The sequence below is a fragment of the Ambystoma mexicanum genome, chromosome 3p (genome assembly GCF_040938575.1).
Source record: "Ambystoma mexicanum isolate Mex_15411 chromosome 3p, UKY_AmexF1_1, whole genome shotgun sequence".
In the NCBI taxonomy this organism is placed as follows: domain Eukaryota; kingdom Metazoa; phylum Chordata; class Amphibia; order Caudata; family Ambystomatidae; genus Ambystoma; species Ambystoma mexicanum.
In genome coordinates, this window is record NC_090925.1 from 918,002,877 (window position 1) to 918,147,055 (window position 144,179).

Genomic DNA, 144,179 nt, shown 5'->3' on the forward strand with positions numbered 1-144,179 from the left:
TGGGGCCCGATTCTCAGGTGCGTGCAAAAACACGGAAGTGTTCATCCACCAAGGATGAACACTTTCTTCAAAAGCACCCTATTCTAATGAAGTGCTAATGTGGCCACCTGGCATCAAAGCCACGACCTCAGCATGAGCCTGATTTGCTGCTTGACAACAGCCTTAGCCATCATGAGAAATGCAGGGCTGGCACTGGGAGGGGACTCTGGTCCCCAGAGCAGAGCTTCAGCGCGTCAATAAGAGGAGTTCAAATACGACAATAGTGAGGTGCAGTTAAACGCTGCTTCACATTTTCCTTTATAAAAATGGCATTTTCGGAGACTGCAGCACCACTCTTCTAGTTTAATGAAATCTTAAGAAAACTTTCTGAAACTAGAACAGTAGCAGTTTTTAGAAAATGCTTGCAGTGCCCCTGGAGCACATGTTTCTATGTAGACAGTAGAGTTATGCAGCTTTTTCTGCTGGGAGGCACAACATTTCCCCTCCCGTATTTCCACCACGCCCAGAGTGGTGGTGCTGGAAACTGGAGGGGAGAATGTCGGCTTTCAACACTATAATTAGCACTAGCTGAGAATCGGCCCATGGTTGAAAGCAAATGTTCCATTTGCGTTATGGGTGACTATGGGGATAGGGTTGGGTAGGAGGAGGTTTAACCCAGAGAATGCATTCTCCTCCACCTAAAAAAGTCCCCCCCACTCTAACCTACTTCTGCCGGAGTCTGTCCTGATACATTCTGGTTTCACCATCACCAATGGCTTGTGGCCAATGCTGGATTTGACTTTTATGGACTTCATTGATTCACGGTGCATCACCCTTTCTCATGGTGGCCCTGAATCATGCTGTTCCCATCTTCATCTTGTATCCTGGCTTGCAACATTATGTGTTACTACTGACTTCTGCAATTGTATTCGCTCTCCCCTCCTACTTCTCCACTCTTTGTGACTGCTTACTCTCTGTTCTCTCCTCCTCTCCCTTTCTCCCTTTTCCTATCTCCTCGCCTCCTCGCCTTACTCTCTTCTATGCACTTACTCTTTCAGAATTGCCCCTGGACCTAGTATGATCGCAACCTCATCTGTCTCCTTACACCTCCCCTTACTTGTTCCCCCCCCCACACCTTTCTCCAGCACTATCTGAAATGTTGTCAGGCCTAGTACGATAGTCGCTTGTTTTGTTTGTACCCTCACTTTCTGCACCCCTCTCCCTCATCTTTTGTTTTCTCCGGCTCTACCAGAAATGTCGCCAGGCCTAGCATGGAAGTCGCCTGTCTGTTTCCATTTCCTTCCGACTCTCCCCCTCCCTTCCTTATCTATGTCTTAGCTATTGCACTGAAATATCGTCAGGCTGATTACGATAGTCAATTTCACATCCTTACTGTTCATGGGCTGTAAGAATGTCATTGTATTTTCCCTTGTTCCCTCCCTTGCCTTGAAGCGTTTTGAAACACATTGTGTATAGGAGCTATATAAATAAACTATCATATCATATCATACTCCGCTAGCTCTCATTGAAAACCACTTGAATGCAAAAAGTACTCAGAAATCTTTTTTAATTGGGGGCCCTGTTGCGCTGCAACAAAGATGGTGGCTGTTAACTAGAGCTCACTGCTTTATTCTTGTCGGAAAGAGTGACTTCTGAGTGTGTGGGCTGAGTACTGATCATACTATTATGCTGACGGTTGGCCCGGAAGATGCGGCGCAAAAGAATGGGGCTGCAGCTACGTGAGGAGCGGAAGAGCAAGGGCGGCCATGTGCGAGCGGCTGGCACTGCCTGTGCTACCTACTGGACCAAGACACCATGAAACTGCATTCACTGCGGGGAGCGCAGGAGTCCTGAGACCAGCACAGTGGAGGCCCGACTGTGCCCCGAGAGCCCCCAACTTTGCTGGTGATGTGTTCGCTGCTGCACTCATGCCTAGTACGGAGAAGTGACCTACGAGCCGCATAACGGCTGCAATATAGGCCCACTGAGGTCACCCAGATCCTGATAAGCCTTGTGTTCTTGCATAGGGGAGCGGATTGCTGCGGAGGCGAAGCTTTAGACTGTGAATTATAAACCTTCATACTTACAGACCACTATTACAGGCATCAGCCTCACCAATGCAAACCTTGTGGCCTGCGGAACCCTAGACACCTGTCCTGAGGACAACCCGGAGTCAAGCTGCTACAATTTACGAGTGACCCCTCAAAGCAATACTTACGACATTGATGCCCCTTAGGCCACGCGGATGCAGACCTCTGCTCCTCCCTTGAAACATGCAATGCCCACTGGACTGCGCATTAGGGACGTTCTATCTTTTCCCCCTTTTGGAGGCCTCATAGCGCAGCGCATCCTGCGGCCACAGCCCGATGACAGAGTAGCACAGAGGGGATCAGGGACTGTATCCTAGCTGCGGTTTGTCTAATCCCCCGCTGACACTCACAACTATATGTGACCACGTAGTCTTGAGGGTGCCTGCCCTGACTGCTCTCCCGAAGCGTGGCATGGCCACTGTGTCACTGGTGGATTGTGCGCTGTGGGCCATTCTGTGTGTGCACATAACTGTCCAGTGACTACTCAAGTGGTACAAGGGATGTTCACATATTGCGGAAGATGACAAAAGGGGGTGCCAAAAAGCAATGGTCTATGAACCTTTATGCCAACACAACCGCAAAAACTCCTGAGATTGCTGAGGCAACCGGGGTCATGGACCCTGCGGCTGCACCCGCAGAGCTCACCAAAGCCCGGCGCATGATGGCGTGCATGCAGGAAGGGATTTTAGCGGTACATAGCTAGCTTGATGATATCACCAGCACCATCAGCTCCATTAAAACGTGCCTGGAAAAAGCAGATACGCGGTTGACGGAAGCAGAGACACAAGTTGGCACAGTGGAGGACGATGTATCAGCACTGAAGGCGGAGGTGGCAACACTCTCCAAGCAGGTACACACCTGTGGTGAAGAAGATCAATGAGCTGGAATCGTGTTGCAATATCATCCGCATCATAGGTGTGCCTGGGAGCAACACAGAAACTTTGCTGGAATCTTTTATAGAAAGCGTCCTTCTTCCACTCCTGGGTAAGCCCGCACGCTCACAGCAATTTGCAATTGAGCGTGCCCACGGATCCTTGGCGACTAAGCCTGGAGCACCCCTGTAGCTGATCATCGCCTGCATCCTCAACTACAGAGACCGCAATGCTATTCTTCGAGTGGTCAAGGAGCAAGTGAACCTCATGCTGGGATCCAGCAGCGTTGCCTATCTACCCTCATTTCTCAGTGGCTGTGCAACAGGAGAGAAAGACATTCCTGGTAATAAAGTAACGCCTACGTGACAGAGGCCTGAAGCATTCAATGCTATGTCCCGGCAAGATACGCATAGAGTGGAACAGCAACACTTATTTGTTTACACTACCCGGTAAAGTTATGACATTTTTGGATGCGAACTTGCCGACGTCAGGAATCCTTGAATCAATGGTTGCTGAGAATTTATGTCTTGCCCGCCCACTCTCTTCATCTCCCCCATCCCGTCAGTTGTTGCCCCTCGGCACTCCCTGTACATTCTTTTGCAACGTGAAGAGAGGACACCTAAGTGCAGCGGTACACGCCGCGGTGGGCATACTGCCATTCCGGATTTATGAAGAGTTAAGAAGTATGTGAATACTTGTGCTTTCATGTGCTTAAGTGTGTTAACTGTTAGAACCTGAGCACTGGCATCCCCATGCAATGTTGTGTTGATAGTTGGGTATGTTTAGGGTGGAATATCATCACCCCAGTTTTAAAGGGGATGCGGGCGGGTGGGAGGGGGAAGTTGAGTTTCTAAAACAACACTTGGCAAGCACTTTGACAACTAACGGGTGGACGATGGGCAGTGACAGAGGGCTGGGGGCAGATAAGAGGCTGGGGTCAGCTGTAAGGGGAGCAAAATTACACTAGTATTGCCAAGATGGGAGAGGTAATATGCCTTAGCTGGAATGTACATGGTCTGGCGAACCAGATCAAGTGCTGAAAACCACTCCTTCACATAGAGAGACACAAAGCCACAATCTTGTATCTGCAAGAGACTCCTGAACTAATAGCAGGCTGTGAGGGATTTGCCAGAAATCGGGGCAGAAACCGATTACACACTACATACTCCCCACAATCCGGGACATGATGATCCTAACAAAAGTCACTCTGATTTCAACATACGAAAGCAGCTATTGATTCTCTGGGAAGGTACATTTTGGTTTAAGGATCCCTGACAGGAAGAGAATCATTTTTCCTGAATATCTATGGTCCCAACATTGATGATTCGCAATTTTATGCTGACCTCATAGACAAGCTAGCCCTGCACCCATTGATCCCTGTTCTATGGGGCTGGGGGGGCTTCAATAGTATTCACAACTTACTACTAGATCAATCCCACACGCAAAGGCCCCTATCGAAAGCAGCTCACACTATTAGAGAGGGAATGACTACCCTAGGACTGGTGGATGCCTGGAGGGCAATTCATGCTCGAGAACACTCACACTTCTTCTTCTCGTCAGTCCATGACTCCTTCTCCCGCATCGACATGTGGCTAATTCCTCACACTTCTTCTTCTCGTCAGTCCATGACTCCTTCTCCCGCATCGACATGTGGCTAATTCCCAACATACTACTTGGGGGCGGGGGAGTTAAGGAGATCTTCATGCTCCCCAAAACGTACTCTGATCATTCCCCTATTTGCATCTCTTTGGTGCTGAATTCCCTTCCCATAACCCGCTGTAACGCGATTGAAATCACAAACGTTAGAGGACATAGCATTTGCTACTACTATGGACGACCACGTGACACTATACTTTGAAACTAGTGTGGGCTATATGCCCTTGACCAGCACACTTTGGGAAGCCTTCATGGTTTATATACGTGGGATCACCATGGCTGCCGAGTTCAGCATACTCAAAACAATTTGGCGAGACATAGGGAAATGCAAGAATCCTTTAGGTGAACTAGAATGGGGACATGTGGGGGTTTCTCCCATGGCCACACTCGCACAGATGAAAGAGGCAATAGATAACTTTAGGACACACTCTGAGCGAGAGCTCAGGTCCGACGCCCTTGTTGGCTGCTAGGCAGCATGGGAAGTGCGAAAGACCGGTTGGCGTATCAAGAAGTGGGTAGCAGATGCATTCCACTTATTGGAGATGAAGCAGGCAACTTGGTATACACACAAGCGGCTATAAACGGGCGTTCACTAGATTTTACAAAGACCTCTACTCTGTCAAAGAAACTCGCACCTTAGAGGACATAGACACATTTCTCGAAAACCTGCCGATCAGTCAACTGTCTCAGGAAGCCAGGACACTCCTTGAGCTCCCAATCTCCCTTGCTGACATCACCCAGCGATTGATAACCTTCCGTCATCGAAGGCACCAGGCACTGAAGGCCATATGACCGAATTTTATAAACACTACACACAGGAGTGTTGCTAGATCTGGAAAAGATCCGGGGCTACACTAATGTCGGGACTGTCAGGACTCTGGGCTAGCTAGTCTTTTAGTTGTAGCCCCTGAGATTCTATGCGGGGCTTCAACCAAAAGACCTGGCGCTATAGCCTCCTCGACCCCACCTAGCAACACCTCTGACTGCAAGACACTACTGGCCTCTTACCTGTTTCAGCTATGGCAGAAGGCTCTTAAGGCGCAAGCGTTCCCTGACACCATGTGGGAGGCTGTTAATACAGTCCTGAAGCCGAATAAACCTGCAGAGCCCTTTCCTTGATCAATACAGATATCAAAATATTTGCAAAGATACTGCCCACCTGAGTGATGCCAATTATGCCACACATCATTCACCCAGACCAATCAGGGTTCATCCCTGGGAGGTCCAGTGCACTAAACCTACGGCGCCTCTACAACCTATTGGCACAAATAGACCCTGGAGCTCAGGCAGTGGTGGCTGCACTCGACTTTCAAAAAGAATTTCGACCCATTAGCAGACCTCGTACGACATAAGCAAAGCCACCAGGGAATCCGAATGACCAGGGTGCCTGAAATGATCACCCTTTACGCTCATGATACACTACTGTATATCAGGGGCACCCACACCCACCTGGTGCTATTGTGAAGGATAACCTTGAGTTGGGGGAGGTATGAGGTCTCAAAGTTAATTGAAGCAAGTCTGAACTCTTCCACCTAACAGATGCCACAACTGAGCCTCGTAACCAGCAGGGGCTCACGTGGGACCCGTCCGCCATCCACTACTCAGGGGTTGTAGCTGCCCAACATGGCGCCACACTATATCCCCGCAATTATGCTGAATATTTGGCGCAGATGGTGACCAAACTTAAGAGTTTGACCCGATTAACCATTACCATTGCTTGGAAGATAGCGCTCCTTGATATGACAGTACTCTCTAAACTCCTCTATCTTTTCCTTAATATCACACTGTGGCTGGGACAGTCATTCTTCCAGGACCTGGAGACAGAAATGTGCAGGTTGGTGTGGCAATCAGGTGGGGTGTGGCTTAAGTGTATTGGGTAGCGATGGGGGCACAATTCGCAACTTTCTGGTGCTTGGAGGCTCCACCTCTCCCACACACTCGACTAGAACGACACTCTGCTGGTGACAGGGACCTGAGGGTTCTCCCACTTTGGTACTGTGTACCCTCCTTGACTCAAGCAGACATCAGCTCACAAAGGGTCTGAGCACAACACAAGCTCCAGACATTGGGGGCCAGGTACGCGGAGGGAAACTTTATCCCTGCCAGTGACATACCTATGCTCGCACAATGCAAATCCTTGCTGTGGTTGCAATATGAGGGCCTGCGCAGGGCACGCAATGAGCAGTAGGACGGTTTGCCTGTGAAACCCGAGGGTGATACGATATAGGGGTACATCTTAACAGCATGTGAGAGCCGCGGCCTGGTGTCCCCTTTATACCATCTGATGCAGAACCACTCGATAGTGCCACAGCTCAATGCTCACTCTAAATGGGCAAGGGACCTGGAGATGGACATCACCGACGACCTTTTGGCAGACATATGCGTGCCGACACGTAAAGTGCCGTATCATTCGAGATTCCAACTAATGCAATTGAAAGTGCTGCACCGATACCATTACACACCAGACAGGCTACGGTTGTTCTCCAGGGAGGGAATGGGCGCATGTCCCAGGTGTAACATGGACATCACCGATGACCTTTGGGCAGACATATGCGTGCCGACACGTAAAGTGCCGTATCATTCGAAATTCCAACTAATGCAATTGAAAGTGCTGCACCGATACCATTACACACCAGACAGGCTACGGTTGTTCTCCAGGGAGGGAATGGGCGCATGTCCCAGGTGTAACATGGACATCACCGATGACCTTTGGGCAGACATATGCGTGCCGACACGTAAAGTGCCGTATCATTCGAGATTCCAACTAAAGCAATTGAAAGTGCTGCACCGATACCATTACACACCAGACAGGCTACGGTTCTTCTCCAGGGAGGGAATGGGCGCATGTCCCAGGTGTAACATGGACATCACCGATGACCTTTGGGCAGACATATGCGTGCCGACACGTAAAGGTCCGCATCATTCGAGATTCCAACTAATGCAATTGAAAGTGCTGCACCGATACCATTACACACCAGACAGGCTACGGTTCTTCTCCAGGGAGGGAATGGGCGCATGTCCCAGGTGTAACATGGACATCACCGATGACCTTTGGGCAGACATATGCGTGCCGACACGTAAAGTGCCGCATCATTCGAGATTCCAACTAATGCAATTGAAAGTGCTGCACCGATACCATTACACACCAGACAGGCTACGGTTCTTCTCCAGGGAGGGAATGGGCGCATGTCCCAGGTGTAACATGGACATCACCGATGACCTTTGGGCAGACATATGCGTGCCGACACGTAAAGTGCCGCATCATTCGAGATTCCAACTAATGCAATTGAAAGTGTTGCACCGATACCATTACACACCAGACAGGCTACGGCTGTTCTCCAGGGAGGGAATGGGCGCATGTCCCAGGTGTAACATGGACATCACCGATCACCTTTGGGCAGACATATGCGTGCCGACACGTAAAGTGCCGTATCATTCGAGATTGCAACTAATGCAATTGAAAGTGCTGCACCGATACCATTACACACCAGACAGGCTACGGTTGTTCTCCAGGGAGGGAATGGGCGCATGTCCCAGGTGTAACATGGACATCACCGATGACCTTTGGGCAGACATATGCGTGCCGACACGTAAAGTGCCGTATCATTCGAGATTCCAACTAATGCAATTGAAAGTGCTGCACCGATACCATTACACACCAGACAGGCTACGGTTGTTCTCCAGGGAGGGAATGGGCGCATGTCCCAGGTGTAACATGGACATCACAGATGACCTTTGGGCAGACATATGCGTGCTGACACGTAAAGTGCCGTATCATTCGAGATTCCAACTAATGCAATTGAAAGTGCTGCACCGATACCATTACACACCAGACAGGCTACGGTTGTTCTCCAGGGAGGGAATGGGCGCATGTCCTAGGTGTAACATGGACATCACCGATGACCTTTGGGCAGACATATGCGTGCCGACACGTAAAGTGCCGTATCATTCGAGATTCCAACTAATGCAATTGAAAGTGCTGCACTGATACCATTACACACCAGACAGGCTACGGTTGTTCTCCAGGGAGGGAATGGGCGCATGTCCCAGGTGTAACATGGACATCACAGATGACCTTTGGGCAGACATATGCGTGCCGACACGTAAAGTGCCGTATCATTCGAGATTCCAACTAATGCAATTGAAAGTGCTGCACCGATACCATTACACACCAGACAGGCTACGGTTGTTCTCCAGGGAGGGAATGGGCGCATGTCCCAGGTGTAACATGGACATCACCGATGACCTTTGGGCAGACATATGCGTGCCGACACGTAAAGTGCCGTATCATTCGAGATTCCAACTAATGCAATTGAAAGTGCTGCACCGATACCATTACACACCAGACAGGCTACGGTTGTTCTCCAGGGAGGGAATGGGCGCATGTCCCAGGTGTAACATGGACATCACCGATGACCTTTGGGCAGACATATGCGTGCCGACACGTAAAGTGCCGTATCATTCGAGATTCCAACTAATGCAATTGAAAGTGCTGCACCGATACCATTACACACCAGACAGGCTACGGTTGTTCTCCAGGGAGGGAATGGGCGCATGTCCCAGGTGTAACATGGACATCACCGATGACCTTTGGGCAGACATATGCGTGCCGACACGTAAAGTGCCGCATCATTCGAGATTCCAACTAATGCAATTGAAAGTGCTGCACCGATACCATTACACACCAGACAGGCTACGGTTGTTCTCCAGGGAGGGAATGGGCGCATGTCCCAGGTGTAACATGGACATCACCGATGACCTTTGGGCAGACATATGCGTGCCGACACGTAAAGTGCCGTATCATTCGAGATTCCAACTAATGCAATTGAAAGTGCTGCACCGATACCATTACACACCAGACAGGCTACGGTTGTTCTCCAGGGAGGGAATGGGCGCATGTCCCAGGTGTAACATGGACATCACCGATCACCTTTGGGCAGACATATGCGTGCCGACACGTAAAGTGCCGTATCATTCGAGATTCCAACTAATGCAATTGAAAGTGCTGCACCGATACCATTACACACCAGACAGGCTACGGTTCTTCTCCAGGGAGGGAATGGGCGCATGTCCCAGGTGTAACATGGACATCACCGATGACCTTTGGGCAGACATATGCGTGCCGACACGTAAAGTGCCGCATCATTCGAGATTCCAACTAATGCAATTGAAAGTGCTGCACCGATACCATTACACACCAGACAGGCTACGGTTCTTCTCCAGGGAGGGAATGGGCGCATGTCCCAGGTGTAACATGGACATCACCGATGACCTTTGGGCAGACATATGCGTGCCGACACGTAAAGTGCCGCATCATTCGAGATTCCAACTAATGCAATTGAAAGTGCTGCACCGATACCATTACACACCAGACAGGCTACGGCTGTTCTCCAGGGAGGGAATGGGCGCATGTCCCAGGTGTAACATGGACATCACCGATGACCTTTGGGCAGACATATGCGTGCCGACACGTAAAGTGCCGTATCATTCGAGATTCCAACTAATGCAATTGAAAGTGCTGCACCGATACCATTACACACCAGACAGGCTACGGTTGTTCTCCAGGGAGGGAATGGGCGCATGTCCCAGGTGTAACATGGACATCACCGATGACCTTTGGGCAGACATATGCGTGCCGACACGTAAAGTGCCGTATCATTCGAGATTCCAACTAATGCAATTGAAAGTGCTGCACCGATACCATTACACACCAGACAGGCTACGGTTGTTCTCCAGGGAGGGAATGGGTGCATGTCCCAGGTGTAACATGGACATCACCGATGACCTTTGGGCAGACATATGCGTGCCGACACGTAAAGTGCCGTATCATTCGAGATTCCAACTAATGCAATTGAAAGTGCTGCACCGATACCATTACACACCAGACAGGCTACGGTTGTTCTCCAGAGAGGGAATGGGCGCATGTCCCAGGTGTAACATGGGCATCACCGATGACCTTTGGGCAGACATATGCGTGCCGACACGTAAAGTGCTGTATTATTCGAGATTCCAACTAATGCAATTGAAAGTGCTGCACCGATACCATTACACACCAGACAGGCTACGGTTCTTCTCCAGGGAGGGAATGGGCGCATGTCCCAGGTGTAACATTAAACTACAAATATTTCCACGTGATATTCCACATGATATGGGACTGTCCATTGCTTACTCCTTTTTGGAGTGATGTGTGTATGATAATGTCGGAGGGGACGGGCAAGAACGTAGACCCCCCTCACCAATGCACCATATTTTTGAGCCCACTCTCGGCTGCAGGAGCACATTTGTAAATTTGTGCTTCCTCCTCGCTTTACGGTGTGTTTTACTGCGATGTGTATTACTGCGATGGACGAGCGCAAGAATTCCCACTAAAGATTATTGGCTAAGCTACGTCGTGTGGGCTAATGGCCATGTGCGCAACCCGCCAAATCCCGCCCAAGAGACATATGGGGCCCACTCACACTATATTTCCTACGCGCATTGCCTCCACAAGGTACCCCTGCCGACTTGCAGCCGGTTTAACTCCGAGCCTCTGCTGGAATTGAACCCGAGCTTCGGATAGCCACGACCCTGATCTTGCTTGTCTTGTCTCACCCCTTGTAAGTCATGTCATAATGTGTAATGCAAAGTGTGCCAATAAAGAAAGTTTAAAAAAAAATCTTTAGAATTAACGAAAAGTCATTTGCATGGTAGAGCATACAGCTACACGGGACTAACTAGACTCAATGGCAAATAAGCACACAAGACTATTCTTGCTCTCACTGTCAAACGATGTGTGAGCCCTGCTCATTTGCAACTCCATGCTCAGATTATGCAATGCGCTGCTTGGTGGCGTAATTCGGTGTTAATCCTGACTGCATTAGTGCTATGAGCCCATAGCAAGGACAATTAAGCGCTTTACAAAAATGACAAATGGTAAAAAAACAGGCCTGATTTACAATGTTTTTGTAAATGAGCCCCAAAACATCTCCTCCTGCTGTGGAAGGCGCCTCATTAGGAAGTCAGTAGATAGCTGCAAAACAGGTGTGATGCGCGGCAGCATTGAACAGTCAGGCACTCAGAAAGCGCATTAAACCAAGCATTGTGGCTTCTGGCCACTACTGTAGAAAGTCTCAGCAGTTGATTCCTGTTTGTCTTTCTTCCGGGACCTGCACATTCCACAGTGTGTATAGTTATTTTGGCAGACACCCATCTTGATTGGCATGCATACAAGTTCCAGACAAATTCATGAATCCAAATTCATCAAAGTGGGCTTCGAACAATATAAATAATTAGATAAGAAAACTAGATGTAAGGGATAAGGCACTGGTAAGGGGTGGCAGGTGCAAACTGTAGTTCCTCTTGAAGCATGTGAAACGCTAACAAAGGCAGTAAGACAAGTGTCCCCATTGTGCTCACCTGATCTGCAGGGTGTTGCAATTAGTGATCCCGCCAGCATCCCACCCAAGGGAGTCTAATGCTCTAGGGCAGCCAGACTAAAACTGCTAGGCTCTAATTATATATTATCATAAATGCCCTTCTTGTATTATTTTCACTGCACACTTTGAGGCTGGCTAATGATGGGGCGGGAGGAGGGCGGGGTTGCATGGCAGGGACCTGTGGGGCTCCTTGTGTATTGCCTAACAGTCATCTGTAAAACATCAAATGTAGATGGTTGCTGGTGATGAGCTGAGTGCAACACTGGCATCTCTACAAGGGGCACGGCTGAGAAGATTAGAAGATAATTGGCTTAAATAGCAACACTTGTGTACATGTGCGTTATAAATGACTTATTGCATCATATCAATAAGTCAATATTTGGTGTGTGTAGGTGTAGTTGTAGTTTTGTTGGTTTTTTTTCAAAATAAAAAAGAATGTATTTTCTATATTAAAGCTACGAATAGGGGAGCAAAGCTAGCAGAAGGGGGCACCAGGATCAGATGAATAATGCGTGGACCAATTGTGATGTCCCACTATCTGACCTTCATCCAAACACGCATATGAGTGGCCTTTCGAGAGGACTTATAGCCGCTTGGCTCGTAGCCCACATTTTTAAAAATAAACATATTGAAAGATTAAAGAAATATCGAGGCTTAATACCACTTAATAGAAATACGCCAGGAGAGAGTGCTGGACATTACAAAGCATGCATATTTATACATTTCTCTCACAATCCCGGACACATCATCCAGCCCATCTTTGTGTTATCCATTCACTAGGGTTCGTAGCCAGTTCACATAACTAATACAGGTTTAAACAACTATACATTGTTCAATGTTTTCCTCAAACACTAGACATGTTTTTCTGCACATAAAACACAATGGTAACAGTTCTTGTTTCATTTATTCATATTTGTCTACCATTTGTTCTTGAGTTTGAAGTCAGCTTAGTTTCAAGGAGCGAAAACACAGATTTCTGCAAAAGCACGTATTTAGCTATTCAACATTCTGTTTTTCTGTTTGAACGGAGAAGACACTATTGATACAGATGGTCTCTAGATTACTGTTTAAATACGGCTCTTGTTTAGCTCCAAGGTTTCTTAGTGCAGGACAAACAATTCCACCTTAGCAGCTTCAGCATGTTTATCTACGTTGATACAGTACAAAGTTCATTTTACTCTGCTGGAGCCAAACACACAATTTCTAGCATGGGGCACAAAGCAGGAGTTAATCAAAATGGCGGATAACTTTAAAATGGTGGCATAGACAGCTTCATTTAAATGCGATTTACAGTACGATGCGAATGCGCTTAGGCCAATGTACATTATCAGGCGGTATTATGCAAAGTATGCTTTTACAATATGGTTGATCACCTTTGATAATTCGGCGCTTGAGTACTGATTATTAAGAATTGTCTGTCTGACCCCATTCTGACTTATGCAGTTAGTTTTCCAATCTGTTTTAATAATTTTTTATGTGCCACTATCAAAGAGTGTTGAATGGTATCAAGTTGATTTGGGTAACCAAAATCCATGTTTGTTGTATCTGCATAAACGGTCCGCCATTCATTCTAAAGCTTCCCAAATGACATTATGGGAGCATAACTCACAGAGGATGTGATTCTGTGATATTAGTGGCCCTGGTGCCTACAGGTGCCTGCGGAAGTTCTCTGGATGCCATGCCCCCACCATCCCCCTGGAATATGACACAGCCATACAACAGCTGCAGGTCAACAGCTAGGAAATGTGCTCCTACATTATATCATTCTGTTAGTGTATCTCAGTGGCAACATTAAACGAAAAAAACATTGATTGCCAAGCCAAGTAAAAAAATAAATAGGTTATTTTTTTGATTATAGCAATCCATAAAAGCAAAAGTAATATTTAAATACAACAAAAAAACGAAAAAAGAAATATTGTTTTTTTTACACACAAGCATGCCTCTAAGATGAACCTAATTACATTCAAAGATTCCCTCTTCTCATTAAAGCCAAGATTTAAAATCCTACTGCTGCAAAACAAGTACATTTATCAGGCAGCGTTAAAAGGTGCATTGAAGCCGATCTACAATCCTTTATTTCATGTTACTTCCACACTTGCACAGATGTTTTACTCCTAACATCTGTGTACAATGTGCAAACAATCACAAAGCACACGAGAGATTCGCAATCCCTGATTGTATTACATACCGGACAGAAAAACGGCCCAAGAAAGATGATGACCTTAGAGTGACACCGGGCAACCATCTTTGGACGTCACATAGTTAATGGCATAAGGTTCCTTGAGTGCGTTCTAGAGACCCACATAACCAAACAAGCATATCCTGGACTGGGGTGGGTGGGCAGTTTTGGTGTTCTTATATTGAGGACATTCCAAAAAACAACAAGGTCATAGGTCATTGTAGTTTTGATTATATTTGTAAGACCAGCAATAAAGTGAATTTATGATACTGTATCCGTGTCTTTCAACTAAGCAAGCATCAATCGAAAGCACATCATCCTGCAATGGCAGGCCTTCCCATGAACTAGAACTACTGTTTATGTTTTTAAGACAATGGTTGGTGGTGTGAATTAAGGGTATTTCAAGTGTTGTAGCTGGCTGTGTTGTGCACTGGATGTTTGTGTGTTCCTTTGTCACCTCTGCAGATTGTAATCTTTGCAGACCCGTCCCAACCGCTTCCGCCAAGAGTCTGCTACGGGAAGCCCAGTGTAACACTCCTGGGTCCAGTGCCAGAGTCTAAGTGGGGTTTGGGTATCTATGGTGGTAAGTCCGGCTCAGACAAATAATGAAACTGAAGTGTGCCATCACCATTAAAGTAAAATCAAGTACGTATTCCAAGCCCTTCAGCACAGTTTTGAGTCAGGCCAATTCAATCTGTACAATGGTACAATGCTTTTTAAGGATCCAGCAAAGAAACAGCGGAAGTCTCTAGAACATCATACTTGCCAACCCTACCGATTTAGGTGGTAGGATACCACTTTTTCAGCAGTCCTACTGCCTACCGATTTAGAGGCAACAAATACTGATTTAAAAAAAAAGATTTTATTATTTAATTTTTTTTTTTTTTGTTGGCCTGGCTGCCTGAGACCCGGCACAGCATGATCAGCATCCTCTAGTACAGAGCCAGCCTTAGGGGGGGACAAGCCGGGCGACCGCCCAGGGTTCCATGCCCCCGAGGGTGCCATTAGCCCCCTCCACGCCAGCTCGGGGGAGTCTTTCAAGGGCTCCATCGAGCTGGTGTAGCAGGAGAAGGCGCAGCATGCAGGCTTTTGATGTAAAAGGCGCCCACAGCGGCGGGCTAAATGTGCCCCTCTGCCACGGGTGCCTTTGACAAAAGGCACCATTAGCCCCCCACCATGCTCGGGGGAGTCTTTCAAGGGCTCCCCAGAGCTGGCGTGGTGGCAGAAGGCGTGGCAGGCGCCTCATTGTCATTGAATGCACCCGCAGCGGTGGGCTCATTCAATGACAATGGGCTGCTGACGCGCCCTATTCCTATCATTACCTCCTTGCCTGACTATTTTTGAAACTTTAAGATTCCTACAGATTTTTGGTCACAGAATGTTGGCATGTATGGAACATCATCACCTTCCAGAAGAAGCATGTCCTGTTACTCCCAGTCGCTAGCTGTATGTTAACGAAGGGAGCATCATCTAGATGGAACGCTGTATTGATTAAGCAGATTTGGGTCCATTCCATGTCCAAATGCCTAATAATTGGCTATGGTAAACCTGTGGTAAGCCAGAATCTCCCGCTTTAAAATATGTGTCATTGTAATTGGTTATTTATAATGTACTGAATACCCAGAGGTTCCCGGGAATCGGACCTGTGTTGCACCGCAAGCACGTTGCCCCTGAGCTATCCTCCCGCGACTATGTGCATGCCTCTCAAATTTCCTGGAGTGCTGTTGGTTCCCCCAGTTTCCCCTGTGGCCCTTAGGACATTCAATATTTCTTATAATTCCTTGCAGAAATGCTAACATTGACAGGGCAGGGAGCTCCCTCTCTCTGATGGTCATTATATTATCGACTTTCATTTTGGTATTGGGGTAATTTGCCATTAGTCTGCCATCTTTGTTTGTCTAATGGAATAACCTTGCCACTTGCTATGCCCCGTAAATGCACATCTTCTATGTCAATGACCCATTTTGGCGTTTGGGAAAATGTATGGACAGCTGTTCACAGATGCAGCCTCTCCATCTTGCATATCGCTGCCTCCAGAACTGGCAACGACAACTTGACTGCTTAAAAAGAAATGTTTTAGAGTAACACATATAAGCATTTGGGCTTTTATGCTTTGCCCCATCTCTGCGTCCTGCAGGTTGGTACATTTGCAGAAACATCTGCTATTAGGAGGGGATCTATACGGGCATTTCAAACCTTAACAATACTGCTTCAAGAACAGTAGACACGGCACTTAATGGCGTCCTTAAGAAACTGCAGTTCATAACTAAGAGCCCCTTACGCCCAACCTGCTCCCGGTGATAGAATCAGCAATGAGGAAACATTGGTATAAATGAGGAAAACTAGTTAGAGATTCATTAAAAAAGGAAGCTGTAGGTGTTTCCCTTTTGGTGAAATTGAAATGGTTCGGCTTGAAGATCTGTTAGATGAGGGATTTGGCGGTCAGGGAAGCCCGGTGATCAGTGATCCATGTGTTTTTACCACCTAATGTGGCGTGACACCTGCACAGCAACACGTGAACCATCGACCTCACACAACCTCTGTCAAGTTAATATTCCTCTTCTCCAAACCAATCTTCTGGGCATGTTTTTTTTGCAGAATTTTCTGCACTGTAAAACATGCACAGGAAATATTCAGCGATAAAGTCACAGAACACACATATCTGCAGGCTCAAGAAAGCCACATGTGCACCTTGATGTGTGATTCTCGGTTGTATACGAATTGTTCGCATGTCAATTGTTCGAATAACAATTGACCTTCTGCACAATTGACCGAATTTAAACGGTCAATTAGGATATATATCCGGGGGGAAACCCCCCACAGCCCTCCACCCAATCCAACCCCCACCCCAATCCCCCTCCCAATCCCCTTATATTATTATTACACCAACCCAACCCATAATATATATTAAAATGACCATACGGTCAATTGTGCAGAAGGCCAATTAGGACCCCTATTATTCGAACAATTGTGTCATTCGAACAATTGTAAATGAACAATTTGGGTAAAACCGTGATTCTCATCTGGCCAGGATCTAGCCAAGCAAATTGAATATTGAATTTCAGGAGCTTGGACCAGAGACCCAGGAAATATGTCGTCTTAGACCTGTGCAGAGGTGGAAGTCCACACCCGACACCACCCCAGCCACGACCACACCAGCCCCACCAACGCAACCTGTAGTCCCTGTGATCAGGCCAGCTGACCCTGCAGCCTTGCCAGCACCCACAAAGCCACAGCCACTTGGCCGAGCAGCACTGCCAGCACCGACAGAGGCACAGTCAGCTGCCCCTGCAGCCCTGCCAGCACCCACAGAGGCACAGCCAGCCACCCCTGCAGCCCTGCCAGCACCCACAGAGGCACAGTCACCTGCCCCTGTCACACATCTGTCTGGGCCGCCAAGACGGCCACTGGCCACCCCACACCAGCCTTCTAGATATGTCACCCCATCAACGGATGGCAATGCCATTCAGGAAAGCAGTGAGAACACGAAGGGGTCAGTAGACCACACGCCCTACCATCATCCTGCCTTAAGCCCATCAGACCTGCACAGCCCACCTCTACCACCGATCCCCAGCATACAGGACATGGATGCACGCATCCGTAGGATTGAACAACGGCACAAGGAGATGGCTGGTCTTGTGAGGCAGCAGCTGGTACGAGACACGCATTATGCATGAAAGTCTACAGGCCATCGGCCGGCACTGTTCCCATGCCCAGGACTGCTCTACCTGCGCACCGGTCCTGCTTGCACAGAGGGTCCAGGAGGAGAACAAGGCCATCTCTGCACTTGCAGACTCCCTCACCGTTTGCAGGCTGGCCTAGAGTGAAGAGATTTGCCTGGATCTGCCCCCTCCCCCTCCACCTTCTTGTTGCCTGCCAGCTCCCAACTAAGCAGCCAAAGGCACCATTCCCTGCAGCTGTCAGGTTCCCCATGACAGGGCAAGTCTGGTGACAAGGGGTCACAGAAGTGACTCTGAACAATTGTTTCAATGACACAGCTGTATCATAGGGGGTGTGTTGGGGAGGTTGTGTTGGGACGGTTGTGTTGATGAGGGGGTCGTAGGAAGGGTGTTTTTGAGAGGGTGTCTTGTGGAGGGTGTATTGGGGAGGTGGTGGTCGGGAGGGGGTGTTGGGGAGGATGTGTTGGGGAGGGGGTGGTGGGTCACACGTTGTGTCATGGTAATTTTGTTTCTAATACATATAGTTAAGCAAATGAATATATGTCTGGACATTTTATTTTTAAGTGGTCTGCTTTCTTGTTGCGCTGCTTGACATGCAGTGAGTCCCATGGGTTGTGTGCAGTGGATGGGTGATCAGAAGAATTTCTCAATGAGATCCTGGCGGGCTGAATGCCCATCCCTGACAGCCCTGTGTTGGTGTTGTTGCATGTCTACAGCTGGGTTACCAGACATTTGGTTGAAAAAAATTGGTCGACCAGACAAATGGTCGAACCAATTTGATCGAAAACCAAATGGTCGAATTTTTTTATTTTTTTATTTTCACCTTTTTTTTGGGGGGGGGGGTTCCCCCCAACCCCCTTTTTTTCTAAAAACCCTTTTTTGTAAAAAACGAAAACCCGAAAAATAAATATATAATTTAAAAAAAAAATTCGACCATTTGGTTTTGGACCAAATTGCGTCGACCAAATGTCATTCGACCAGTTTTAGGTCGACCAAATGTCTGGACACCCTACAGCTGCATGCCCATCTCCATCGTCAACAGTGTCCTCTGGAGGCATGTCCATATCCGGGGCCAGGGATATGTTGCACCTGATGCACATATTGTGCCACATTTCACAGGCTAGAACTATCTTCTCCACCTTCACTGGCCTGTACATGAGTGCCGCCGCTGAACGGTGAAGGCACCGAAAACGTGCCTTTAACACCCCAAAAGTCTGATCGATGGTCATCTGGGTTCGGATGTGTGTGCAAATGTAGGCAATTTCCTGCTGAGTCTGGGGATCTCTCACAGGGGTCATCAGCCATGGCACCAATGGATAATCAGAATCACCTGCAAGGGATGAGAAACAAGGAGGGCCATTACATGAAAGTGACTGGACAGTGCATACATCTAGCGATATGTGTGTGTGTGTGTGTGTGTGTGTGTGTGTGTGTGTGTGTGTGTGTGTGTGTGTGACACATGCATCTGGGTCTGTGAACTTGATGGCCCTCATTCGCCCTACTGCACCCTGTGACAGGCAATGCTGGTCAGACCATGGGTAGGGCCTGTCTCCCAGGGATGGTTTTATGGGGGTGGATGGGGCTGAGTCGAGATATGCTGGGTATTGTGACATGGCAGTGATGCATTCTGGTGCCCGTAGTGCATTGCATGTGACTGTCCATCGGTGCTCAGATTGTGATGGTGTGTTCATCCATTGACACATGTGGTAGATGCCAGTTCTGGTGCACACAGTCTAGGATGTGAGGGAGCGCATGCAGCCTAAGATGCAAGGGAGCACATGCAGCCTAGGATGGGAGGGAGCACACGCAGCCTACAGTTGCGAGGGAGCGCACACACCTAAGATGCAAGGTAGCACATGTGGCCTAAGATACAATGTAGCACACGCAGCCTAAGATGCGAGGGAGCTCACATGGTCTAGGATGTGAAGGAGCACAAGCGGCCTAAATTGCACAAGCATGGGGGCAGAGGGGGGGTGGGAGGACGGATCGTGGGGGAAAAACAATGCATGTTCAAGAGTGTGAAGGGGCACAAGATCAGGGGGTTGCGTGGAGTATAGCAAGTTAACTCTCCCAAAACCTTCTTACTTGGCGGCTGCAGATAGGAGGGTGAGGTCATCTGCTCTCACTGGGCCACATTACAACATTGGCGGTAGCCATGCCGCTATTTGCAGCATGGCTACCCCCATTCCGGATACCGGGTCCGGGTTCCCTGAATGGGGAAATACCGGTCCATTCCGACCTTTGAGGGCCTGGTATTTCCCCATTCAGGGAACCCGGACCCGGTCCATCCCCATTCCCATTCGAGCCCCCATAGGGCTCAATGGGAATGGGGAGGATGCAAACAACAGGCCCGTTGTTTGCATCCTGGTCTGCTCGCGGAACCCGCTATGGACGCCTGGTTTTACCAGGCGTCCTTACCGGGTCCCGCGAGCAAACCTTGTAATGAGGCGGTGTGGGTTAACGGGGCCGGCAGCTCCATCGGCCCCGTTAACTCCCTGCCGCCAGGGTCGTAATGAGGCCCACTGTCTACGCCACTAGCCCATCACCAACAAACAACTACGTCACTCAACACTGCAGCCTTGTCCTGCGAGGGCTTTGCCGCAGAGGGTCCGTACTTCAGTTCTTATAGGCACGGAAGGATGGACGTAGCAAAGCATGCTAAGTATGCTCTGCCAGCGTCTCCTGCGTACCTGCATCACTCAACACTGCGGCCTTGTCCTGCGACGACTTTTCATGGCATTGTTCCTCATCATTCTCCTCCTCCACTGGCTGTCATCCGGTTGCCACTGATGCAGCATCTGCTCATACAGCAGCACCTCCCGGGTCATTGCTACTGCTACGAATGGCAGCATGGTTGTGTTGGCCAGTGTGTGTGGTGTGGGTGTGGCCCCTTTCAGAAGTCCTAGTGCTCACTGTGTGCAGCTGGGTGCATTTGGTGCACCATGGCCTGTTCCTCCACACCTGGGCCTATTTAGTGCCTGCTCCCTGGTGCCAGTGTTTCTGGCACAGTTTTCCTCGTGGCACCAGCATTTTTCTGCCAGTGTTTCCAGGGAAACCGCTGTCGTGATGCCACCTTGTTACCGTGGTGCCAGTGTTTCAGGCACAGCTTGCGGAGGGTCGCGTATTTTCCTTTCAGTGTGCTATCAGCAACAGTAGCACAGTGAACAATGTTACCACTGGCATTTCCTCTCATAGTAGTGCGGTCCAGAAAAAGGTCTGGTAAATGGAATTACCTGCACTTTATTTCTGGACTGCCACACTTGTAATAACCCCAACTGTTTCTATATTTTTCACCCACTCTAAGTCCAAACATATACTGTTTAAGTCACCAAGACAAATGATTGACGCTCCTTCGTCTGGAATAAAATGTGTTAAAATCACTGATAGGTCAAATAAAAAATTGCTCAGATTAGTTGTTCCAGGAATCAAATATACATTTAGCACCACACATACTCAATGACGAGAATTCAAATCATCCCACCATTTCAATCTAACTGCAAGTATATATGGTCTATTGGTGACAAGATAGTCCATAGCATTGCCCGTTTTTCTCCATTTTGCGGTGGCCTGTTCTGTCTTTCCTCACCTTGTTGCATCTGTTTCATGATTTCTGCACACGTTTTTTCTGCATTTTGCTATGGCCTGTTCTGCCTTTCCTCTGCATCTATTTTCTGTTCTCGTATTTGGCTCTCCATTTGATTTGGAGCTGGTGGTTTACTTTTCCCGGCCACCCTTCACCTGCACCTAGCCCTCTGAGTGCCTTCTCCCTCCCACCCTCTGGTCGCGTCCCCGCTCCCCATTGGTGCGCGATGAGGTCACAGGAAGGAACCTCTCCTTTTCACTGACCCTCCCAGGGCAGCCATACCCGGCCAGCCTGTGAAGGGCCACAGCAATTCTTCCCACTGCTACAATCCAGGTAAGATGATAAGGGTGGGAAACACTACCATAACAGTGCTCCAGTGACCCCCCCGACGTCTTTACTTTACCCTATCAGAACAAAGTCTCTGCCTCACTGTTTGCCTCACTTAAACTGCTATACCATGTGGATGCCACTAGTGACCTGTAGGCCAGCTCCACTGCAACTGCATTTACGTCACATCTTCCTTACTACATATGTCTGATTTTAGAGTGCCTTTCATCCACTACATATGCTTCGAATCTAGAGTGTTATCAAAGCTACTACACATGTATTGCTGAATTTTAGGCATATCAAATGGTTTGAATCTAGATGCATTTTTTGGATGAATTAAATGTTTTGAATCTAGGTGCATTTTGGGTGTATTAAATGTTTTGAATCTGTGCATTTTTGATGCATTACATCTTTTGAATCTAGGTGAATTTTGGGTGGATTAAATGTTTTGACTCTAGGTGTATTAAATGTTTTGAATCTGTGCATTTTGGGTGGATTCAATGTTTTGAATCTGTGCACTTTGGGTGGATTAAATCTTTTGAATCTAGGTGCATAGTAGGTACGGGATAGTCTTGAAGATAGGTGCTCTTAGACACAGCAATTGTTGCGAACCTGTGTGATTTCAGGTGTAGCAGATGTTTAAATCTAGGTGCATATTAGATACAGGATACGTTTTCGAATCTAGGTAAATTAACACATACCATTCACTGTCCAGACACCCTGCACAGCACCTCAAACATACTTGGCAAAACACCTCTGCATTAGAATGCAGCTATGCCATGATAAAATTCAGCCTAGCTGCACAGATAATGTCTCCCTCGCATACTCTCTGGGCTAACTCCCTGCACACACCCACATGCCTGCACAATATGGGTGATATGATATGGCATTTATAACGCGCCTATACACAAGTGTTCAGCAGGGACTTGGCAGGGGACTTGGCCACCCTTACAAACCATTCATACTGGCTAGCTGCACACACGCACTGTTTATCTCTCTGACACATTTCTCATAACTGGACTTCGGTCCCCCAATGGCGTTCCACCTACAGCACGTTGAGAGCATACCAGTGGTGAAAGGTGCTGTACAAATGCCAATTACATTACATTACATGTGCTCTCGCTGCTGTGTCCCAATGTGCCTCTGCCCCTTCTGCACAAGTGCCTTGTGAGTGGGTGTGGTGTACTGCTTTCTTGCCATAGCCTGCTTCCAGGCGATGGGTGGCTGGCGGATGTTTGGCCGGGGGATGGTGTTTACTCTGCTTTAGCAGAGCATGTCAAGTCTGCCAATGTCTTCTTGTTGGTCCTCCAATGTGACGTATTGGTTACGGCATTGGGGAGCGTTTCGACTCTGTACGATTGAACTGTAGTTGTGTCACAGTGTGTCATGCAAAATTGGCCATTGGTGTGGGTTTGACATGCAGACTGGTCATGTGCGACATGTCATGTTCTCAGATTCCGCAGGTTTATCACTCACACTTTCCTTACCAGTAGCCCACTCCTCACCTGATGATTCTGTGTGTGTGTCTTTACGGATTCGTTGGATGAGCTTTCCAGCTTTTCCCTCCAGGCTGTCTTTGTCTTTGTCCTGATGGCCTTGTTCTTCTGTTTGACGAGATAGGGGCGAGCTCCCCCGGAGGCCACCTTGCCTATAAAGCTATTAGCCCGGCGGCGGGGACTCCAGGGAGCCCACCCCAAACCAGGGAAAAGCCTTGCCGAAAAACCCAGGAAGATCTTGTAGCTGTAGTTGTTGGCGTGCGTTGGTATCTGGACTCCAGTACCCAGCATGCACGGGTAGGTAAAGTAGCAATGTATAGTTCCAACATACTCGGGTTCTGAGGGTAACAAACTACACTACCCAGCAGGCACTGGGAAGCAGAGCAGCAATATCCAGTTCCAGCGTAATCGGGGCCATAGATTACGGGACCACAATAACCAGCATGCACTGGTAAGTATTCGTAGCGGATCGAGGAATAAAGATCCAGTGCGGAACAGCACAAGCAGTTCAGTACTCCGGTGCACTCAAACAAAGTAGCGCTCCCAGCATAGAGCGTCTGATGGCAGGTGAGACGCTGTGGAAGGAACGCGTGCAAGAACGCAGCGCCGAGCGCGGCACAACAGCGGGCAGCTGAACACACAGGTAAGCAAATAGAACGGGAGAGGGAAACCGCGAACAGCGGTAACAGAAAGACACGGGCTGACAAACAAGGAAGGAAGGCAAGGTATCACAGAAGAACAATGGGAGGCAGAGAACGAGCGTTGTGTAACTCACGTAAGCAGTAAGAAAGTTGCAACGCACAGGTGTTCTCCATTCCCAGGTACTTGTAGGTACTACAACAGAAAGACTAGACCGCACCTTGCAGTGACTGAGTTTTAGTCATTCTTCCACATCACCCATCTGCTCCATACTTTCCCTGGGCGATATATGACACATGTAGGGCGCATGTGTGGCGGTTTGGGTGCATGTGTGGACACTGATGCTGGATCCGGTTGTTCTCAGGTGTACATGGTGATTTGAGTGCTGCGGTCTACAGTGGAGTTGCTGTTGATCCCTGCTTACTCCTGGTTCATCCCTTATGGCATTTTGGGCATGTGTAGTACTGGCGTGGCGGAATAGTTCAATGTATCTGTCCATTGCTTTGTCCTGCATGCAGGGCTGTGTGTGTGGAGGTGTGCATGTTGGCTATGTGTTGCCATGGCCAGATGTCTTTTTCCATGGGTGTCTCTGGCAGGTGAGAATGTGCAGGCTGTGCCTGGCACTTGTCATTCTTTCATCATAGTTACCGTTTTGTGTGCGGTCACTGTCCCTTTCTGCAGCATGTGTCCACATGTGAAGAAGCTATTGACTGGCCGCTCCCTCACTCGCACTGCTGTTGCAATAGGCTCCCCCCAGGTCGGTGGCCTGTTGCCCGATTCTGGCCTGAGGTCAGGTACTAGGTCTGCATTTATTCCTTTGTGCACTGCAATGTTATGCAAGATGCAACAGGCATCCATGATGTCGCACACAACAAGTGTCCTGTACAGGAGAACACCCCTCGCAAATAGTTTTACCTCCACATAAGTTGCGACTCACTTTGGGCTTAAGTTAGACTTACAACATATATCTTCCTTAGTAAATTATCCCCATAAGGCAATACATTATAATTGATGTTACAACAATGTATAAATAACCTCAATTTAATTCAACAAATATAACACATAAATTAATCACACATGGAAATTTCCCTAAAATATTACACATATCAGACAACAAAAATCAACTAGCACAGACGATAAACACATTAGTTTACGACCCGTCTTTCGAGGTAGCCCGCTAGTTACAATGCTTATGTGGTTGGTACATCACTTGTAATTTATTGTCGCATGTATTTATTCACAGTGAGTTTTGTGTTTTCATACTTTTGTATGAATTATGTGTTTTTAACCATCCATGGAGATTTGTTGTATTTGTGTTGAATGTGTAAGTGTGGCCGATATTATCATAGCACTATGTTAAAAAAGAGGAGATACATCAACAAATTAGTGATATTTTGGCACTCATGGAGGGCCATCAAAATAACATAATTACTGCGAGGGATTTTAACTCCCAATGTGCCGATAACTTGGTGGAGCATTAAATCGAATAATCGAGCCACATTCTGTTGCCACTTCATGGCTTCCCGGGGCTTAACATTACTTGTAGCATCATCGAACTCTGTATCAGTGTATCAGCTCAAGTAGTATCCTGGAAAAGAGGTACACAATCTTTGTGATTAGACCACGTGTTTGTTACAAAGAACCTCTGGATAAATACTTCTAATATACATGAAGGTCATGACAGATTGATGGAAAAATGTACGGATGCTCTTGCAAATGTATTGAGGGGAACTGACCCATTAGGTCGTTGTTGGAGTTTGATGCAAATAACTCATAGTCAGAATGGTTTCTAGAATCTTGTCTGAGCTCGCAGGAAAAGGGAAAATGCTTGTACGCAATCCCTATATTCATGTATACGATCAAAGGATCACTTGCGCAAAACAATGGAAATGTGCTATGATAACAAATATTACCAGATTGTATCTCCTGGGATCTCCCGTGTTAAGTGTGGGAAAAAAAGGTGTACCAGTCCTATAAAAACCTGATTAAGAGGCTAAAAGCTAGCCCATTTAATGCTGCAAGCCAAAATATGCTTCTGGCACTTAAAGAGAAAAACTCTTCTACATTTTGGGAATTTACCAACAAAATCTCACAAAAACAGAATGAGTCTCAAATACGATTCCAGAATCGATCTTGGTAACTTATTACCAAAAACCCTTTGCACCTGGATTCCTTACTGAAACCAACCAAATCATGGGTATTAAGTTGTGTTTTGACTGGACAATAGTGTTCTCTATCAAAAATGTCTTGGAAGTAGCCAGTACATACAAGCTTCCCTCTGCGTGGCATTCTTCTATCACCATCCCGATTTTTTAAAAGGGTAATAGAATGAACCCTTTGAATAACCGGCCTATAGCCATCTTAGTTGCCCCTAGTAAGGTGTTTGCTTCCCTTATTTTGAAGGTGTTGGACACAAAGGTATCTAAATGTAACCTCCTCTCTAAATGCCAAGTGGGGTTCCGAAAAAGGCTGGCCACTGTTCTAGACGGCACCATACTTGCACATCTAAATGCAACTAAACACTTTGGCCAATAGCCGCAGTCTATGCCAATTTAAATCAAAAGCATGGATATGTCCAGAGCTTTCGATTGCGTAGTACACAAAAGACTATGGGCCAAACTGAAAATTGGGAACTACCTGTAACTTTGGTACAGAAAGTCATGCAGACAGTAAAACTACATGCAGACACTAACACCAGGATCAGAGTGACTGAAGATGGTAGTTGATCTCGCCCTATGGAAACCTTTATAGGGCTAAGGCAAGGGGTTCATCCTTGCACTGTTATTATTGAATTTGTATTCATCTGATTTAGAGGACCTGTGGTCTTCTACTAATGCAATTCTGGCAAAATTGGGTGTTCTTCGGATTCATTGGCTTGCTTTTGCCGATGATTTACTTTTGTTCGATCATACCCCCATTGGCCTCCAAAGGAAAATATCAATTTTTTCATCATATGCAATTGATAATAACTCTTTAGTTAATGGCACCAAATCAAAGATCATAATTTTCTCTAACAAATGATGGCCTAAACGTATGACCTGGACTGCGGATGATCACAACTTGGAGCGAGTAAAATCCCTCAAATGTTTGGGATTTAATATCCCAAAAAACCTCTCAGTAAACAGCTTTCAAAAGAGCATTAGAGCAAGGATAGTTCCCCTGACTGCCCAGCTGAAGCGTATTTCCTGTACATATTATACATTTTCCATCATACCAGCTATTAAGTATTCCCGAACCAAAATTGTTCTGGCACTTATGTATGGTTTAGAGGTGGTCCTATGTGATATGGCACCCCTCTTAAACAAATTAGAGGGATTCATATTAGATTGGCAAATTCTTTCCCGAATTGTATTATATGACATGAGTTAGGATTGTTTTCTCTATTGTCCTGTGGAAAAAACGTATCATATATGCCAAAATACTTGACACTTCTTCTGCAAGTCTGTTCCAGCATCTGAATACAAATCTAAAAATAAAGAAAATTGAAGCATTACATAAGTGTGTCTATCCATTAAATAATGTCTTCGAAGAAATGGGCACTGATGCACATGCATTGACTTCAAATCCCAATAAAGTTCAAACAAAATTATACAATAGAGACTGCTGTCAAACCATTAATAACTTAAAATCATATTCCCTGTATAGGGAATATTCTTTAATTATTCGAAAGAGGGAGTGTTTATCAAAATATATTTATTTATTCCCTTACAATAACAAGAGAAACACTTTCATGCTGATTGAGGATAAAGGAAAAGGATAAAGAAACCAACAATCAACGGAGGACAAAATATATTGTCTATTTCTTGTTTTATGATAAAGAGATAGGTATCTACGTTTTGTTAAAATCAAATAGTTTTTGATAAATACAAAATAAAAAAATGAAAAAAATAACAAGAGAAATTGGTATTTGATGTTTAAATTTAACCAACTACCCACGCTAGAATTGTTGGGTCCTAGACTGGGTATTCCTAAAAACCAAAGAACCTGCCGTTGGTGCAATGATAGCCTCGAGATGGAAACACTAAAACATCTCGTTATCACCTGCAGGAAGACAAGCTCTCTGAGAATTAGACATTTTGTCTACACCCCTTTTATGGATAAAGGAGCGGTCCTGTGGGGTAGGTTGATGCTAGGTGACAACGTCTCTTTGATTTTAGCACTTTGAAGCTTCCGTCAAACCTTTTTCGCAACACTGCCTCCCAATCCTTTACTCCACCTCTAGCAGGATTAATGCCAAATTCGAAAGTAAGGAAGTAAGGCAAATATTTTTTTTTATCCAGTGAAATTAGCCACAATGCTGCAGTATCATAAATATCCTCAATCATTCAGGACAACCGGGTTAGGCGGTCTCGGTTCAGCTTAACACGGAGGGCTGGTTTGAGGTAACCCATTCCAGTCATTAACCCTTCCTGTTCTGAGCTCCTTTTTGGGTGTGAGTGCATCAGGAAGGTGCAGGTATGCCGAATGGCAGGTATGACATAGCACATGTATCAAATTCCTCCCCAATTAATGGGCAGCCATGGGTATATATAGTGTACCTGGATTGAGTGAAGGTGAAATCAGTGTCAAATGCAAACGTGACATTATTGATGACTATACTGGCATCGGTCGAAAGGTAATATCAACACTTACTGTTTCCCATGAATAGTGGGACATAGCATATAAAGCTAGTAGCCTGCGATGAAAGGTGAAGTGCTGCTGGCCTCCTTGATACCTGGACCGGGGTGGGAAATTTGGAGGACCAGTAAACCCCTTCTGGGAATGTGAATCACTAGAGGGTCTGGGACCTTGGGATCGGGTTAACAACTTCAGATCCAGGCAGACATCCCTCCAGTTGAAGGGAATGGGTGCTATAGGGAACTTGGGTGATAGATCTTGTGGAAGATGCGTGCAAACCCAATAATCTGATCCATTAACGATGCAGGAGTACTGCCAGGCAAGGTGATGGTATGTGTTCTCACTGTGAACCAAAGGGTGAGCATATGGACAATTGCATTCATGACATATGCTTTTGAAAGCAGCAATCACAGTAAGTCAGAGACAAATCAATAAACCAACAACAATTTAAACATTAGTCAGGTTAACTGATATGATGTAGGTGCCAGGGACCATCACCCGGTTGTCACATCCCAGAGTAATTTGGTTTCATGCGCGAGTAAAAAATCTCAATGAATGGGGTTCGAGTTCAGTTAGTGTGGGAAAGATATGTTTGCATGCAGAAAATTGCCAAGTCTTATCAGTTCAGGGCACGAATGCCTGTGGTTTCAAGGCTGGGGAAAATGTCAATGTTACAAGAGTCTCTGCCAGGATTGGGCATTAGGCTGCAATGGAGGAATGTTCAAGCAGTTCAAAATGTTTGTGGCTATATCAAGGCAGCATACAAATTTGGTTCAGCTAGAGATATCCATTGTACCAGAGCCATAAACCCAGAATGGTCATCAAGACAAAGAGAATGACCAAGAGAGGATAACAACAGTGTCGAAACACAGCCGGGGCTGGCTTATCAGTTCATGCAGCTTCCAATCCTTGCCAGTGCACTACCACATCTGGGAAGTGGATCGTTGTCCAGCGGACAGGTCCAGCAGTGTGTGGGTTTACCTGCAGGCACTCCTCTCCTGATCACTGGCCCCATAGCAGCCCTTTGCGGGACGATAAGGCGTACCTTCTCGGACCTTGGTGGTGAGATCTTGTGGAGTCAAGCGCTGGAGATGGTATGCTAGAAGGGGGACCTGGATCAGACTTGTTTGCTGTGCAGCTTCAGTCATCTGATGGAGGAGCCTGAACAGCAGCTCCTGCAGAGACCCCACGATGGTACACAAGCTGTGGAGTAGAAGGTCTTGGCTCAGCACCTGCACATACAAGTGTGCTGGGAGTGGTGGAGTCTGCTTGCGTCATTGCCCATGGGTGGCCTGAAGTATTGGATTGAACTGTCAATGGCAGGGTTGGGGCGGTGGTTGGAACTCTGGTGGATGTATCAGCGGATGCAGCTGGACTGACTCTCAGCAGCTTCTCTAGTTTGCCCTATCCCCAGCTACTGTCAGCAGGTACTGGGATCTTGTGGCAGTCGGTAGCATGTGTCCAGGAATCAGGACGGAGCACTTCACAGTGGTCTGTGTCACTAGTTTTTGACTAAGGCACAACAATAATTAAGAACAGGCTCATCTTCCAGGTGTAAATTCAGAAGGGGTGGGGCTACCAGGGGAGCAGTTCTGATACGCATGAGGCATCTTGTAATAATTAATGTGCCAACAGACTCTGCTTATGCTGCAGGTTGTTGCGTCTGGCAAACAGTGCTAGAGGCAGTGCCTGGGGCCACTTTAGCCCTGTTTCCTAATGCACCTTTGTTAAGGCAGGGCCAAAAGTCCCAAGTATACCAGAGGAACTGGAGTCAATCTGAACTAGACTGAATGACAAAATGGGCAACGTGCAAAGCAAAACTCAGCTTTTAAGTAGGGAGAGCATACAAGCATTAAAATCTTGTGTCTTTCAAAAAACGAAAACAAAACAATCATTTAAGTACACCAACCTCATCAGCACTGGCATCATAACATATTTACATTTACAAAAAAACAACGGGGATTGGGGCTATAGATCACATAGGGGTTGAACATTTGATTGGGTTAAACATATCTGATGGCTCCACCGAGACACCCTTATTTCTATAAAGGTAAAAACACATCATCTCTATGTTACAGGATTGGCTGGCATGTGATTTGAAGGGCTGCGTGACACAATAGGTTTTGATAGGCTGGCATCTCACTAACCAACCTTGGACACTTGACAGGTTGTCAAGATATGAGCCAGACTTGGTGTAAAGGGAGAAAGGACCATGGACAGCCTTTGTTCATTTAAAGAAGATACCACCCCTCATCCTCAGGCCATGAGAATGGGCAATCCCTTTGTACTTGACCTTGCAGGGTGCGTCATGTTTCTGCATCTCTGCCTCTGCATAGCACTGTCAACAGACCTGCAGGGTATTTTCTACTGGAATCCGTACAAATATACAAAGAAAAAAAAACAAACAAGAGAAAATGACGAATGTGGCATTGGAAAAAAAAACTAATGGAAGAAATGTCGATTAAAGGGAGAGGGGTTGCAGGGGTGTCCCCTGCTCCCCTTGATTGACATTCCGGGATTTCGCGGCTGTCCCGTGCTTCCCTAAAAAGGAAAGTGGAGGACAAGTAAAGTTGTTTTAAAAAAAAGGTCAGGGTAGGTCAGTATTTAAGCAGCTGCCTGCAGGATCACAGGGCTCTTGCATTGAGTTTGCTGCCAGCCCTTTTGCCTTGAATCTTGTAATTCTGCTGTTTCCTGGTGCTACCAGAACCTGCTCCTGCTCTTCTTCCAGTGCCCTGTGCTCCCTGCCTGGCAGCCCAGCTTCTCTGCCTACTCTCCCCTGCCTTCTGCCCCCTGCCTTTGTGCTGCCTGCACTGCAGCCCTGCTCCCCTGCTTGCAGTCTCCTGTTCCCTGTCTGCAACCCCTTGCTCCCTACAACCAATTATCTTGCGCCATGCCTGCAGTTCCTTGCTCTGTACCTGTAGTCTGTGTTTACTGGTTTTAGCTTCCGAGATTCCAGTCCTGAGTTTCCTTGTTCTCTGTCTGCAGTTCGGCCCTTGTTGTTCTAGCCCAGAGTTACAGTCCCTTGTATTTCTGTTACATGCTACAGTTCAGTTATCCTAGTCCAGAGTCTTAGTCCGGAGTTTTCTTTTTTCCTGGTCTACAGTTCATTCCGCTGTTCCTTGATTCCGGTCCATAGTTTCTAGTCTGCAGTTCCAGTCTTCTGTACCATTGCACTTAGATTTTCTACTTGCTTTTCCCCTTTTATTCCTGGTCTCAGTCCTGAACCTTGCTTGCATTTACTGCCTATTCTTCCCTAGATATTTATGTTACAGTTCTTGTCCTCACTCATGCTTCTGTTATTCCTTTGTTAAGAGTTTGGCTGTTGGGTTTCTCAGCAGGCAATCGCTGTCCCTTCCTTTGTCTCATTTTAATTGTAGTCCATTGTGAATTTAATGTAACAGTGTATTGCGTTCTGTTACCTCAGAGGGCATCCGCTGTAGGTTCTGGCTAAACCCATACCGGCTTGTCTCGTGGGCCAAGACACCCTAGGGCAGGTTTGTGCCCCAGGGCCAAGACACAGAAGTCATTCTTTCTGCCCCCTTCCATGGGCTTGCAAGGTGTGGTGCCTGTAAAAGTAACTTACACAGAGGCATTGAGCTTCCGTTATATCTGTGGGTAGTCTCTAGCCCAACCTGTGTATACACCCCTAGTGGGATTCCTCATTGTTTGTCCAGTGCATATTTCCCAACCCTTCTTGTTCACCATTGAGGTCTGCCCTTTCTTTCTGTTCCGTTGTTCAGAATGACCTTGTCTATTTGCGGCCCCTTTAAGAAGAGGACACACACACCAAGGCGGGATGAGGGCGGAAGGGGAGGGACAAGGAGGGAAAAGGCCAGTCGGAATGTAGGAATGAATAAAGAAGGTTGAGATAATCCGAGGCTGCACGTATTTCTTAAACGTGTGTGCGCGAGTGATTGGCAAATGATCTCCCCATAACAACTGGCCACAAAGCCGACATGAGCCCTCGCTCTGAGGCAGCATCAGAGGGCCCGTGAGCCCAGCAGAGGTGGGCCTGTGTGCCCGGCAGTGTACGTGGGTCCGTACGACCAGTACAATTGGTGGGCCTGTGTGCCCTGCAGAAGAAGTGGACCTGTCAGAGGGCCCGTAAAACCAGCAGAGGTGGGCCCGTGTGCCCGGCAGTGTACGTGGGTGTGCACGCCCAATACAATTGGTGGGCCCGTATGCCCGGTGTATTACGTGGGCCCGTGTGCCCAGCAGGACGCTTGGGCCTGTGTGCCCTGCAGAAGGCACGGTCCTGTGTGCCCAGCAACACACGTGTGCCCGTGCGCCCAGCAACACACGTGGGCCTGTGCGCCCGGCAAGACACGTGGGCCCATATGCCCAACGAAGAACGCAGCCCAGCGGCGCCAAAGCTGCTGCGAGCCTCCCCACAGCAAAACGGGCCAGAGGCGTTCCAAAACTCCAGACGGCTGTCACTCTCCGTCGACCCCGGCGGGAACAGGAAGAGAACGGATCATCGCGGACGCATCCGCTACCAAGTAAGGAGTCCCGGCAGGGACGGGAGGGAGAGAAAGGAAGCGGAGATCACGGACCCAAGACCCCGTGTTTCCCATTGAGTGACAGAAGACCCCGTGTCTCCCATCTTGTGACATTCCAAAAAAAAAAAACAGAAACAGTCAACACCCAGTGGCCCCAACTAAAAGCAACAGAAAGTGACTAGTCAAGGTGTGCACACGCACCTGCACACTGCGCAATCTATGCCACGGTACCTGCGCCTTCACACCAGACACCCAGTACTCTACGACTCAGAGTTAAATAAAAGGTGAGCCCCAGAGCACCACCTGAAACCTGAGTAACATTGAATCTTTACGCCCAACACCGAGCCAAAGACATTGCGTCGCAACCAGCAGCGCCACCATGTCAGCTCCAGACGCAGCCGATGCCAATGCCCAGCCACCACTACCAGGAAGCCTCTCCTCACACCTCAACCTAATGAGAAGGCCCACACCTTTCACATTGAACCCACACCATGACCAGGGCCAGCGCTGGGCAGAATGGGTCGAAGAATTTGAGGACTTTGTAGGTGACATTGGTACACAAGAACCACCCAACATAATAAGCATTTTCACTAATGTCGCAGGGAGAGAAATAAAAAACATCATACGAACAATCCCTCCACAGGACCGCAACATCTATGCGAAACTTCTAGAAGCCATCAATGAAACTCGTCATAACACCCAATCGGGACTATGAGCGGTATACTTTCAATCAATGTGCCCAACTCCCTCATGAATCGATAGGGGAATTTGTCATCCGCCTTCAAAGAAAAATCACCAAGTGTGACTTCGCCAATTTTAACGACGACGAAGCAATCAGGCTACGCATAATAGAAGGGTGCATATCTTCAATGTTAAGGAAACACCTCCTGAAATACCTCTCTCTCTCAGAGAAGTACTGGATTTGGCCAGGGTATGAGAAAGAATTGACGTCCAGGCCGCAGCCATTGAAAACCCCAAGAAGGGTGACATCATTGCAGCCATAAACCCCTACACCTGATACCCAAACCCGCAAAACAGAACATCTCCCAGATACGCACCACAACGTACACAGAGCGACCGCCAATGCTTCCGCTGTGGATTTGAGTATCCACATCAAGGACAGTGCCCTGCTATTGGCCAGCGGTGTCTACGATGTGGGCAGGAAAACCATTTCCAAGTGATGTGCATGGAACAGCTCCCTGAAGGGAACCCAACCTGCCAGCAAGCTGCCAACCATACACCAGAGATGCACAGAGAACAACATCACCAACGCTCCATCGAAAGAGGGGTAACCTACCCCATGAACAACTACCAACGCCCAAACACTGTGAGAGCACTGGAAGGGCTACAAATTGAACCTGATAGGAAAGATCATGAACTATATGACATCCGCCAGTGTGACCCAATGCAAATACCAGAGCAAGGAAAGACATACATGAGAGATCCCCTGCCGCCTCACAAGCAAGACAGCCATTTTTTATCCTTCCCGCAGGACAGATTTCAATGTGACCTGACACATCGCAACCTCACAGTAACTTCCACAATTCATAAGGAGCCCTTATGTAGGTCGCTGTCTCCTCAGCTACCGAACAGCCAGAGCCCTAGTGCTGATTGATCTACGATACAACCAGTCGGAAATAACAAAAGGACGCCCATCAACAAACTGTTCGAAGGAGTAGGCATGCTCAAGAACTCTGTTGTCAAGCTACACATTGACCCTGAGATCTCGTCAGTGCCACAACACCCCCGCAAAGTGGGCTTCCACCTCCAGGCACAAGTGTCAAGGGAGATTCAACTCCTCCTTCTCAATGACATCATAGAAAAGGCAGAAGGACCGACACCATGGGTATCCCCCATAGTAATAGTGCCCAAGGACAACGGACGTCTACGCATATGTGTCGACATGCGCATCCCGAACACCGCCATCCAAAGAGAGAGACACCCAGGCCCAAGCCTGGAAGACATGCTGATCAGGCTTAATCAAGGCACACACTTTTCAAAACTAGACCTCAATCAGGGCTATCACCAGCTCGTCCTAGACCCGTCTTCAAGAACCATCACCACCTTTGCAACACACGACGGGCTGTTTAGATACAAGCGGCTCAATTTCGGCATCGCATCTGCCACAGAAATCTTTCAAGAGACAATCAGGCGCCTAATCTCTTCTGAAACAAATGCTCTAAACTACAGCGATGATATCTTGATCTTTGGAAGAGACCAACAACAGTACGACAGAGTCCTCGTAGCCGTCTGCAAGACCCTCCAAGAAGCAGGGCTAACATTAAATGAACCCAAATGTGACATCAACAAGACCAGTCTCAAATTCTTCGGTCATATATTTTCAGACAGAGGCATAAAAGGCAACCCAGACAAGATAAAAGCCATAACCGACCTCCAGGCCCCCACGTCAACGGCAGAACTACGCTCCTTCTTAGGAATGGCGGATACTGTGCACGCTACCTCCCAAATTACGCCACGATCACCGACCCACTTCGGGCTTTCCTGAAAAAAGACCAGCCATTCATCTGGGATCTACACTGCCAGGCGGCATTCGCGACCATAAAAGAGAACCTCACCAGCCACCGCCAGTTAGCATACTTTCATCCAGAGTGGCACACCATCATTACAGTAGACGCCAGTCCAGTTGGTCTTGGAGCTATCCTAGCCCAGACTGACACCAAATACAGCACACGGCATGCGGCTGTGGCATACGCCAGCTGCGCCCTATCCCACACAGAGAGGGCTTATTCTCAAGCTGAGCGGGAAAGCCTTGCTGCAGTTTGGGACTGCGAGAAGTATCACCACTTTGTCATTGGCCGGGAATTCACTCTCGTAACAGATCATCAAGCACTCCTTTCGATATTTGGGAATCCCAAAACTAAAATGCCTCCCCGAATTGAGCGCTGGGGGATAATACTACAAGAATAAGACTACGTGATCATCCACAAACCTGGGGGAGAAGCCAACCCAGCAGACTACCTATCCAGGCACCCACTGATGGGAAATGATGATGCCCTAGCCCATGAGGCTGAAGAATACATCTCGTATCTATCCTCCAATGCCATGCCATCGACGATATCAACGACAATATTTGCGGAAAGAAGCAAGGCCGACCCGACAATCCAAGCTGCCATCCACCTCACCCGCACCAACAAGTGGAGAGAACGCCAAGAAAGAGGAAACATAGGGGAGGGGGCAGACAAGAAAGACCTCGATCGACTAGCCAAAATACACAGAGAACTGGTAAACACGGACCAAGGCATACTGCTACGTGGAAACAGACTAGTGGCTCCAAAATATCTAAGAAAGACCCTAGTAACAATAGCCCACAAAGGCCACAGGGGGAATCGACAACACGAAAAGATCCTAAGGAATAACATCTGGTTCCCCTACATGGATGCCGTAGTGGAAGACAATTTGGCACACTGCAGGCCCTGCCAACTAGCAGCAAAGGGGTCAGCCCGGAACCCCCTACAACTGACAACACTTCCAGCGAGACCCTGGAAAAAAGTTTCCATGGACTACTACGGACCCCTGGAAGAAGGAGGATACCTACTGGTAATCATCGACGAATACTCGAGATTCACGTTCATCAAACAAACACCGTCGACATCATTCGCTGAAACGGCACCCATCATAGACAAACTATTCAGTGAATGGGGCATCCCGAACATCGTCAAAACAGACAATGGATCCCTATTCCAAGGACGTGAATTTGCCAAGCTTGCAGACCACCTCGGCTTCCAACATCAAAAGGTCACACCACTCTGGCCCCAAGCCAACAGAATGGTGGAGCTGTAGCGGAGCAAGTACCCCAAGCGCAAGCCATCTGCAGTATGCTCAGAAGTTACAGGAACACTCAGCATGACACAACGGGGAAACCACCAGCCGAGCTCATGGTGAGATACCGACCTCGAACACGCATCCCTCAGTGGGAAGACTACACACCAGAAGAGGATGCAGCCATAAGGAAACGAGAAGCCGAGAAGAAGAAGAAAGCCAAAGAATGGGCTGACAAAAAGAGAAAAGCGAAAGACCCCCAGCTGGAAATAGGACAAACCGTCCTAGTCTGACAAATCCAGAGAAAGAAAACAGACACCCGCTACAACCCAGAACCTCGGATCATCACAGCCACGGCAACTGGAGAACCAGGAGACATCACCAGGAATGCCTCATTCTTTAAAAGACTGTATCTCGATGATCCAGAGATACAAGAGACAGCCGCTGAAGACCCAAGTGATGAGAACGATGTAGATCCCCCAGTTGAAGCAAATGGCGAAAGCAGAGAATCTCCAGGCAGACCCCACAGAATAGTGAGGAGACCAGTGAGACTCATCGAACAGATGTGACCCCAGCTTTCATGTTTCATGTTAAGCACGGGGGAGGTGTTGTACGTGACTAAAGGGACGCGGCCCCTTTAAGAAGAGGACACACACACCAAGGCAGGATGAGGGCGGAAGGGGAGGGACAGGGAGGGAAAAGGGCAGTCAAAATGTAGGAATGAATAAAGAAGGTTGAGATAATCTGAGGCTCCACGTTTTCCTTATACGTGTGTGCGCGAGTGATTGGCGAATGATATCCCCATAACAGTTATATTTGTGGGTAGTCTCTAGCCCAACCTGTGTATACACCCCTAGTGGGATTCCTCATTGTTTGTCCAGTGCATAGTTCCCAACCCTTCTTGTTCACCATTGAGGTCTGCCCTTTCTTTCTGTTCCGTTGTTCAGAATGACCTTGTCTATTCTTCCTTATAGTTTACCCGCCTACTGTATGCGTTTTGTCTGCCCCCTTACATCAGCACAGCCACCCCAAACTTACCTGGGTGTTCTGTGCAACTCCTGGCACAGCAGCCTATGTCAGTGTGTACATTTAGGGAGTGTTGCAGGTGTCCTCTCTCATGCTGGCTCCTAATGAAGTCAGTGTTCTCCAATGATAAGTCACATGCTACAGGAATTAGCTCCTATTTATTGGTATTGATATTGAAATGTGTGTTGTGTTTTCTGTTTCCACCGGGGACACTCTTGAGTTATTCTTCATGAAGTTTATTGCTTGCTATTTTACTGCACCTGATTAACAAAGACTGGTTGTATTCTTATAAACCTTTAATTGATCTGGGAGTATCCCATTTGCATCTTGGGAATTTCTATTGTGTGCCTTTGTTCTGCCGTTCCCATCCTCCCCATCTCATTCTAACCTTGCCTCTAATTGCCAGCTACCGTCTGAGCTCTGCACAGCTCTGCATTTCTCTCGAAGTCTTGTAGCCTTTGTCTATTTAAAAGCACGCTGCGGCTTTCATTTTTAAGAAGATGGCTGCCCAATTACACCCTAGTTTCTATGTTAGTGATCTATACTTGCATGTCATTCATGTTGCATTCAACGTATACATTGGTTCTGTTAGTGTTCTTCATGTCTTGTGGGTGCTATGTTAATATTATTAATGTATAAATGCATATTTGACCTAGTGTACGTGTTCTTCATGTGGAGTGCATGTCTACTTCATGTCCAATGCATTTGCTTGTAACTGTTGCAATGTTAGCTAGACTGCTTAGGCCATCTTCAGCTTCGATTGTCTCTATGCCCTGTCGCACCTGCCTTGGACAAGTGTGGTACGGTTGTCTTACTGAGTAGCTGTTTCTCACCTTTGCGGTATTGGATCTGGGGCAGGACAGAAGCTATCGATGAAATAGTCCTCTGCCACCCAACACCTTTTACAACCTGAACTTTAGATCACCATTTCAGTGTTCTACTGTGCCGCTCAACTGCAATGGTACGCACAGTGCAACTGCTGAGAAACACTGAATGCCTTGCACACTTCTCTAACAATCTGACCAGTGGAGTGGGAACATTGATCACTATATATGATGAGTGGGAGTTTAAACCGGGGTATGAACTCAGATAACAATTTCTTTGCAACAGTGACAGCATCTGCCTTTTCTACATGGGTGCGATTCCATCCAACCTGAGAAAACATCAATGATCAGAAGACAGTAACTAAAGGGCTGGCATGTGAGGAGCTGTATGAAATCTGCCTGCACTTTTAAGAAGGGTCTCTCATATGGACCAGAACACACACCTCGTCCACCTGCATCACCAATAGGGAATGTGCGTACAAGATCACGCTGCGGTGGTACTATCCGCCCCTCAGTCTTCACCATGTGAACCCCCAGGTGGATCCTTCTTGCTGGAGAGGATGCGGCCACCCAGGCTCCTTCTTCCACATGTGGTGGGCTTGCCCGAAGATCCAACCAATCTGGAAAGCTTGCCTAGGGTCCATCACACAAATTACCGGAACAACGATTCCCCTGGAACCAGAACCGGTTTTGCTGGGAGCGCCAATTCCCAGGACCTACCCGCGCTCCGGACCCAGAGCGAAACTACTAACCCACTGCCTACTAGCAGGGAAAACGGTGGTGGCCCGAGCTTGGAAAACCCCGGAAGGCCCTCACATAGCCCAATGGTGTATCAAACTTTGGGACATTTTGGTAGCGGAGAAAATGACAGCAGTGCAAGTGGGAACTCTTCATCGTTTCCAGAATATCTGGGCCCCAGTGCTGGAATTCGACCAGCGCTTCCCCGCCCTGACCTATAAACCTACCGGGGCCCGCTGGATCTTAAAAAATCAGGAGATCCCGGAGGAAGATACATAGACGCTGGGGCCCTATCTGAACAGCCCAGGAGGGAAGACCCCGCCTACAAGGCCTAAGGGACAGTTGGACCAAGGGGAGGGGGGGAGGAGGAAACGCAGGGGGGGATAAAAGACTGGGGAGCAACATGCCTAAATAACCACTGCTTATAATGTTTGTACTTGTCATCCTGCCTTGATTTAAAATAAACAAAGTTTTAAAAAAAGAAGGGTCTCTCAAGTACTGGACTTGAAGAAAGCTTTGTTTTCACTGCTCACCCTACATCATGGGCCATGCATACAGTACAGTTCTCACAATAAGCCTGAACAATCGTCGCAAAGCTAGGAGAAACTCAATACCTGTTTACATTGAGTATCATTGCGTATTTACCTGAATTAGCAATATTGGGAGCCCTCAACTTGCATAATTTTATGTACTTCTGGATCTTAGTCTTCTAAGATGGCCAGGCTGGAAAGGAAGGCAATTGATGGCTGTTTACTGAAATACAAACAAGAGTTTCATGAGGAGCAAGGAGCATATTTAAGGCTGCCGAATGAGCTGGTTATTAGCTAGGTTATTGGCTAGGGTGGTAAAGGACTGTAAGGGATCGTGGCCTCGGCACTTGACTATAGCCGGAGCAGCAAGGTGCAATAAGGCATTTAGAAGGGCAGACACATACTTTCCATTTGAGATTGGGGCCCCTGTGGAGGTTAGATAGACTTTTTCTCTTCAGAGTACACCGAAATCAGGCACCACTTCATATGCGTAGCTGGAGTTGGTGTAAATCGTAGCCGATTTATCTCTTGCTAAAATGCACACTTGAGTGTGTGCCAAAAGTTCAGCTACCTGGGTGGACTTGGCACTTGGCAAGCGATAGGCTTCGAGGATGGCATGGGGGGTGCATACAGAATACCTAGAAATATGATCCCGTCCCTCTGGGCTATAGAGACAGGATCCATCCACAAAGAGTGTAATTTCAGGGTTACGCAACACAATGGCCCTCATTACAACCCCAGCGTTAAGGGTTAACGACGGCGTGAACCCTTAACGCCGGATTACCACTTTAACGCCTGCTTTTGGCAGGCGTTAAAGTCCATGGCGCTAACCCGCCATGGTGCTAATTACGCCGCCGTAATTTACGGCGGCGTAATTAGCGCCTTCCCCACTCCCATTATGCCCTATGGGGCAAAAATGGGAATGGGGAAGGGAAAATGGGAAATGGGGATTTACCGCCCCACTCACCTTGGAATGGGGCGGTAAATCCGCCATCCACCATGGTGTAAACGTAGTTTACACCATGGTGGTAAAGTTGGTGCACTTAGCACCAAGGTTGTAATGACCGCCAATGTCCTGTAAGTCTGTACAGGGTGACATAAGAGTTGCAACAATCAAGAGACTATCAAGTGGTTCCCCGTCCTGCGGGTTTGGCAACAAGGAAGTCAGGCGCAGAACAGAGTAACAACATAAAGTGACGTTAGCAGCAAAATTAACAATGCTCGTGTTTGGTAAGTCTGGAGTTAGACACATGTTGAGTCGTACCCTTGAGGACTCCATGGGATTGGGAAACCTGATGCATTTATTAATTATATCAGAGGTGGAGTCTCACGAGTCAATTATTTCAAATGTTTAGTTTTTAAGGACTTTAACAGAGGTCACGGGTCAGTTTAGTCAACTTTGTGAATATAACATATTTATTAATTCATAATCAATTGACAATATGACAACGTGTATACATTAGACAAGAACAATATAAAATGTGCAGTAGTACACATCATCAAAGAAATATGTTTTTGTTGTTGTGCAAAATAGTGCATGGGAAGTGCAATTTTGCATAAAGTGCAAATCAGTTAATGCTGTAAACAATTCTGTATTTTCTACTATAAAAAATTGAATAACGATGTATTTTTCTTTTTATTGCACATATCCCTATCTAAACACAAATGTTATTATATAAACAACAATATATTTTAAACCAAACCTCACTCATAACAGTCATCATCAACTAAAGGTAGTTCAGAGGTGCATACAGCTCTTCAAAGTTTCACATTGAACTTCCCTTGTCCTAGTTTTAACGGGTCAACATCTAGGATTACGATAGTACTGACGTCCCGATGTCTGTCTTCTTCAGGACCAGACTGTTTCACAAAGAAGGTGGCTAGTCTGTTTTCCTCACACCTTCTTGAAGATTCTTTATCTTTTCTAAAAAACATATCAACAGAAATACAAGACCCATTAAAAACACTCGATTTCACAAAGCTACCTGTGCCTCAACCATAGACAGCTATTACTTGCACTGATATATATTTATAAGGAGTGAAATATTTACCATTAGCTCCTCCACAATTGCTCGATGGGGAAACCCTGCATCCTCGATTGGGAATAGTGCAAGTAATTAAATCCTGCAACAATATAACCAAGAAAACTCTGGGTCAATACCCTCATTTACATAGTAATAGCATAGCTCTCAACTCTCACGCTTTTGGCGGGTGTCACCCGCCTTGTAAACAGCTGACTCACCCGCCAAGCCTCCAGCACGCCCATTCATTTCAATGGGCGTCTCACCCGCCAAAACTAAAATCGGGTGTTTTCACCCGCCTTCGCGATCCAAATGGTTGAGAGCTATGGTAATAGTAATGCCAAAAATATGATACAACTCGGTGTATTAGAAACAGGACACCTACCTCTAGCACCTGTTTCATTCAGACACAGAAGTATGATAAATGCCTTTATATATTGTTCTTTTCAAATGTGAAGCCGCTAGCTCATCTCCAATTATCCCCAATTGAAAATAACGTTTAGTTACATCATGCATCCTTAAAATTATGCAACATGTGTTTACATGAAGGTCCAACTAGAGGTTCAAGACCTCTTTATATTCCGTTCACCTTTTCTATCAGCTTTCAAAGCAGTATATGCATGCCAAAACTAACGTGTCTGATGCCTACTTTTCAACTAAAACACTTATGTAAGGTTATCTTTTTCTGGATTTATACAAAAGCATTAGCCTATGATGTGCGTATGTGCTTTCCAGCTAAAACACTTGTATTGGACTGCATTCTGATACGCTTCCATAAAGGCACTAAATGTCATATGCATGTTTTTCAACTAATACACTTATGTTGGGCTACCTTTTATTGGACTTGCACAAAAACATTAAGTCCAGCTGGGAAACCCCTTTCCATTGCTATTGGATATACCAACAAAAGCCCACACCATCAGCACCCTCTGGCTGGTGCACCATAGACTAGTAGCTCCCTTGGCACCTCCAAAGACCACACGCTATGCCAGCGTATCCCCAGGTCTATAATACCATTTTCACCCACCACTCATTCATTATGAAAAAGCCTAGAATGACCGTGGTGCGAATTAAGGGGTCGATTCATGGAATTAATGTGCCCCGAAAATTCCCGCGCAGAGGTGCCAAAACGTGCGAATCGCAGCAAAAGTGCGAAAATCGCAGTGCAAGTGCGAAAATCGCAGGGAAACCAGCGCACATCGATTCATGGAAGGCCGTGCGCGAGAAAAAAATCGAATGTGTGCTGAAAAAGTGCGTGGCGCACGCCGGCGCACAGAATATCTAACGGCATGCGCCACGGCCACAGCGAAATCGCACATAACGCGGCGCACACAACAAAAGTAGGCGGAACACGGGGTGTAACACTCGGAATGGGGAACAACTCGTCAAATTGTGGGCGTCAAGGGGGAAGTACAGGAGGCAAGTGCGCAGAACGCCCACACGCTCGCCTACAACACGTATTCATGGAATCCAATAGGGCAAACCAGTGCACGGTCAAACCAGCGCACAGGCCCAAACACGTCCGCCACAAGAAAGCAGACGGTAGTGTTCCTGCCCCTGAAATAAATGTGCGCCAACAAAAAGCACCTATATACAGCCATGATGAATGTCACATACTGTGGCCCTCTAAGACAAATGGCGTGCAAAGGGGTACGCAACAAACACGGACACCCGCTATGTGAAAAATAGCATGTGCATGTATTCTGGGGTGCGCGGAAAGTCCCACACGTGATTTGCCTGGGTACGTGTATTACGGGGTGCGCGGGAAGTCCCACACGCGATTGGCTGGGTACGTGTATTCAGGGGTGCGCGGGAAATTCCACACGCGAATTTCCTGGGTCTGTGTATTGCGGGGTGCGTGGGAAGTCCCACACGCGAATTGCCTTGGTCCGTGTATTCCGGGGTTGCGCGGGAAGTCCCACACGCGATTGGCCTGGGTACGTGTATTCCGGGGTGCGCGTGAAGTTCCACACGCTAATTCTGGAGGGTACGTGTATTCCGGGGTGTGCGTGAAGTTCCACACGCTAATTCTGCAGGGTACGTGGATTCCGAGGTGCACGTGAAGTTCCACACACTAATCCTGCAGGGTATGTGTATTCCGGGGTGCGCGGGAAGTTCCACACGCGATTTCAGCAGGGTGCGTGTATTTCGGGGGTGCCAGGTAGTACTACACGTGAATTGACCGTGTGGGTCCTCCCAGGTGTTCGCTCTACACCCTCCACGGCCCCTGCAGGCAGCCCACACCACAGGGGACTACCCTGCACCCCTGCTCATGTCCCGCAGGCAGCCCATCCACCATGGCCATGCCCCCCAGCCAACCCACATGTCACCTTGCACTACTGATCACCAACGCATGTCTCCCAGCACCCCCACCCACCAGCAGTCAGGGGCACCCTCCACCAGGCCACCACTCATGTCCCCCTGCACCCCCACACCCCAGCAGCCAGGGGCACCCTCCACCAGGCCCCCACTCATGTCTCCCACCACCCCCACCCCCCAGCAATCAGGGGCACCCTCCACCAGGCCCCCACACATGTCCCCCTGCACCCCCACCCCCCAGCATCCAGGGGCACCGTCCAACAGGCCCCCACTCATGTCTCTCACCACCCCCAACCCCAGCAGTCAGGGGCACCCTCCACCAGGACCCCACACATGTCTCCCTGCACCCCCACCCCCCAGCAGTCAGGGGCAGCCTCCACCAGGCCCCCACTCATGTCCAACTCATGTCCCCCATGCACCCCCACCCCCAACAGTCAGGGGCACCCTCCACCAGGCCCCCACTCATGTCCAACCCATATCCCCCTGCACCCCCACCCCCCACCAGTCATGGGCACACTCCACCAGGCCACCACTCATGTCTCCCAGCACCCCCACCCCCCAGCAGTGCAGGGCACCCTCCACCAGGTCCCCACTCATGTCTCCCAGCACCCCCACCCCCCAGAATCCAGGGGCACCCTCCACCAGACCCCCACTCATGTCCAACTCATGTCCCCCTGCACCCCCACCATCCAGGGGCACCCTCCACCAGGCCCCCACTCATGTCCAACTCATGTTCCCCTGCACCCCCACCCCCCAGCAGTCAGGGGCACCCTCCAACAGGCCCCCACTCATGTCCAACTCATGTCCCCCTGCACCCCCCAGCAGCCAGGGGCACCCTCCACCAGGCCCCCACTCATGTCTCCCACCCCCCCCACCCCCCAGCAGTCAGGGGCACCCTCCACCAGGCCCCCACACATGTCCCCCTGCACCCCCACCCCCCAGCAGCCAGGGGCACCCTCCACCAGGCCCCCACTCATGTCCCCCTGCACCCCCACCCCCCAGCAGCCAGGGGAACCCTCCACCAGGCCTCCACTCATGTCTCCCACCACCCCCACCCCCCAGCAATCAGGGGCACCCTCCACCAGGCCCCCACACATGTCCCCCTGCACCCCCACCCCCCAGCATCCAGGGGCACCGTCCAACAGGCCCCCACTCATGTCTCTCACCACCCCCAACCCCAGCAGTCAGGGGCACCCTCCACCAGGCCCCCACACATGTCTCCCTGCACCCCCACCCCCCAGCAGTCAGGGGCAGCCTCCACCAGGCCCCCACTCATGTCCAACTCATGTCCCCCATGCACCCCCACCCCCCAGCAGTCAGGGGCACCCTCCACCAGGCCCCCACTCATGTCCAACCCATATCCCCCTGCACCCCCACCCCCCACCAGTCATGGGCACACTCCACCAGGCCACCACTCATGTCTCCCAGCACCCCCACCCCCCAGCAGTGCAGGGCACCCTCCACCAGGTCCCCACTCATGTCTCCCAGCACCCCCACCCCCCAGAATCCAGGGGCACCCTCCACCAGACCCCCACTCATGTCCAACTCATGTCCCCCTGCACCCCCACCATCCAGGGGCACCCTCCACCAGGCCCCCACTCATGTCCAACTCATGTTCCCCTGCACCCCCACCCCCCAGCAGTCAGGGGCACCCTCCAACAGGCCCCCACTCATGTCCAACTCATGTCCCCCTGCACCCCCACCCCCCAGCAGCCAGGGGCACCCTCCACCAGGCCCCCACTCATGTCTCCCACCCCCCCACCCCCCAGCAGTCAGGGGCACCCTCCACCAGGCCCCCACACATGTCCCCCTGCACCCCCACCCCCCAGCAGCCAGGGGCACCCTCCACCAGGCCCCCACTCATGTCCCCCTGCACCCCCACCCCCCAGCAGCCAGGGGCACCCTCCACCAGGCCCCCACACATGTCTCCCTGCACCCCTACCCCCCAGCAGTCAGGGGCAGCCTCCACCAGGCCCCCACTCATGTCCAACTCATGCCCCCCTGCACCCCCACCCCCCAGCAGTCAGGGGCACCCTCCACCAGGCCCCCACACATGTCTCCCACCACCCCCACCCCCAGCAGTCAGGGGCACCCTCCACCAGGCCCCCACACATGTCTCCCTGCACCCCCACCCCCCAGCAGTCAGGGGCAGCCTCCACCAGGCCCCCACTCATGTCCAACTCATGTCCCCCTGCACCCCCACCCCCCAGCAGCCAGGGGCACCCTCCACCAGGCCCCCACTCATGTCTCCCCCCACCCCCACCCCCCAGCAGTCAGGGGCACCCTCCACCAGGCCCCCACACGTCCCCCTGCACCCCCGCCCCCCAGCAGCCAGGGGCACCCTCCACCAGGCCCCCACACATGTCCCCCTGCACCCCCAGCAGCCAGGGGCACCCTCCACCAGGCCCCCACTCATGTCTCCCACCACCCCCACCTCCCAGCAGTCAGGGGCACCCTCCACCAGGCCCCCACACATCTCCCTGCACCCCCACCCCCCAGCAGTCAGGGGCAGCCTCCACCAGGCCCCCACACATGTCCCCCTGCACCCCCACCCCCCAGCATCCCGGGCCACCCTCCACCAGGCCCCCACTCATGTCCAACTCAGGTCCCCCTGCACCCCCCAGCAGTCAGGGGCAGCCTCCACCAGGCCCCCACTCATGTCCCCCAGCCAACACGTCATCACAATCCAGATCCCAGGCTCCTATGCCCACCCAAATCCCACCCCACACCACCCCAGTCCAAACACCCAAACAAGCTTTACATCCATTCAAAATGGAAATACCCATTACATGATAGATAACAAATAAGCAGTATGCGCATGAGTACAAGTCCGTCAGACCCACACAATGGCAACACATGACTGTGAAAACCCACATTCTGACAGGCATGAAACCAATGAGAGAAGTCCACACATTGAAGTAAGAAACAAAAATGTATTACAGTGTAAATGAAGTGAATGAAATATAAACAAACAATAATGGCAACAAATATCAAAAAGCAGCATGTCCACTAAAATAATAAATAACGAAAATGGGACTCCAAAATAACCGTAAAGAAATTGTGTCCAAAGTCACTGTCCAACAAAGCAAATCCAAAGGAAAGTAAAGTGAAAATCCATTGCTCCATGGTGAAAAAAAAAATAAAAGATGAAGGCCACAAATCTACTGTCAAACTATGTACAAAGAGCAAATCCAGGGTCCATGATCCCAACGATGTAAATGAAACCTACAATAAAACCTACCTAACTAATAACTATATACAAAAAAGTGGGGCATAGTCCAAGCGCCCCAAATTTAACAAAAGAAATAAAACCTAACACTAATTAACTATGTACAAAGGCGGCGGGCTAGTCCAGCGGCTCACTCCGTGGTGTCCCGGGCCAGGGAATCATCGAACTCCTGTTCGATGTCCCGGAGGCGGTCCTGTTCCATGGCCCGAGGGTCCGCAGGGACGCCGACATGACCTCCTCCAACTCCCTGCGGATTCCCTCGAGGCACTCAGCCCGCCTCAGGGCCCTCCGCATGGAGTTCTCCGCCCTGACCATCGTGAGCCGCTCCTCTTCAGCCCGCCGCCGCTCCGCACCTATATGCTGGCCCAACTGCTGCCACACGGAAGACACTTCCCGTCCTGGGTCCTCCTGCCCTCCGGCCGATGCCTGCCCCTCCGATGTAGATTGCCCCGAGCCATGATGCCTCCCACGTTGACTCCGCTGCTGCCTCCGACACAACTGCCTCTGCCCGCACGACGGCATCCAGGCTGATGGAATCCACCAACGCCGTCGTGCACATGCCCTGACCAATGATGCCAGCACATCCTCCATCTGCTGGGGTCCAGTTGCTGTGGTGTCCACCCCTGCTGGACCTCCGACTCCCGACTGTGGCAGGGATGGGATCCCCACCAAGCTGGCTGCGTTGGTCAGGGCAGGTCCACAGGGGGCCCTGGTGGCATCTGGGCCGGAAGACGGCATGGAGAACGACTGGCGCATAGTCTCCACAGAGGAGGAGAGGGCTGCCAGATTGGTCGACACATGTATGAAACCCCCGACCACGGCCAATCCCAACTGGGCCACGTTGGCACAGTGTTCTTCGTGATGACGTGCAAGCTCCTCCCGGGAAGCATGCACGTCATCACGAATGACACCCGTGCGCAACGCGACACCAATCAGGACCTTCTCCATAAGGCCACGGGTCACCTTGTCCGCAGGTGGAGGGGAGTCAGATGACATGGCATCCCCCCTACCTACAGACGGGCCTGGGATGGGGCATCCCTGCTGGTGCATGGTGGTGCAGTCACAGTGTCAGGGACAGTGACATGCACAGGCCCCTCCACGGCGACCTGTGCTGCCTCCTGCCCCTGCCCCTGGACTGCACCACTTGCACCAGCAGGGATGCCCCCACCAGGCCCCATGTGCACCTCAGTAGCGGCCTCCTCCTCCTCTGTGGAACCCACCAACCTGGATGCCCCTGTGGGGGCTCAGACACCTTACGCTGCAGCCGTGGGGGCATCCCCACCGCTTTGCTCCACAGCGCCGTCTCCGCCCTCTTCTTCACTTGCCGCTGTGTAGAGGGAGACATAGAACACAAGCATCAGGGTACTGTACAATGGTCCCCTAGACAGGAAGCAATAGCAGATGAGTGGCACTGTCAAAGATCACTTCCATCATGTCCCTCCCCAACACATGGGTCAGTGCAGACAAAACACACACAGTAACAGGCATGGCACATGCTATGGACATTTGCATACATGTCCAAGGGACTCTCCAAACATACAATGTTGTCATGGAACTCACATTAATCATGGGTCATGCCTATCACATGCACACACATCAATGTTATTTCATCCATCTGGCCTTTTACACCCCAGACACAGTGGATACAAGGATAACTAGGCTGCATCTGTGAATCTGTACATTGTCACAGACATGTGTCATGCATCCATGGCATTCACAAGTCAAAGACACGCAGGTCAGACACACAGACATGGATACCATACATGTACATGGCATCAGCACCCATCCCTCACCCCCACCCATGTCCAGGAACAGAGACTGGCATGCTCTCATGTGTCCAATCCGCATAGGGCTCCCCATGTTGCATTTAAACACATGCACCAAACATGTGGTTCACACATTACTGGTCTCACATGCATGACCATGATGTCCCTGCACACATACATGCGTACATGGCCTATGTCACACATACAGGCAAGCATCAGACAACCAGCACACTGCAACATGCCCTGTCTCACACAGCAATGCTTGCCCACTTACCGCTCAACTCCAGACGGGTCTGCCTCGCAAGGATCTGGGCGTGGAGCGCTGGGTCTACACGTTCCAGGTCCCTCAGCTGGATGGTACTGATGCGGCCCCGGCCCCCCTCCACGAGGCGCCGGGCCTTCAAGAGGGTCCTGGACCTCAAGTCCTCCCAGCGCTTCTTGACTTTCTGGATGTTGCGGGTTGCCACCCCCTCCACATTGATGGCAACCACCAAGTCGTCCCAGGTCCTGTCCCGTCCTTCCTTGTTGGCGCGTGACGATCTAAAGAGGGCATCATACTGCCCCAGGACTTGCTCCACCAGGACACCAACTTCGGTGGCAGTGAAGCTGGTGCCCCTCTGCCTCTCTGGCCGGGGGTTGTCACTGGTGCCAGATGTTGCAGTGCCCGACATGGCAACCCCAAAGGCAGGAGTGGGTGGGCAAATGGGTCCTGGGGCTGGGCTGTGAAGCGATGGTATACCAGTCGGGAGTCTCCTGTCCTCCTCCAACTCCCTGCGGATTCCTTCGAGGCACTCAGCCCGCCTCAGGGCCCTCCGCATGGAGTTCTCCGCCCTGACCATCGTGAGCCGCTCCTCTTCAGCCCGCCGCCGCTCCGAACCTATCTGCTGGCCCAACTGCTGCCACACGGAAGACACTTCCCGTCCTGGGTCCTCCTGCCCTCCGGCCGATGCCTGCCCCTCCGATGTAGATTGCCCCGAGCCATGATGCCTCCCACGTTGACTCCGCTGCTGCCTCCGACGCAACTGCCTCTGCCCGCACAACGGCATCCAGGCTGATGGAATCCACCAACGCCGTTGTGCACGTGCCCTGACCAATGATGCTGGCACATCCTCCATCTGCTGGGGTCCAGTTGCTGTGGTGTCCACCCCTGCTGGACCTCCGACTCCCGACTGTGGCAGGGATGGGATCCCCACCAAGCTGGCTGCGTTGGTCAGGGCAGGTCCACAGGGGGCCCTGGTGGCATCTGGGCCGGAAGACGGCATGGAGAACGACTGGCGCATAGTCTCCACAGAGGAGGAGAGGGCTGCCAGATTGGTCGACACATGTATGAAACCCCCGACCACGGCCAATCCCAACTGGGCCACGTTGGCACAGTGTTCTTCGTGATGACGTGCAAGCTCCTCCCGGGAAGCATGCACGTCATCACGAATGACACCCGTGCGCAACGCGACACCAATCAGGACCTTCTCCATAAGGCCACGGGTCACCTTGTCCGCAGGTGGAGGGGAGTCAGATGACATGGCATCCCCCCTACCTACAGACGGGCCTGGGATGGGGCATCCCTGCTGGTGCATGGTGGTGCAGTCACAGTGACATGCACAGGCCCCTCCACGGCGACCTGTGCTGCCTCCTGCCCCTGCCCCTGGACTGCACCACTTGCACCAGCAGGGATGCCCCCACCAGGCTGGCTGCGTTGGTCAGGGCAGGTCCACAGGGGGCCCTGGTGGCATCTGGGCCAGAAGACGGCATGGAGAACGACTGGCGCATAGTCTCCACAGAGGAGGAGAAGGCTGCCAGATTGGTCGACACATGTATGAAACCCCCGACCACGGCCGATCCCAACTGGGCCACGTTGGCATGGTGCTCTTCGTGATGACGTGCAAGCTTCTCCCGGGAAGCATGCACGTCATCACGAATGACATCCGTGCGCACCGCGACACCAATCAGGACCTTCTCCATACGGCCACGGGTCCCCTCGTCCGCAGGTGGAGGGGAGTCCGATGATATGGACATCCCCCCTACCTGCAGACGGGCCTGGGATGGGGCATCCCTGCTGGTGCATGGTGGTGCAGTCACAGTGTCAGGGACAGTGACATGCACAGGCCCCTCCACGGCGACCTGTGCTGCCTCCTGCCCCTGCCGCTGGACTGCACCACTTGCACCAGCAGGAATGCCCCCACCAGGCCCCATGTGCACCTCAGTAGCGGCCTCCTCCTACTCTGTGGAAACCACCAACCTGGATGGCTCCACACCGTCTTCCGCCGTTGCAAGCCCCTGTGGGGGCTCACCCACCCCTTCCGCTGCAGCCGTGGGGGCATCCCCGCCGCTTTGCTCCACAGCGCCGTCTCCGCCCTCTTCTTCACTTGCCGCTGTGTAGAGGGAGACATACAACACAAGCATCAGGGTACTGTACAATGGTCCCCTAGACAGGAAGCAATAGCAGATGAGTGGCACTCTCAAAGATCACTTCAATCATGTCCCTCCACAACACATGGGTCAGTGCAGGCAAAACACACACAGTAACAGGCATGGCACATGCTATGGACATTTGCATACATGTCCAAGGGACTCTCCAAACATACAATGTTGTCATGGAACTCACATGCATCATGGGTCATGCCTATCACATGCACACACATCAACGTTATTTCATCCATCTGGCCTTGTACACCCCAGACACAGTGGATACAAGGATAACTAGGCTGCATCTGTGAATCTGTACATTGTCACAGACATGTGTCATGCATCCATGGCATTCACAAGTCACAGACACGCAGATCAGACACGCAGACATGGATACCATACATGTACATGGCATCAGCACCCATCCCTCACCCCCACCCATGTCCAGGAACAGAGACTGGCATGCTCTCATGTGTCCAATCCGCATAGGGCTCCCCATGTTGCATTTAAACACATGCACCAACCGTGTGGTTCACACATTACTGGTCTCACATGCATGACCATGATGTCCCTGCACACATACATGCGTACATGGCCTATGTCACACATACAGGCAAGCATCAAACAACCAGCACACTGCAACATGCCCTGTCTCACACAGCAATGCTTGCCCACTTACCGCTCAACTCCAGACGGGTCTGCCTCACAAGGATATGGGCGTGGAGCGCTGGGTCTACACATTCCAGGACCCTCAGCTGGATGGTACTGATGCGGCCCCAGCCCCCCTCCACGATGCGCCGGGCCTTCAAGAGGGTCCTGGACCTCAAGTCCTCCCAGTGCTTCTTCACTTTCTGGATGTTGCCGGTTGCCACCCCCTCCGCATTGATGGCAACCACCAAGTCGTCCCAGATCCTGTCCCGTCCTTCCTTGTTGGCGCGTGACGATCCGAAGAGGGCATCATACTGCCCCAGGACTTGCTCCACCAGGACACCAACTTCGGTGGCAGTGAAGCTGGTGCCCCTCTGCCTCTCTGGCCGGGGGTTGTCACTGGTGCCAGATGTTGCAGTGCCCGACATGGCAACCCCAGAGGCAGGAGTGGGTGGGCAACTGGGTCCTGGGGCTGGGCTGTGGAGCGATGGTATACCAGTCGGGAGTCTTCTGTTCCAGCAGGGGTGGACACAGCAACTGGACCCCTGCAGATGGCAGATGTGTAGGCACAAAATGGCAGGGCACGGTGGCAGCAGGCAGGCAGGCAGCAGCAGATGGCTCGTGGGAGGCTGCTCGGGGCTCTGGGGGGCAGTAATTCGGCCTTCTGGGCAGGAGCGTGGTCTTCCGTGTGCTTACGCGTGGCCAGCTTGATACGAAGTGAATTAGCACGTGAAAATCCTGCACGTCAACGTGAAATTCCAGGAAAGGACCTTAGCGCGTAAGCGCGTCAGCACGCATACGCGATTCCATTGGACCAAAGGCCCTTAGCGCGTAAGCGCGTCTGTGACGTGACGCGCGCGGGTGTTTCCCTCATAGCACGTGATGACAGAGCACACGTGGAAACACTGCACGTCAGAGTATCATTGCGTGTAATTGGATGAAAGTGCGCCTACACGCAATTGGCCTGGGTACGTGTATTGCAGGGGTGCGCGGGAATTCTCACACGCGATTTGCTTGGGTACGTGTATTACAGTGGCGCGCGGGAATTCTCACACAAGATTTGCTTGGGTAGGTGTATTACAGGGGTGCGCAGGAAGTTTTACACGCTCGCCAACAACACGTATCCATGGAATTTAACGGGGCTAAGGCATGCGCACAAAAAACACGTGCTAATCCGGAAACACGTACGCCAGCAGGAAGCAGGCGTACGTCGACCCGCGCAGCATAAAAGTGCGCGCAAACAACAAACAAGCTCAGACGCCAGGATGAATATACCGTTCCTAGCAGCAGTGGCCATGGGTTACCAAAGGAGGAGGAGGAGTATAGTGAGGGCCCGAATTTTCACACCCAGAACCAGCCTTTTTGGGATGCCTGATGACCAGGTGTATGGGAGGTACAGGTTTCCACCTCACATAATACTGGACCTGGTGAGTGAGTGGGAGGATGACCTCACATCACCCACCCTGTGCTCCCAAGCACTCAGCCCCCTGGAGAAGGTCCTTAATGTACTGCACCTATTGGCCACTGAATCATTTCAGCGGACAAGTGCCATAGTGGGTGGTGGATCACAGGCCACGCAGTCACGCTGCCTACACCAGGTCTTGAACATCATCACTGCACGCCCATCAGTCCGCAGGCACATATACCTGCCCAGGACACCTGCAGAAAGGCAGGCTGCCTCCCTGGATTTCTACGGTGTGGCACAATTCCCCAAAGTGCTAGGTGCCATTGACTGCACCCATGTGGCACTACGTCCCCCCATGGCATCTGAGCACATCTATAGGAACTGCAAGCACTGGCATTCCATCAACGTGCAGGTATTATGTACTGCCAAGGGAATCATCACCTCAGTATATGCCAACTATCCAGGGTCCACCCACGACAGCTTCATTTACCGAATGTCTACCCTAAGCCGGGACCTAGAAGCTGGGCGGCATGGCGATACATGGCTGCTTGGTGAGTATGAATGCCACTGCACATGCATGCATGTCAGATGCAGAGTTATGTCACTACCCCACTAATGATACCCATCACCTCCTCACCAGGGGACAGTGCCTACCCTCTGAGCACCCACATGACGACGCCAATTCGGAACCCCATCACGCCTCCCGAGGTAAGATACAACACAGCCCATATTGCAACCCGGGGCATAGTGGAGCGCACATTCGGAGTGCTCAAGTCACGCTTTCGCTCCCTTGACCGTTCTGGCGGGCAGCTGTTATATGCGCCCCCAGTAGTGTGCAGGATCATAGTGGCAGCATGTGTCCTGCACAATGTTGCAACACGCCGGGGCCTGGCTGTGGACATGGTGGTGCCCCCACATCCCTAACCACATGCACGCCCGCTGCGCATGGCAGCGGAAAGGGCACGGGGTGAGGCAGCCCGTACGCAGCTGGTGGCTAATTACTTCACATAGAAATCACACCCCTGTGGGGTGCACACAGCCCTGGCACAAACCATCTGATAAGCAATGATGACTCGACCTGACAATTATGACGAACAAAGGGACAGTCAACTGTCAGAACCATAGCAGCTTGAGATTGTTCATGTGGAAGTGTCACAATGTGTGCATCCCTACCTACACAAACACCACCAATGCAGTGTCATCAAAAGACACACTTCCATGCAGCAGAAATGAATACCCACTTGCAAAATACTACATGAGAACATTGCAATGTCACCCAACCCCTCCCCGGCACAGCCACACAACACACCATGGCATGTCATGCAATGTGAGAGCAAACAAATTAATCCCCACAACATGCCCCAAGTGTCACCAACTACAGTATCCCTAATGGAAACTGGCCACACATGAAATGTTCACAGTAATGCAGGACCTACAACACACATTCCCAAATACTTACCAAGAATACCAATCACCTACACAACCTCCAACCTACCTTAAACATGACAGTACAGACTTAAAAAATTGGTAGCCTTACTACCTGATAATGGCAGCACTTCGAACACTTCCAAGTATATAGTGTTAGTGCCACGCAAGAGTGTAGGTGCACTGCTTACAACATGGACTCCAGTTCCAAAGTAGACCGCCTTATGAAGACATGAGAAATGGACCTGCAAATTAGGAGGATGAGATGGATGCAGAGGCACATATCAATACACCATGCAGTGTACACCCTTTGCAAGCCCATGGAAACGGGAAGCAGAAGGGGTGTGTGTCACACAAACCCAAGCATCTGACCCAAATTCATGACAAGCCTGCATGTGCCCAGCCACAATACAGCGTATGCCCACGGGAGCCACACAAGGCAACACACTGTCCAAAAAATCAAAAAAAAAAATTCAAAAATGGCCATTAATGGGCCCGGGGGGGTGGGGGAGGCCACCCAGGAGGTCCGAGGACAGGGTGCACACCAAAACCCACCTGTGTGGATCTTGCGAAAAAAAAACACCTCGATGGGCTCATGGCCTGCACGGCTACCCTATTGTGGGAGAATCGCTGCTGTCGCTCTCCTCACCCTCTGCAGCAGGAGGTGGTGGCACTATGGGAGGCAGCCCACGCAAAGCCCTAGTCTGGTCCTCCATGGCAGCAAGCATGCGGGTGTGGAAGGTCTGGTTCTGGAGGATAATTGAGCGTAGGTCCCCATGCAACAACTCACGGGATGCCCGGACCTCCGCCCTAGTTGCCTGCATCTCAGCTGAGAGCGTAAGTGTGAGCCGCTCCAGCTGCTGTTCTGTCCTCGTGTTAGCTGAAGCCTCAAGCTCAACCAGAGTTGCCCTGAGCTGACGGAGTTCCACCCTCAGGGCTTCCCTCTGGCCCTGGGACTCTATAGAAATGGCTTCCCGCAGAGTCTCCAGTGCCGCCCGCCTGTCCCTGTTGACGCCAACATGTCCTCCCTGTGTGACTGGCAGATGGAGTCTGTTGCCTGCTGTAGTCGCTCCATCAGCCTTTCTGGGGGGACAATGGAAGTGGCCACCCTATCCATGGCCTGAGCCATCATCTCTGATGATGCTGCCTGTTCGGTTGCCATACCGTATATGGATTGCTCCAATGCGGTATTGCCAGGTGGCGTACGGCCACCACGTCGGCGGGCACCACACCTGTCTGGGGCAAGACGAAGTGCGCCTTGCTGTGCCGGCACTGCCTGAGGCTGCAGGACTGCATTCCCCCTCTGATCTGCTGGCCCAGGAACAGGATCAGATGTTGCGGAGTGTGATCCTGCATCTGTAACCACCAAAGGCATACCTTCCAACACTGACATCCCCATTGAGGGTTCTACCGCTGGTGCAGGTGGGTCGGACAGAACAGAATCCCTCCCAGGAACACTCACCTGCGACGGCACATAGGTCTCATCATCCGAATCGACACCTGAATACAGCTCGGGGGAGGTGCACCCAGAGACACCCCTTGAGAGCATGACCTGCAGCAGTTGTGGGTTCTCACCCACCACCACACCACGTCCTTCACTGGTGGTCGGTCGGCACTGAGAACCCTCCTGGGTCTGCACCATCTCCACAACCCCAGCAATATCAAGTGCATCATCCCCTGCAAAGACATAAAAGAAAAGAAATGGAAACAGGCATTAGCACTATGGCACACAATTAGGGCTGAGAAGCTACAGGACCAGTACTTGATTGACACATGTCCCACATGAAGAAAACCCTCCCATGCATGCACCGTCACTGCGTATGAAGGGGAGGCAGATGGCACACATTGATGACACCAAGATGGAAGATGAACACATTTGCTGCATGCTGCCTAGCAGTGGCATCACACATTGGCCTGTGATTGACACGTCAAATACACATGCCATCACACAGATGGCATGTACCCTAGCCATAAAGTGAAGAGGGAGAGGAGGGCACCAATTGTTCATTCAGTGTAGTTTGCTAATGAAATTGATTTTTTAATTGAAATGGTTCAAATGTTTAACCTGGAGCTGCCAGTCCAAAATGGTCCTATAGCACAGATACATGTCTAAACAAATGATATCCAGGAAACAAAGTCAGTCCACTGTACCATAGCCATGTCAGACATGTGACAATAGGACTGAGAAATGCCTAGTAAAAGTGGTGGAATGCAAACAATCTGCCTGAATAAACAGAGCAAAATAAGCAACAATGTTGTGGCAAGATGACACTTCAAGGGCAACTGGCGTGGTGTTGGGCTGGATGTCTACTGTTGGCAGAAGGGATACTGCTATACCCAAATGCTGGTGCGCAGAATGTATTGGATGAGGCCCGTGGGTGACCCAAACCACTCAGGCACACACACCCTCACCTGGCACCCAAACAGAAGCCCTCACACACACACCATGCACATGGATGACACACACATGCATGTGCACTCACCGGACAATGCCTCGTAATCTGCCAGTTCTCCCACGCCTTGGATCTGTTCCTCCGTGACGTAGGTCCCAGCAACATGCTCATGTGGAGTGAGTTCTATGTCCTCTGCTGGAGACCCACCTCCAGTCACTAGAGTAGCGGCATGTCTTGTAGCATTCAGTAGCTGTGCGCCTCACGATTCCAAGGGCACTTTTGATGTCCGCGATGGTCTGCCAGTGTGCCAGACGTTGTGCAGGTGTGGTTTTGGATTCTGCAACAATCACCATTTCGCGGTCAGGTGCGGACACATACTCTACAAGTGCATTCAGTTCGGCCTCATTGAAGCTGGGCTTCCTTGACGGGCTGGACTGTGTAGCCATGTCTGGGGCATCAGCCTCTACTGGACGAGCACTCTTCCTCTTCCGCTTGGAAGGTGCTGGCGATCCTGAGTGTCCTACGCCGCTCTGGACACTAGGGGCAGGAGCCCCGGTGGACTCTGTACTAGGAGTGTGGGATTGCACACTCAGCATGGGAGTTGGTGCAGGCATTAGCTCAAGTGTGATGGTGTCAGGGGGAATGTCAGCAGGATGGACTTGGACCGACACTGTCCTGGCTGGGTGTGTGAGAGGTGGGGTGGATGGAGCCCCAGCTGCCCCTGCAGCCTCCCCACCCTGCCTACTCGGGGCAGCAGATGACCTGGCTGGCCCTGATCCACGTGGCCTGATGACACCAACGTGCACCGGCGCACGTGGTCTAGACCTGCTGACCTGGAAGTCAGCCATGGAGTCACCATGTGCCAGGTCTGGTGCCACAGTGGGCTGGTCCAACAAGGGCTGAGCATGGATGGTGTCAGCCACGTTACCCTCAACCAGGGGGGGGGGCATGGGTGTCCCCGACTGGTCCTCCACACATGGGGGGCTAGGGGCACCCTGCAAGTCACGGCCATGCCCCCTACCGGATCCACCACGGCCACCACTTGGGGCTCGGCCACCTTTGCCACCCTTACGGCTTGTTCGCCTCCCAGCCATGGCACTGATGTTATTGTGCATATGGGAGTCGCTGTGAACTATTGACCTGGGCAATTGGGGGTCAAAGGGGTTGGGTACCAGATGGTAATTGTACCCTAGTGCTCTAGCAAGGCTGTATGTCACCCCTGGGGAAAGATGAATTCACGCAACGCACAGGCACCCCAAAAAAGGGAAGTAAGGTGCACGCAACCCCTCCTAGACCACGTGTGTGGAAAAATAAACCTGCACTACGCTATTGCACCCGGAAACACAAGAATGAACGTATGCGTGTCACACGCAGCCTAGAATGTCCTCTGAAAGGGTACACGACACACGGGGCAAGCACAGATGTTAAATACGTGCGCGACTCACCGTCTGCCAGAAAAAAAGCGTGAAAAAGACGTGCGTGTGCGCGTTGGCAACACCCCCGCCAAAAGAAGAATTGTACGCTGTCTGAGGAGACAGGACAACAGTAGAAGGGAACGCTGTTTGAGGAAACAGGCCCAGGAAAAAGAGGAAAAGAGAAAAAGCTGTCAGAGGTAACAGGGAGTACAAACTTGAAACGCTGTGAAGTAAATCGCGTGTGAACCGACAAAAAGTACAGAATTCACCCACTCGCTCTCCACAAAAAGCACGTACAAGGAAATGGTGTTCTACACGTACCTTTTATACACACGTCACAGACGCGCATACGCGCTGAGGCCATTTCCGCCAATTACATGCTTTGACACTCAGACGTGTATTTTTTTTTAACACGCGCCATTCTCAACTGCCATGCATGTGACATCATAGACGCGCCTGGGGGCCTTTGGGCCAATGAATTAACGTACGTGTTCTGACGCGCTTACGCGCTAAGGGCCTTTCCTCGAATTACACGCAGATGTGCTGGATTTTCACATGCCAAATCACTCCATATCAAGCTAGCCACGCGTAAGCACACGGAAGACCATGCTCCTGCCCAGAAGGCCGAATTACTGCCCCCCAGAGCCCCGAGCATGCTCCCACCTGCCATCTGCTTCTGCCTGACTGCCTGCTGCCCACGTGTCCTGCCATTTGCTGCCTGCACATCAGCCAGGGGTGCTGTTGCTGTGATCACCACTGCTGGAACCGAAGACTCCCGACTGGGATATCATCGCTCCACAGCCCAGCCCCAGGACCCAGTTGCCCACCCACTCCTGCCTCTGGGGTTGTCATGTCAGGCACTGCAACATCTGGCACCAGTGGCAACCCCCGGCCAGAGAGGCAGATGGGCACCTGCTTCACTGCCACCGAAGTTGGTGTCCTAGTGGAGCATGTCCTGGGGCAGTATGATGTCCTCTTTGGAAGGTTGCGCGCCGACAAGGAAGGACGGACTCGGATCTGGACGGACATCGTGACTGCCATCAACGCGGATGGGGTGGCAGTCTGACTATTCCATCATGTGAAGAAGCGCTGGGAGGACTTCAGGTCAAGGACCCTCAAGAAGGCCCGGCGCCTCCTGAAAGCAGCGGATGCTAAGGGGTGCCGGGGCCACTTGTCGGAAGATCATATGAGGGTCCTGGAACGCATATCCCCAGCGCTCTACGTCCAGGTCCTTGAGAGGCAGACCCGTCTGGAGTCGAGTGGTAAGTGTACATGCATACTGATTGTAAGCTGTGCGTGTGGTGGTGTGGCAGGAGTGTGCAGGTTGCACATGTGGTTTTATGTGGCCAAGTATGGGGGGGGTACAGGGCCGTGAGGCTGACACATGCCAGGGCTCTCATGTGTGACACATGGATGGTGCTTGTGTGTGTAGGCTTGCATGGATGGCAAAGGATGTGGAAGAATGATTGGCAGGTGTGACATGGATGCCGATCTGAACACTGCGACAGTTGGCGGAGATGTACACATGCATGAAAGTGTGGTGGTGTGTGTGCATGTGTAGTGCACTCCCTGTGGTGCATGTGATGTCTGGCTCACCTTTGCCTGCTCATGCTGTTGTATGTGTATGGATGGTGCTGGCTGTTGCGATATGGCTGTGGTATAGCTCATGTGTGCAAGTTGAAATGACATGTGTGTTGGGGATTGTGATGCCATGTCTGAGGTTTGCCAATGCCACTCATGTACAACTGTCATGTGTTTATGAGTCCATTATACAGTGCCCTGATGCCTGTGTTTTATTTCTCCCTGTCTGCAGCGTCAACTGATGAAGAGGGCGGAGAAGGTGCTGTGGAGCACAGCGGCAGGGGTCGCACCACCAGCCGGAGACGCAAGGCCCGGCTCCCCTCCCAGGTTGTGATCTCGTCGGGGAGTGAGGAGTCCGGTGCCGCGTACGAGGCCGCAGCTGCCGGGGGGAGGTCCAGGAGGCGGAGGTTGGAGTTGGACTCCTCGGCAGCAGAAGGGGCAGCTGGGACCCCACAGAGCCCAACGGAGGAAGATGGCACGGAGTCATCCAGGTTGGTGGGGGGTTTGGTGGAGGAGGAGGCCATGCAAGCAACAGAGGCGGGGTCTGGAGGTGGGGATTCCACTGGTGCTAGTGGTGCAGTGCAGGACCAGGGACAGGTGGCAGCACAGGCCGCCGCGGAGGTGCCTGTGTGCAATCCTGTCCCTGCTCCTGTCACTCCATCATCTTGCACCAGCAGGGATGCCTACCTCCAGACCCGTTCTCAGGGAGGGGATTGGCTTACACCAACTGGCCTTCCTCTCCCTGCAGATGTGGCTATCCTGCAACAGGTTGAGCCTGTCCAGGGTTGGGTGGCGTTGCGTCAACGGGTCATGCGAGCTGAAATGCAGTCTTTCCATGATGAGACTGCACGTCTTCTTGCATGGCTCGTTGACCGCGTTGACCCACTGGGACAGCTCACCATGGCCGGATTCCTCTGTTTCCTGGACCTTGTTCCGACCCCCTCCTCAACGGAACCCCCTATGCCCCAGTCGTCCTCCATGCCATCTTCCCACCCATGTATCACCTGGGTGCCCTGCGGAGCTGCCTCTGACCGTGCGGCCAGGCTGGTGGACAACAGATCCCTGCCACAGTCGGGAGTCGGATGTCCAGCAGGGGTGGCCACATCAACAACTGCACCCCAGCTGGAGGAGGATGTGCAGGCACCATCGTACGGGGCACATGGACAGCAGCAGCAGCAGGAGGCTGTAGGTGGGAGCCACGATGGCTCGGTGCATTTGACATCGGAGGGGCAGGCATCGGCCGGAGGGCAGGAGGACCCAGGACGGGAAGTGTCTTCTGTGTGGCAGCGGTTGGGCCATGCCATAGATGCAGAGCGGCAGCGGGCGGAAGAGGCACGGCTCACGATGGTCAGGGCGGAGAACTCCATGCGGAGGGCCCTGAGGCGGGCCGAGTACCTCGAGGCAATCCGCAGGGAGTTGGAGGAGAACATGTCGTCGTCCCTGCGGACCCTCGGGCCATGGAACAGGACCGCCTCCGGGACATTGAGCAGGAGTTCGATGATGCCCTGGCCCGCAACATCCAGAAGTGAGCCGTTGGACTAGCCCGCTGCCATTGTATATAGTTAATTAGTGTTTGGTTTTATTATTTTTTTTTATTTTGGGGCGCTTGGACTATGCCCCACTTTTTTGTATATAGTTATTAGTTAGGTGGGTTTTATTGTAGGTTTCATTTACATCGTTGGGATCATGGACCCTGGATTTGCTCTTTGTACATAGTTTAACAGTGGATTTGTGGCCTTCATCTTATCTTATTTTTTCACCATGGAGCAATGGATTTTCACTTTACTTTCCCTTTGGATTTGCTTTGTTGGACGGTGACTTTGGACACAATTTCATTACCGTTATTTTGCATTCCCATTTTCATTATTTATTATTTTGGTGGGCATGCTGCATTTCGATATTTGTTGACATTATTGTTTCTTTTGATTTCATTCACTTCATTTACACTAATACATTTTTGTTTCTTACTTCAATTTGTGGACTTCTCTCATTGGTTTCATGCCTGCCACAATGTGGGTTTTCACAGTCATGTGTTGCCATTGTATGGGTCTGACGGACTTGGACTCATGCGCATACTGCTTATTTGTTATCTATTATGCAATGGGTATTTCAATTTTGAATGGATGTAAAGCTTGGTTGGGTGTTTGGACTGAGGTGGCGTGGGGTGTGATTTGGGTGGGCATAGGGGCCTGGAATCTGGATTGTGATGATGTGTTGGCTGGGGGACATGTGTGGGGGCCTGCTGGCAGGTGCCCTGCAGTGCTGGGGGGTGGGGGTGCTGGGGGACATGAGTGGGGGCCTGGTGGAGGGTGCCCCTGGCTGCTGGGGGGTGGGGGTGCAGAGGGACATGAGTGGGGGCCTGGTGGAGGGTGCCCCTGGATGCTGGGGGGTGGGGGTGCAGGGGGAGATGAGTGGGGGCCTGGTGGAGGGTGCCCTGCAGTACTGGGGGGTGGGGGTGCTGGGAGACATGAGTTGGACATGAGTGGGGGCCTGGTGGAGGGTGCCCTGCAGTGCTGGGGGGCGGGGGTGCTGGAGGACATGAGTGGGGGCCTGGTGGAGGGTGCCCCTGATGCTGGGGGGTGGGGGTGCAGGGGGACATGAGTGGGGCCTGGTGGAGGGTGCCCCTGGATGCTGGGGGTGGGGGTGCTGGGAGAAATGAGTTGAACATGAGTGGGGCCCTGGTGGAGGGTGCCCCTGGCTGCTGGTGGGTGGGGGAGCAGGGGGACATGAGTGGGGGCCTGGTGGAGGGTGCCCTGCACTGCTGGGGGGTGGGAGTGCAGGGGGACATGAGTGGGGGCCTGCTGGAGGGTGCCCCTGGCTGCTGGGGGGTGGGGGTGCAGGGGGACATGAGTGGGGGCCTGGTGGAGGGTGCCCTGCAGTGCTGGGGGTGGGGGTGCTGGGAGACATGAGTTGGACATGAGTGGGGGCCTGGTGGAGGGTGCCCTGCACTGCTGGGGGGTGGGAGCGCAGGGGGACATGAGTGGGGGCCTGGTGGAGGGTGCCCCTGGCTGCTGGGGGGTGGGGGTGCAGGGGGACATGGGTTGGACATGAGTGGGGGCCTGGTGGAGGGTGCCCCTGGCTGCTGGTGGGTGGGGGTGCAGGGGGACATGAGTGGGGGCCTGGTGGAGTGTGCCCGCACTGCTGGGGGATGGGAGTGCAGGGGGACATGAGTGGGGGCCTGGTGGAGGGTGCCCCTGGATGCTGGGGGTGCAGGGGGACATGAGTGGGGGCCTGGTGGAGTGTGCCCGCACTGCTGGGGGGTGGGAGTGCAGGGGGACATGAGTGGGGGCCTGGTGGAGGGTGCCCCTGGATGCTGGGGGTGCAGGGGGACATGAGTGAGGGCCTGGTGGAGGGTGCCCTGCAGTGCTGGGGGTGGGGGTGCTGGGAGACATAAGTTGGACATGAGTGGGGGCCTGGTGAAGGGTGCCCTGCACTGCTGGGGGGTGGGAGTGCAGGGGGACATGAGTGGGGGCCTGGTGGAGGGTGCCCCTGACTGCTGGGGGGTGGGGGTGCAGGGGGACATGCGTTGGTGGGCAGTAGTGCAAGGTGACATGTGGGTTGGCTGGGGGGCTGGGCATGGTGGATGGGCTGCCTGCGGGACATGTGCAGGGTAGACCCGTGTGGTGTGGGCCGCCTGCAGGGGCCGTGGAGGGTGTAGAGGGAACACCTGGGAGGATCCACACGGGCAATTCACATGTAGTGCTCCCCGCGCACCCCTGGAATACACGTACCCTGATGGAATCGCGTGTGTTACTTCTCGCGCACCCCTGGAATACACGTACCGTGCTGCTTTTGCGTGTGATACTTCCCGCGCACCCCTGGAATACACGTACCCTGCTGCTTTTGCGTGTGATACTTCCCGCGCACCCCTGAAATGCACGTACCCTGCTGCTTTTGCGTGTGATACTTCCCGCGCAACCCTGGAATACACGTACCCTGATGGAATCGCGTGTGATACTTCCCGCGCACCCCTGAAATGCACGTACCCTGCTGCTTTTGCGTGTGATACTTCCTGCGCACCCCTGGAATACACGAGCCCTGCTGCTTTTGCGTGTGATACTTCCCGCGCAACCCTGGAATACACGTACCCTGATGGAACCGCGTGTGATACTTCCTGCGCACCCCTGAAATGCAGGACCCTGCTGCTTTTGCGTGTGATACTTCCCGCGCACCCCTGGAATACACGTGCCCTGATGGAATCGCGTGTGTTACTTCCCGTGCACCCTTGATGTACACGTACCCAGGACAATCGCGTGTGAAACTTCCCGAGAACCACTGAAATACACGTTCCATTCTTGGCGTTTGCTGTTTGGCAGCCCTGTGAACTGGTCCAGGGTTAGCGCAGCCCTTTGCGATGATTTTGGTATTTTGAAGGCTTTTCCTTGCGCGAGGGCATTCTTGGGGGCGTAACTGGCGCTGCTGCAGGGTCGCTGCGCCACTCTGCGCCACGGCTGGTTTTGGAGGCTAAAATCCATGAATACGCTGTGCGATGAAAAGGATTTTATTGCACGCGGCTGGGGCAGTGTATCGCACGGGGACACTGTGCGCCAGCCGCGTGCGCCACTTTTGTGCAAATTTCTATGAATTACCCTGTAAATCTAAGTGCTTACCTTTTAGAATTTTGTCTTAGTCGTGGCGTAGCCGCTCCCGTTAGTGTCAGGAACGCTGGCCCAGCAGTTCCTTTCTGATGAGACAAGAAACGTTTTCAGAAAGAGAATGTCAGAATGCACCAAAGTATCAACCGAAAAGGATACAATATTCAAAAGGATACAGGAGGTAGGGTCTTCCGGATCCCTGTTCACCCGACTTGATAGTCGTGAAGTCAACAAAGACCTTCCAAATGATACAACCCTCTGGCTGATAAAACAGGCAGAGCGATGGATCACTGGAAAGGGCGTGGGTAAGGTATAGTAATCCAGCCTAGGACAAATTAAAGTATCATGAATAACTGCTCCAACCTGAGTATGATGAGTTAGATAATGACAGGAATGATCACACTGACCTGTATCTCTGGGTAGAACAATCCAGAAGTCTCTTGATGGATTTGAAATGAAGAACAAAACGACAGGGAAGGGAAAATTAGTAAGGGAGACTTATCCCGGACGGAACGAGGCTCACGCTAGATACGGGTTGAATTCACCACAGGATAGCGTCCCAAGTTCAGTTCAAAGTCACTTCCAATAATCCTTGAAAGGCTTCCTTCCCACTTAGGGATCAATCCTTCTGTTAATTCCACAGATGCAGGAGTTAGAAGAAAATAGTGTTTGAAGACAACGTGAGCGTGTGGATTTACACGCGGGCAGGAATCGCGCAGCCTGGGCCAGCCGCGTGTGAAGACAACGTGCGCGTGTGGATTTACACGCGGGCAGGGTTCGCGCAGCCTTGGCCAGCCGCACTTGAAGACGAAGAGCGCGTGTGGATGTTACACGCGGGCAGGATTTACGCAGCCTTGGCCAGCCGCGTATGAAGACAAAGAGCGCGTGTGGACTTTACACGCGGGCAGGATTCACGCAGCCTGGGCCAGCCGCACTTGAAGACGAAGAGCGCGTGTGGATGTTACACGCGGGCAGGATTTACGCAGCCTTGGCCAGCCGCGTATGAAGACAAAGAGCGCGTGTGAACTTTACACGCGGGCAGGATTCACGCAGCCTGGGCCAGCCGCACTTGAAGACGAAGAGCGCGTGTGGATGTTACACGCGGGCAGGATTTACGCAGCCTTGGCCAGCCGCGTATGAAGACAAAGAGCGCGTGTGGACTTTACACGCGGGCAGGATTCACGCAGCCTGGGCCGGCCGCACTTGAAGATGAAGAGCGCGTGTGGATGTTACACGCGGGCAGGTTTTACGCAGCCTTGGCCAGCCGCGTATGAAGACAAAGAGCGCGTGTGGATTTTACACGCGGGCAGGATTTACGCAGCCTGGGCCGGCCGCACTTGAAGATGAAGAGCGCGTGTGGAATAGCACGCGAAGGGATAGCTCCAGGAATCAGCGTGTGGCGGAACACACGCTATCGAAGGCCCAAAAGTAGCTGTAGGAATATACCAGGATGTAGATCAGAGGTTCAGCTACACGACGCCAATAGAGACGATCAGAAGCAGCGAGTGAAGTTTCTACGCTGCTTAAATACGTGATACCGTAGTTCACGTGACGAAGCAAAAGTCACGTGAAGTTAGCGACGTGAAAAGTGTAAACGTCGTTTTCCCGGTAACGTATCGAATAGCCTCCATTTGGAGTAGAACGGTCTAGCTGTTCTACGAGCGTAGCGTCCAGCATGCATGACAGTGCCATCCCCCAAAGGGACAACCTCTCCCCTTCTTGTGTGGAAGCGCTTCAATAAAGCAGGAGCATGAATGTTGGAAAGAGGTTCCCAGGACCTATCTTCGGGTCCATAGCCCTTCCAGTCCACCAGATAAAATGGTCTACCAGAACGGAGTTTCATATCCAGTATGTCTTGTACCTCGTATTCATCAGACCCCGCACAGAAATAGCCACAGGCCGTACCGGCAGTCTAGTAGTGTCAGAGAAAGGCTTGATGAGCGAGACGTGGAATACAGGATGCACCCGCCATCGTTGTGGCAAAGCCAGACGTACAGCAGCAGGATTAAGAACATGGAGCACAACATACGGACCGATGAATCTAGGCAACAATTTCTTTTTGCCCGGAATTCTTAAGTTCTTAGTGGATAGCCAGACTTTCATCCCAGCCTTATAGACAGGTGCGGACACCCTATGAGCATCGGCATAGAACTTGTCACGTCGTTTGGCCTGCTCCAAATGCTGCTTCACCTTTCTTTGTAATCTCTTCAGATCACGAAGCGTACGGCCTGCGGCAGGCGTGTCCAGGGATAGACCGGAATCTAGAGGTATTGATCGGGGGTGTTGTCCATAGAGAGCATAGAACGGTGAAGTGCCTATGGCACTATGATAAGAGTTGTTATAGGCGAATTCAGCCGCCGGCAGTACCGTGAGCCAATCCGATTGGTATTGCAAACACAGACACCGCAGATATTGTTCCATAGTACAATTGACCCTTTCGGTCTGTCCGTCGGTTTGAGGATGATAAGCGCTGGACATTCTATCATCAATTAGTAATGCAGATGTTAAGGCTCTCCAAAAGCGTGACGCAAACTGCGAGCCCCTGTCAGTAATGATTACTGATGGTAGACCAAAGAAACGGAATATATGTTGGATGAATAGATCAGCCAGAACAGTAGCAGTTGGTAAACCAATACAAGGAATAAATAGGGCCAGTTTAGTGAAATAATCCACTACGACCCATAGGGTATCATATCCTTGATTTGGGGGGAGTTCCACCACAAAGTCCATAGATATCATGTCCCATGGTTTGGTAGGGACAGGCAGGGATTGGAGTAAGCCCACTGGTTTACCAGGAGTATTTTTACATTGGATACATACAGAACAAGAAGATACGTAGTTTATAACGTCTTTTGCCATGGATGGCCACCAGCACCACCTTTTGAGCAGGTCCAGTGTTTTCTTCTGTCCAGGATGGGCTGCAATCAAGGAATCATGATTCCATTTGAGGGCTTTATCCTGCATTGAAGGAGTTGATAGATAAAGCACCCCCTGTGTGAATGGTAAACCGTTATGCACGTCTAGGTTCATATCCTGGACTACTTGTGGATTATTTTTTACCCACTCTTGTATTTCGGTTTTTAAGGATGGTTGAACCGAACAACCACAAATCACATGATCTGCCAACAGCTGGATCTGTACTTGTTTTTCTTCCTGCGCCTCTTTACTCATACGGGACAAAGCGTCCGACTTAACATGTTCTCGGGCAGGACGATAGGTGACCTGGAAATCGTATTGGGCAAAAAAGACATGCCATCTGGCCTGACGGGCCGTAAGGCATTTCATGGATTTGAATGCTTGGAGATTTCTATGGTCAGAGTACACCAACACCTGTTGTTTGGCCCCAAGAAGATGATGACGCCATTCTCGGAAGGCATCTTTGATAGCCAGTAGTTCCCGTTCAGTAACGGTGTAGTTCCGTTCATATGAGGTGAGTTTACGAGAGAAGAAAGCCACTGGGTGTTCCTCCTTGGTTTCGGTGCAGACTTGTGAGAGCACTGCGCCAATAGCGACACTGGATGCATCCGCTTCAACGATAAACTGGCGATCAGGATCCGGATGTTGAAGCACGGGTGCAGTGGTAAATGCTTCCTTCAGTTTTTCGAATGCTGCTTGGGCATGTTGGTTCCAACAGAAAGGTACTTTGGAACTAGTTAAAGCCGTCAAAGGAGCTACTGTTTTGGAAAAGGAATGTATGAATCTGCGATAGAAATTCGCAAAGCCCAAGAAAGACTGTAGCGATTTGACGTTATGTGGAATTGGCCAATTTAAGACGGCCTTTACCTTGGAACGACTCATTCGAGCACCTAGATTGGTAATGTCGTAACCAAGGAATTCCACTTCCTGCGAATGAAAGACACATTTTTCGGCTTTCACATAGAGGTGGTTCTCCCTAAGTCTTTGTAGGACTGTAGTAACATGTCTGACGTGTTCCGATAGAGATGAGGAGTAAATCAAAATGTCGTCCAGATAGACAACCACAAATCGGTCCATGATGTCTCTGAATATATCATTCATGAAGAATTGAAATGTGGCGGGAGCATTGCACAGACCAAAAGGCATCACCAAATATTCGTAAAGACCATACCGTGTCTTAAAAGCGGTCTTCCATTCGTCGCCTTCACGAATGCGAACCAAATTGTATGCACCTCGCAAGTCCAGTTTGGTGAAGTAGCTGGAAGTGCCTAACTGATCCAACAGCACGTTTATTAGCGGTAAGGGGTATTGGTTTTTTATGGTGATATCATTAAGTGCCCTGTAATCAATGCAGGGTCTGAGGTCTCCCTCTTTCTTAGGAACAAAGAATAGAGGAGATGCAGCAGGAGATTGCGAGGGTCGTATAAAGCCCATGGCTAGCGCCTTGTCTATGTATTCCTTTAACACGACATCTTCTTTAGGTGTTAAAGAATAAACACGGCCTGTAGGAATTTTGGCACCCGGAATCAGTTCGATAGGACAGTCGTACTGTCGATGAGGAGGTAATAGTTCTGCCTGGCCTTTATCAAAGACATCAGCATGATCAGCGTATTCGCATGGTATGATATTGTCGCATTGATGTACAACGCTGATAGCAGAATCCTCCACCACAGAGGCCAATATGTGTTGATTGTCTGACACCTCCTGACTGGTAAAGCAATGTTCGTTGCAATGAGTCGAAGGATATTGGAGCGATCCCGAAACCCAGTCAACAGTAGGATTGTGAAGGGTTAACCATGCAAGACCAAGTATGATCTCGTACTGCGGAGCAGCAATAACATCGAAGACGATTTCTTCTGAATGGTTATTTGATAACGTCATCCGAACAGGTACCGTCTCCTGGGTTACCATACCAGAAGTTAACACAGATCCGTCCACGGTATTCACCGTTTCAGGTTTTTTCTTGTTTACTAGGGGTAAGGAACGGTTCTTGGCATAGGTGATGTCTATATAATTGCTGGTGGCGCCAGAATCAACCATGGCCTTGGAAACCACTTCTCGCTCATCACAATGTAACGTCACCTGTACTATTACAGGTGCATGTTTAGGAATGGTACTGGAGTCCGATGAAACACTCGACATAGGGACTCCTGCTAATGTCGAGTTTTGGCGTTTCCCGCACGCTTGACGGGTTTTTTAGGACATGTTGCCAATAAATGCTCGGAAGAACCACAATACATACATAAGTGGTTTTTTCTTCGGTTCTCCCGTTCTGTATTGGACAATCGGCCTCTCACGGCGCCTATTTGCATGGGTTCAGGGTCGTTAGAGATGACTGCTGGTGTCTCTGACCGCCCCGAGACTGGCATGAAGGGCTTTTTCTCTCCCTTTCGAGCATTCCTTCGGGCGTCGATTTGTAGAACCAAATCAAGCAGCTCTGGGAAACCCGTAGGAACCACAGGAACAGTAGATAAGGCGTCTTTCAGTTCTTCAGAAAGACCCTTGTAAAAAACAGCCGTTTTCTTGCTGTCAGGCCATTGGGTTTCCGCCGTCAGTTGATTGAACCGGGCGACGTAAGACATAAGGGGTTGGCTGCCTTGTTGTAGGTTAAGCAACTCCAAATCTGTGGCTTGAGTAGAGTAACGCATGTCAAAGACTTTACTCATAGCAGTCAAGAGATCGTCACAATCGTACAACAAAGGGCTATTAGTTTCCAACAAAGGGTTAGCCCAAGCAGCAGCCGTGCCCCCTAAATGGGAAAGCACGAAGGCTGCTTTTGTGGTTAGGTCAGGAAAAGACGTAGGACGGCAAAGGAAATGGAGCCGGCACTGGTTTACAAAGGTTCTGTAGGTTTTGGGATCACCCGTGAACCTTTCTGGAGGGGCCAAGGGAAACTGAGTGGGCATAACCACGTTAATAGTCTCCTGTGGGGGTGCCGAAGTCCCAGATCCGGATGCGGTAGCCATCGGCGCTTGAGTTCCCTGAGGACTACCATGTAGGGCGTCTTGCATAACGTCCATACGGTGCCGTAACATGTCCTGTGCAGTAACCATTTCGTTTCTCAAATCGTGGATCAACTGTGTCAAAACAGTTAAAGGATCCGTACCCTCCATGGCTTCTGATTCTGTCAGAATGCACCAAAGTATCAACCGAAAAGGATACAATATTCAAAAGGATACAGGAGGTAGGGTCTTCCGGATCCCTGTTCACCCGACTTGATAGTCGTGAAGTCAACAAAGACCTTCCAAATGATACAACCCTCTGGCTGATAAAACAGGCAGAGCGATGGATCACTGGAAAGGGCGTGGGTAAGGTATAGTAATCCAGCCTAGGACAAATTAAAGTATCATGAATAACTGCTCCAACCTGAGTATGATGAGTTAGATAATGACAGGAATGATCACACTGACCTGTATCTCTGGGTAGAACAATCCAGAAGTCTCTTGATGGATTTGAAATGAAGAACAAAACGACAGGGAAGGGAAAATTAGTAAGGGAGACTTATCCCGGACGGAACGAGGCTCACGCTAGATACGGGTTGAATTCACCACAGGATAGCGTCCCAAGTTCAGTTCAAAGTCACTTCCAATAATCCTTGAAAGGCTTCCTTCCCACTTAGGGATCAATCCTTCTGTTAATTCCACAGATGCAGGAGTTAGAAGAAAATAGTGTTTGAAGACAACGTGAGCGTGTGGATTTACACGCGGGCAGGAATCGCGCAGCCTGGGCCAGCCGCGTGTGAAGACAACGTGCGCGTGTGGATTTACACGCGGGCAGGGTTCGCGCAGCCTTGGCCAGCCGCACTTGAAGACGAAGAGCGCGTGTGGATGTTACACGCGGGCAGGATTTACGCAGCCTTGGCCAGCCGCGTATGAAGACAAAGAGCGCGTGTGGACTTTACACGCGGGCAGGATTCACGCAGCCTGGGCCAGCCGCACTTGAAGACGAAGAGCGCGTGTGGATGTTACACGCGGGCAGGATTTACGCAGCCTTGGCCAGCCGCGTATGAAGACAAAGAGCGCGTGTGGACTTTACACGCGGGCAGGATTCACGCAGCCTGGGCCAGCCGCACTTGAAGACGAAGAGCGCGTGTGGATGTTACACGCGGGCAGGATTTACGCAGCCTTGGCCAGCCGCGTATGAAGACAAAGAGCGCGTGTGGACTTTACACGCGGGCAGGATTCACGCAGCCTGGGCCGGCCGCACTTGAAGATGAAGAGCGCGTGTGGATGTTACACGCGGGCAGGTTTTACGCAGCCTTGGCCAGCCGCGTATGAAGACAAAGAGCGCGTGTGGATTTTACACGCGGGCAGGATTTACGCAGCCTGGGCCGGCCGCACTTGAAGATGAAGAGCGCGTGTGGAATAGCACGCGAAGGGATAGCTCCAGGAATCAGCGTGTGGCGGAACACACGCTATCGAAGGCCCAAAAGTAGCTGTAGGAATATACCAGGATGTAGATCAGAGGTTCAGCTACACGACGCCAATAGAGACGATCAGAAGCAGCGAGTGAAGTTTCTACGCTGCTTAAATACGTGATACCGTAGTTCACGTGACGAAGCAAAAGTCACGTGAAGTTAGCGACGTGAAAAGTGTAAACGTCGTTTTCCCGGTAACGTATCGAATAGCCTCCATTTGGAGTAGAACGGTCTAGCTGTTCTACGAGCGTAGCGTCCAGCATGCATGACAGAGAACATGGACTATGCAAAAGCTTCATCCATCACAACCAGAACAATGCTACTAAACAGAGCGCCATTTTTGAATGCCCATTCTTTCATTTTATATGGGTATATATTTGCGCATACCCAAAGATTCTAACTCATGTTCATTATTGTAGACCATCAAAGTTTAACTACAACTAACAACCTGTGAAATAATTATACTGCCTTTGCATTTCTTTTTCAAACTTGTGTTTTACACTTTTGATCAATCTACTTAGCTGAGTAAATTTACGTCATCAAAAGTGTAATTTACAAAATATGCAAGCGACATAAGTCTGCCTGAATGCTATTTAAATAGTTCCTTGAACCAACACCATTGCTACAATTACCTACAATACTAATGATGGTATCTATTAAATGCATAATAACACGCTGTGTCAAAACACCAAGTGCAATGCGACCCTGGAATGGTTAAACGTCCAACAGGGTCACGTAGCTTCAAACTCATTACATCATCACATAGGTCCTGTTATCCAATGAATCTCAAAATAGTAACCTCCTATACTAGTTTGCAATATTCCTCCTGATTATTCAGTCCATTGATATAACTCTGGGTTTGGTACATCCTCCACTGTTCTCACTGAGATTGTGGCTATATTGTATCCATCAGTACCAAATACCTTTTCAATAGCCCACCATTTCAGATCTTTCGGGCCATGGGTTTCTGCCAGAAGGTGGTTAACTAAAGGGGAAGTCAGGCTTTGTGTTCTAATCTCAGATTTGTGTTCGGTAATTCTTGTTTTAATTGGTCAAGAGGTTTTTCCTATGTAGGTCTTGTTACAAGGACAAGTGATGGTGTAAAAGACATTGGGCCTCATTACGAGTCCGGCGGTAACCGCGGCGGTAAAACCTCCTGGTTACCACCGGACTCGTCTTACCATTCCGCCTCCGTGATTCCCGGAATTACCGGGGCATTACAACCCCAGTTTTCCGGGAATCACAGAGCCGGAATGGTGTTAATCCCCATTCCCATCGAGTCCTATGGGACTCGATGGGAATGGGGATCATGGAAACACCGGCAGCATCTCGTAATGCTGCCGGTGTTTCCTCGTCCGCCTGCAGGCGGGCGGCGTTAAACCCACCAGGTCAGACCTGGCGGGGACATCACCTCCCGCCTACAGGAGTCGGGATCAGGCGGTCCGGAAACAATGGTGGCGGCGGGTTTACCGCCACCATTATTTCCGGACCGCCTGAGTTATAATGAGGCCCATTGTAACTATTACACGTTGTCTGACTTCTTAACATCCATGTTTTCACATTTATTTTGATTGCATTGCATGCCACTGAGGATCCACAGTTGCTTCAGCCACCGCATGGTTAATGTCCCAAGAAGGCCCCCATTCCCCACATTGAAGTAATAGTGGCACACCTTGCTTTGTTAAATCTGTCTGCCTTCAACAACCATTCTTTAAGGTTCCTTTCCTTTTTAAGAGAAAACATAGGGTGTGATAGAGTAGGATTATTTAATTGCAATAGATGCCAATGATTGAAAATGGCCCTTTTTGATTTTATTATGGTGTATATTGTATGTCATAGCGCATACAAGTCATGTGTTCTTTTTTATCCTCTCTATTTTCTTTATTTAAGAGATTTTCCATTTTTTAATTCCTTGCCCTATTTTTAGATGCTCTTAATAATCTCAGTGGGTAGCCTCTTTTATACAATGTGCCTCATTACGAGTCTGGCGGTAATCGAGGCGGTAAAACCGCCTGGTTACCACCGGACTCGTATTACCATTCCCCCTCCATGATTCCCGGAATTACCGGGGCATTACAACCCCGGTTTTCCGGGAATCACGGAGGCGGAATGGTGTTAATCCCCATTCCCATTGAGTCCTACGGGACTCAATGGGAATGGGGATCATGGAAACACCGGCAGCATCTCGTAATGCTGCCAGTGTTTCCTCGTCCGCCTGCAGGCGGGCAGTGTTAAACCCGCCAGGTCAAACCTGGCGGGAACATCACCTCCCGCCTGCAGGAGTCGGGATCAGGCGGTCCGGAAACAACGGTGGCGGCGGGTTTACCGCCACCGTTATTTCCGGACCGCCTGATTTGTAATGAGACCCAATGATTCTTGTATCAAGTTAGATTGAGTTGAAAAGTCCTCCAACTTCGTACAATTTCTCCTTGCTCTTAGAAATTGGCCATATGGAATGTTGTCTCCAAGGGCCTGTGCATGAAAACTATCATATCTTAGTATAGTATTTATGTCTGTGTCTTTACGGAATAAATCAATGAACCTTCATCTTCCATGACTAGTAAGTCGAGGAATACCATCTGACTTGAAATAAGATGCAGAGTAAATCTCAAATTGTAATTCTGTGTGTTAATCCATTCTAGGGAGATATTATAATTTCTCTCTTTACTGTCCCAGATGATAATCACATCATCTATATAACATTTGTAGAATTTCAAAGCTTTTATAAAAGGATTAGTGTGAACCAGAATAAAATGTTGCTCAAATTTCCACATGTATATAGTAGCAAAATATGGAGCAAATGCTGCCCCCATCCCTGTTCCCTTGATCTGCAAATAATATGCAGTTTTGAAACGGAAAAAGTTTTTAGTCAATGCACTTCTAAAAATTCAACAAGAAACCCGCTGGGCACCATATCCGTCCTTCTCTTTCATCTAGGAAATCCTTCATAATATTCAGGGACTCCCTTTGAGGAATGTTAGAATACAATGATTCTACATCTAACGTTTTGAGGAAATCTGTAATAGGGTTGATCCTCATTCCCTCTGTATAGTTTATCACATCAGTCATATCCGACAGGTCAGTTACAGACTTTGCTGCCAATGGTTTAAGAAAAAAATCTGAAAATTGCACTATGGGTTGCAAAATGGAACCACACAGGAAAAATATTGGCCTGCCACGTGGATGGAGGGGGTCCTTGTGGACTTTCGGCAATATATAAAACAAAGGCATCCAGACATCCACGCAATTCGGGAAATCTAATTCTTTTTGTTGAGGCAACCCAGGTCCAAACCCCTGTTCAAGATAAGACTAATTTATTTTTGAATTGCACTGGTTGGTCACCTCTAAGCCTCAAATAGAATTCCCCATTGCTTAGCTGTCTCAATACCTCTGTGTCAAATTTACCCGTGTCCCACATGACAATCCCTCTGCCTTTGCCTGCCTTTTTCATTAGAACAGACTCATCATTCAGTAATTGCAAGAGTTGATGTCACTCTGTCTTGCTAAAGTTAAAACTCGAATTTTGTTTAGGATCCAATTTATCATAAATTGAATTAAATTCCTTGAGGACAGCCCTCTTGAACGTAGCTGTTTCTTTAGAAATCATATTGATTGATGGAGTAAGCGTAGAACTAGGCCTAAGCGGAGTACTTCACTCAACTCTCAATGTTTAATTTTCCTCTGTACCAAAATAGTCTTTAAACGATATCTTTCTAAAGAATTGGCTGAGTTCTATTTCAGCATCCTTTTTTTAGGGTTTCTCATAGGGATAAACGAAAAGCCTTTTTATAGGAAATTAAGATCTTTTTCAGACAGAATTCTCTCTAAGATTTTAAACACCACTGTTGGTTTTTCTAGTGTAGTGTCTGTAGGCCTTCCTCTGTGTCTCAAAGAGCCTCGGTATAGGGGGTGCTCCTTGATCTGGTGGCAGAAAAGGGAGATCCAAGGGTTGACAATTCTGTGGAGGATAAGCCACAGGGTAATTTTGATGTTGATAGTTTGTTGTGAAAAATCCCCTCTCCTTCTACCCCTGGTGTTGTTCCTCCCCCTGGTGTTGTTCCTCCCCCAGCGTCTTCTATTCTATCGGTAGCCTCTGACCCCTCTATGATAGCTAGCCTCATCCTCTTCTGAGGTTGTATCAGAGAAGGCAACTATTTTTCTTTGTACATTTTGGCCCGACTGTGTTCTCTGGTTATTTAGATCGTCAAGTATGCTGGTCCTGTATAGTCTGCAGTAAGATATGGATATAGTATGTCCTTTGAACATTTCCGAAAGTCTTTTCTGAGCTTATCCATTTTTTGTTATTAGTGTTTTTTACAAATTCACTAACCTGTTTTTCTATTAACTCCAACTTTTCTTTAGCATTTTGTATTGTGGTGTCCACAGAGAAAGCCTGTTTGGTTTTTTATAATTCTTCACCTATTTCTTGACTCATTCTTTGTGCTGTGTTAATAGTCAACAACATCCAATTTTTACTGCATTTTGTTGCTACTCTTCAGAAAGCTGTCTTATATTCTTCATCGACCACAAAAAGGCAAGGTTCATTATGAACCTTTAAACCCACTGGTATGATGTTTTTTTTTTAAAGATATTCAGTTTGTAAATTACCATACGTCTGGGTCCTACATTTGTTTTTTCCTAGTTTAAGAATGGAATCACTAGTTGCATTAGGCACACCTCCAGACTCTAAACTGGAAGAAAGGTTATCAAAGAAGGAAGCAACATTCTGCATGTTGTTCCTCACTGAATGATACAGTATCTAATCATGCCATTGTAAGCAGGAGGAATGGAAAAAAGTATTTGTAAGCAAGGTGTAGTTACCTATCTCTCAACCACCCAGAAGCATGTACAGTGGCACTCAGCAGCGTGCTGTGCGTAAATTCAACTATGTTCACCGTAAACACCTCGGAGCAACAACAATAAATTCTATCAGAGGTGGTGTCTCACAAGTCAATTATTTCAAATGTTTCATTTTTAAGGGCTTTAACAAAGGTCACAGGTCAGTTCAGACAATTTTGTGAATATAACATATTTATTAATTCATAGGGCCTCATTACAAGGTGGGCGCAAAGGGATACCGGACACCGTTAAGGACATCAGTGCCAGTAATCCCTTTGCGCCCTATTCCGAGGTCCCTTAGCGGGTCCCTTCCTTAATGCCTGGTTTTACCAGGCGTTATGGACGGGGCCCGTTAAGGGACTTCAGAGCCAATAACGGTACCGCAATTTGCGGTACCATTATTAGCGCCTTCCCCCGTTCCCATTGAGCCCTATAGAGGCTGAAATGGGAATGGGGAATGGCTTTTTCAATGGGGATTTACCAGTCCCGCCATGGTCGGACTGGTCCGGTAAGTCCCCATTGAACGGGACCAGACACGGTCCCGTTATTGGTGATAGTCATGGCGCTGATAGCGCCATGACTACCACCAACCTTGGAATGAGAGCCTTAATCAATTGACAATATGACAACATATATACATTAGACAAGAACAATATAAAATATTCAGTAGTACATATCAAAGAAATATATTTTTGTTGTACAAAATAGTGCATTGAAAGTGCAATTATGCATAAAGTACAAATCAGTTAATGTTGTAAACAATTCTGTATCTTTCTACTACAATATATTGAAGAAATGCAGTATTTTTATTTTTATTGCACATATCCCTATCTAAAAAGAAATGTTATTATATAAAAAACAATATATTTTTAAACAAACCCCACTCATAACAGTCGTCATCAAATAATGGTAGTTCAGAGGTGCATACAGCTCCTCAATGTTTCACATTAAACTTCCCTTATACTTGTTTCGACAGGTAAACATCTAGCACTACAATAGTACTGATGTCCATCTTCTTTAGGACAGGACTGTTTCAAAAAGAAGGTGCTTAGTCTGTTTTCATCACACCTTCTCAAATATTCTTTATCTTTTCTAAAAAATATATAAACAGATATACAAAACCCTGAAGCACCGGGACCATTACTAACAGTGCCAGTGCTTCAGTGAAAAGCATGCCGGTAGGGGCCTGAACTACTATGCCCCTACTGGCAGACTCATGGTTTGGTGGTCTGGAAAGGGTGCCGGTACGTTGCTACCGGCACCTTTATTTTCAGACCACAAACTTGTAATGAGGCCCATAGTGACAGGGTGACCTTGTATCAATTAACCTGTTTTTTTCTACCAGCAGTGCTGCTGTGGCAATGGCCCATAAACACGCCGGCAGTCGGCAGCCACGGGATCTATGAAAATGCTAGGATACGATAACGGACGATGCTTGTCACAGTGCTTCTTGGTCAACACTCCGCGGACAAATCCATCCCATTCATCACAAAGCAACACAAATGGTTTATCATAGACTGGGAAACCCAGGGCTTGTGCTGTTGCTCCTGCTTTATGGTGACAAAGGCATCCTCTGCTTTTTGGGACCATGGCATGGGTTCCGGGGTCAAATCCTGCGTGAGGGTCTGAAGGGGCTGCCAAGGTGACAGTTGCCCAGCTCAAATAATAAAGGACGCAGCTAGAGACTTAGCCCCGTTTATCTCGAAGCTCATTAACTCCTCATTCAAATCCAACACAGTGCCAGTTAACCTAAAAGAATCATGGGTCCTCCCCCTTCTTAAAAAAGAAACACTTGATCCATCCATCCCAACTAATTATAGGCCTATCACCACTGTACCCTTCCTACTAAAAATCATCGATAGAGTAGCCTATCTCCAAATGCAAGATTACTTAGAAGCTAACCATCTACTAGGCTTGCGCCAATCGGGCTTCCGCCCCCTCCATGGCACTGAAACTGCCTTGATAGATCTTAAAACTAAAATTGAGGAACTCAAGGATAGTAGAAAAACAGCGTTGCTACTCCTATTGGACTTGTTGGCAGCTTTCGATCTGGTGGATCATGCAGTTTTATGCAACCATCTCAAGCTCGCTGCCAATTTCACAGGGGAAGCCAAAGCATGGGTCCAATCCTTCTCAGCCAACCGGACCATGAGAGTCTTTTCCACTTCTACTTGTGCTGATCCCATCCAAATTACATGTGGAGTCCCACAGGGCTCATGTGTCTCACCCACTATGTACAATATTTTCACCAAGCCATTGTTCGACAAGTTGGACAGACTGGGCGTCACCTACACAAATTATGCAGATGACACCCAGATCCTCATACCCCTTTCGGGCAACTATGAAGTGGACCTGGCTTTGGTGAACAAAATATACATCCTCATTCAGGCATGGATGGCCACCCATGGCCTCTGCCTGAATGACGATAAAACCGAAATCCTGCTCCTTGGATCAGAATATAACCTAACTAAACTCACCCCGGACTACGCCTCATTTAACATCGACAACAATACTATTAAGGTTATGCGAGAGGTTAAAACTCTAGGTTTTTACCTCGACTCAGCCCTCACTCTTAAAAAGCAAGTGAACTCCCTCGCCTCTACACAACCACTTAGACTTGTAAACTCATCCGTGCTGCCAGACCTTTCCTGTCCAGAGCCAGTTGCCTCACCTTGGCTAATGCCCTAGTCATGTCCAGACTTGACTATTGTAAGGCCTTATACTCAGGCGCAAATAAATTGGTCATTGACAAACTCCAGAGACTACAAAATAATGCCCTAAGAGCGGCGCTGAATATCCCACATAGAGAGCACATCTCCAAATACCGGACTGAGGCCCACTGGCTAAAGATAAAGGACAGAATCCTCCTTAAAACTATTTCTCTCCCATCTAAATGCCTCAACAATCAAGCACCCCCCTACCTAGCTGAAAGAGTCAACTGGAGACCCTCAAACCGACTGACGAGATCGGCCAACACATTCTTACTAGAAGTCCCGAGATTCAAACTCACCACCGAGGGTGGCTCCAGCTTCCCTGTTAAAGCTGCACAATCATGGAACTCACTCCCACCTGACCTTAGACACCCATCACCCTACACCAGATTTAGATGTAACACTCTCAAATGGCTGCACAAAAATGACTAACGATATTCTCCCTATCTAGCTGATCATGTTACACACCTGTTAAGTCGGCATTCTTCTACGCTTACCCAACTTGATCTTATATGTACTGTATCATTTGTATCACTTATTGTAAGTTACCACTGTATGTAATTGCCTATGACAGGAACTGTAACTAAGCCTCAAACCTACTTGTATTGTTTGCGCCCAGCTCCCAAGGGCTCGGAGTGCATTATCAAATAAATAAACCAAACCAAACTTTGGTGGCATGCCCTGGTATCCACTTTCTGCAGTAACTCACCATCCCGAGGAACCCTCTCATCATTTTTATGGTCTGAGGTTTAGGAACTTTCTGAATCACCTTAATGTAATCCTGGTATAGGTGTCTTTTCCCTGTAGAAATATCACGCTCCAAGTATTGGACATGAAGTAAACATAGTTGTAACTTGTCGAAAAAGGTAGCAGACGCTCCTCTCCAGAAAGAACATGGCATGATAACCTGTTCCGAGATGAGAGTTTGCAGCACACGCTTTTTGCTCACTGTACCTTTCACAGATGGGAAATATCCATTTGCATATCAGTCTTTGTCCCGCCCACATGGGCAGTCCAGCACCGAAATGCTATGGCAATTCCTCTCTGAACAAGAGTACCAAAAGCAACCCCATACACGTGTTTCAGCCTTGTTGGGCCTCATCAGTGAGGTGAAGCTTTGTCTCTCTGAGCACAGTGAGCAGGGAGTCCACGTCTGGTTGCCCCCAGGTAACTCAGGGTGACCCACCCCAAGTTCCTTACAAATATTTCAAAAAAGGTAGCAGGCGCTCCTCTCCAGAAAGAACATGGCATGATAACCTGTTCTGAGATGAGAGTTTGCAGCACACGCTTTTTGCTCACTGTACCTTTGACAGATGGGAAATATCCATTTACATATCAGTCTTTGTCCCGCCCACATGGGCAGTCCAGCACCGAATGCTATGGCAATTCCTCTCTGAACAAGAGTACCAAAAGCAACCCCATACACGTGTTTCAGCCTTGTTGGGCCTCATCAGTGAGGTGAAGCTTTGTCTCTCTGAGCACAGTGAGCAGGGAGTCCACGTCTGGTTGCCCCCAGGTAAACTCAGGGTGACCAACCCCAAGTTCCTTGCAAATATTTCAAAAAAGGTAGCAGGCGCTCCTCTCCAGAAAGAACATGGCATGATAACCTGTTCTGAGATGAGAGTTTGCAGCACATGCTTTTTGCTCACTGTACCTTTCACAGATGGGAAATATCCATTTGCATATCAGTCTTTGTCCCGCCCACACGGGCAGTTTAGCACCAAAATGCTAGTTGTAACTTGTCTTTGGATGCCTTTTGACCTTTATCTGCAGGAGCAGTCAACAGTGCACGTGTATCTTGCTCACAGGCTTCCAAGAAGGGTGAGGCCAGTAGCATATTGTCCAGATACTGCACCCAGTCCAGGGATGCAGCACAGGATGGTAGCTGGGTTGGGGACCATGGGAAAGGCTGAGAGGACAGCAGCATTAACTATCATTAGGTGATATTGATATTTTATTTGTATCGTGCTTGTACACGAGTGTTTCAGAGCATGGAGGGGCACAAGGGAGAACAAAACAATGATCTTACAAGGCCCAGTGACATTGAGAATGCGCACGTGCATGGGGGATGGAAGGGGGAAGTGCAACGGGGGGGAGAAGTGGACCACAATTTGGCAGGGACTCGGTCTAACAATCCCTGTTAAAAAAAGCGAGCTATGGTCCAGTCTTCTGGGACCGAATGGCAGTCCTCCTGTAATTCAGCAAATACCTTGAAGATATCGAGAAATGTACCTTCAGGGGAACAATAGATGGAGCAGCTCAGCTTACACAATAGATCCAACGCAAACAGAGGGGAACACAGACCCAAACAAGAAAGCATGGATGTCAGAGATAGTACCAAAAGTAACCATAAGTGGTGGGGACCCAGGGTGAGGTATGGGATGACCTCCAATATCCACAACAATGGCAATTTCATCAGAATGAAGAACATGCAGAAATTCAGGGGCTTTGAAAGCTTAGCGTGATACTCCAGTGTCAATCAAACATGAAACCTTTTGACCAGCAGTAGTACAAGCAACATAAGGAGAAGCATGAGTAAGTGGGATAAGTGGTGGAACACATTTCTGGGACCCTTTGGCAATACTACTGAGCATTCTGTGGAGATTGCGGAGGAGACGGGCTCACGGCCAAACCAGGTGGTTAACCGGTTGGTTGACCGCCTCGACTGGCATACTGAGCTTGATTTGGACATTCAGCTTTCCAGTGTCCAAACTTCTTGCAGTGATCGTAGTGATCCTTATACACATTTCTGTTATATCTTTCATTACAATTTTCCATGTTTGTTTTGCTGGAAATTAAATCTTTCTCTTCCCCGTCCTCGTCCCCATCCCCCTGACATGTATTGGAACCCTCCTCTTCCATGGGATGGCTGTAATTGCTGGATTTGTAATGCCATAAGCTTAGGTTCAGTACTTTCTTTTTGTTTCTCAACCTTCTCAAGAAAGTGCTGTGCAGCTAAGAAAGCCTCTGTCAAATTCTTTCCTTCCCAGCCAATCAAAATTGATTTGGTACTTTTAGCCACCTTTGGCTGTAGATCCTTAACAAATTGTGACACTACAGCCTGGGAAGCCACTACAGTTGCATGAGAAATTCGAGAATATTTGCTCAAAATATTGCTTCAAGGGTTCGAGATGGTCCACCGGATTTCCACCTTTTGCCTGCTTGCAGGTATTAAACTTAGTCAAGATGGTAAGACCTTGTTGGACGAGTGTACAACCGTGCTGATCTGTTCACTCTAGGTAGGCCAATGTTTATCCTGCATCCTAGTGTTGAGGTTCCAGTGGGACATAGCTCCTGAAGTCCCAGTGGTTATGTAAAATTGTATAATTGTGTTTGAAACCTCTTGACATGTAAATAGCATATGGTTAATATGCAACTGTACACCAAAAGAAACCAACCACAAACTTCTAATTGTGTTCAATCAGTCTTTGAAGAGTCATATTAAGGTACTACTATACCACGTTGGCAAACGCCATAACCAGCACCATTGTAATTGAAGTTTCAAACATAATTCTACAGGTATTAAACTTAGCCCAATAGGTTTTCCGGGGGCAAATCTCAATGATCGTCTGTACAAATCTGTCAGTAAATGACTTTAAACCATCAGTGGGGGTTTATTTGTCTGGCCAGTGTGGGGGGTCAGGAAAATACCTAAAAATAGAGAATAAAAAAAAACACACACAAAAACGAATTCGGGCTGAACAAAATATCTTAAATCCCAAAATATTGAACAAGGGGAGCGGGGGTTGCTGGGGTGTCACCCGCTCCCCTTGTTCAACATTATGGGTCGATCATTGCGGGGTTGTCCCCCGCTTTCCATTAAATGGAAAGAAGGGGACAATAAAGAAAAACAAAAAAAGAACAAAAAAGAAAGGGACCCTACAGTGTCAGCTCCCACTTATAATTGGGAGATGGAACTGACGTTGCATGGAGAAGCCCGACGTAGGGAGGCAAAGGCAAGTATGTGGAGGTATTTTGGGTTAATTTTAAGGGGTGAAGGGGTGAAGGGTAGAGGGGATAAAGCTATTTGAAATGTTCATAATCCAAAAATGTTGGTTTCGCTTTTTTCCACCACTGTAAAATCTGACACGATTTTAGAACGTATATTCAGGGGTCAGTAATGTGAGACTCACGACTGTGTTTAGCTTTCTCAAGATTTGGCATTTTATTTTACACCCAATTATAAAATAAACCCTAATTAAACCTACTTTACCAGGGGATTCCCTAACTAGTCTACAGGACAACCTCCTAGCATTCACAAAACGAACCCTCACACTAAACATAAAAATTCAAAGCAAAATGAAAACAACATAAATAAAAGGTTACCAAAAACCAGTGTCTTGGATGACTTCTACGGGTCCTGGGCAGATCTTGCTTCCCCAGAAATGTCCCAAACTCAATTTCTTCCAAGGAAAAGAAAGTCTTAACCAAAGTCTTGAAAAGCTCTAAAGAAACAAAAGTTCACACAAATAAAAATCCACTGGTAAAAGTCTCTTCTTTGCTTGATGAAAAGTTTCCCTTTTCCAGTTCCACAAAGAAAATACCAGCACCGATGTGGTTTTCTGGATGACTTCCTGCCAGGATATAATAGGTAAAGTTGAAGATAAAGGTACCGCTTCTGCTTTCAACTTCTGCAAGGTCTTTTCTACATGGTTTGTCAGAATGCTTCTGCTTAAGGTTTGCTTTCTCTTTAGCAACTCCCTTCTACTAGTGAAACTGAGTGAGCAGGCTCATTTTCCCCACAGTTGGCTTCTTCTTCTTCCAGCTGTTACAATTATAACCAGAATATTGATGACCACAGTTGTACTGCTGCTACTACAACTTCTAATATTAGGCAGTTTTGTCACATTTTTATTTTGGAGGACTCTTGGGTAACAGCAACTTCAAAGACTCCAGAATAATGGTGTATAGTTCTTAATTGAGCAGGATTCACTTTTATAGAGTTCACCCTATGGGCTTGGGTAATGCTTGTTCTTGGTTCAGCTTCTGCCACTTCTATGACTTCTACTTCAATATTTGATATGTTACAATATGAGGACTTCTTAATGAAAACAAAATTATGCACACACAATTTCATTTTACTCTTGAAATGCTGCTTCAAAGAGATGTGCATTCCCACCTTTCGGTCAGCGTTCAGCGTGTGTCATGAGCAGCCACTTTAAATGGTGCTTGTAACATTTCATAAAAAAGTCAGTTCTACTTCAACTAAGTTTACTGGCAACGTTCTCCATGTTAACAGGAGCCATGCGACTACTCGACGACAAGGTATTTCCAATAATGGGGAAGAGAGATGCTGTCACTACACGCGAGGACTTCAACTTGTTACAATCAGTGCATGTTACATTTTCCCGCATTAGAAAGTGTTCCCACTTCTATGAATAACTTCTACTCACTAAGATGTATGCCCGAGTGCAATTAAATCTGGCTACAGTTACCGGAAAGGTATTTCTGTTGTTCAGGGGTACAGAGCTTCCTTTTTCTGACTTCCAATTACGACGACAGCTGGCTGCTGCTGCTTCCAGGCATGGTTTGATCTCCTGCTACTGCCACAGGCACTATTGGGACCCACAACCCTCTGCTGCATGGGTGTCTCCAATCCAGCCTCATCAAGGGAGAGTCTTTCACCCTCCAGTTTCCATCGTCTTGCATCTGCACATATGCCTTGGAGAATGCATGACTTCAGCTCTGCATTCACAGCAATTAGGTGCACTTGGAAAGACTGCCTATTGCTTCCGGTCTCTTCCAATGCTGCCACAGCCAAACAGGGTTTCTGAGCACAGGACCAACTCAGAGCCTGCAGGTGAAATCTGCCCTTCCTCTGCTCCGGCGTCCCTTCTGTGGTCACACTTCTTTGTGAACCGACAGCCTTGTTCTCTGCTTCTTCTGCTTCTGCCGACCTTCCAGCTCCTGCTCCAGCTTCTTTCTACAGCTCCTACATACTGCAGCCTTTTATGCCCCTCATGTGGGTTAATTGGTTTCAGGTACAGGCCCTAAGGACTAATTGCCTGTCCTTGCCAAAAGCCATTAGGCTTGCCTGCCTGACTTGGACTCCTGCATGCCTCTTCAGCCCTTTTCTTCTTCACAGTCCCTGAGGCATTCTGGGACTTGCAGTTCATTTTGGGAAAGTTCAATTCCTCCACTTCTTTAAAATGGCAAAAGGCCTTCAAATGGGCAGGGTTTTGGTGAAAGTTAAAAAGGAGTTCTGCCATTCTTCCTAGTCTGACCCCTCCTCCCATGTGATCCTCCCGCAGTACACCACCCCCAGGGTTGGAATCAGAGCGCGCCGGTCATCCCCTTGCCACATGAGAAGGGTCCCAGAACCGGTTATTAGGGTTGAATCCCGCCTGATTCTCCACATCAGTCACAATACTGCCTAAGTAATGCAAAGGTGTCAGTAGGAAGAGAAGCTCTCAGCTGTCGGTTTCGGTTTAGATCAGCACACGTGGGTCTGTAACAGTGAATAATTACCTGTAACGCCTCATGGAACTTAACCGGCTCCTCTTGAATTTTGGGGAACCTTTGGACAATATTGAAGAGATTGGTAGCACTCCATGGAGCATGCACTGTGACTATGGTGTTACCTAATCCCGGGAGCTATCTGAGAGGGAACTTTGCCCTTTGTAGGGGACCTAGAAACCCTTTGAAGGTGTGAGAAGTGGTTGAAGATGGAGATCTAAAGAGATTGGGGATCTGAGCTTTTAGAGCGTTTCAGACTAAGGGCTGCTGAGTTGAAATGTTCGGTGTGCCGATTGGGGTGGGCTGGTTGTAGGAAGGTGGTTCATGTAGGGAGGAGTCAGGGCTAGCTACCAGCTCTGGACAACTACTTTGCAGGGCAGCAGCAGGATTTAGTATGGCCGGATTGTAAGTGTCAAGAATGTCCTCAAGTGATTCCTACAGAGGCAGCGCCCCTTGGACGACTGGATGCATGCGATTATAACCGATGTTTTTCTTGGGTGTCTGCAGGTTGGTGAACCCGGTTTTTAATGTTTTAACTTGCTCCTGGCGCTTCTCCTGGGCATCTTTCAGGGTTTGGCTTATCGATTTTTACTATTTTTTTTTGTTGCCTCGGAAAACCAGTCTAGATAGCTATCCCACTGTTGCTGGTGCACGAGCACACCTTTATTCTCTAGTGCTTCCCGTAATGTTGTGATCTTATCTATGTCAATTGTGCCTTCCTGAGGGAAGTGTCTAGGTGAATCAATTGGAGTATTATCGTCCCATGTATCCATCTGATTTGATTTGAATTGATTTGAGTTATTTATACCGCACACCTGACGAAATTAAATCGTAACTGGGCGCTGATGTCAAAAAACAAATGTAACAACAGAGCTTCTTCCTAGGCTATTATAGGGCAGAAACAACCATACACAGTTCAGTAACTGTACCAAATGATATTCCCTCAGCAGAAGGGACAAGCAGCTCTCCTAGTCTGGCTTGAATTGCCAAAGGGAAATGCAGTTTCCCTTTGACAGTTTGTACCCCTGCTCAAATTCCCAATGCATCATACAAGGCTGGGGTGTTTTGCTTCCCTAGCCTTGCTTTTCCAATTGGGGATGCTGGTTGGTGTACTGTATCTCTGACTGTGGAGGTGCGGGGGGTTGCACCCCCGAACATTCAGAGGTGCCAGGACATATTCCAGGGTGTGAACCGGCTCCTGTGTGCATGTGCAAGAACAAGGAAGCGCTCCCGTCTTACTGGTTCCTGTTAATGTTGCGCAGAGCTTGCCGTCAATGGGACCTGGAGGAGCAATTCTGAACTGTGGCTGCCTACAGATAAGAAAACAAATGTGAATGTGTGCAGGGCTGCGACTTTGAAGAATCAGTGTATGTTTGTGTGCGTGAATGAGAGAGTGAATGTGTATGGGTGTGAGTGAATGTGTGTGTGTGTTTAAAGAAAATGCACGCCCATGTCCACAAATCAGAGGCCTACTCTGATTTGGTGATGCCGGTGAGTGTGTCTAATTTGGGGGCCAATCAGAGCAGAGATCTGCTGCACTCACTGTGCTGGTAAGCAGACCTTTAATTGAATGTTTAATGAATCAAAGCAGTGACCTGCTCAAAAGCACGCCGATACATGCGGCACGACCATGCCGAACATGGCATTCTAAGACCACATAAGACCAAGAAATATGACTAATAAGTAATCGCAGAAATAAGAGAAAACACCATGACACAGACATGAATCTGTCTCGAAAGAATGCAGAGGTAACAAGCTTAATAAGCAATTATATAAGACCAATCAACATATTCTACTTAAGAATGCTTTTAGGACTATGAAACATATTTGGCATCATGCATAACATACCCAGAACTTAAAAGTAGACAATTACTGAGTCCTGAACCAGACCGAATAGGTCGAAACACATGTTGGCTTGGCTTCAGAGGCTTTTTTCAAACAACAGGTCAGAAAACGGTCATTCCAAACTAACACATTGTTTCATCAGAACATTAATATGTGATACACCCATACTGTTTTATTTATTGAGATAACTTCAAAAACAGGGGGCTTGCGCATGTGAACATGGTTGATTTTTGTTAATCTACCACATTTCTTACTGGGCATGTGTGATAAAGTAAGTGTTATTATGTGGCTGGACTTTCATTTTGGTGCAACCATTCTAGGCATCTCTTATTGTGGGATACCATTTTTTTTTACTGCCCATTCATGATAAAGCCAGCATGTCATGTGTCATTTAGTGGCAAGACTGGCAAGTTGGTACAGCCAGTCTAGCCATTTCTTACTGTAGCATGATATTTCTACTGGGCATTCATGATAAAGCAAGCATGTTAAGTATTATTACGTGGCTAGACTGGCATTTTGGTGCAGGCACTCTGCCTATTTCTTACTGTAACATGGCATTTTGTACTGGGTATCTATAAAAAGCAATCATAAGTGTTATTACGTGTTGGACATGTTTCCCTTTTGTGGCATGGCATTTTTAATGGCAAAGCTAACAGGAGTATGTTCTTATGTGCAGGTACTGACATATATTCGCAGAGCCAACTTGGGCATGTTGTCTTATAGTATCATTACTGGTATTATGGAAAAAGCAAACATAAGGATGTTCTTATTTGAGAGTACTGTTATGCATGGGGCATCCAGCATGGGAATGTATGAGTACAGCCAGGGTTAAAATGTTTTTATACCGACATATATTGTGGGGAAGCATCATGAAAATGCATTGAGAAATATTCCTGTGCACTGTTGGGCCTTGCATATACTGGATTTTTTCATCTGTTACCCTACGAAATTGATTGCAAACTGTCTGGATTTTTACATAATTTCTCACAGAATTCATTATTTTTTTTATTGTAACATATAGTTTATTACAAACTTTTAATCACAGCAAGCCGCTTAGTTAACTCCACTTCTAATTATTGCTTCTTTCTGCCATCAATCTATAATTTTATCTAGGAAATGTATTACTGAGCAGGTTAAGTGCACCGAGCTCCCACTCAGAATGTGGGTCCAAGAATTCATTATTCATGAAAAGGTTCTAGGTAGGAGAACCACCTATTTGTGTCAAATATTTACCGCTCTCCAATTGAAACATTTACAAGTTGTCACTTATTGGGGGCAATTGACAAAGGGCCTCATTGTGAGTTTGGAAGTATTCCGGCAGTAAATCCACTGAAATACCTCAAAAAGGAATTATCATTACTGCAACGTGGTCCCACTGATTTACTGCTGGATTACAAGTGGTGGTAGCACGGTGTAAGTCCCCATTTTAAGATAGGACTCCTTGGGGATTTTGGTGGAATAACAGTTGCGGGTAATCATTTTATTTTTTATTTATTTGATTTTTACAAAAAAGAAAAGAAAACCATGAACAGTGTAGGGTAAATCCCTACACTAAAACCTCCTTCATAGTTCATATTTCCATAGGTTCACACACTGAATTCCACGGTTGCTGTGCTTTCTATTGGGGGTAATTCACGCAACAGTAATTCTGCCAGTTTTTCTGGGTTTTGGCAGTAAGGGGGGCAGATTTACCTCCAGCTTTTTGATGGAGGTTTATCGACCACCTTACCACAACACCACAACAGTGCAGCGGTGCAGTAATACGACAGTAACAGAATTACCACACCATTTCTGCCTTTTTTATTGGACCGCAGTACTAGTAGTGAGCACCAAATAAAGCTTTATGGATTTTCATAAGTGGTGAATAAACCTAGCTCCCCTGCTGTTGGCGTTCTTACCTATACTCTGCACAGGACAATACACATGCCCCTTCATAATCTACATGCCACACATCCCTTGAATTACCATAGCTAGGATGTTGCCATAGGGTCAGGCATAAACTGAGACAGTGGTCATAAACATATACACCAAGGAAACCACAATCTTATTATATTAATCCAGGAAACTGCATTCTAGTAAGGAAGAAGTTAAAAATGTTGCAAAGAATTTCTGCCATTTCTTATTATATATTGATTGTGCAATCGGATAAGTGCACCAAAGATACACAATTGCACCAACTGAAACTGCTTGTGATCCAAAAACGTATATACTGTTTTCCTAAGCCATTTCCCTTTTGAAAACCTCAGAATCCCCCCACATCAAAGCATTATTTTGCTGACATATGGAGGTGGGGTTTCCCATCCAAAGGCCAAGATGCCCCCAGACAGCAATGCATTATTTTTGCTGACATATGGAGGTGGTGTTTCCCATCTATAGGCCAAGAGGCCGTAGGCAGCAATGCATTATTTTTGCTGACATATGGAGGTGGGGTTTCCCATCCAAAGGCCAAGAGGCCCTAGACTGCAATGCATTATTTTTGCTGACATATGGAGGTGGGGTTTCCCATCCAAAGGCCAAGAGGCCCTAGACTGCAATGCATTATTTTTGCTGGCATATGGAGGTGGGGTTTCCCATCCAAAGGCCAAGAGGCCCTAGACAGCAATGCATTATTTGTGCTGACATATGGAGGTGGGGTTTCCCATCTATAGGCCAAGAGGCCCTAGACAGCAATGCATTATTTTTGCTGACATATGGAGGTGGGTTTTCCCATCCAAAGGCCAAGAGGCCCTAGACATCAATGCATTATTTTTGCTGACATATGGAGGTGGGGTTACCCATCCAAAGGCCAAGAAGCCCTAGACTGCAATGCATTATTTTTACTGACATAAGGAGGTTGAGTTTCCCATCCATAGGCCAAGAGGCCCTAGACAGCAATGCATTATTTTTGCTGACATATGGAGGTGGGGTTTCCCATCCAAAGGCCAAGAGGCCCTAGACAGCAAAGCATTATTTTTGCTGACATATGGAAGTGGGGTTTCCCATCCAAAGGCCAAGATGTCCCTAGACAGCAATGCATTATTTTTGCTGACATATGGAGGTGGGGTTTCCCATCTATAGGCCAAGAGGCCCCAGGCATCATTTTGAAATGGGGCCTGCATATCCTTAGCCTGCATGTAGCCCACATGCTTAAACCCTAAGAAACATATACCGAGTTCAAAAGAATCCCCCTGTATTATGGCCATTGAATGTGGTCTCAATTTGCAGGCAGTCTGGAGGAACTGGGAAGTTTGCTGCAGCCTGCGCAGGACCTCATTGATGTTGAAGAGGAGCAACAGTGTTTCTAGCATATGCAATCTGTGTTTCTCACACAGGCTAGTACCCGCCACGGCAATGCCCAAAGGGCATGTGCATCATGCCAGTGTGGGGCCGTTTCTTGGACCAGTGTGGGCCACTTGGTCGATGACTTGGTGGGCCATGCAGTTGTTGGCCAATGTTACTGGTCTAGTGTGTTTGAACACATCACTGCTACACATTGCCACACACGTACTATTCAATATGTGTCACACACAAAAACAAATAGTGATGTGTGAACGTGGGTTGCTGTTTTTGGTGATAGGAGCTGCTTTTGTTACAGTTAGACTATGGGAGGAAAGATAGTTCAGGGGCAACGTGCTTGTCTTGGAAGCAATACACCAAGATGCTATACGAGTTCGAATCCCACCAATGGCGCTTATAAATTGACAATAAAATAAACACCACAGTTACAGAGAGTTCTTCAGTTGATGACTGTATGGGAAGTGCTGTGCTAATGTGTGTGAATCCTTTCTTTTACACACCAGGTTCCGCGCTCTGTGTGCAGTGAAAGCTGCTCCCCTGGATACCGGAAGGCTCCCCGGGAGGGACAGCCGCTGTGCTGCTTCGACTGCATCCCGTGCACAGAAGGAGAGATTTCCACCCACACAGGTAAACAAGGGAGGACATTATCAACAAGTTGAATTAATACAAAGCAAATAGGTAATCACAAACGCGTGCATATCAGAAAAAATTCATTTGTGCAGAAACACTGTGTCCCCCATCTTCAACTCTATACTGAAAAAGCTGTAATATTATTTTTATATATAACACCCAAAGTCTGCCATGTTGTTATCCAGCGCTCATGTGTGGTCTTCTTGGCTCACATTCTTGAATCAGAAATGCATATGTGTACTGTGTGGCCAGCAATGCTTTTTAAGGTACTACTAGCCTCTAAAGTATGCATGGCCATTACTACGCGATGCTTTCCTGCAGGAACGGAGAATGTTCAATTTGAGATGAGGCATCCACTTACAGGGAACCCGGGCTGTTTATCTTCACACAGGTGCCACAAGTCTCCCACAGACGGAGAAACATCTCAGTGGACTAGCAGGGCCGCCACTTCCAGCACAACAGTAAGGAAAATGGCTTTTAAATACAGGAGTAGGTTGTTTGAGCAGCTGCTGTGTTTTAAAGACTGCGTCACGAGGACGTTGCGTACCTGTTTGTCCGGTTGAGGACATTGAAGATGATGCCAGGCTGTCAGGAATCCTGCAGAGATGTGGTGGATGACGCGGGAAACCAGCCCAGCTCCCGCCCGAGTGGGAACCGGGTTGGAGGTGAACCAGCTGCCAAAGCCACGGGTGCGCTCTCCCCTGATTAGCATGGCGTCAGGACAGTGCAAGCACTGACAGGGGGAGCCTTTCCAGAAGACGGTACTGAGTTCCAAAAAGAAGACTGTATCCGGAAGATGGAAGACCCAAGGAACAGGTCTCAGTGGTAGTGGTTGAAGACTGGATGCAGCAGATGGGAGACCCGAGGATCAGATCTCAGAGGAAGTGGTTAGCCCACAATGAAAGGTACCTAGGCAGAGCAGGCAGGAAGACAAGGTACAGAAGGGTGAGAACCAACTAAAAAGGAAACAGAAGGGGAACCACCCCAACCCAGAAGGAAAGGAAAAGGGAGCCCCAACCACAGGACGGGGAGAAGGAAGGTCAGGACAACACAACCAGGGAGTGTACCAGAAGGGTACCAGGAACAAGGAAAAACGGGAATCTGGCTACAGGTAAGGAAGGCACAAGGAACCGGCGAGGAAACACGATCCAAATCAAACCGCATTGAGACGCGGTTTGAATGAATGGCCGGGCTCCTTAAATAGAGCTACCAACACCTGGGAGGCTTGGAACGCAAGCTGTGCTGTCTCCCATGCGTTGGTCAGCCCGGAGAGAGGCGTGGACCACAAGACTGTCCAAACCGAGGGCCCCGTGCAGCGCGCATGCGCGGAGAACGGGAAACGGCCACCCGCGCATGCGCAGACCAGCATGCCCAGGGAACCCGGAAGCGCCCGAGGACCAGGACAACCCCGGACCCCCCAAGCGAAAGCGCGGGTACATCCTCCAGGATGGGGCGCGGGAAGGGGCGCGCCGCTTCAGGTAAGTGAACCCCACAGTGCCGGGCGGCGTGACACTGTGATACCTATAGTATATTTCATTTTTGACTGCTGTGTTAATCTCATTTAGGAGGGACACCACCCATAGGGGCCCATTCTTTAGTTGGCCAGCTTCTGGAAGAAAAGGGCTGTCGGTCAAGCAACCTTCTTCCTAAAAGACAACATTTACAGGAAGACTATCCCAGGTGGGATTGTAAATGAAAGTAGGGGTGGGGGGTAGAGGAGGAGGGGCCTAGAGAGAGCATAATTTCAAGATGCTAAGAAATTAGGCTCTTTTGCATAATAAATAAATTATAAGGCTGACCACTCACTCCACCGAGGCACTTACAGGTGCTCACTCCCTAGCTTTGATACACTGAGCACTTACCCCTCCCCCCCACTCCCTCATCCCTCTCTCTCACTGCATTTGCACACTCTGAATGCTCACAAGGCCTAATAGGTCAGCCTCCATCTTTCACTGTTGTATTTGTTCTTCATCCCCATATCACCTCCCTGTTGCCCTGTGGGCGCTCTGAAACACAATTTACTTCATGTATAAGCGCCTTACAAATGCACAATAAATTAATAAATAGCTGCAGGTGTGAAGTGCTGGTCTCTGACATGAGAGCAGCCTGCAGTTCCCAAGATCGAATCTTGTTAAGGGCCGACTTAACCTTTCCTCCTTCTGAGGTCGATAAATCAAGTAGCTTTCAAAAAATTGCAAAATAATATCACCTGCTAATACAGTGCTTGGAGGCTAGAGGAGTCTGGCATGAAGTGCTATGTTAGAACACAATATTGTTATTTTTTATGAGAATGGGTCTCATCACAAAGCCCAAAGCTGGAGGTAAATCTGCAACTTTCCGCCCAAACTCGGGATTGGGTGGCACAGTAATGCTGCAGTAATACCGTTACCAGTACATTTTTACCGCTCCACCCAACCAGTGATGAGACCTTGTGTATTTTTAGGATATTACAAATAAAGTAATGCCAGCAGCTGAAGCAGGTGTTTTAGGGACCACTCAGGACCAGTTCTCAGAAAGGCAATTCTAGGCAGCTGGTAGGATAGCATCTTCTGTGAGGACCAAGGGGGACGCTATCTTCGCCCTTAAAACAAAAACATGTCCCAGCCTATTTCGAGTTGAGCACTGTCATGCCATTTTTGAAGAAACCCATCACAACCCCCAACAAAACAGCAAAGTATCGACCTGACTCTGGCCTTGCCTGCTATTCCAAAGTTCACATAGTCGATAGTACGCACTGTTGGACGGAGACCACCCACTTTTTTCAAACGGCAGGAACTGTCGCCCTTGGATGTTTTTGAGGCTATGAAGCAAAAAATGTAATAGTTCTTATCGATGAATTTGTGAATGTTCGGCAGCCTCTGGAGTCAGTCCTTGGACTCAAACCCAAGTTGCCAGGTTTATTTATTTTATTTATTTATTTTATTGTGAATTTTTTAAGGCGCTTATACAGCAAGTAAATTGAAACCTGAACTTAGCCACTTGACCAGATGAAGAAGCAGGCAAAAAGACCTTGCAATTACTCATATTAGGAGTTTGGTTTAAAAGGAACGCAACTTTAATATTTTGTCAGCCATGTTATAGGAACATCTCCTCTCTTTATTGTTCAGGTATCTTTTTTTTTACCGAAAGTCAAATGGTCATATGTCCTACGAACTTTCGTCAATTAGGAAAGTCCAATTTAATGACCCTTTCATGGTTTACTTTTAAATATGTTAATTTCCTGTGAAGTCACTTTTGAATATTTTAATGAGTCCCCCCACTTTTGTTTTAGAACTTGTACCCTGTTCCCCAACATGCAGTATTCGACTGCATCCCTGATTTCCTGGAGGCCAACAGACTCAGTGACCCTGTCGTATCTGGGTTCCGCAGCAGACACTCAATGGGAAAAGTGCTCAGACATGTCCCTAACTCCTTCACTACAATTACCCACTGCCATCTGTCATCGAGCCGCATCCTCCTTTATCTCTTTCCCACTTTAGATGATCCCTGCTTCCGACTCTCTCACATCCTTGTTTGGGTGGAGTCATACCTGGCTGAAAACGACTTCTCTGTATCCTGCAACACTGGGACTTCCTGCACCAATCTTCTCCTGGTAGAAGGGGTCTGTTCTTGGTCGCCTACTCTTCATACGTTTCGCCTCCTCTTTCGGCAAACTTCCTTTTACCCTTTGCCTTCTCCTATTTATTTGCTGACGATAGTCACATCTTTTCATTGTTCCCCTCTTATATTCCTTGCTGTTTCTTTGCTTCACTGACTTCTGGCACATCATCTGTAAGTGCACGGCACTGTATTAGCTGATGCTCTCTAAAACTGAAGCAAATAGATCTACTGTCCTCCAACACGCGATTTTCCCCTCCAAAGCACACAAACTGGGGTTCTCTTTGAGAGTGGCATGAGTCCATCACCTGATCATCACCACTCCTACAGTTGTCATGCTCTATCTAATGAACACTTCTTAAATGGATCCTCACCTCATGTTTCACTCTCCTAAAACACTCATTGCCAACTTGGCTCCTCAGCAGGTTAAATTACTGACTCATGTTCCTCACTGGATAATCTCACTTCTTCCTTGTTCCTCACATATGGGTGTAGAGATTTGCTGCCTGTACCCTCTACAGTCTGCCATGACTTGGCACAGCCGGTCAAGTGGCACAGCGAGTAGAGCGCTCACTTTGACATCCGTGCAGAGCCTGCTAAAGCAGGTTCGAATCCCGGCGGGGCCAAACTCAGCCTTTTATCCTTCCGAGGTCAATAAATGAGCACCGCACACCGTGGGTAATAATAAGCAGCGCTCAGATACCTATAAGTGCCAAATTATTATTATTATTATTTGTGGACTACCTTCTGAGTGGTGGCTATTCATCCAAAATAGCTCCCTTTTCAAAGTATTCCTTGAGTTTCAATCTAGTCATGGGATATCTCACCCCACCTGTCTGAAGCGATCTCCTGCTACCCACCTGCTCAGACTCTACTCCCAAAAGGCCCACTGAACGGGACCAACTCACACCGATCATCTGCTGCTTCACGTCCTCCCTTTTTCACCCACCTGGCTCCCCATCACTAACTACCCACCGCTAGACAATAAGGCCATTCCATAGTGTCGGGCTTCAAGGTCATTCTTAGAAACCACCTTTTCTCTCAGGTCTGCCTCTTCCCCCCTCCCTGTACTTGTTTTTTTTCCTCTCCCTCCCCCCAGCACTATCTGAAATGTCGTCAGGCCTAGTACGATAGTCGCTTGTTTTGTTCCTCCCCTCCCTTTCTGCACCCCTCTCCCTCATCTTTTGTTTTCTCCGGCTCTACCAGAAATGTCGTCAGGCCTAGTACGGTAGACGCCTGTCTGTTTCCATTTCCTTCCCACTCTCCCCCGCCCTTAACTATGTTTTAGCTCTTGCAATATCTGAAAGGTCTTCAGGCCGAGTACGATAGTTAATTTCACATCCTTACTGTTCATGGCCTGTAAGAATGTCATTGTATTTTCCCTTGTTCACTCATTTGCCTTGAAGCGCTTCGAAACACATTGTGTATAGGCGCTATATAAATAAATCATCATATCATTATCCTGCGGCTTCATGGCACCATGATTCGGTAATGGCTAGGAGGTCTAGGTCAAGGTTAGTGAGGAGGTCATGAATATTGGTGGCGTGGGCAGGGAGCGATCAGGCATTTATGAGGGCGCATTGCAGTGGGCGGGCGGGGGAGCTGTGCTTGGGCGGGGGTGTGCCGATAGGTGTTTTGGATTGAGCCGTGATGGCATCTGGTAAGTCAGCTCTGATTGTGTAGTGGATGGCGCATGATGAGATTCCTGTGTGCAGTAGGCCTTGAGCAAACCTACAGTGGAATCGGTTTAGTACAGGATCATAGCATGGTGACGAGGTTGCTATCATACTAGGTCCAGGGACAATTCTGATAGAGTAAGTGCATAGAAGAAAGTAAGGGGAGAAGATAGGAAAATAGAGAAAGGGAGAGGAGGAGAAAACAGAGAGTAAGTAGTCAAAAAGAGTGGAGAAGCAAGAGAGGAGAGCGAATACAATTGCAGAAGTCAGTAGTAACACAATGTTGCAAGCCTGCATACAAGATGAAGATGGGAACAGCATGATTCAGGGCCACCCTGAGAAAGGGTGACGCACTGTGAAATCCAGCATTGGCCACAAGACGGTGATGGTGAAACCAGAATGTATCAGGACAGACTCCTACAGAAGCAGTCTGGGAGGGGCGAGGGGGAGCAGGGTAGAAGAATCAAGCAAAACAGGCAACACCTGTGTGTGAGAAGGGTGGCACAATGGAACATCACGGGGGGCAGAGGGGTGCGGATGGCCTGTGGGGACAGAGGGAGTAAACACATGTTGGTGCATGCTTACCTGCTGTCTGAGCAGGGGTTCAGGCCCTGGATCCTCCTGGTCCAAACGGGTCCAAACAGGAATGACCCTTTTCTCCGTCTGCCCTTCGCTTAGGAAGCCGGGCGAGAGATGCCCTTGACCTAAGAGTTAAGAGCAGGAAAAAAGCGGAAATCAGGAAGGCACACGGTGGGCAGGGCTCAGGACTGGTGACCAGGATCCACTTGCACCTGCTCCCCATCTGCAAAGGAAAAGAGGCTGGAGGCCCCTTTAAGTAAAGAAAAAGAGCAGCAACCAGGAAGGCACAAGTACCCTCCATCACCCTAGCTCTGCCCCCAGGGTATACCATCCTCCGGCAGGATAGACTACACATGAAAGGGGGTGGAGTAGCCATAATTGTCAAGGAATCATTATCTCTCAGACAAGTAAATTCCAAATTGGCAGGTAGTGCATATTCCCTAGTTATTAAACTCTCCCTCTCCCCAAACTGCTCTATCACCATCCACACTGTCTACCGACAACCTGGCCCATCTACAGACTTTCAGGAAAGCCTTCTGCATCTCCTAGCTGAGAACCTAAAAACGACCACAAAAACTATCCTACTGGGGGAACCTCAACTTGGGACTTAATGACCCTAAGGACAAGCAGGCTAAAGCACTTACCAAAGAACTTCAAGATATGGGTTTCGTGCAAAGTGTCACTGACCCCACACATTCCAAAGGACGCACACTAGATTGGGTGGCAGACCCCAATTGCTCTACAACCATTAGCTCCAACACCCCCTGGCCCTGGACCGACCACATCATTCACTTCACCATCCCCAACCCGACACCCAACAGACCCACCACTACCGCACCTCCCTCATTAGCCAGGAGTGCGTGCAAACTGACAAAGTCCACCTTTGGCCTTTTCTAGAAAGTCCCTGCCTCAAGCCTCCCTTCTATAGAGACCCAGTGGTCTTAGCAGAATTATATAACAGCACCCTTAAAATAGCAATCGACACCAAAGCACCACTTGAACAAAAAAGAGCCAAAGTGTTAAAGCATGCAAACTCTTGGGTCACCCCCCGAGCTCCAGGAATTACGCAGCCTCAAATGTAAAGCACTCACCAATTGGCAGAACCATCCACAGGATTCATCCAAGGAAGAATTTAAAGTATTATCTAATCAATATAAAAAAAAGCCATTATCACAGCCAAAGCCAACTCTTATAACACCAGAATATCAAAAGACACGTCTGAATCCAAAGAAATGTTCGCCATCTTTATAGAACTAACTACTCCTCCGACAAGTGCACAGGACATTGTTAAAAATGAAGCCTGGTGCTCAAGTATCCAGTCAGCCATGCTCAATATAATTGACCTCCTGCAGACAAAAATTCAAGCCCACCATAAAGCCCTGAGCAAATCTGACCCCCCCTATCTCTCCCACGAAAAATACACTACACCAGGACAAAAACCTATTCTCCTTCAGGGATGTCTCTGAATCTGAAGTGATAGCCCCGTTAAAGCACTTGAAACCATCTAACTGTAAAGGGGACATTTGTCCAGCCAAAATCGTCAAAGAATGTGCACCTTTTCTCACAGCATTCATAAATGCTTCCTTTGCTTCAGGCATTGTCCCACCCTGCCTTAAAGAAGCCTGGGTTTGCCCGCTCTTAAAAAAGCCTATTTTAGACCCCTCCTCCCCCAACAACTACTGTCCCAATATCCACGGTACCATTTCTGTTAAAGATCCTTGATAAAGCTGCTTATATCCAAATTCAGCACTTCCTTGAATCCAATGGCATTCTAGGGAAGAGGCAATCAGGATTCCACCCAGGTCTCTGCAGCGTTTGATCTCGTGGATCACAAGATCCTCTGTAGACATCTCACCAAGTCAGCACACTTTACATCTCAAGCCACCAACTGGGCCACTTCCTTCCTTGAGGGGAGAGCCATGAAAGTCTTCTCAGATCAGGCCTGTGTTACACCCACAACTCCCCCAAGGCTCATGCACATTGCCCACTCTATACAATATTTTCACCAAACCCCTTTTTGATAAACCTGACGTGCGCAGCATAGCCTAAACTAACTATGCTGACGACATTCAGGTCCTCCTGCCTTTCTCCGGCTCATATGATCAAGATGCTAAGACACTGCACCACGGGTATTCCACTATCCAACATGGATGGCAGCCAATGGGCTCTGCCTCAATGGGAATAAAACAGACAATAAATATAGCACATTCACGAAAGACAATACTATAATCATCTTGTAGTCAGTAATGATGCTGGGGGTTTACCTCGACTCCACACGTTCGACTTTGTCTCGGGAGGATAGCTCAGGGGCAATGTGCTCACCTTGGAAGCAAGACAACACGGAGCACCACAGGTTCGATCCTCTGGTCTGCACTTAGAAACCTCTGGGTATTAAGCGTGTTATAAATAACCTATCATAGCATATCCAGGTCAGCACCATTGCTTCCTCGGCGTCCTTCACATCTAAACTGATTAATTCAATCAAGCCATTCATGTCCAAACAAAATTGCCTCTTAAAAGCTAGAACTACCATTGGTGCGAAACTTGATTACTGTAACATTCTCTTTGCAGACACATCCTCCAAAAACCTGCATAGACTCCTGCATAGTTATTCAGAATATGCGCTTAGGGCTGCTCTAAACAGCCCCAAAAGAGAGCACATCTCACAGGCCAGACGGGATGGCCACTGGCTCCCAGTCAAAGAGCGTTATTATATTCAAGACGCTAGCCATTACGCATAGATGCCTTGCTCTCATAGTCCCCACTTATCTTTCAGATAAAATTGTCAGAACTAACTCCTCTAGACTTAAAAGAATTAACTACGCCAACCAGTTGATCATCCCATTGTGAAAAGGGCCAAAGCTGGGGATGCCAGCTTCCCTTTCATTGCGCCAAAACAATGAAATGCCCTCCCAATCACCCTCAGGAACCAGACATCCCACACTGGCTTCCGGGAAGCCCTCAAGACCACACTCTTCAAATAACCTGACCTGCGCTGCACAGCTGTAGTCTGCCAGTCAGTCCAATTCCCGCTGAGCCCTATCAAATGTACGTCTCACAACCACTAACCCCCCTCCACTAGCTACATCTCATGTGCTACTGTCTGTTGTGTCTCACATTCCTTAATGTTACTACTGTTCTGCCCTGACTGCCCGTATTGGTTCACTGTAACCACGAACCTACGGGGTATTATATGTCTTTTCTCTTTTTTGTTTCACCCCTTTATTTCCTGTCATGCAACTAAGTAAGTTTATCTCGTAACAGCGCCACAATGCCCAAGGTCTGATTTGTGCACTCTATAAATGTAAAAAATAAAAATAAAATAATTAAATGATAATTATCAGATACTTTTACCATAGGGAGTGAACAGTGAGGACCCACAGATCGCAAATTTGTGAAAATGTACCTGAAGTTGGCACATGGCACAGTCTAGCTAGGTGAAAAACTATTTGATCCTAAAACAAAATATACTATGTACGGAATATGAAAGTGTGAATATTTGAACATTATGTCATGAGTAGCCGGATTCGACCCTTCTGGACTTCATGGTCCATGATGCACCGCGGCATAAACACTGCAATTCATCCAAGATGGCCGACAAGTCAGAACCGTTGCGGTCTAGACTTTGCGTGCCATCGCCAGCTTCCTAGAAAATCAGCACGCCCCCGCGGCTCAGGGCGTCTCAACCCTACCCATACGAGTTACTAGACGTTGTTCGAGTTCGCTCTCTGCGTTGCCGTGTATTTCTATCTTCCTTCTTTGTTCCTGGAACCCTCTCCCTTCCAATCCTTACCTTCCGATACCTTCTTTCCTGGAATTCGAACGCTACTGGCTTGGCAACCGGCTTCCACGCTGGAACCCGAGGACTCGCGTTCCAGCCTGTACAAGCCACGGTCGGTGAAAAAGAAAGAAGCCTCATCCCGGAAGAACACAAGCAAGGAGAAAAAGGTGAGAAAGAAAGAGGCTTTTGACACATTATTTGAATATATTCTAATTTATCCTTTAGATATTTCAGAAAATGCATGGAAGACAGGTTATTGAGCTCCTGAAGAAGGGAATCTCCTGAAACGCTTTAAGCTATTTTTATGTTCTAATTGCTGAAATTTAAGTGTTAAAACATTTATTGTCATCATTAAAAATATCAATACATTTCTATAAACACCATGTCTAAGAATGTACTTAACAAGAGTTACTACTACTACAGATATAGAATTAGTATCATAATTTTGACTGCCTTTTTGACAGTACCATAGGTGTGCAGGGGACTCGGACAGGGGGACACTGTTTTATGACTTCCAATTACTGCCATGATGTGCAGTACTGCAGTTTATGGTGACAAATCTCCCTAAAGGAAAACTACTCAAAGACGCTGGACATGACAATTTTTTTAAATTATCAATTAGCCATTACTATTGTCAACGGTCTTCACTTTCCCAAACATTATAATCACTGAGTGGCTAACATTACCTCCTCATACATTCTATATCTGGAATGGCAGCTTGCTGATTACCTTCATAAAGATGTCCATGAAGTGAAAAACGAACTCAAAACCAGCAAAGACATGTTTGGGTTTTCATGTTCACTGTGCTTATACTGCTGGCCTGATTTCTCCTGAACACTTGCAGTATTTACTAGATAATAAAAACCTAGGCACAGGCAGCTCCATAAGGTCTTTTAAAACAGAAACAGATTAATGAATATGAACGAATACCTGCTTAAGTGTCATGGGTTTACACCATGCAAAACAGATGTAACTTGTGTGGTGGCTTCCTCGCCATCTACATGTCTAGTTACTTCGAAGATCTGAAACACAGCACTCTTACAAAAAAAAAATTAATATGACCCTCTTATGTTTTAGGGAGGCTGGAAGGCAGTGTCATCACTGATAGGATTCAAGCATGCCACCTGCATACCAAATGTGGATCTGGAAACAAGTACTAAACCCCAGAGCTGCAGCCTCTGCCCGGGACAATTGCGGCTTTTCCCAGGAATTAGTCACAACCCATTTCACTATTCAGTCAGTTAAACCCAACTCTTAAATATACACCATGGCTGAGAGCTCTTCAAATTGTATCAATGTTTCCCCCTGTGTTAAATGTATCCAAAGTAGTAGGATGCACAAATTCAAGATTTAGATGAAAGTGGGGCTTGAACTCCCAGTCCTGAGATTCAAATGACAATGGTCTCATCATTGTGCTAGAAAGACTTCGCAAAACCCCATGAAATAGTGACTTGCATGGAGAGTTCTATACAATTTAAAAGTAACTGCAGAGATATTTTTCACTGAAAACAAAACATGTACTCAACATGCATGCTTCTATAGCAATATCTGTCTCTTTGTAGCAGACATTTTTGATAGTCAAGCGCGTTTCTGTAAGAAGGAAACGGTAACGCTCAATACACAAGGCAGAGCCTCATGCCTGGTAAACCGTGCAGTGATTTAATTAAGTACTGTGACAAGGTTGTAGGTCAAAGGATCGACAACCAAAGGATCGAATGGTCAAAGGGTCGACACCAAAGGACCTAAAACAAAAGGATTGAAATATATATATTTTTTTTACTTTTGGGGGGGGGTCCCCCCCACAACCCCTGTTTTTTGTGGTAAAAAACACTTTTCCCATAAAGGAAAACCCCCCAAAAAAATGTAATTTAAAAAAAAATGTGATCCTTTTGTTTTCGGTCCTTTGGTGTCAATCCTTTGACCAGTCGACCCTTTTTAGTCGACCCTTTGACCGGACACCCTGTGACAACGCTCTTAGACGTCACATACTGTACCTCCACATTAACATCCTTACGGTCTTAGAATATCGTGGAGCCTGGCAGGGCATTCCCTTTGAAGCCAGGTTAGGTCGTCTGTGTAAGGGTGAAATTGAAACTGTCTGTCATTTGTTAACAGAATGCCCTCATCTAACTAAACAGTACTCTAAAGGGTATGGGACAATAGTGAGTTCCATATGTAGTATCACCACCGACTAATTTTAGTCTGCAATCTTCTTGGCAGAGTCATTAGTTATTGCTGCCCCATCCTATCATATTTAGAAAGTGCCTCTAACCCATATTCATGGTGTTTAGCGTTTTTATTTTATATTCTCTGTGGGCTGTATCGTTGACACTTCGAAGTGTGTTAGGAATTATTCCCTTTATTTTTGGGGGGAGATTGTGCATTTTAACTCCTTTTCCTTTTAAATTGAGAAAAAAGAGATAGCTCGTCCTTGGCACTTAAGGGATTAATGATGGAGAAAATGTTAGAAGGCTTTGAATGGTGAAATACCGAAAGCACCAAAAAAGGCGTTGGCACTGGGGGGGGGACCCATGGCAGTTAAAAGTTTCAATTAAAAAATTTAAAAAAGAAACGGTAACACAGGATATAGAAAGCAGCTATGGTCAGCCCATACCCGAATTCACTTCTAATCTGTGAATATGCTTGGAAGGCAGTCTCTATAACAGATTCAATTCAGCTTCTGAAGTAGCCAGGTTACCTTAACAAGAGCAGGTGGTTTTGCCAGGAGAAGCAGACATCACTGCCTTTCCCTGTTGCTAGGAGCTCCTTTCCTCATGCATGAGGCACTGAAGAAAACGTACACCCAGCTCCCTCATGTTATCCATTTCTACCTGAACAGACTTTAAAGAAATATAAGAAGCACAAACATGGGAGAGTCAGGGGGCCTAGAGAAAAACTGCAAGTCAGTCTGCCATCCAGAATCTTTCTTTTAGTCAGTCTGGCTTTTTACAGCAAGTAGTTATATACTAAAATATTTATGTTACACTGTGTGAGCATGTCAGTTCCCGTTATACATGAAATCAATGGCACAGCACAGACCCGTCAATGTCTGGGAACAGCATTTAAACAAAAATATAGGAACAGTATATTACAGGGCCTGCGGTAGCGGCCCTGTTGTCATGGTTAAGTTGCTCAAACCATAGGAATAGCACTTTTTGGGTGGCTTGTAACTTCGCCCCGCCTGGACAAATCCTCGCGAAACTTTGCAAATTAAGTATATGGCCCGTCAGATGGATTCAACGAAGTTTGTTGAGGTTTCGTTAATGGGGGATAAAATTATGGGGGGACCCAAAATGTGAGGTTTTTCCCATAGCGGCAATTGGAAAAAAAAATGTGCTCATGCCTACAGCCCAAATTAATGGACGGATTTTCACCAAATTTGCAGCAGAAGCGGCGGCTTGGTACCGAAAGTGGGCTTTTATAAATTCGGTGTAAATCCGTCCAGTAGTTATTTTTAAAATGACCAAAATGTAGGTCAAATAAAATTAGTGATATCTGGGTTCGGTCCACAGACTCACTTCACTGTTCGGTCCGCAGACGGGCCTCCGATTGGCCCATAGGGCGGCGTGAGGTCCGCGTACATCACGGACGCTCCTGCTGATTGGATGGTGAAAGCGTGATGTGCGTCATATTTTTGGAGAATGCCCACCATGTTGGATTTGCAGACACCGCCCGTTGTCCGCGAACATCACAGTAAAACCATATTAAAAAACACAACATTGCACTTGTTAAACTAAAGAAAAAATCTCTGGGGAGGTTAGGGGTGATGAGGATGGGACAGAATATGGCCATAAAGAGCCAAAAAATTGGTGTGTTTCTTCTCCGATGTCAGTGAACATTCCAGGGCAGTCCTGTGATGTTCGGAGGTGTTCGGGGACATTTATGCTTATTTGTGCATTACAGGGTCCAAGCAGAGACATTTTTGATGTCATCTTTCATGTCCTGGGTGTTAGTGGCGCGAGTTATGATTGCTTTCTGAGTAAGAATGGGATCTATATGACGCAAGTGCACCTAGTAGTGCATGTTTCTGAATATAAAAGGGATCCATAAAACCTGCACGAGTATAAGGGAAAAGATGTGCCTAGAAATGCTCGTCTCCGAGTTAGAATATTCTAAAACTCATCTAGAGCATTGCCGTGCACCACTGGTTCCCAGCTTCGTATTCTAACAGCTAGCTACACTAGGATTATGGAAGGGAATTTGGGAGGGAGTGAAGGAGGGGCAGGAAATAGGGTTTGCTCAGCAGTGGACTTATTCCAGAAAGCTCACAGAAAACAGGGGTAGCTATACCCTTGATGCTGAAATAGCTGCTTTTAATCACAGGGCTTGCAAAGCACAAACCTTTATCATATATTTTAGAAAGACAGTATTTTCTGACAGTCAGGATTCCCAGCAGTCTTCGCTTCCACTATCACATGTCAAAGTGCTCCCATATATAGAGTGCAGTTCATCACAAGACCCCGAGTCTGTTCCTCGCTGACTGTCACCGTGAAGCCTAGCTACACTGATTTCTTTTGGCTGTTACTCTCCTCTGTCTTAGGATCTACCCCGTATTTTCCTCCTGTTTCACTCTTCTGCATATTTCTCTTTGTAATTAATTGCCCTACTATTCTTCCTTGCCTTTTCAAATCAGCCTGGTCAGCTCTGGCAAACTGTTACATGGGTTTTTTCTGCCCCCTTTCAGGGCTTTTTCCCCTCTGTAAGGTTACTTCCCCACTGGCATCTAGCTATCCTTTTTTCACCCAGTACCAAGTGTGACTGAGGGAAGGGATTGTCATGTCTGTCAACCTTCAAAAAGTCTAAGAAGAGACTTGAAAACCGTCCAGTCATTAACAATGTGTAGGAGCAGTGTTGTTATAAGTCTGCATGGACAAACAAACCTTTAATACTGGACATATATGGTAGCAATGGAGTCTATGAGAACTAGACTAGGGGGTCATCACGATACTACTGCTGGGATACCGGCAAACGGTAATCTTATCCTTGGTGAGACTTATCCTTGGCCTCAAACCCAGAGATTGCATCTCTCCAGCCCTAAAATCTCTCCATTGGCTCCCTGTGGTTGCAAGGATCAAATTCAAGACCCACTGCAATTTCCAGAAGGCTTTCTGGGGCCTGCGACCTCACTACATCCAACTATCTCTACCTAAATACCTCCCTGCTAGAATTCTTCGGTCCTCTAACTCTCTGCAAGTCAGACGCTTCTCCAAGCAGAGAGTGGGGGCTAGATCTCTCCCTTTGGCAAGAGCCTCCCTCTGGAATGGTCTTCCTGCCCCTCTCCGTCTTCAGCCAGATCTCCTTAAATTCCAGAAGCTTTTCAAGACCTTCCATTTCTGCTCCTCGATCTCCGTCCTCCCCCCTGCTAGTTCCACCTGTCTCTATGTCTGGTTGCCTGTATCCCTCATGAGTTGTTGGGGACAGGCCCTCCTTCGACCAGTCCTTCCCTCACTCACTCTCTTCCAGCACTTGCCTTTGGGCACCCTTCCCTGACTAGCCTACGGAGTCTGGTCCACCCCCCCTCCCTCGAACAAGCTGTCCCCTTCCCTTGTTCCCTGAACACTTGTCCTCCCAGACCTCCCTTGAACTTCCCAGCAGCCTAGCCCCCTCTACCCTGCACTGCTCCCTCTTCCCTTCTCCCTGCACTTCCTGTTATTGTACTTGCATGATCCGAATGTCACAAGGCCTAGTAGGACCGTTACTGTTCTTTTTTTTCCTTTGTCTACTTCCCACCTTCTGTAGTGGTGCCTGGAACCACTTTCAGATGTATAGGGGCCATACAAATGTCAAATGTTCAATAAATAAATAAATAATACTGTCATCAGGCATAGAACTCCATGGGGGGATGTTGAGGCTATTACCGGCAACTGTATTACCTTGTCGGTAATATTCGCAGCTTTATGCCGATTGGGGTATAATTTACCTTCAGCCCTACCGGCAAACATGTAGTTTGATGGTCCGGTAAAAGTGCTTGTAAACTTTATTACTAGCACTTTTTTACCAGACCGGCGAACTTGTAATGACCCTCTATGTGGCATTTTACGAGACATGTTTTATTTCTATAATTATTACTATTGGATGCGGTCATGGTTTGTATAAAATTAATTGTTATTCCTCATACTGCATATTTTTACCATTCTCATAATACGCCTCCATGAGAATGCCAGCTGTTTTTGCAGTTACCACTATGCTCATAATGAGTTCTATCTATGGCTCCTTCACTGCCAACTTCAATTAGTGTTTGACATGTTGCCGGAGGGTGTAGCTACATTTTCCCAAGAGCAAACAGAGATGTTTTAAGATTAATGACGTATACACTAACTTTGTGGTGACGATGTGAATAGCAAAAGTATCCTATGTGGAATTCGCTATTTTCTTTTTTTTTATTCTTTTTTTTTTTTATTCTTTTTTTTTTTTAATCATTCTCCTTTTGCCACTTTTACAGATGCTGTGAATTGTGTTAAATGTTCAGAAGATCACTGGTCTAATGCAGAGAGAAACGAGTGCACCAGAAAGATCCTGGAATTTCTCTCTTTCGATGAGCCGCTCGGAGCAGGTCTCGCCGCCATCGCAGTTCTGTTCTCGCTTCTCACGGCTGCTGTTTTGATAATATTCCTCAAGCACCGAGACACCCCTATCGTCCGAGCTAACAACCGTGCTTTGAGCTACATGCTCCTGTCCTCGCTCATGCTCTGCTTCCTGTGCTCCTTAATTTTTATTGGACGGCCGCAGAAGATAAGCTGCCTTCTTCGACAAATGTTCTTTGGTGTGATATTTTCCTTTTGTGTGGGGTGCATACTGGCTAAGACTCTGATTGTTGTAATTGCCTTTAAAGCCACAATGCCAGGCAGCAAATTCCGGGGTTGGTTGGGATTCCAGATGCCTACAGTGATCGTCCTGGTGTGTTTTTTGATACAGGTCATTATTTGCATTGTGTGGTTGGGGTTGTCCCCCCCTTTCCTGGAAATGAACATGAGATCTTCCATCGGGAAGATCATACTCGAATGTAACGAGAACTCACAGACTGCCTTCTACAGCATGCTGGGCTTCCTGGGTTTATTGGCCTGCCTGAGCTTCCTCGTTGCCTTCCAGGCAAGAAAGTTGCCCGACAGCTTTAATGAGACCAAGCTGATCACCTTCAGCATGATGGTGTTCCTCAGCGTCTGGACGTCCTTCATCCCAGCATATCTGAGCACTAGGGGGAAGCTCCTGGTCTCAGTAGAGATATTTGCCATTCTGGCCTCCAGCGCTGGGTTACTGTTCTGTATATTCTTTCCCAAATGTTACGTTGTTATCGTGAGACCTGAATTAAATTCAAGAAAGCATCTTAAAGGCAAAGCATGACACTGATGGCATAAGTATTCAGACAGCCAGCAGAAGTGTAGAATATAACTCTCTACCTCATAATGCTGGCACTGATAAGATACTACCTACTGTCTACGCAGGTTTTTCATGAAGTTCAAAAATAGTCCAATTGGTCTGGATGATGCTCTTGCTATGTTTTCCATGGTTCAAAGAACTCCAGTAGACGAGATCAGAATGTTTTTTTAATCAATTTGTTTGCTATCTATATTAGAGAGCAGTATACTATTTAGTAAACAAATGTGTGCCAAGTAAACATAAACGAACCCCCCACCCCCTCAGACAACTCAAGATGGGTACCTGATGCGTGTGGTCTTGATATTGTGTGTGCTTGTTTGTATGTGTGCGTGCTTGCACACATGGATGCATGAGTGATTTTTAGCCACACTCTATGAACAACTATTTATTACTTAATGAATGTTATCTGTGGGTGTGTGGCTGAATGTGTATATTTGGGTCACCTGCTGGCAACCAAGAGCTAGTAGAGCAAATAGGACCCTTCTCCTATAGCTCTATATTCTTTACACCCATGTTAAACCTGGGAAAAAGTGACGAAACCCTTTAAACATGGGCCTTAATGACAGATGAAGTGTCACCTTTGAAACTGCAGCTCCAAATCTCCAGACCCTGAAGACAGAAAACCTCTTTAAGAATCAGGTGTGCATCCTTATGACCATATCTGGGCTGGACGAAGATGCTTTTACAGCCCGAATAACTTTTTGTCCTGGTTGCAAGCCATGCTTAGTCAAAAGGACCATGCCTTGTCGATCTGAAATCATCTCAAGACATCAAAGTAATTCAAGGCTCTTCTCTTGACTTGATTTTCTCCACCATACAACTTTCCTCTTCTGTTTCTGCTCTCCCAATCCCTTGATCTGACCATCTTCATCTTCTTCTTTCTCCCCGTCAATCTCCCTGCTCTTAGCTGTCCATCCTCCATTGTTGATCTTTCTTCATCATGACCTCCGGTGCTTTGCTTTAGTTTCTCTTCTCCTTTCTCTTCTTCCCTCTCTCAATGTTTTCTCCTCGCTTTCACCTGACTCGGCTGCCACTGTCCTGCATTCAGCACTTCTGGACCATCAGGATCCTCTCTATGATTCACCTCCCTTTCACCACTCCCACAAACCTCCTCAAACCTCGATAAACCCCTCTATCGGCCTTCTTAGGCCACTTCTACAGAAAACTGAACACTGTTGCTGTAAGACCGACCAGCTTGCCGACCTTGATTCTAACACCTCTATCCACTCTAAAAGGAATATTTCAATAACCTCTCTACCTTTCTTTCTTCTCAACCCTGTTACCTATTCTGTACTGTTAATCACATCCTCTCTACTCCTGATCATGATTCTCTCTCCAATCCCACTGCCCTTGAGTTCACTTTTTTTCTCTTCTGAAATCTCTCTATTATGTTCCTCTATTGCATCTTCCGCCTTCACTTCTCCAATCCCTCCTCCCTACCCACCTACACTAATCTCTTCATTTCATCCTCTTGTTGACTCTGCTGTCCCTACCATTCTTTCTAGGGCTAATCCCACTTATGCACCTTCTGATCCTCTCTCTTCATTCCTTGCTCCATCAGTATATCCCCTTCACATCCCTTTTGTTACTGCTTTATTTAACTCCTTTCTTTTTCATGGTGTTTTTCCCTCTCTCTTCAAACATGCTCCGATCCTTCCCATCCTAAAAAAAACCCTCTTTGGACCCTTCCTCTTCTTCAAATGTCCGTCCTATCTCTTTTCTGTCTTTTCTTTCAAAACTCTTCGAAAGCAGTTTACTCACAGTTCTCTCATCATGCCGTTACTAATTCTCTCCTCACCCCTCACCAATCTGGATTTCGACCTTCACACTCTACCGAAACTGCTCTTCTTGCAGTTACTATTTGCCTTCTTACTTCCAGATATTCTAAGCCTTCCTCTCTCCTTGTCCTTCTTGATCTTTCTGTGGCTTTCAACACAGTGGACCAATCTATCCTGCTTTTCTCTCTTCATAATCTCAGCTTTCATGGCACAGTCCTCGACTGGTTTACTTCTTATCTATCATCCCGTACTTTCTCTGTCTCCTGGCTCAACCAATATTCCCACATTTACCAACTCACCTATGATGTTCCTCAAGGTTCTGTTCTTGGTCCTCTGCTGTTCTCCTTATATACCAGCCCCCTTGCTGCCATTATTTCTTCCGTTGGAGCCTGCCATAACCTATATGCTGAAGACTCCCAGATCTTTCTGTCCTTTTCTTCCTATTCTTCTGAACTTCATTCAAACCTTCCAGCCTGTCTACTTTCCATCCATTATTGGATGTCTTCTGACTTTCTTCACCTCAATCTCTCAAACACTGGGGTAAGTTTTTTTCCTGCTTCCACAACTCCTCCCTTACTTCCTCCTTTTACTGTTATCATTCCCCCTTCTTCTTTTGCTCCCTCACTGCCTGCAACCTGGGCGTTATCTTTGACTCCTCTCCCTCATTTGCTTCTCAGATATCTTCTTTTTCTCATTCATGCCTGCACCAGCTGTATAATATACAGAAGGCTCGCCCTTTTCTGACCACTCATGCTGCTAAACTACTCCTCTCCTCGCTGGTCTTTTCCGGCCTTCAGGGGTACAAACTTGCCACTCTCTGCTCAATATATAATTCTTCTTTCTCCGCCATTGGATCTTTCATAGATTTGAGTGCTGTATGAATATTCCCCATTGTCATATTTCCCACAGTCAATGGAAAGGCCTCCCTTAGCTCCACAAATGGAGGCCATCATCAGATTATTTACCGCACATTAAGTGTTGGGAGTCATCAAAAATCTCTCTATAGATATTCAATGTTTTCTTCGATTTTGACAGAGGTTTTTCTTGTATAACCACAGTTTGTGGAATCCTCAACTCCGGCTACGTCTGGGGTTTGCTCTTGCTCATTGACCTGTGGCCCTTGAAGCAGATTTTCTTCTCCAACCATGAGGCATACATCCAGCATGGCAGAGACCAAGAGGAAGAGCCTCTTCAAGGTCTGTGCCTGATATAGCCTTAAGAATGTGTACATGGAAGACATCCACGACAATTCCCTTTACTGTCTACACCTGATGCACGACATCTAGGGCTGTTCCATCTGCCAGATGTTTTCAAGTAAAATGCTCTGAGACCGCCACGGCAGGTTAGTAGCATTGCTCGATGATGCCGGCAGTGCTGGGCCTCTGACTCAGCGTCAGTCCACAGACAGGCCAAGCCTAGGCAGAACAGACCGATCCAGCGCATTCCCTCCTGCAAGAGGTTGAGATCGCATGAAGATGCTTCCCAGACCAGAAGATCTTGGAGGACACACTCCAAAAAGGCCTCAGCAACATCCTCGTCAGTTTCCTCGACGAAGAAGCACTTATCGTCGGCGCTGCAATGCATTCCAACAACTCAGTAAATCATCATCAAATCATCAACAACATTCCAGGGTGCCAGGTCTTCACCTGCTGCTCTGTCAACAGTCCAGACCAAGTCCTTGTCAGCGACACAAGATAAAGCCCCATCGATGTCCCTGTCGATGGCCAAGCATAAGACTTTGAGCACGACCCCATCGAAGCTGCTAATGACGACACTCAAGTCTTCAACCACGACTAAAGCAAAAAACTTGCTACACCATCAACGCTGATACCGTCAACACATGCAATAGCTCAACCATCTGCCCTTGCTGTCTTACCAAGGCCTCTGCATGCTTTCCCCCTAACCTTAGGAATCCCTGCGGCTAAACGAAGCTCATCGCCTATTCAGCTGGAGGGCATTCTTCAATCCAACATCAATTGAGATCTAGAGGGCCCCTTGGTAGTTTTCTCTGATGATAACATGGTGGTGGAGTATTCCAACTCCAATGTGGGCATCCCCCCTCCAAAGGCAGTTCCGGTTCCGGTTATGGGTCCTCCTGCCATTCCGGCAGCCCTACCTCCTACAATGGAGCCTTCTCGAGACGTCTCCATGGACATTCTCTCCACCTTGCTGTCTGAGCTGCAACGCAGGCTGCCTCACCCCGCACCTCAACCAGCCACACCGCAGCCAAGTGGTTCACCTGCTGGCCCGGCTTGGTCTACCAACTGTCCCGGTACAAAACCTGACAGACACTGAATCAGATGATGGCGTTGCAAACGATGATGCCGCCACGCACATCACAGGCACGGATGAGATGGATTACCTAATCCCTGGGATGGTGAAACAGATGAGGTTTCTCTTGGAAATTCCCCTTCGGATGAAATTGGATACTTGCATGCTCTAATGTCAAGGGCCATTAAGATGTTTGGTTTAGTCCCAGAGGAGCAAAAGAAAGACAGCGTGCTCTACCAATGGTGTGAACAGGCCAGAAAGTTGATTGTGGCAATCCCTTTGTTTGAAGACATATGGAAAGACAGTCTGTTGACCATGACCAACCCATCCTCTGCACCTCCCAAGAAGGCGAGGTTTGATGAAAAGTATAGGGTGTCAGACTCAGTGCCAAAATGTCTCAGGACATAACCCAGTCCAAAGTCTGTGGTGTCTGCGGTAGCCCACAAACGTTTCTTCAACCCCTTCTCCGCTTGCTCCGGGACCCCCAACAAAGAAGGCAAGCATCTGGATGCCTTCGTGAAACGAGTAATCTCAACAGCCACCACGACCATCAAGGCGGCTAATGCAATGGCCATTCTGTCCAGGTACAACATGGAATTTTGGTTTAAGATTGGTCCTATTCTTGAATTCCTACCTGAGGACAAGGAGGAGGCATTCGCCTGTCATTGCGAGGGTGAGGCTGCTTCCGATCACGTGATCTCTGTCTCTGTTGACATTGCAAAGACAGGTTTCTGACAGCTTCGAATGGCACTGTCCTACGCAGGCAGGGCTGGCTCAAGGCCACCAACTTTCAAGCAAAAGTTCAGGCGAAGGTGGTGGACATTCCTTTTAACGGGATTGACCTCTTCGGGAAGAAAGTAGAAAAGACCTTGCAGACCATCAAAGCTGACACAGTGATGGCGTGTTCTCTCAGCATGCCGCCAGTCCTTTTGGTTGGGAAAATCCTGTTTCCCCAGCACGATGAGGGACTATCGGCCTTCATACCAATCGCCATCATATAGGTCCCCATCTTACTCGGCTACGGGTGCTTACAAAACAAAATCACAATCTTACCTGGGAAACCAGTGCCACTGCGGTTCCTTGCATACCAGGAACCAGCCAACCAAACAAACCTGACCCATCTCGGATTTGCCCCCCCTCCTCCTTCACACCCTAGTGGGAGGGAGGCTCTCCCAATTCATAGACAAGTAGAAATACATCACTGCAGATGGATGGGTGGTATCCATTATCCAGAAGGGTCACAGACTGGAGTTTGTTGAATGACCACCTACCATTCCTCCCTTGCAAAAGGTAGAGAAGCACATCCATCTAATACTACAGGAAGTTCAGTCCCTTCTGTCGAAGGGAGCCATCGACAGAGTCCCATCCTGAAGAGTACTCCAGGTACTTTGTAGTAAAAATTAAACAGGATGTTTGAGGCCCATCCTAGACCTTTGGGTCAGGATGTTCGATGCCCATCCCAGATCTTCGGGTCCTCAACAAATTCTTCAAAGTGCAAACTACCAGGATGTTACTCTGCAGCATTTTCTATCCCAACTGCAAAAAAGGGATTTTCTGGCATCCCTGGATCTGGAGGATGGGGATTTTTACACCCCCATTCATCGAAAAACACCACTGCTACCTGCGCTTCATGCCATTACCAGTTCAGGGCACTGCCCTTCATCCTCTGGTCAGCCCAGAGGGTCTTCACCAAATGCCTGGTCCCAGTTGTGGGACACCTTTGTCGATCAGGTGCACAAGTCTACCTGTACCTAGACGACTGGCTAGTCCAGGCAACATTGTTTGCCTTGGTGGCCCATCATACCGTACAACTATGTAATGCCTACAATCTCTAGGATTCTCTGTGAACTTTACACAATCCTGTTTGACCCTGTCTCAATGGGCTCTCTATTTGGGTGCTCAATTGGACGCATGTTCTTGCATGCCGATTCCCCTCGGAAGAGAGGGTGCAATTCCATCTTGCCAAGGTCCGACTGCTCTCCTGACTGCCGACGGCTTCTGTCTGTCTCCTGAAGTCTGTTACGGATAATGCCCAAATACATTCCTCTCCTACAGCATTGCAGTCATTGCAGGCTCTGCATGCAGCCTCTCCAGGAGTTTCTCAATGCATGCTGGCAGCAGGCCTCGTATTCCTGGGAGGACAAGATCCCGCTAACCTGACAACTCAGGGAGACACTACACTGGTGGTCAGGCCGGCTTCACCTCGTAAAAGGCACTCCTTATTGCCTGCCTCCATACCAAATCACTGTCAGGGCGGATGCCTCCCTCCTGGAAGGTCGGGTGCACATACTGGGAATCTCCATGCCAGGGATCTCTGGACAGATGAGAAGTCTCTCCATATCAACCTTCTGGAGCTGAACGTAGTCTTTATGGCCCTTAAGTCTTTCCTTCCTCAGTTCAGCGGTCGTGTGGTTCATATCTTCATGGAAACCGATACAATTATGTTTTATTACATAAGCAAACAGGGGGGCACCAGGTCTCTCTCCCCGTCTACGGAAGCACAGACACCATGGCACTGGGCATTGGCGCAGCAGATGTTTCTCAATCCTTTCTTCCTACCAGGTGCCCAGAACACAATGGTGGATTCCCTCAGCAGGGAACCCACCTCCTTACATGAATAGGAGCTCCAGGAGTCTCAACTCTGCCAGATTTAGCATCATTGGGGCACCCCGGAAATTGACCGGTTCGCCACCCAGAACAACAAAAGGTGCACAGACTTTGCCAGCAGGTTCCCTCATCCGGAGAGCCTGGGAGATGCCTTGACATTCCCCTGGAAAGGGAAGTTCCTCTATGCCTTCCCCCTGATTCCCCTGGTGGCTCAGGCATTAAATTGCTTCAATGCCAACTGATATTAGTGGCCCCTGCCTGGCCGAGACAGTTCTGGTACTCCTACCTCCTCGCGCTGTCCTCTGCTCCCACAATGAAGTTGACTTCCCTGTGTAATCTGCTTTCCAGGAGTGATGGTGCAGTCCTCCACCACGGCCTGGCCTCCCTGAACCTGACGGCTTAGCTCCTGTGCTCCTAGAAATCGTCAATATCATGCTGCCTTGAGACTGCAAGGACAATCTAGCTCGAGCATGCACATCTTCCATGCTTGCCTGTTACAAGAGTATATGGGCACACTTTTCCCACTGGTGTATAGCCCATGTACCATTCAGACGAAGGACATCGTACCATACCTGCTGTCGCTAGCTAAGTGAGGCCAGGCACACTCCTCCATCAAAGTGCAGCTTGCAGCTATTTCCCGATATACCCAGTCCTCTTCTGCACCTATCATGTGGTCCCCTTGATCAGTGAATTCATCAGGGCCTGTTCCATTCCTTCCCGCCAGTCAGGTGACCTACTCCGGCCTGGGAGCTGAATGGGGTCCTTTCAAGACTCAAAGCTTCCACTTGAACCTTTGCATCGAGTTCCAGTCAAGTTCTTTTCCTGGAAGGTGGCTTTACTCGTCGCCATCACGTCGGCTGGGCATGTAGGTGAGATCAAGGCTTTTTCCTGAAAAGCCCCCTACTGAGTCTTCCACAAGTCCAAGGTTGTGTTACACATTAACCCATCATTTGTGCTCGAAGTTCCTCCAGCATTCCATCTCAATGAGCCAGTGGTAATACCGGTCTTCTTCGGCTCTCCTGTTTTGCATTAAAGTATTATGTCTCCCGCACAAAGTCATTCAGGGAGACTGCTCAGCTTTTTGTGGCTTTTAGCCCCTCGGAGACAGAGAACGCACGTTCCAAGTCATCAAGTGCTAGGTAGATTTCCACCTGCATCTCCTTATATCATCACCAGGGTGGCAGGCCTCTCCTTGGCAGGGCCAGGGCTCATTTAACGAGGGTTCCCCTGTTAGACATATGCAGGGCCGCAACCTTGAGATCTGTACGCACCTTTACAAGGTTTTACTGTGTTGACAGGGATTCCACAGAAGAGACCAGAGTTGGCCAGGTGGTTCTGTGTAACCTGTTTGTGTAAGGTCAGTGTCTCCTGTGGTGTTTCTACAAGGAGCTTACCTCCACCCGTTATGTCTATGTGGTACCGCTTTGTAATCTATTCCTACAGCATGTGAATCGATGAAAGATCAAATGTTCGAGAAGGAATAAGTTACTTACCTCTACCACCTGTTCTCCAGCATTGGTTTCTTTCATAGATTCACATGCAACCCTCCCGCCTATGGCGCTTAGCTCCATCTTGGCTCATATTGCCACTTTACCTGAGCTATGCCAAATCTGAAGATGGCCTCCAGAGGTGGAGCCAAGGTAGTCCTTTCCATTGGCTGTGGGCAATATGAGCCAAGAATGACTGTACTAGAGTACTAAAATGTTGGAATTTTCAGTTTCAAAATTAAACTGCTCTTTGTTACCAAGGATTCCCAGCCTGAGAATGGGGAATATTCTTACAGCATGTGAATCTATGAAACACACAAATGCTGGAGAACAGAAGCTACAGGTGAGCTTCAGGTACTTATTCCATGTGGCTCATTATGAGTTCCCCGGTTTCCCGCCGGTTATTCCAGGGAGCGCCATGAGAATATTCAGTTCACCATGCATACCAGTAGTGAAGCAATTAACTTCCTGGACATTGTAATAAGGAATCATCAGAACAAGCTGGTCTGCTCACTGTATAAAAAAGTGACAAGATAGGAACACCCTGCTGCATTTCTCCAGCTTTCACCCTAGAAGACAGAGAGAACATTTTCCATACGGACAATTTCTGAGACTACAAAGAAATTGTACCTTAATAGCTGACTATCAAACACATGCCGATCACCTGGCAAAGAAACTACGGGCAAGGGGGTACCCGAAGAAATTGGTTTCACATTCTTTCAGGCGAGCAAGATTTACACCCCGGGAATCCCTCCTCCAACCGATCGAGGTGAAGAACCAGGAAACATTGGTATGTGCATTAACATATGGAATGCACGCCTTTGCCATCAAGAAAGTTATAAAGAAATGTTGGCCGCTGGTCCAACTTAACATTGTGAATGAACCACATCCTTTATTTGCATTTAAGCAGCAAAGGAACGTAAGAGATCAACTGGTCCACTCCAAATTCTAGGACTCCAGGTCGAGTAGTACCACATGAGGACCTGAGAACACTTGTGGGCCATTATCCATGTGGGAACTGCTTGGTGTGGAAATACAGCAAAAGATGGAAATCATTTGAGGTTAACAGGAGGCAATGGAAACTACGGAGCCACATTAATTACAAGCCTCCAAATGCAATGTATTGCATACAATGCCCCTGTGGCCTTAAGTGTGTGGGGAAGACAGACTAGTTCACCTCCGCATCACGGAATATAGATCGCGTAAAAGGTGCTAGAACAACACAGCGTCTTTGGTTGCTCATTGTCTTCAGCACAAGCATACAGTGAAAGACATATCCTGGTGGATTTTGGACTCAGTGATAAATGTACCCAATGCTGCACGCTCATTGGCCCTCAAAGAAGCAAGATAGATACACCATCTTGACATCTTAGAACATGGCCTACCAACATATTGGGGGGTTGACCGGATGATGATGATTCAGGGGGTTAGTATCATCGCCCTGTCAGCTTCCCTTCACTTCAGGGCTTAACTTCCATTAGCATATTCCCCATGACGACTGCTATTTGCAATATGCAGCCCCCGGGAGAGCTCTGACAGCCCCAGGTAGCCGGCCCAGGTGGCTGTGTAGGGCAGTGACTTTAGGACAATCTTGCCCGCCATGAAGGGTCCAGTTTGCGCCAAGGGTTGCTGAGCAGGACACAAGTGCGGCTGGTTTTTGCCTCCTTCTCTGCCAAAGTTAGTGCAGTAGGTGAGCAGTTTTAAGTGGGATCCCAGTTTGGTATTTCCCTATTCATTACGTATTTGTTATCCTTACGCCCAGTATCCATGTTTACAGCTACTTGTCCCGACGTATTGGGATGTACTTCTTTGCCCACCTTTTTTATATAATTTGTTGAGCCTTTTTTGAGCAGTGTGCCATCATGGCAAACTTCCCCTCAATTGGATCCTTGTGGAGGCTGGCCCCACCCAACATGGGACTGGATTGGTATCCAGCTTTGTTATTTGGAGGATCCGTCCCAGCTTTCCGTCGTAGGCTGGTTTGGGCTGCCCTCTGATATGGCGGGTATATATGTGAGGCCCCACGCTAAGTGACGATGCCTTGTTGACATCACGTCAGCGTCTCTTCGGGTTGGATGCAAGCAGTACAGAACCTTACAGGTAAGTTTATATATATGGCGCATTACCCCGGCCATCTGGCATTTGTGTCAGGATCGGTACAGCTATGGTCCCCCAGCGCTTTGCCTGCACGCTCCTCCTTTGGATGGGATGTAATTTCAACAGCCCAAACGTGAGAGAAAATAAACATTAAGGAAATCCCTATAGAATGGACTCTGGCCCTATCAAAATGCGAATGGCCTTAGTTATAGGTACACCCTTCCTACTCTATGTGAGCAGCAAGGGCGAGAGATACATTTCTGAGAGCACTCCATGGAGAAATGAAGAGGAGCAACATATAGTAGAAACGCACATTGAGAGTATAGCCCATGTGACATAATGCAGTAGGCAAATATTGTACAGTAATGCGTTAGGTTTGACACACGTTTATAAGCAGAGAAGGGTGCAAAGGGCACCACAAGTAGTGGAAAAGCTTTCTTTTAGTAATGTCAGATAGTAGCTACAAAGCACATTCACATCTGTTTTACTGTACATTAATTGTATAATAATTTAGATTGCACATACATAAACATAGGGCCCATCACAGAAGCAACATCCTAGGCCATTTAGAATTATTAGGTCACAGAAGAACATGGATTTTTCCTCACAGTAAAATACACTTAATTCATGTCCATCTTAGACGGTGCACGAACAAGGTCATTGCCCGTGAAAGACAGGGTATAAAGCTGTGCAGGGATTGGTCAGAAAGGAAGGGCAGAGCTAGTTCTCAGGCCTTGAGTGAGGAACAATAATATAATTAAATGTTGCAACTTAGAGCAAAAGTTTATGCAGGCGAAGGACACAGGTTGGTGAGAAAACAGTAATGCCGAATAAGGGCCAGAGAGAACAAATCTTATTGTGAACACATTGCCCCCTGGAGGAAAATGATCACTTGCTGAAGGGATGCGACCAAGCAGTTTGGGCTGGACTGCCCCTTTTGGGGTGGGATCAAGCCTGATTTGCATATGGTCTTTCCCCTTTTGTAATGGCTTGGCAGGTGAAGAACAATGGTCTGGAGGGCTGCCCAGAGCAATGCCAGAGGTTAAGATTAATTCTAAACCTTCCAGCAATCTCCCCTTTTGTTTTCCTATACACATCCTGAGTGGGACAGGTATGCCCAGAGATGGGTCCCGTGTTTGTTTTGACTTAGAATGACGCTGCATGCACGTAGCTGGGAACGTAGTTAACAAATAAACAGTGGAACGAGAAAACATGACTGCAGAATAAAATAAGTATATTAGCAAGGAAGGGGATTTAATATTGAGGTATGAGGGGGTGGGGAGAGAAACACTCCTGGCACCCACCATTAATGCTATCCAGAAAATACAAGCAAACTAAAAAGCACCCACATAGCAAAGAACCTTTTCCCCGAACAAGCAGTATTGAGAGGTGTTCATCATGATGTCATGGATTCCCATGGGAAGAAGGGAGATGGTGCAACATGTGTCCAATGAGAAGTCAAAAATTAAACTGTTAGTTGTAGAGTTATAAGGATGAGAACCATCAGGGGGTGGCCAACATTCTGGTCGCGTGGGAAAAGGATGAGGTATTATTTATTTATCTGCATTTTTGAAGCGCTCACACAGCCCGGCGGCATCGAGGCGCTGTTACAGGAATATGTCTTAGTTGCGTATTTATACCACGCTTAATACCGAGAAGTTTCTAAGCGCGGACCCGGGCATCGAACCTGTGTTGCTTCGTGTCATCTTGTTTCCAAGGCGATCACGTTGCCGCTGAGCTATCTTCCCGGGAGGATTCATTTCTTAAATTTCACACTGTCAGCACCTCACTGAGATTGGTCAAGAATAAGGGGCGAAGCACACCATGAGACACCACAACCAATGGAGAAGGGGCTTGCGAGTAACAAATTGTATCACCAGAGTCGACCAATGAAAATGTAGGACTTCACCTAATTTGGACATTGCGTCATGATTAGAGGGGTGATATTGGTCAGGGCACAAAGGGAAGGTTTGAGCCAATAGGGCACATTAATGTATAGAGTCATGTGGGGGGATTTAAATTGTGAACCAATCAATGCGCAAGGATTTACAAGCGGCTGAATCAATGTAAAATTCATATCATGTCTTATTTTCTATATATACTGCCATTTAATGTTGATGCATCGAATGAAGCTTGGCTTTTCTTCCTGGCCGGAACTGCATGTAATACACTTTTTTTAATTCTTGCAACCTTGTGCACTCATTTTTGCTCCTTTGATTGATTTCAACTTGTTGCAGGCTTTTGGGCCTACTTTACAACAGTTATAAATGAAGGCCAGTCAATAATATGAATATTGCCACACAAAAATCAGACCCATCTACCACATAAATCTGCTTAAGAAAAACATGGGCTGGAGGCAAAGCCTGTGTGAAAACCCATCAGATGAAGGGCTGCTTGTCAGCAAAGTGGTAGGGGTCATTTGAAGTGTTTATGGTTACAAGTATAGCAGCTCGCTGCAGAGATTTCCCAGCCTGGACCCATACAAGCTTCTGTCCACCTGCAATGGTGCCAGTCCATGCATTATCTGTGAATCCCGTTTTGGACGGTACTGTTTAATGGGGTAGACAGACACTTTGCTAGGAGCTTTGTTTCTGAAAGACTAACACGTGTTAAAAAAAAAAAAATCACTAGTGCTGACTGGAGAGAAGACCTTTGTGGGAAAAATGAAGCATAGTAGTTTGTCAGGGAGGCAACTGCGGAAGTGCATCATGTGGGTGTGGAATGACATATTGTTTGGGTTTTATCCTGGTACAAGTGAGTGCATGTTTGGACAAGAACTATGCACTTGCAGGGCCCTACTCAAAAGGCTAATGACTGGGAGCACGCTGTTCATCATCACAAATAGTTTATTTCGGGATGCAGTCCTTAAAACATGTGCAAATACTACAATGAAAAACATAGGTAATTCATGAATTCATTGCTATTCATCATCACACAAAGCAATCACATAAAAAAGTTAAACTACATACAAATATAGAATAATTGAAACATACAGCATCTTTTTTAAACCACTGTACAAATGTCTAAGCTAAACTAGCTGAGCTAAAACTCAGCTTCTCCTAAGTGCTATTTGAACAAAGAAAAGGCTATTTGAACAAAGAAAAGTGCAACGAAAATTGAAAAGGGAAAAAGAAGCACCAAAAGTGGTACCAAAGATTAAAGAATCTGAGTGGCTGAGACCTGCAACAGAACTAATATCCTAATCTTCAAATCATCTGTATTTTCTAGTGCAAGGCAAGCTTCATCAGAGAGCGACGCAGTGGACAATTGTAAAATGCTATTGCCAAAGAAACTCAAGACCATGTTCATTCAAGGTTGCTGTGCCCCTTCTGAGGCAGAAAATGTCCTAGAAGGAATTTTTTTTTATACCATACAAATGCAAATTGAACTGTCGCCTCATCGCTATTTCATGACGGATGTCCAATACATTGCTTGGATAGACTGCCTGAGTTGAAGGGCCTCATTACGAGCAGGCCGGCCCAGAAACAAGTGGCGGCAGCAACAGTTACCGCCACATTTTCTGGACCGGCTCACTCCGTGTTTGCTGGTAGGGACTGAACTACTGGCAGCCCTGACCTGACCCTACCAGCAAATAAATCACTGAATCACCGGCAGCATTAACAACGGTGTCAGTGATTAAGTGTTCCCATTCCCGTGGAGTCCAATAGGACTCCACGGGAATGGGAACTTCTCGTTCTGCCGCTGCCTACTGGGATATCGGGTGGCAGAAACGGTAGGCCGAGGTTGCCAGTAGATGCTACTGGTGGCCTAGCGGCAACCTCATAATGAGGGCCTATATGTACACTTGTTCTGTCAGTGCACTGTAGCACTCTGTAAGCCAATATTTTGAAAGAAGCGGTCATGGTAAAACTTCTGACAACGTGGTACAAGACTGCAAATAATGGCACTGGATCAGCAAAGTGGACAATTTTAAAAGCCACGCTTGGCTCTATGCACTTTTATTTGCCAATTCTGAACTTTCAAGTAACTTCCCATTTTCTAATTGTTAAACAGGAGACAAGTTCGGCACAGCAAAAGGACATTCTAATGATAAAAGGAGGAGGGCAAAGAAGCTTATAAAGATGTGTCTGGGAGAAAAGTTAACTCAGTGGCCTCAATATGGAAGGTTTTCCGGGGAGGTATTTGTGAGGAAAGATTAAGAGAGCTAGAAAAAGTCACTAGGCTGATAAAGGGATTACAACACACCAATGAATATGTGATTCTAGGAGAAGAACGTGTCATTGAAGACCTAAGCAGTATCACACAACCTGCCTTAACTTAATTTAAATCACTATTACAGGTTGCACGATTGAGTGGCATATTGCATGTGAGAATTTGCAAGATTAACTGAATGACCAGTTGAGATCGATTTATAATGACATCAAACACGGGTCTTCGCTGGAGGTGGTGAATTGAGATTTGGAAGTCCTAGCAGCATTTGGTCCTAAAGGTACTCATGGACGTTTGCCTACTGGTATTGCAACATCGAAACAAGATGCTCTTTGTACTCATGTAGGCCAGTCTGAGGGATGTGGGCCCCAACATATCGAATAGCACTAGTGATTTGGACAAGTAGTAGATTGGACTCGTAGATACAAGAAGATGTCCGTAAAATCCAAGTTCTGTGAGGGACTAATCATTATGTGGTGAGCATTCCAGAGATGACAAGAGACTAGTGGATCGGTATTGGAAGGGATTGGATATTATAGCTAATAGAACCCTGTAAGGGTGCAGAAGGAGGAGGCTGACACACAGGTGGCATAGTGGTTGCAAAATAAAGAGAAACCCTATCGTTCCATATATCTAAGAGCGGTTTCCCTGCCACAACTAAAATACTAAGGGTTCGGTCCGTATAAATCAATAGCCCGCCGTCCTGTGTCAGGAAGCCTACTTCTGTCCCTCACACATATAACTAGACTAAAGAGAGAGGGGATCTTCTTGGTCCAATAGATTGGTTCCCTTCTGATAGACAGCAAATCATAGTTGCAGTTGTTAGCTGGGTTCTTTACCTGAGGGAATGACTCCCTTCCGCAGGCCTCAATCCCTTTCCACAGCACAAAACAAAGTTCAAGGTTGTAACATCAACAATCAGTAAAGTTCTCAATTGATCTCAAAAGGTAAAGTTCTAGTTCAAACATCAACATTCCTTATTGCCCACAGTTGCTTCTTCACGATTGGCTTCCTGGATAATGCCTCCCTTCTCCAGGTATCTTGTTCCTTGGTTTTCCAGCACCAGGGGAATGACTCCCTTCCCCTGACTTGAATATTTCATTATAAAACATTGCTGGCTTTTCTTCTCTCCAGGGCAAATGACCCCTTCCCCTGGATCATTGGTTTGATTCCCTTTGTAAACTCAATTACCAGGAAAATGACTCCCTTCTCCTGATGCCTGTCCATCAGTGCTTTTCTCCACACACAGCCAGGGAGGTCTCCCCTGGACTCTCTTTTCACAATGCCAGGGGAATAACGCCCTTTCCCTGGCCTTCCTTGGCTTTGATCTCGCACTCTGGCTTACTTTCACAGTTTGCAACACCAGGGGGAATGTCACCCTTCCCCTGGCCTTTCTCAGGCTCTTTATCACAGTTCACAGCACTAAGGGGAATGTCTACCTTCCCCTGGCCTTTCTTCTCTTTACTGATCTGGACCGGGTTTACTACCCTGCAAGGTACTCCCAAAAATAAGATGGCTCAAACCGTTCTTCATTCTTTTGTGCGGATCCCAAACCCAGCTCTCCTCTTCTCCTCGCTTTGGCAGGCCTGGTTCACTATCGTGCAAGGTACTGCCACATAGAAGATGACCCAGGAGGCTATGTGTTATTGGGTACGGGGCCCAGACCCATCCATCATTTATCAGTCCCGGCAACCCAGACACTTCAAGGGCACTTGCCCCTGCTTTCCAGTCAATTGTGAGCCACTCGGTGTCCCATCTCAGGCTTCAGGCTGCTTCTCTAGCGGTTGCGCTGGCCCTGCAGCATTCTCTCCTTCTGGGGCTGTGCTTGTACAACTGACTGTGCATTCAACCTCCCTTGGTTGGCTGGATGCCCATTCTTCGTCCCATTTTATCCGTCTGTCCATAGCGGACCTGTCAGCACTGACTCCGTTGGCAGACAAACCCAAGGTATTTCCAGGCTTCAGGCAGATGGTTGAGGAATTAATCATCTCACTGATTCCTGTGAGACCAAGGAGCAAAAGCAGAAGCTGAAATAGGTATTTCTGGATTTTATCAAGAGATTATTGCTGTGGACTCGTACGACTGTGGTTGCACCGAGATAGATTCTACCTCCCTACCAACAGACCCTGGGATGGCTCCTGTATTAGTGAAGCTATACTGGTTGACCCTTGCGTCTATGGAGTCGCTCACAGAGATCATAAAGAGCTTAGAATCCTGTGGGATGAATTGTCCAGTCCACAGTACCTTTAATAACTTGGTACTGGGGATACCAATGTCCAATGGAGACTTTGCACCAACCTTAGGGAGGTAAACAAACAGGTCCACATGTCGAGATGGCCTCTCCCCTACATCGATCAGGGACTGGCCCAGATCCAAGGGTAAAAAATGTGCACCGCCATTGACCTGACCAATAGTTACTGGACAGTACCCGTGAGTTGGGAAGACCAGTACAAGCTAGCCTTTACCTTCGGGGGGCAGCAATACACATGGACCAAACCCCCTTTTGATATATAAACTTCGGGAAGAAATGTAACATCTTTCTGCACAAGGCCATGCCCGACTTGGGTGAAAGGGCAAACCTGGCCTATGTAGGTGATGTTCTAGTCAAAAGGTCAACAGTGGAGGAACACATAGCTGAAAAACGCTATGTTCTGACCCAGTTGAAGGAAGCCGGAGTAAAACTGTCCTTCCAGAAGGCACACTGGTGTGAGATCCCTGAGGGTCTCCATCCCCTGGTGAAAAAGGTGGAAGCATTACTGAAATTAAATGACCCTACAACTCTGTATAAACTAAGAAGCCTTCTTGGACTTACTAATAATAGTAGAAAGTTCATAGAGGACTTCGCAGAGGTCACGAGACCCTTAGTCCATTTACCAAAGGCCGGGGTCATGTGGGAGTGGGGACCAGAGCAATCGAGGCAGTGAAACAACTGAAGATAAGCCTTTCACAAGCGCCCTGTTTGGCTTACCCCCCATCAAAAACAAGGAGTTCTTCTTGGAGACAGGGTTCTCAAATACTTGCAGTATTATACCAAAAGCACAACAAGGTCAAAAAAGTCATCTCGGATGCAAGTAAGACTTTGTCCCCTGTGGAGGAAAAATTCAATTATTGTAAAAAGGCACACCTGGCAATGGTATGGGTATTAAAAAATGACCACCCGTTCATCCAGATATGGCCAAAACAAGAAGAGTCCCCTTGCGTAAGTTTTGTCTGACTGACTTGCATGGTTGCGCACAAGAAAACTATGTCGAGGACATAGGTCTAAAAACCCAAGACAACATGGAGGCGTACCAGACTTCCCCGCACAAAGTCTACGAGGAAGAGACGTGCCAGGGGATACCCACAGTTTATGGGGATGGGTGCTCCTTCCATGTTGACCACAATGGGGAAAAACTGGTGGCTGGCATTGGGAATGCCTGGGTGTATGATGCCCAGAGCCCTCTGCTGGGTACAAGATATGTCCCCCGAAGCAGTCAGGTGGCAGAGTTGATGGCAGTTCATCAAGCCATCCTCACTGCTGTGCAACACCAACTGCTGTCACCAGGTCCCAAACACTTGCCCAAAATGAACTCTCAACTTCCCAGTGGAGTAAGGAAACCCCAGATGCTGATTTGATTACGGCACAACAAGGGATTCAATTATTGGGAAATGTTATCAACACATTGAAGACCCTGTGAATTTTCCTCAGGCAGAATCCGATTACATCGGGAAAGAGGATCTCCAGGTGTTGATGAAGTTTTCCAAAATGTTCCGAACCCAAGATGGTTTGTTGGTACAGAGATCCATCTCTGGATGTGACCAGTGGGTGGTACCTACCTCCTTCCGTAGTCTGATGTAAAGTCACACCCATGACACGGCCACAGCCGGTCATCAGGGGTTCCATACAACCTTGGAAATCTTGTGGGAGGTTGCATACTGGCCACACATGGGTCAGGACTTCGACCAAAACTTGAAGGGGTGTCTTGTGTGTGCACAATGTCAGCCAAGTTCCCTCACACACCAAGCTCCCCTTCAGAAAAGGGGGATGACATTGCCATGTTCCGATTTGCAGGTAGATTTCATTGGGCCTGTGATTCGCTCCGCTAGAGGAAACAAGTACATGTTAACCGTGACATGCTTCTTTCCTAAGACGGTGGAATGTCTCCCGGCCCCAAATTGCAAGGCAGAAACACCAGCTGCCCTGATGATTAATCACATCTCGTGTTTCGGCCTTTCCCAAAGGATTGAGTCAGACCGAGGAAGTCACTTTACCAGCGAGATGATGACAAAGATGTGGGAGATACTTGGGGGTAAAGAGAAAACTCCACATTGCCTACTGCCTAGCCTCTAGTGGGGGAGTTAAGAGGTACAATAAAATGATTGTGGGCATCCTAAAGAGTTTGTGGTGGACTCTGTACCTAGTTGGGACATCTCACTACTGCTTGTCCTGATGGCCATAAGGTCTACTCCATCTTCACAACAAAAATGTCTCCATTCGAGCTAATGACTGGATGAAAACTTGTGCTACCTCAGCATCTCCTCGACAGAACTCAAGAGCAGACCCTGATCAATGCGTCCGCGACACATGAATACATTGAGAATTGGCGAAAACAACTTCAGCATGCTTGTGCTTACGCTCAACAAAATCTGGAAAAGTCGGCAGAGGGGATGAAAACCCACTATTTAAAGACCACTAAGAAAGAGTACCAAGTAGGAGACAGGGTCTACTTGTACAATTTTCAAAGGAACCAGACCAAAGAGCAGAAGTTCCTTCCCTCCTGGCGCGGCGCATTTGAAATGGTGGATAAAATCTCACCTGTCGCCTATAAGATCCGCATCCCCAAAGGAGAACAAACGGAAGCGAAATCAGTTGAAGTGTTGCCATCCCAGTCAGAACTTGCGACTGATCGAAGAACCCAGTGAGGGTAGAGGCCAGGAATCCTCTGAAGAGTAAAGGTAAAGAATTGGAACCTGGGTGAAGAAAATCATACATTTACAGGAAGTAGAACAATTATTCCTATTTTGAAGTGTTTGTAAATGATTGGTAGGTAAAAATGTTTGTAATGTTATATATTGTCCGTGTCTCTTGCTCTTTTAGTGTCCATTTTTCACGTTCCTACCTGGGAAAATGGTATTGTATGAAATACTTAATCTCTCCGTTCTTCTTGGCAGATAACTAACTCTTTGCCTCTACATGCCGGAGGTGAGCTGACGGATTTGGAGAGGCCCAGGATAAAACCCTATGGGAACAATAAAAATCCACAAAGAGTGGAGGCAGACCAGTGCACCACTCCATCAGGGCCAAGAAAAGAGCAGACGTGCTCCGAAGGAGAGTCCTTGAACGAACCCAGGAGCAGGCGTGCTCTAAAGGAAACGCGAACCGGGGCTATCGTGAAATGGACACCCCACTCTCTCCTAGTTCGTCTCTCTGTATAAATCTATCAAAGAGCCAGGAGGGGGCATTCCTGGGGTGAAAAAGCCCCGGGTGTCATGAGTAAAAGGCCAGAGTCCGTTGTGAGGGCTCCCCAAAAGGAAAGGCCTGCCTTGAGCTAATGTGGAAATGCGGCCTTGCGCTTTTAAAGCAGAAAGGAGTGAATTTGGACCGCAAAACCTGGAGAAGCATACAAATTTTTATTGCCTGCCACAAGGGAAAGACATGAGACAAGAGTAGGCAAATTATAACATACTCAGAAATTACAGTCCACAGAACCCTAAATGGGATGTCAGCATTGTAAGCTACAGTTGCAGTGAAGCAGACTGCATTCTGGTAAGAACATTAAAGAAAATGTGTAAATCCGTTTTCCCCTTTAAATTAGAGACATGCTCATGAAAGTGTGTGCAAGATTTGTAAAATATGAACTTGGGTTCAGTCCATCATGAGCCCGTGACAGAAGAAACAACCATACACAGAATCTACAAAGGAATGTTGAATTGCAGCAGAACGGATGCCTGTTCACGACTCAAACTTCACAAAGTGATATTTCAATTGTGCCTTTAAAATGATACTCTGAGCATCCAGATGTACAACTAAAGTCTCTAAAAATATAATTATGTTGCCCGTCTGTAACCACTGTGTGCAGGGAACTATTTTGTAAGGGTTTTACATGTTAAAATGGTGTGCATTTGCAAGGGTTTATTTGGAAGTAAAATGGAGTTCAAACTGCCATATTAGCTAGGTGGGGGCAGGCCTAATCTTGGTTTTGTTTCTCTCCGCTTGTGTCTTCAAATGGGAAACTAGATTCCAAAGCCTGTTGTCACGGGGATGGGGCCTTGTTTCCCTTCAAGCATGAGTGCTTGCTCTTATAAATACAATTTTAAATTCCAGTAGAGGTCAAATTTCTGGTGGGGTGAGATAAAGGCAGCTCTGCTCCCCAGCTTTTATGATCCAAGCCACTTGGGGCACAATAAAGCTGGCCATAGATTGCATTAGCTCTTGAAGCTCTGAGCTAATCTAAACATGGGACCCCGCTTGACGTCACAGACAATAACAGACCCATGCCAAGGGTGGGGGCCTCGGTTAATGAGTGGTTTCACTCCCATTGTGTAAAATGGGAGATTTGCTTTTTATGGTAGAACACTGGCAATATTGGTCGCACAATAATTAGGGTAGGATTTTTGAAAAGGTGAATGTTGTCTGCTTCTGGTCAACCAAACACGATTTTGGTGGGGCCTACACAACCCAAGTCATTTAGGAAAACATCATGGGGCACTCCTGGTGTGGTTGAGAGATATGAACATTTGAGGAAACATGCAAAATATGATTAATTTCCGCCCACTGAGCGCCATATTTTTCAGGGATATAGTTTGGGAGTAAAAGAGTGAAAACTGCAGCTATGTAATGGAATAACCTACAAACTTCTAAGTAGGGTCATTTGATTCATTGAAAAAAAGTGTTAAAAAATGCTGTGATACGTGTCCAAATATGAAGATTAAGGGCATTTGTCACACATTGTGATTTCTATGTCCCCAAGCAAGACCAAGCCCACCCTGTCAGAGTAAGATGAGAAAGGGGTCTTCTCCCCTGGTTTCCCAAAACACTGTTTGAACCCATCAGCCCACAGATGGGAGAAGACTTTTGAACAGTACCCAATCCATTCTGCGGGAACTCTGACACATTAGTGATGTCACTTACCCTATAAACAGGTAACCCCTCCTCAAATCAGGACTCTTCCTACTAAATGCTGGAGGTGAGCAGCTGGTGAAATCTGGAACCAACCCCGCAGAGTGAGGCCTACATCTTGCAGAGGAGCCAGGAGGTTTAGTAGCTGCTTTGGGACCCTTTGAAGGACAGAGGGAATCTTTGACGGACCCCTTGACTGTCCCAGCGGTGATGCTCTGATGCTCCCTGATGTCCATCTAGCCCTCTCCTGTAAGAATCAATATCCCAAGCCATAGATTGCATAAGCCCTATGCTCTTCAGCATTGTCAGAGATTCCCCCATGGAAAAGTCCCCTATTTTATTTTTCTGTGCCTTTTAGTCATTTTCCCATTGAAGAATCCTGTGTTTGCCTTTGCATTTCACATTGAAGAATCCCCAATTGCCTGTGTAGATCCTTAGTATATTTTTTATAAGTAAATCAATTAATTTCCCCATTTCACAGGATTTGTATCCTGGGAATTCAAAACTCGCCATTGCTTCCCAGTGCATTTGCGAATTGTTATAGTAATAAAGGTGTTGCCCAAAAGAATCAATCCCATTGTGGGCTGAAAAACAAATTTGTCCCTATGTTTAAATTGTGGCTTGCTTAACGAATTTCCATCTGCAACTGTATTTTCCCTTTGTATCTGTCATTCTATTCCAAAACTGATTTTCCTATTGTGAGCTACCCCATTTCCCACGGCTTGCCTGTTATTTGCAGCCTCAGTAAAAATGAATTCCATTTGCATTTTCTTTTCCATTGCAATTGAGCTTAACATCCTAAAAATCGTTTTTTCTATTTCCCTTTTGTGGCATCAAAACAAATGTCAATTTGCATTCCCCTTCCATTGCCCACGTGTTGCACATCGTAAAACCGTTCTTCCTTGTGTGTGTTGGCTAGTGTTCTCTAAAGCCCTGCCTATCTTCTAAGAATAAGCAGTACAAAGTCCCTTCTGTTCTGTCCCATAGCAGTTGTGCTAGATAATTATTGCTAAATAATAAAAAAAAATTTTTTCATTGTGCGAAAACGAGATGCCCCATTCTTTGCTTGCTCCCCATATTGTTTTTTGCAAGCACTACTCAAAATCCGATTTTTATCTTGTGTTCCCACTCCTTGCTACTGCCTTCCTTCCAAAACTGACAAGACTAGTGGAGGTTTAAAGGGGGGGAAGGGGAATGGGGGTTGCTGGGACTCAAGAATCATGCATTTTCCTGTTTGTTGCATTCATATTCTTGGTGTTTGAACTGTTCTTTGATGGTAGCGGTGGAAGAAGTAAAGTAAATCCTTGTACTGCATATATCTGAGTTGTCCCAATGTGCTGCCTGACCAAAAAGGATAAAGTAATTTGTGTGGTCAGACCTTGGTGGCTGTTGTAATCGTTTATTCTAATTTAACATCAAATCATAAATTAATAAATATTCATTGATAACACACCGGCCTGGTTCCTGGTCCATTCTGACACAGGGTGCTTGTGGAGGTTAGGTGCGAGACGGGTTGGAGGCCTCCTTAAGAAAGAATCTATGTTTTAGAAATAAAAAGCGTTTATATTGTGCACCACATTCATTGTAGGGGAAGGAGATCCCTGACTTGCATGTGCCGGGTAATATATCCTGAGCAGCACTGTAAGAAGCGGTTGGCAAGTGTGAATGTATAAACCAAGTTGACACTAGCCATATATTTGCAAACCCTACAAGGAACAATAATTGTTTTTTTTTCTTTTCCTGGGTACCCTTGGAATGTACACATGTGGACTTCCATAACTAAAATAGCGTGAAAACTGAGTAATCTTATAATATCTTTCTGCCATAGGGATAGATTTTATGTCCTGTGATACTCAGAGCTTTTGTTCAAATGGAAAGTCTTTCTTTTATTGGTTTGTTTTTTCGAATTGTTTAAATTTCTGTATATTTTCTTTGCCTCATTTGTTCTCAATTATTATTGTCTTTTATGGTGCATGATTTATTCAGATGCTGACAATTTTGACTGAAATATGTTATGTATTTAAAATTGAGCCCGTCTTTAGAAAAACTTTTGTAAAATGGTATTGAGGCTCATGCACAAAAGATTGTTTTATGTTTTCCATTAAAATAACGAGAAATATTGTTTCGTTCATGGTTAAGATTTTGTATCGAGTCAAGTGTAAAAATTAAAGCAATGATCTTCTGATAACATGATACGATCGTATGCAAATAAGAGGTTAAACGTACATAGATAGAGAAAACTAGGACACCGTCTGGAATTAGGGAGTAGTATATCCAGTCAAGAGTGATCTTTCCTTTTGAAATTGTTTTATGCTAGACTTGTTAAGATACCATCTGGAATTAAGGAGCAACATATCCAGTCTGTGGTAATTCTTGTTTGCAACAGTCTTGTACTAAAACTGTCCGCTTTTCGAGGTTAGAGAAAACGAGGTGAGCACCGGTAATGGGTATACAGCATCACCATTACTTTATACCCTGTGGGGACATTATTTGTTGATTTTTGGGGTAATATATTGTGACAACTTTAAAGTCTCTTGCCTTCGAGGACCTGACGTATTCAAGTAACAAAACAAAAGGTCGGTCCCCTAGTTCACATTGGGTGATGGCTTCACCCTTGGGTCTCCCTCTTCCAGGCACAGACCCTTCACAAATCGTATGCCATAAATCAATAACAGTTCCTTCTGTTAGTAGACTTTGGATGATGGTTTCACCCCTGGATCGCCCCAGTTTGGGCTCGGATCCCTCTCGACTGTTGGCCCCCTCCACTGGGTTCACTATACCTTTCAACAAAATCTTCCTCCATCGTTCTCATACAAAGTCTTTTCAAGAATTCACTGTGAACCTCCCTTTCTCGGGTTCACTTGATGAGGGTAATACTGACACACCCCTGGGTCCCCCTCTTCTGGGCACAAACCCCTCTCAAATTCCAGCCTCCCTCCACCGGGTTCACTTCGGCTTTTCCACCTTTCTCAAATCTTAATGTCTTATTAAACAGTTCTCCTTGGACATTCCTCTACTGGGTTCACATTTGTCAACACACTTGTCCCGGGAGGATAGCTCAGCAGGTTCGATCCCCGGGTCCGCGCTTAGAAACCTCTGGGTGTTTAAGCATGTTATAAATACACAACTAAGACAAAAAACAAAAACAATTATGCAACCAAAAAAAAAACTATTAATGTAACAGCCCCTCGATGCCCGCAGGCTGTATTAGTGCTTTAAAAATGTAAATAAATAAATACTATTTCTTGGGACTTTAGACTTTGCCCCTCGCTGTGTCCCCCCACCCCTCTTCTGGGCACCGACCCCTCTCAAATCTTTCAATGCTGGCAGGATTCACTTCCCCTGCTTTCTCAATGCGGGATTCACTTCCCTTGCTTTTCTTAACAGCTTGTTGGTCAAAGACTTCGACTGTACAGGGATTTTTCTTGGCCTCCTGTATGACCGACTTTGACCTTGGCGGCTCTTCTGCAGCCTTCTGGCATCTCAGTCAGACGGGATCGACCAAAGTTTCCCGAAGCAGCACCCACGTGGTACCGGTCCCCTTCTGCAGCTGGTGTCCCTTTGACAATTTTACATTTCTTTGAACTTCTTTCGCTCTGCCACTTTGCAACTTTCATTATCCACAGTCCGGTTCTTATTGGTTCCCCCTTCGACTCACCGGCTGTGATGAACCGCTTGGCTTTCCTCTTAACTGGAGTCAAGGCCGTTACCACAGAAACAGGAGTCTCCCTCGCTCAGACTTATCAGCATTGACATGCTTCGTGTACCATTGACAGCTGTTGCAACACACTTGGGCTATTGTCCTCGGTCTTACGATTCCTTCTGCAGAGGTTTCACAGGCCTTGATCGGAAAGGGCAAGGTCACTTCTCTCCTAGTCACCCTCTCAGTATTCGTTGTCTTTCACCTCCTCTTTAATTGCTGTGCAGAGTTAGCGCTCACGTCGTGCAGTCTGCCTTGCTCATACTGTACTCTCTTGCTCCACCTTTAATCCCTGTGGGGAGGGCCGTCAGGTGTGTGTGATTCTGATCAATTGCCTGACTTTGCCTGACACTTGCATTGGCACATGTCAGGTAAACAGCTCTGGTGTTAGTCAGTTCTCTTGAGTGTTATACGAAAGTGTTTATGTCTGAAAGGGGGGGGCAGTGGTTTTGTCTGTCCTACGTGGTAGGATGGGGCACATGTGTTGAAAGAAGGGGGCTAACACGTCTCACCAGTTGGTGTCCCACTCCGACTCCCTGTGATGCTGGAAATGGCCGCCGTATCCTTGTCCTCTACTGCTTTTTATTGTGTGTTCTGTCGTGTTTTCTGTGCAGGAGTTCATGTGGGACTCCTCACGGTGCAGCGCTCGCTTTTGGTTTTGTGTACAGACCCATGGGATACCCTTATGGTACCCATGGGTGGGGGGTACAACCCTGTGCCCCTAGTGTATGTTTTTGGGCACCTATGTGTGGCCACAGAGCAGGGTATGGGCTGGTGGCAGATCTGTGCTGAATTGACAGGTGCCCTGAGCATCCTCCATTTTGGGATGCCCAGGCCCTGTCATTGGAATCGGTAGATTCCTGAGGAGACAAGATGGCCCCCGTGGGCTCTTACCTTCCATCGCCTGTAACCTTGGTTTTCCCGAAGTCCCGGGAAGCCCTGACTCTGGCCCTTCCCCCTGACTGGCTGTTGGGTGGAAGTTCACTATATGGTAGTGTGGGTAAGTGCCGACCAGACTGGCTGGAGCCTTCCCAACGACTGTATGTTGTGGGTACACCTGTGGGTGGGACCTGGGTGAATGAAGTCTGTGACGAATATACACTGTTGTTGTGGATGTCTGGTATCTGGGGTTTGGCATAATGACTGAGACAGCCCTGGTATGAATACAGTGTGTAGTGTTGAATGACGTTGTACTTGTCTGAATCCACATTCTGTGTTGTGTCACGATGGAGAAGAATGGCCTGAATGCACCATGCGCCTGATTGGCTGACTGACTGTTGAATGCCCTTCTGAGTGATTGGTTGCCTGAGTGTGACCCAGCAGAATGAATGGGAGATCAACTAGTATATCTGAGCACCTCTCACTGCTACAAAAAGTTCAGAAGCTGGAGTTGAAACTGACATTGAAACTGAACGTTTACCTTAAAGTCCTGCTGGAAGAGAAGTAGTGCTGTTGCTCTGCTTCATTGATCTGAAAGCTGCTATGTCTCCAATGACTGACCCAGAGAGGACCTGGTTAGGCGCCCTCTTCCCATGCGCCGAGGGACCATCGAGCATCGCTAACCTTCGCCGAAGCTCCCTGGAATCGGACCCTCGACAGGCTGCCAACCGGAGACAAGGACCGCCAAGGAGAATGAAGGTAAGCACCGGACATTCCATCCACTGTCGTCGACCAGGGTTCACAAGTTTGGTATAACCACTGGAGGCCCGCATAAGTTAGTTGCCCAGAAGCGGGGACTGCTTGACGATGTGCCGTCGACGACCGGAGCCGCACGCTCCATTAATTAAGATATTTTGATTCCCGGACTGCCGGAGAAGGCCAGGCCGTCGACGGACCGAGGAGCATCCGCCGGTGGGTTTCCCGCCACCCAATGACCATAGAGACGCCACACGACTCAACACCATTGCTGGACCACAGTTCTTCACAAACTCTTTGCGGTCCTGAACTATCGACATCAAGGTGCCCCGCACACCTCATCCTTGCAGAACGTCTTCGACTCATCGTCGATGAGCACTGCCAGGACCGAAGCTGCTGCCTCAACGGCGTTGTTGAAGGAGGATTCGTCAATGACCCGTCGTCGAACTCTGCTATTCCAGGTACATTGGGGTGGTAGAAACATTGTAGAAGGAAATAAGACACATTGAACAATATATGGACTGGGCTTGTGGTATAGCTTTATCTTACAGGTTGCCTAGGTGGGGGGTGGATCTCCACACAGAATAGTGTTGTCACACTTTAACACAACTTGAAAAAGGATACAGACTTATAAAGGATACAGAATCAGCATCCACCTCGGGAGCCCCTCTGCTCTGGGATATCTTGAACGCGATGTTAACAAGACTTTCCCCCCCAAGAGCGCAGCCTGTAGAAATAAACTATAACTAACAGGCCAGGAAAAGGCAGGTGCAGCGACAACAGAGCTAAGGGAACAAAGCAAAAATGATGGTTCAAGAGAGCAGCCAGAGTTACCAGAGTGGAGCAATCACCCGCCCGCAATTACCCTCTCTTACCTGCTTAGTCAAAAGGAAGTCCCGTAACCTATGTGAGTTCAGCAAAGTGATGACAAGGTGAAGAAGGAAGAAAGTCTCAGTTGAAGGAAGTCTGTGCAATAATCCACCTAACCCGAACGGCACGAGGGCGCAACTATAATCCCCAAGGAATTCAGCAAAGCGTCCCCAAAGTGAAAATATCCAATCCAAGTAGTGACCACCAAATCAGGAGAGCGTCCAATCGGTCACTTCGATGTGTAGAGCAATGTTTCTGGTGTTGAGAGCAGCGTTGATGGTAGATCCAGAAAAAGAGTGTTTTGTGGGCTTGTGACACACGTGAGGTTGAAGGGTTCAGAAAGCCAGTGGAGTTAGCAGCCAGAAGAGAGAAAAGAAACTTGAAAAGAGGTTTCGTTCAGATTTTCCTAGTGTTCTGTATTGCGTTGAATTTGAGGTTAACAAATTCCAAGGCATCACAACAAACAAGGGCAAGAGGGAAACAGTCTGTTAGGAAAAGCTGTAAGTTTGTTTACCAGGGGAAAACAGCCGAGGGAAATGGCACCAGAAATCATAGAGAAAAAACGTTCAAGAGTAATCCTTAAAGCATAAGCCGGGTCAAGGAAACACGGGAATCAGGATGACAATAAATCGGGCACTCGAACTAATTACTTAGTTTAGGAGCACCCGTTGCAGGGATACGCCGTACTAAATACTGGTATCATTTCCAGGAAGCAAAACACGTTGCGTGCGCTTCATGTGACTGCGGGAAGAAGGAATGCTGGATAATGTAGTGCGGCGTATTCCACAAAGTGAAAGCTGTCGCCAGGGCAGCTTCCACCTGGAAATAGACGCCCCCGGATGTCTGTAAGCAGGGATGCGGGGCATGACAGTACCCCCCGCAAAGGGCGACCACCCCTGCGGGCACGCAATTTTTCCAACCAAAAGGCGCGCAGGAGTCGGGGTGCATGCAAATTGGAGGCCGGTTCCCAAGTCCTATCCTCGGGACCATAACCTTTCCAATCAATCAGGTAGGAACGCACTCCTTGACGTAGACGGGTGTCTAGTATAGCATGCACTTCATATTCGTATTCTCCCTGTACAGTGATTGGAGCAGGAGCAACAGAAAGCCGGGTGCCAGGCACAAAAGAACGGAGCAAGGAAACGTGAAAAACAGGGTGAATCCGCCAATGGGACGGGATGTCCAAACGGACAGCAACAGGATTGAGACAATGAAGTACCTTGTAGGGGCCTACATAGCGAGGCAACAGCTTCCGTTTACCCCGAATAGTGAGGTACTTGGTCGCAAGCCAGGCACGATCACCCGGTGCATAGGAGGGGGCTGGTGAACGATGTTTATCTGCTTGCGTCTTTGCCCGGGACTATGCTGCCTGTAGATGAGAAACAACTGAATCGCGTATAGCAACCAGAGTGTCCCTCGTGGTTTTTGCAGAAGGAATTTGTTCCAATGAAGGTAGGACGGGTGGAAGGATTCTTGGGTGTAACTCGTACAAGGCATAAAACGGGGAACAACCTATTGAAGTGTGTCGGGAGTTATTATATGCAAACTCTGCGGTTCCTAAAACGGATAACCAGTTGGTTTGATGTTGCAAGCATAGACAACAAAGGTACTGTTCCATGGTGCCATTGGTACGTTCGGTTTGTCCGTCCGTTTGGGGGTGGTAGGACGACGAAAGTCGTGCGTCTATGCCAAGGGAATGGCTAAGGGCTCTCCAAAACCATGAGGTAAATTGGGCGCCCCGATCGGAAATCATGATTGTAGGTAGACCGAAGAAACGCACCACATGATCAAAGAACAAACTGGCCAGTAATGGAGCAGTAGATATACCCGAACATGGTATGAATCGTGCCATTTTTGAGAAAACGTCCACCACCACGAGCACAGTTGACATGCCCCTGACCAAGGGGAGTTCTACCACAAAATCGAGAGTAACCGTATGCCACGGATGTGGTGGCAGGGGCATGTTCATCAAAAGACCGAAGGGTTTCCCCGGTTGTCTCTTACATTGTATGCATATCGCACATTTAGATAAGTATGATTCGGTATCTTTCTTCATACCAGGCCGCCAGCACCATCGATGTAGCAGGTCATAGGTTTTAAGTTGACCCGGGTGGGCAGCTAATGGGGTATCATGTGCCCATTCCAAGGCCTTCCGTCTGGTTTGGTTATCAGGTAAGTACAAAAGTCCATGAACATAAGGAAGACCTGTAACAATCTGGGCACCCAATGTGTCGAGAAAAGAGACATGGTCTTTGGCCCACTGCCGCACTCGGTCACGGAGTGAGGTGGAAACCGAATAGACACAAACAACTGAACCTGAGGGCAGTATAGGTGATCCCGATCTTTGGGTGTCAAAATCGGCACCAACACGGGACAAGGCGTTCGCTTTCCCATGTAGAGGGCCAGGGCGGTATGTGACTGTGAAGTCAAATAGCATGAAAAATAAATGCCAACGTATTTGTCGAGCATTGGTACATTTTGCATTTGAGAGAGCCTGGAGGTTACGGTGGTCGGTGTACACTGTTACTGGATGTCGAGCACCCAGAAGATGGTGCCTCCACTCCTTAAAAGCCGCTCGAATTGCTAAGAGTTCCCTCTCCATGATGGTGTAATTGCGTTCAGCCGGAGATAGTTTTCGGGAGAAATAAGCCACCGGATGTAACTGCTGTGTAGCAGGGCAGATCTGTGACAGGATGGCCCCCACTGCTATAGCGAAGGCATCTGCTTCCACTATAAAAGGGAGAGAAGGGTTTGGGTGTTGCAGAATGGGAGCAGAAGTAAAGGCCTCTTTTAATGCCTCAAAGGCCACCTGGGCTTTGTAGTCCCACAAGAACGGAACCCTGGGACTGGTGAGACGGTTAAGGGGTGCCACTATTTCAGAAAATGAGGCAATAAAGCACCTATAGAAATTCAAAAAACCCAGAAAAGATTGAAGCGCCTTTACAGAGTCCGGAACCGGCCAGTCCATTACTGCTTTAACCTTAGAAGTGCACATGAGCACCCCTTTTGCGGATATTTGAAACCCCAAGAACTCAACTGAGGATGCATGGAACACACATTTTTCTAACTTAGCATAGAGAGAGTGTTCACGCAAACGCTGCAGTACGGAGCAAACATGTTGGATGTGTTGAGTGAGTGAATCCGAGAATATCAGAATATCATCTAGGTAGATCACTACATAACAGTCCAGCATGTCTCCAAAGATGTCATTAACGAAGTGCTGGAATGTGGCTGGAGCGTTACCGAGCCCAAAGGGCATAACGCAGTATTCGTAAAGCCCAAACTTCGTTTTGAAAGCGGTTTTCCATTCGTCCCCGCTTCGCATCCTCACCAAATTGTAGCCCCTCTGAGATCTAATTTAGTGAAAATGGTAGAGGATGTCATTTTATCGAGTAGTTCCGTTATGAGGGGCAACGGGTATTGGTTCTTAACCGTTATTTTGTTCAAGGCTCTATAATCTACACAAGGAAGTAGGTCCCCCTCCTTTTTTGGTACAAAAAAGATGGGAGAGGCTGCAGGGGACCGGGAAGGTCGAATGTGTCCCAAACGCAATACCTTATCCACATACTCTTTTAGATGTTTCTCTTCATTAACGGTCAGGGAGTAAACACGACCATGAGGTATCACTGCCCCAGGTACCAAATCAATGGGGCAGTCATAGCAACGATGTGGAGGGAGTTTCTCCGATAGCCCTTTGTCGAATACGTCAGAGAAGTCCTTGTACACTGCTGGTAGTTCGGATGTTGGATCATTCAGCGTGGCACTAATGGAGGAGACATTAGCCACCAAGGCTAAACAAGGAGACAAAGACGTCACATCCGGGTTTTGAAAACAATGTTGGGTACAAAACACAGAAGAAAAATGTACCGTTTGTTTGATCCAGTCAATTACAGGGTTATGAGTCCGGAGCCAGGATAGACCAAGAATGATCCCAAACTGGGGAGCCGAAATAAGGTCGAACACTATTTGTTCAGTGTGACCTTCTGTGGTAGACATGCAAAGCGGGACCGTCTGTTCTTTTACCCATCTGGATACCAGGCGAGAACCGTCTACGGCATGTACCTCCTCAGGTCTACCCTTAGGAACTACCATTAAACCATGGCGTTTAGCCAATTGTATATCCATATAGTTCCCGCTAGCCCCAGAATCAATCATAACTGGATTGGTGATGGGCTCAACACCAGGGATCGAAAAATACATGGCAAGGTAGATGTGTGAGAAGGGAGGACATTGGTCCGAGCCGTCCATTTGATGACTCATCCTTAGGGCTTGGCTTAAGGACGAGTCTTGGCGTTTCCCGCAGTCTTAACAGGTCTCCTATGGCATACACGAATGTAATGGCCAGAGTGGCCACAGTAGAAGCATAGGTTGTTAACCATACGCCGTTCTCGTTTGGCTTTTTGGTTAGCGGACCTCTGATTGCCCCTATTTGCATTGGTTCGGCTTCTCCTGTAAGGGCAGGAGAGGCCGTTTCTGACTTGGTTGAGAAGCGAAGGTCAGGGATACGCCGTTCGCCACGTCTTTGTCGCAGCCGAGCGTCAACCTGCAGTACCAAGTCCAATACCAAGTTCCAGAAAACCAGACGGTAGAGCAGGCACCACTGACAGAGCGTCCTTTAGTTCATCTGAAAGTCCCTTATAGAAGACAGCTGCCTTCTTCTGTTCGGGCCAGGTGGTTTCCGCTGCTAACTGATTAAAGCGGGCAAGATAGGACAAAAGGTCTGTTTTGCCCTGGCTGATAGCAAGGAATTCAAGATCTGAAGTTTGCGCCTGTAACGCATGTCAAACACGCTATTCATAGACTGAATAAGGGCATCAAAGTCATACAGGGCTGGGTCGTTGGCTTCGAGTAATGGGTTAGCCCAAGCCGCTGATGTTCCTCCCAAATGGGAAAGAAGAAATGCTGCTTTAGTAGTAGCGTCCGGAAATGCCAATGGTCGACAAAGGAAATGCAGACGGCATTGATTTACGAAGGTCCGATAGGTTTTCGCATCTCCAAAAAAGCGTTCTGGAGGGGCCAAGTGAAAGGGTCCAGGAAGCACAATGGGTGCCGAAGCAGGTGGTGGCACCTGGGGTACAGGAGGGGCTGCTGCAGCAGCAACATCGCCAAACTCCTCATCGGGAGGTAACGGCTGCACAAAACTCTGTAGCACATCCATGCGTTGATGGAGAGTTGCATGTGCGGATGTCATGTCGGTGCGCAAAGCCATAAAGGCTTGCATCACGGCAGCCATTGGATCGGCTCCGCTTTCCATGGCCGACAGGCAAAAATAGGCTCCTAAATCTGTCACATTTTAACACAACTTGAAAAAGGATACAGACTTATAAAGGATACAGAATCAGCATCCACCTTGGGAGCCCCTCTGCTCTGGGATATCTTGAACGCGATGTTAACAAGACTTTCCCCCCCAAGAGCGCAGCCTGTAGAAATAAACTATAACTAACAGGCCAGGGGCTTGAGTGAAAAGGCAGGTGCAGCGACAACGGAGCTAAGGGAACAAAGCAAAAACGATGGTTCAAGAGAGCAGCCAGAGTTACCAGAGTGCAACAATCACCCGCCCGCAATTACCCTTTCTTACCTGCTTAGCCAAAAGGAAGTCCCGTAACCTATGTGAGTTCAGCAAAGTGATGATAAGGTGAAGAAGGAAGAAAGTCTCAGTTGAAGGAAGTCTGTGCAATAATCCAACTTGCCCGAACGGCACGAGGGCACAACTAGAAAGTCCAAATATAATCCCCAAGGAATTCAGCAAAGCGCCCCCAAAGTGAAAATATCCAATCCAAGTAGTGACCACCAAATCAGGAGAGCGTCCAATCGGTCACTTCGATGTGTAGAGCAATGTTTCTGGTGATGAGAGCAGCGTTGATGGTAGATCCAGAAAAAGAGTGTTTTGTGGGCTTGTGACACACGTGAGGTTGAAGGGTTCAGAAAGTCAGTGGAGTTAGCAGCCAGAAGAGAGAAAAGAAACTTGAAAAGAGGTTTCGTTCAGATTTTCCTAGTGTTCTGTATTGCGTTGAATTTGAGGTTAACAAATTCCAAGGCATCACAACAAACAAGGGCAAGAGGGAAACAGTCCATTAGGAAAAGCCGTGAGTTTGTTTACCAGGGGAAAACAGCCGAGGGAAATGGCGCCAGAAATCATAGGGAAAAAACATTCAAGAGTAATCCTTAAAGCATAAACCGGGTCAAGGAAACACAGGAATCAGGATGACAATAAATCGGGCACTCAAACTAATTACTTAGTTTAGGAGCACCCGTTGCAGGGATACGCCGTACTAAATACTGGTATCATTTCCAGGACGCAAGACACGTTGTGTGCCCTTCATGTGACCGCGGGAAGAAGGAATGCTGGATAATGTAGTGCTGCGTATTCCACGAACTGAAAGCAGTCGCCAGGGCAGCTTCCACCTGGACATAAGACGCCCCCGGACGTCTGTAAGCAGGAATGCGGGGCATGACAAGTGTCTAGTGGTAGGAGCCAGTATTCTGCCAATTGTTCTAACCAACTGCTTTCCTCCTAGGTCTATTGTTGGTTACCTTTATTAATTGATTTGTGTGACATTTGACCAGAGTACAGTTCATACACTTTAATGAAATCTGATACTAATTGTGGTACCACTTAGAACTGTATATACTTGCCATTGTAGATTAACTGAGCACAAAGTGAGTTATTGTGATATTGTATATAACCTTGAACCTTAATTATATAAAGACTGTTTTAACTAATACAGTGTGGGGACATTCCTTTGTGGGTGCTTGAGGACTACACTGTACTTAAGAACCAGCCCGCATCACCTCCTGAGAAGCTAGGCCTTGATTGCTCGTCCATTGCTACCATAATAGAGAATCTTGGCTGGGGTCCTCTGTGCCTCTCCTCTACTATATAGAGAGCAGAAGTACAGACACCCCCCTCCAGTCTTTACACCCCCCCTCCCCATCCAGGTGATTCTCCCTCACTGGTCCAACCCCAGGAACTGGATCCAATAGCGATGGTCGTGTCCTGCCCACCTGGATGACAGATCGCCAGGGTTTGGCCAGGGAGAGACAACTTCAGGTTTCTCACTCTATACAAGGAAAGACAGTACTGTTAAGGATGGATGACATTGTCACTATCACCTACATGAACCGGGGTGGGGGGGGTGACTAATGCATTTCCAAGGGTATTGAGGACAATCGGACAGGAGGAGGCAGTAATTATTCTGGTGGTGTGCTCTCCAATTGGAGAAGTCAGTGCCTCA

General features: G+C 48.0%; 1 protein-coding gene across 1 annotated transcript; it reads left to right on the plus strand.

The window, feature by feature from the left end:
• Positions 1-36,868: 36,868 nt before the first annotated feature.
• On the plus strand, positions 36,869-109,194 carry LOC138580007 (vomeronasal type-2 receptor 26-like). Its single transcript, XM_069650238.1, has 3 exons — positions 36,869-37,099; positions 92,094-92,217; positions 108,296-109,194. Exons 1-3 carry the CDS (start codon positions 36,869-36,871, stop codon positions 109,192-109,194), a joined length of 1,254 nt encoding a protein of 417 aa, XP_069506339.1.
• Positions 109,195-144,179: the final 34,985 nt, after the last annotated feature.

Bases quoted from the DNA above. Each gene is read 5' to 3' on its own strand.
- LOC138580007 (XM_069650238.1), top strand. From the start codon at position 36,869: ATGCTCAGAAGTTACAGGAACACTCAGCATGACACAACGGGGAAACCA. The intron at 37,100-92,093 runs GTCTGACAAATC...TTTACACACCAG, and splicing joins AAATAGGACAAACCGTCCTA to GTTCCGCGCTCTGTGTGCAG. The intron at 92,218-108,295 runs GTAAACAAGGGA...CCACTTTTACAG, and splicing joins AGAGATTTCCACCCACACAG to ATGCTGTGAATTGTGTTAAA.